This window comes from Alligator mississippiensis, chromosome 1 (assembly GCF_030867095.1).
Source record: "Alligator mississippiensis isolate rAllMis1 chromosome 1, rAllMis1, whole genome shotgun sequence".
NCBI lineage: Eukaryota > Metazoa > Chordata > Crocodylia > Alligatoridae > Alligator > Alligator mississippiensis.
Window position 1 is genome coordinate 243,563,759 of NC_081824.1, and position 142,560 is coordinate 243,706,318.

Consider the following 142,560-nt stretch of genomic DNA (forward strand, 5'->3'; position numbering starts at 1 on the left):
TGTAACTTATGTCTGTGCTGCCTGTGAGCCTGTTGCTGTTTTCAGAATGGGAGGGGGGAAAGGGAATGGAGAGAGTTCAGCCTGGGGGGATTTCAGCCCCTTGAGTTGGGGGGCTCCAGTTCACTCACCAGCGTTGGCTGGAGAACCCCTAGAACAAGCTCCCTGTGCTCTCTTTCCCCTCTCCCATTCTGAAATGGGGACAGACTGGGAGAGAGGAGGGGCTGTTGCTTGAGGAAACCAGCTGCAGGCTAGCAGCCAGCAGCTAGATTCCACTTCTCTTTGGAACCAACAGTGAACTTCTGTTTGGTTCAGGGACTGTTGTAACTCAGAGTGCTTCCTGCAAAGCATTGTCAGTTCCAGCTGGCAGCTGCACTTCTGTCTGAGCCCTTCAAGTGCAGTGGTTCTGAGCACTTCGAAATTGGCACACCATGCTGTGCTGGTTAAATTTCCAAAGGCAGGTACCTGTGCAAAGACTTTACTCCTGATCCTCTGAATGTGATATTTATAGGTGAGGGAGCAGTCTAATGTGACTTGTGGGTATGTTGTGATATGCTCATGGGGAAGGATGTGGTTGCTTACTCTGATATTCAGTGTGCTCTTGACTCTACAATTGTCCAGGTGGAAGAGTGATGATACTGATATATTGATGCTCTCCATTGGCCTTGTGCCTCTCAAACATCACTCCAACCCCCGTGCCACTGGCTTAGAACAAAGCAGAGGTGCCAGAGCTAGAACCCCCTACTGTTGTTGGGGACTTAGTATCACTCTGTTACACTGAGTGGGGCCATAAAACTGGATCAATGGACTGCCCCATTCTTCAAGGTTGAGTTGCTTTCCTGAGAGGGGCCAGTGTGTTTACCCAGATCCACCTGACGTAAATCCTTACCCAAACAGACCCCAGTATACAATGAAAGCTTTTTTTAAGCCCCACAACTGAGGTGTAATCAACTGGTGAATCTCCACATCTTCACTGGAGATCCTCCAGGAGCTGTTTGGCAGAGAAGCTATGAATGAGCACCACTGCAGGTAAGGTGCAGTGGGAAATGGGAATTCTTCCTAGCAAACCCCCCACCTCTCCCTCCCTCTCCTCCTGAAGAACAGGAGAAGGATCAGGCCTCCAGGTCCTGACACTAGGGTTTCCCAGCCCTCCTGGCTCCCACAGCAGGAAGATAGAACCCAGACACCCAGGTTTTGCCAGGGAGCTGAACTGCAGGCATTTCACGGTGTGGTCAGTGCCAGGTTGTGAGCAGCTGTGTGGCTTCTGGCCCCGAGCATGGGAAATGATCTGAACGGGGGACTCACCATAGGTCCCTTGGTGTCTCCCTTGTCTGCAGACTCCACATTTGTGTGCAGGAGGCTTAGTCATGGAGTCCAAGATGCTGAGTCCAGGATGATTGAACAGGCACTTTCAGAGCATTGGAGATGTGCGGAGAGATGACACTGATGACATGAGGACCAAAAGGGATCATCGATGTTGGGGGTTGGAATGGACAGGTTGGCAACTGTTTGCACCTGTAGTGCCACAGCACTTGATCAAGTGGGGAACCAGGAATGTGCTGTGAAGGTCCAAGAATGAGGTCTATAGATGGCCAGCCACTCTCTGATGGAGGTCACATGTGTCACTACAGAGCCGAGAGAGTTGCATAACCAGGATAAGGAGCTTATGCACAGGGTCAAAGACCTCCTTGGATCCAGCTACAACATGCATGAGTTGCATCATCACCTCCTCCCACAGGAAGACTCCCAGGCTGAAGTGGTAGGGTAGGCTGCCACCCACCCCATGGACTGCTCCATATGGCAACATGCTCAAAAGTTCCACAGGGGAAGGCCCTGGATGGCAGCTGTAGGGGAATGTTCCACACCGCACATTGACTGGAGGATGCTGGGAGGGGGCAGAGGGATCCTGGAACAGGAAATCTAGCATGTGGGAGCCGCTGACCCATGGTCCATGGAACCAGGAAGACGTCCAGCAGGGCCCACTTTGGGGAGTAGAAGTGTGGGAGGCGTAGGGGACCAGGCTGCCCAAGACCTGATGCCAGGACCGACATTTACTCAGCCCACCTTCCAGGGGCAACTCGCTACACCCAGCCACTGGTGGTCACTGGTGTTAGGCGCAGGGATCCAAAGGGAACAAGGGGTGAAAAGGAACATCTAACCAGCCCACTAAGCCAGGCCTCTGTGGGCCCAGGTCCTGGTGTGGGGAATGGCAGCCCTCTGGGCTCTGGCCCAAGCTCCAGAGCAGGCAACATTCCACAATTTTTCTTTACAATACACATGAAAAGTTTGGCAGCTGCAACATTTAATTAAACCAAGGGGTGGCAGTTTCACACATAGCATTCCCCCTGCCACCCTAACTTTTCGTGTTTGTTAAATTAAGTGACCCCACCAACGGCATGGGTGACTGGTACCTCCTGAGTCGGGGGGCACTTGCCCCCCCAGTGGCCAGTCAGTGACCAGGGTGGGGGAGCGGTTCCCCCACAGCCAATCGTGCCAACCCATACATGACAGTGACGCACCACTGGCACTTCCAGACATGTCACTGGCACTTCCGGGTCAGCACGATTGGCTGTGGGGGAAACCCACCCCAGTCAGTGTGATTGGCCACAGGGGGAGTGCAGGGATTGCTTCTCTTGGCACCCCACTCCCCAGCCGGTGCTCTCAGGGGGGCACCAGTGCTCTTGCCTGCCTCTCCTGCCTGTCGCCTAAGTGGGGAATGCTGCCTGTCAGGGGGTGCATCCGTGCTTTCAGGGGGTGCACGTGCACCCCTTACGCATTGACACTGTCCAACGGCATAACCACCTAGTGCAGGCAGGGTCTTTTCCCCATTCTCTCAATGTTAACTGAGAAGAAGGTTCCAAGTGCCAGAGCAAGCAATGTTGCATGGTCTTTGTTTAATAAACACACTAACAGTTTGGCAGCTTCGACATTTGATTAAAATGAGGCATGTCTCTGCCTCATGCTGCATCGCCCCGGACCCCAGTGTGTGCCCCCAGGGGTGGGGGTGGGAATTAGGAAGGGGAGGGGAAGGATGACGATGCCCAGGCAGCCTGGGTTGTGCGCAAAGGTATCCGTGATACAGAGCCAGAGGGGCCCATGGCAGAAAACCCACAACCTGGTACCAGGGTGTAGGAAATCAAAGGCCTTGGGCCCTACTCATCCAGGAATAGTTCCTGGTTCATGCAGGTAAAGAGGTAGTCAGCCAGGGCTTTGCAGATCCAGACAGTGTGGGGTTGGGGCCACACACATCATTGTGGGGCTTGCCCTCTCCCCCATCCCTGTATCACATGTGCTCACGATCCCAGGCCAAGTCAGTATTTGAAGTGCTCCTTTCAGCGATCCAGCTGCTCTCCATAGGGCCTCATGAGCCAGGGCAAGAAGAGCTATGCCAGGCCACCGAAAAGGATCGGGGAGTGATGATGTTGCTAATAATTAAATCAGGGACCCTGGGAACATAGCACTCACTCTCCATCACCCTGAGGAATAGGGAGTTGCACTAGAGGCAGGCATTGTCCTTATTGACCGTGTGAAAGTCAGTTGTCCAGTCATGCCCCAGATGCCTAGGTTCTGTGTGTGTGTCTGCACGTGTGTGTATGTGCATGTGAGTGCCCAGGACAACTGGGTTCAGGGGGTGAGGGGGGCCATCCAGGTGGGCAGCTGATGTCCTTGCCAGCCAATCAGGGGCAGCTTGATTGTTTGGTTCTGCTCAGGAGTCTTCGGCAGCCTGGGGAGCCTGTGGGGTATGCTGGGAGGCATGTGAGAGCTCCCACTGCACCTGCTGTGCTTGTGCCATTCAGGCAGGCTCTGAGGCTCCCCACCACAAGCAGCATGGGCTAATGTGTGTTCCACTTTCTCCGGACATAAACAGGGGCACAGAGCTTTGAAAGTTAAAGTGTTTCCATGGTGGGCTTCTCGAATGCCTGTACTTACTTAGCCAGAATGATTATGTTCATCTGCCAATGGGCTCTATTTGCTCAATGACACTAACTTGTAATCTGGTGACCTACTGTTCTAGATGGATATATAAGTATACCTCTCATACAATGCTGCTTACCCCAAGCAGTCGGAAGTCATGAATCTGGCACCCAAAATTATTTTTAAAAATAATAAATTTGTTGTTTTTATTTACCTTCTGGATATTGAAATGTCAGACTGCACTGGAATTAGATCTTCTGGGTTTTCTCTGCAATCAGGAGAGTCAAAAAAATTACTTTAAAAAGAGAAGATAAAAGCTGGTATTCTCTGTTTTTTGTTGAGTCTTGTGAATGATGCAACTGTGTGAGGTATTGGCAACAGTGCATGTACTACATTTCTTTTAGGTACAAGGGATTTACCAAACCATTGAGGATTTTCAGTCCATCTTGCCTTCTCTCTTCTGCTGCCTACAAATGCTGCCATTAGGAAGCTGCCCATAGCCACTGCTGTAGTTAGTGCAGCCACTCTAGACACTGATCCCTGCAGTCTTGAGGCTCCTGCAGAACTGGTCACAGAGGCCCAGAAGAAGGTCTGCTTTTCACAGCTATGCATTTGCAGCACAACAGGGGGTTGGAGAGGTTGCTCCGAGCCATAGAGGTTGTGGCTCAGTGCCTCTGGTCAGCCACAACAAAGAATTAAAGCAGTGAAAACTGTTTTGCTTCTGGCACCTTGCTCAGAAACACCATGCTGAGCTGGACACAAGAAACCATTTGCAGCTCACAAAGAGCAGTTGTATTAGTCCTACTAACTCCAGAAGCAGTGCTGCACATTTGCTTTATTTATATGTGTACAGGCATGGAGCAGTCTTGTTACCCTACTTATGTAAGATCATCCCTAAAGATACTTACACCTATGAGAAACCTGCTATGGGTCCTACAGGTTTATTGAAGAAAACTCCCAAATCATGGCGTTTCAGGAAAAGGTCCAAACACCAGTAAGAGTAAAAATGTATTACTGACTTTAAACTGACCCTTACTTTTTTGTATCTGGGCATTATTATAAATGCATCTGATTATCCTTCTATGATATTAATAAACTCCTTCATACATAGAACATTCCAGTGAGATGACTGCTATATCTATCTGACAATAACATCTCCAGCAGAGGGTTATTTCTGGTGCCACCCCTCCAACAAGGTAACAAAAGATTCCTCTGCCACAAAAGAGAAAAAACCCCAAAAAATAAATCCAAAGAAAAAGACAACCCTCTTGCACAGCTTAACACTCTCAGAGCTCTATGGTTCCAGTTTCCTGAGCAGGGCAGCAAGAAATTCTAGCCCAAACTGAGTACTCAGGATACTAGACCAACACCTAGAATATTCAGATACACAAGTCACTGAAAAGAAAACATAAAAGCACAGCAGCAAGCTAAACTACATGTCCTTGTATAGAAATATCCTGTGACTATGTTGTCCCTTACCACTGTGAAACATGCACAATAAAACACTCTCCACATGACCAATCAGTGACCAGTAACTACTAAACATGACCATCAGAAGACACAAAGCTGGCTCTAAACCTGGAGAGAACTGACTTGGGCACAAGAAGTGTCTTATTGGTTCTGCCAATCCCAAGAACAATCTTCAGGGCCCTGGGTACGCTCTACTAGTGTTCTCTATATAGACATATATTAGCATAGCTGCTGTGCACATATGCAGTGTAAGTATAGGCAGCAGAAGGGGTGAGCTAACGGGGCTCAGTCCCCACAAACCTCAGGGCAGCCCAGCCACAGGCTGCAGCAAGGGGGAGGGGCACGCCAGGATCACAGCTGGCTCAGCACAGCAAGTCAGTAAGTTTCTTTTGACTGCCTGTGCTTGGGGAAGACAGATCGAGACCCCCACAGTGAAGGAGGGAGCAGAGTAGGGGCAGGGGTGAATCATTCATCCCTGTCCCTGCCCCTGCCCCTGCCCCGCTCCCTGCTGCACTGTGGGGATTGCCCCACAACCCAGCCTGGCCAGGGCCTCATTCACAGGGAATGTTGAGGGGCATATTGTCATTTACAGGGAATGGGGCCCTGGCCGGGCCAGGTTGTGGGGCAATGGGAGCCCGGTGGCTCATCCAGGGTTGTGGGTGAGTGGCTCCTGCTTCTGTGCACACTGCAGGGGAGCCGGGAAAGGAGGGGTACATTCGTCCTCCTCCCCCTGGCTTCCCTGTGCCACGCCCCTGGATGAGCCGCTGGGCTCTGACTGCCCCACGACCCAGCCCAGCCAGGGCCATGCTCACGGTGAATGGGTACCTGGCCAGGTCATGGGACAATCAGAGCTTGTGGTTCCTCCAGAGCTGCGGCATAGGTAGCTAAAGCGCGGGGGGGGGCAGTGGCCCCCTATCTTTGCACAGGCCAAGGGCAGGCTACAGTTATGCTCTGCCTGCTCCCCATCTCTGTGCCTTGCTGCAGCCTTTGAAAGCAACTCCATGTGCCTCACTGCTTAGCCCGCTCAGCGGTGGGACCTACATGGTGCTGTGCTGCTTTCAAAGACTGCAGTGAGGGGCAGAGGCAGGGAGCAGGCAGAGCGCAACTGTAGCCTGCCCTTGCCTCATGCAAAGATTGGCTCCCTGGTGCTGTGGCTCTGGAGGAGCCCCCAGGCTCTTCTCGGGTCAGGGTGTCCTGGGGGCTCCATCCCCTCTGACCCAGATGAGGCTGGTCATGCTCCAGCTACAGGCCTCCCCCCAGGCAGTGCAACACCGGGGCCAGGCCAGTGCCATTGCGGAGAGGCAGCCAGGGTGGGTGTGGGGTTGGGGGGCAGTGGATGTCAGCATCGGGCAATGACCCCTGGCATAGGGAAAGGGGCAGACACACTGGTATACCACACTCTGGTCCTGATCCCAGCCCAAATCTCACTCCCTCCCCGCCTTCCCCTTCCCCCACAGACGTTTTTTTGGGGGGGAGGAGGGTACGCACGTGCGCGTGCGTTCAGCCCCCGCCCAATTTTTTTTTCTCCCTCTGCCTATGAGTGTAAGAAGGTTGGTGCACCTACTGCCATTCAGGCAGGTTTTGCTACCCTAGGGGCTGTGTCTAGACAAGAAGGGGCGCAAGGTTTGTGGTGTCACAAACTGCACATATTGAACATTAAAATGTGTCCCATGTTGCAAATTTGGAGCGCAAGGACAAAATGTGTTACTAGGATTTCCCAGTAGCAAAAAAAAAAAGCACCTGGAAAAAAAAGTAGTAAGGCACACACTACAATAGCATGTGCCATGGAGGCTTGATCCTCCAGGGAGATGCTCTGGCTGCTGGCCAGAGTGTCTCCACTCCTTTGTTTGTGCCCCAGATACTTCAGCATGCCAGGAGCCAGGAGGAGCTGGGAAAGGGCTGTTTGCCTAAAGCAGGACAATTTGCCCTCAACAAAGTGCACTTGAAGGGGCATACGCTGTGGCACAAAGTAGTGGCACAAATTTGTACCTCTACGATTTTTCCCACTACAAGTCTATTCACCTGCTCATCTGGATGTGGCCAAGGAGTCCTTCAGACCATTCAAGCAATATCCATAAGCAGGCTTGGGAGTCTGCAAACTTACTGTCTGGCTTTGCTTCCTTGGGAGCCCCTTAGCCTGTTCTCATAATACAAAACAATACTCTTTGGTCTAAAGCAGTGGTTCTCAACTGGAGTGCTGGGCATTCCCCAGGTGTCACCAGATATGAGGAGATAAGCACAGATTCAGTCTTGTCCCTGTCTGGTCAGTCCCCCACCCTCTCTTCAAGGAAGAAAGCACTGAAATATATTAATTATTTTTTGAAACTGGGGGTGGTACTCAATTCAAAAAAGTTATGGAGGGGGTGGAGGTGGCAGGGCTGAAGTCCAAAAAAGGTTGAGAAACACTGATCTCAACAAACAAATAAGTATCTGGACATGAAGACCTGCCCAGAAGACCTGCCAGGGAATCAGTGGGTCCTTTGGATAAAAGGGATGTTAAAGGATGACAGGGCCATTGTCAAGAAACTAAATGAATTCTTTGCATCTGTCTTCACTGTGGAAGTTGTTTGGTAGATTCCCCTCACCAGATCTACTCCTCTCTAGAGGCAAGTCAGTGGAGTTGACCCAAACTGAGGTTTCAACAGATGTGGTCCTAGAGGAAATTGATAAACTAAACAGGAAATTATTCTGATAAAAATTGATAAACTATCACAGGAAATTGATAAACTAAATTATCAGGATCTTATGACAACAAGAAGACAACAAGAAATTGTTTTTTAGATATATTGGGAGTAAAAGGAAGGCCCAGGGAGGAATAGGACCGCTGCTAAATGGGCAGAAACAATTGGTGACGGACAGGGGGGACAAGGCTGAACTCCTCAACGAGTTCTTTGCCTTAGTGTTCCTAAGCGAGGGGCACGACAAGTCTCTCACTGGGGTTGTAGAGAGGCAGCAGCAAGGCGCCAGACTTCCATGCGTAGACCCTGACATGGTGCAGAGTCATTTGGAAGAACTGGATGCCTTTAAGTCGGCAGGCCCGGATGAGCTCCATCCGAGGGTACTGAAGGCACTGGCCGACATCATTGCAGAGCCACTGGCAGGAATATTTGAAAGCTCGTGGCGCACGGGCCAAGTCCCGGAGGACTGGAAAAGGGCCAACGTGGTCCCCATTTTCAAAAAGGGGAGGAAGGAGGACCCGGGCAACTATAGGCCAGTCAGTCTCACCTCCATCCTTGGCAACGTCTTTGAAAAAATTATCAAGGCTCACATTTGTGAGAGCCCGGCAGGACAAATTATGCTGAGGGGAAATCAGCACAGGTTTGTGGCGGGCAGATCGTGCCTGACTAATCTAGTCTCTTTTTATGACCAGGTTACGAAACGCCTGGACACAGGAGGAGGGGTGGATGTCGTATACTTGGACTTCAGGAAGGCCTTCGATACGGTATCCCACCCCATACTGGTGAACAAGTTAAGAGGCTGTGACTTGGATCACTTCACAGTCCGGTGGGTGGCGAATTGGCTGGAGGGTCGCACCCAGAGAGTCGTGGTGGATGGGTCGGTTTCGACCTGGAAGGGTGTGGGCAGTGGGGTCCCGCAGGGCTCGGTCCTTGGACCGATACTCTTTAATGTCTTCATCAGTGACTTGGACGAGGGAGTGAAATGTACTCTGTCCAAGTTTGCAGATGACACAAAGCTATGGGGAGAAGTGGACACGCCGGAGGGCAGGGAACAGCTGCAAGCAGACCTGGACAAGTTGGACAAGTGAGCAGAAAACAAGAGAATGCAATTCAACAAGGAGAAATGCAAAGTGCTGCACCTAGGGAGGAAAAATGTCCAGCACACCTACAGCCTAGGGAATGACCTGCTGGGTGGCACAGAGGTGGAAAGGGATCTTGGAGTCCTAGTGGACTCCAAGATGAACATGAGTCGGCAGTGTGACGAAGCCATCAAAAAAGCCAATGGCACTTTATCGTGCATCAGCAGATGCCTGACGAATAGGTCCAAGGAGGTGATACTTCCCCTCTATCGTGCGCTGGTCAGACCGCAGTTGGAGTACTGCGTGCAATTCTGGGCACTGCAATTCAAGAGGGATGCGGATAACCTGGAGAGGGTCCAGAGAAGAGCCACTCATATGGTTAAGGGCCTGCAGACCAAGCCCTACGAGGAGAGATTAGAGAAACTGGATCTTTTCAGCCTCCGCAAGAGAAGGTTGAGAGGCGACCTTGTGGCTGCCTATAAGTTCATCACGGGGGCACAGAAGGGAATTGGTGAGTATTTATTCACCAAGGTGCCCCCGGGGGTTACAAGAAACAATGGCCACAAGCTAGCAGAGAGCAGATTTAGATTGGACATTAGGAAGAACTTCTTCACAGTTAGAGTAGCCAAGGTCTGGAACGGGCTCCCAAGGGAGGTGGTGCTCTCCCCTACCCTGGGGGTCTTCAAGAGGAGGTTAGATGAGCATCTAGCTGGGGTCATCTAGTCCCAGCACTCTTTCCTGCTTATGCAGGGGGTCGGACTCGATGATCTATTGAGGTCCCTTCCGACCCTAACATCTATGAATCTATGAATCTATGACATTCACCTTAGGGTCCTGAAGGAGCTCAGAGTGGAAATTACCAAACTCCTAAGTGTAGCATACAACCTATCATTAAAAACAGCTTTGGTATCAGAGGACTGGAGGATTGCTAATATAACTCCCATATTTAAAAAAGGCTCTAGAAGGGATGCACAGAATTACAGGCTGGTGAACCTAACTTCCTGGAAACTGATAGAAACAATAATAATAATAATAATAATAGAATTATTCAGCACATGGACAACCATGACTTGCTGGGGAGGAACCAACATGGCTTTATCAAAGGGAAATCATGCCTCACCAATCTTCTAGATTTCTTTGAGGATGTCAATAAGCAGGTGGATCAGTGTGATCCAGTTGACATAGTGTTTCTGGACTTACAAAAAGCCTTTGACAAGGTCCCCCATCAGAGACTTGTAACTAAATTAGGTAGTTGTGGGATTACAGGGAAGGTCCACTCATGTATTAGAAATTGGCCCAAAGATAGAAAGCAAAGAGTGAGCATCAAGAGTCAGTTTTCAGGATGGAAAGAAGTAAACACTGGGGTCCCCAAGGGATTTGTGTTTGGGACCAGTGCTGTTCAACACATTTATAATAAATGGTCTGGAAAAGGGGTGAATAGCGAGGCAGCCAGATTTGCAGATGACACAAAATTGTTTAAAGTGATGAAAACCAAGGTGGACAAAGGAACTACAGAAGGATTTGGCAAGATTGAGTGCATGGGCAACTAAATGGCAGATGAAATTCAACATAGATAAGTGTAAAGTGATACAAATGGGCAAAAATAACCCAAACTACACTTACACTATGATGGGCACTACATTAACTCTTACCACACAGGAAAGAAATCTGGGAGTCATTGTGGACAGTTAACAAAAAAAATCAGCTGAGTGCTCAGCAGCCATCAAAAAGGCAAAAAAAAAAAATGTTAGGGATTATTAAGAAGGGAACTGTAATCAAAACAGAAAGTCTCATTATGCCCCTTTATAAATTCATTGTGTGTCCACACCTTGAATAACGTGCCCATATCTGTCCCACCTCAGAAAGTATATACAAGAACTAGAGAAAGTACAGAGAAGGGCAACAAGGATGATTAGTGATATGGAAGGGCTTTCAAATGAGAAGAGACTAAAGAAGCTAGGCCTATTCAGTTTAGAAGAGAGATGCTTGTGGGGGGACATGACCAGGGTTTCCAAAATACTAAAAGGTGAAGAGAAAGTAAATAGGGATTTATTATTTACTCTCTCTCTGTCAGGATAAGAACCAGAGGTCAAAAAATGAAACAAGTAGGTAGCAAGTTTAAAACTAACAAAAGGAAGTTATTTATTACACTATGTGTAATTAAAAGATGGAACTCATTGCCACAGGATATTGTGGAAGCTGACAGTTCAGCCATATTAAAAAACAGAATGGACAGATTCTTAGAGGAAAGGTGTATCAGTAGCTATTGAGTACAGGAGTGAGGGGCACAGCCTCTGAATCAGAACTTCCTAGACCTTAAATCCTGGAGACTGCAAGTGAGAGAGGAACAGTGGAAAAAAACCCTGGTTGTGCCATGTTCACTTTCCCTTTCAGCATCTACTCTCTGACCTCATGTGACACAGGAGACTGAGGAATACGGATCTATGTTCTGACCCAGTAAATGGCATATCTTGTGTTCTTATAGATTCTTATGTTCCATGTACAGCAAACCTTTAGCCTATCTCCAGACATCAGGAAAAGGCCCTCTAGCTCCAGCCCGTCCTAGAATCAAGCACCACTACCCAGTCTGCTCCCTGCCCTCAAACTGTTCCTTCCCCTAGCTCAAGCTCCTTGCTGTAGCCCAGGCTGGGTTTTTAACTGCCAGCTAATCACCCACAGCTGGATCCCTAGCCCAGGGTGTCTACTTTCTTTAAAGTACTAGACTACTCTTTTACATGCAGACAGAGCACTCCTGAAACCTTTGTCATGCAGGATGCTCAGCAAAGAAACTTACACCTCCTGTTGCTCACAGACAATGGAAGACAGACACAGAGAGGCACTTTCTACTCAAATGTCCCAAACAACATGGACAGGTGAGATATTTCCACAGATCACCAGGAACTGTAAAATACTGGCCATGGGGAAAAGGAGCAGAGCAGCAGATATACAAGAATGGCAAATGCACATGGGATCAAACCCAAAACAGTTTACCCGTCTCACAAAAATACCTGGGGAGACTGTATCATTTCACCCTTTGGCAATACTTGCCCTGCCTTAAGGACTTCCTGTTTGAGCCAAACAACTGAACTGAGCTGGTGGGGAGCTCACTCTATGCATGTGTTTCTGAAAAGCTCTGCTGTGCGATGCATGAGCTGGCAGGGCAGTGTGCATTGTTATGAAGCTCTGCTTACCCTCCCTGGGCACAAGAGCATGTCTATGCAAGAGAAGCTCACTGTGCATATACACAAGGTAGAGTGTGGGGAAATGGCCATGGTATGATAGATGAACTATGGGCTTTACTGTAATATTTCTCTGTTAACAGTGCTCATGTTATTGTAATGTTGTATGCCTCATTTTCTTCATAAAGCTAGTACATGGGAAAGGAATAAGTTAAAGAGATAATGAAGAAAGAGATCTGCCTATGTGTGGGACAAGACAAGGTGGACCTCTAGTATTTACAGAGTGTTGAATAGTTTTGTTGGCACATCAGCAAAGGTGAAATGGCCCACACTTGGGAAGCTGGTGGCGATAAACACAGGGCAGGTTGAACAAGTTAGTTGTCAGCTGCTGAGCATGGTGTCAGGAGAGTAGGATGAGCTAGGAGCTGAGGAGTTGTGGGTCTCAGAGCCCATAAAAACTGAAAAAGAAACAGCTGAGTGTCTTTGGGGGTACCCTGGGCTGTGTGGGCTGTATTGGAGACGGAGGAACAGCTTTACCCTTGGAAGGGGCAGAAAACCCCTGGCTGGGTGGCCTCCACCTCAGTAAATGCTTTTACTAAGAGACTGTCTGCTTTGCTACTTGGAACTTTTGAGTTGCACTCAGTTTCCCCAGAAAGAGGCAAAATCTCACTCAGGAGCAGAACTGGATGCTAATTATTGAGTCAGGGGCCACAGAGTACCAGGGAAGGTGAGAGACTGAAAGGACAAGATCTCAGAAAAAGAAGGAGCCTGACCTCCCCCTTTGCTCTAGAAGCCAAGTCTGGGCTGGCTTTGAGAGACTCTCTCAGAGGCCAGACAAGGCCATAGTAGTCCTGTGCAAGCACCTGCTGGAGGGCACTCTCTGACACATGGCTACTTGGACCACTTGTTAGCTGGGTCTTTACCTTACCTGCCAGTGAAACTTGCTACTGGGACCTCTTCCTGGGCACCACTGTTTGAACCCTTCTGGTCTAGCTCAGTGCCTACTGGCACAGGTGTGGTCTTCACATCCAGAGACCCCTCCAAGGAGAATGCTAAGTTGATTAGCTGCTCGATGACATAGTCTATGTGTTGTTTTGTGCCCCTCTCAATCTTGGTGCTGAGCTTTACCCGCAGTGATGTTTCAGATAAGGCTGTGACTGCCTGGCCTTGTAGGTGCCCTGGCACGTCCAGGCGCTCTTGAGTTCTTTGGCGCACTGGCATGACATGGAGGAACCCTTTGGGCATCGGCTCCTGGCCTGAAACAGCATACGCATATTTCAGGATAGCATCAATGTGGGGGTATAGCCGGATGTCAGTGTGCTGCCTGCGATCCTCCTTCAGGTGCCTAGAATCTAGATGAAGAACAAGATGCAGAGCATCTGAAGAACAGATAAATCTCTCACGCCATTCTCAGAAACATCCCCCGTGCATATAAACACAGGCATACATGAGCATGCATGCTTCTTGGATTCTTGTCAGTTAAGATGTGCATGCATCCAATCCTGCTCTCTCCTATTGTTGATCACTTATATTATCTCTGCCAATATGTGCACTCTTCAATCTGTGTCTCTCCTTTCTCTCTCTCTCTCTCTCTCTCTCTCTCACACACACACACACGCCCCCCATTACTCCCATCAAGGAGGTGCAACCCCAGGATACAATCTTGTACAGTGTTAGTCTGGTCCCACAACTATGCCTGCAGATCCCTTTACATTCCTACCCATCCCCTCTTCCTCTTTGCATGGGGCCCTGTGTATAATTTCTCTATGAAGCAGAATAAAGAGAAGAGATAGAGCCAGAGGGACATGAATGATGAATTGCCCCAGCACTGTTGTACCTGGTTTCTTAGGAGGGCTGGTCAGGGCAAGCGAGTCGCTCTTTGCCCAAGAGCCCATGGTATGAGGCCTTTCTGCTTGGGCTGGAGACTTTTTAGGGGGAGGCAAGTCAGGACACAGGATTCTCTGAATGGGGAGAGAGAGAGGGAGAAGTTAGAGCCCCCAGTGCAGTATACCCTTCAAGATTCTTCCTTTTCCCTGCAGTAGTCCTTCTTAAAATACTTTCCCTTTATTATGATAATCTTGTCTGAACTTTCTCTCTTCTAATCCAGCCATCCCTCAAGACTCCTCCATTCTCCTGCAATAGCCCCACCAGACTCCTCTCCTTCATGAGGATAAATGGAACATAGGAACATGGAAATACAGGGCTGGAAGGGGCTTACTGGCCCATCAAATCCCATCCTTTGTGTTTGCAGGCAAGTGTTATATAAGGAGCCCTGAAAAATTATCCATTCTAACCCTTTAGACTCCACAATCACATGCACAATCTGATCTATGGCATAAATTTCTTCCTGACACCAAATCTGGTGATCAGGCTGACCCTGAGTGGAAAAGAAAGACCCTCAAGCCAGATACACAAGAGATTTCTAAGTATCAATAACAGCACAGGTGCACCCCAGTCAAACACCCACTTTTACCTATGGCCCCTGTCCAATGATTGAGAAGTAGGTATGAAGGGAAAAAAACAGCAATGAAGCATTCTTGAGGGAAAAACTTTGAATAAAAAAACTTTGACTTGCAAATACTTTGAATCCACATCTCAGATGTGCTGATAATTGATCCAACGACCTCCCCATCTCATCACACTGTCCCTTTCAAATTCTACCCTGAAGTTATTCCAGATCTTAGCCACCACTCATTTCCTTAGAAGACTATTTCAAACATTACTAATTCTGCCTAAGCCCCTGCCCTCCCCTGCAACAATCCTTCAAGGTTTATCCCCACCCTTGAAGTACACCCTCTAGGCCCCTCCCTTCATTATGATAATCTCTCCAAGAACTGTTTCCTCCTCAGTGGATGCATCTACATGTAATAACAGGCACTAACAATGCTCTGTAACCAGTGCTACTGCACAGTAGTGCCAGTGCACGTTTTTTAGGTGATGCTAATGTGCAGTAGACTAATTCTACTGTGCATTAACACATTAGCATGGTTTTTGCCTGCCGTGCTAATGCACAGTAGAATTAGTCTACTGTGTATTTAGTGTCTCGTATAGATGCACCCACTGATAGTCTCCCTACCCCTCAGACCTGCCCACCTCACCTTGATGTAGAACTTGCGAGTGGTACAACGGTATTGTGCAAACTCACAGAAGGTCTGAAACAAGGAGGCTTCTGGGAGGTTGGTACATACTGAGCCTAGGGTGAGAGGAAACGTAAACTGAGATGAAAGGAGTGGGGAAATCAACCTCATAAGAAACATGAATCAGATTCTGACTCAAGTACCTGGTCCATTCTTGTTGCTGGCCAAGAAGGGAATGCTCCTTGGTTACTTGAGTGAACAGCCAAGTTAAAAACATCCAATTGGAGCCAGGAGGCAGTGCACTACATTGCTAAAGTTCACATGGCCTCCTATCTCACAACTCTTGTTACAGCATCTTGCCCCATGGCTGCCTTGGTCAACCTACTTTGGACCTCTTTCCTTTGTCATATGGTGTTAAAGCCCCTGTAGCAGACATCTGGTTTTCCACATCGAGGAAAACAAACAGGAGCAGTGATTTTGTGGGCATAATGTCAAGATTCAAACAGGGCTAACAAATGTCAGAGTAGGCAACAAACCCAGGTGTTCTACCCAAAATGTCTTTCACTGGGAAAATCTGCTCAGTTTTGTAGATTGTATGCTTACGCATGCAGTGTGAGGGCAGGAGGTGGGGCCTGAGATAGTTAGTGCAAAGCTGTCTGCCAATTCCATGCCTACCCATTTAGCTCTATTGGCTATCTGTAAAGGCTCAAGAATTACACATCAGGCTCAAAATATCACAAGGTTTAAAAGCAATAAGCTTATGTTGAGCTTTTTAGTCTGTTTTATGATTTGGATCTCCCTGTGCCCTTATTAGCATTATCAGCCCTTCCCAATGCCAGAGATCTACACTTTTCATGGCTTCAATTCTCTGTTGTGGCTGACCAGAGGCATCAAGGCACTTTGGCAATGGCTGTGAGCAACTTCCTCAGCCTCTACTGTTTTGCAAGTGCGCAAAGATATCTGTGAGAACTGGAGCTTCTTCAGAACCAACTCTGTGGTGGCTGCAAGACTGGACAGAGAGGCTGGTGATTAAGGTCACCGTACTGAATAGCACACTAGCTAAATATTTCCTAATACTGCCTAAATATTAGGGCTTTTTGACACAGGGAATATTATAGTTTAATTGCCATAATCTGATTATGTGGGGGTAACTTCCCACATGGACCCTAGTATTTCAGAATAAAAATGCCTTTTATGTTTTCATATTATGCCACTTTGGAGGTGGTATAAACTAAAACAGCAAAAGCAGTCATCCCAGAATAAGAATGTCCATACAGGGAGTTAGAGTAGTAGAATTAAACCAGTATGCTTCCCCATGTAATTGGGGGATGTGAATTCCCCCAATTTATCAGCACTTAACAGCTAACAGATGCAGAAAGAGAAGATATAAGTAGATGGCTTAGAAAAATACCTTCTGCCTAAGCAAAATATAAAATATGAGCAGCATATTCCCACAACACATGCTCAGACTCAAATGGAAGCAACAGAGTGATATGCAATAGGTTGCCCCAGTGAATGTGGTTCACTTGCACAGTATTTCATTAGAAGTTGTTTTTGCTTCTAGCAAGATGCTTGAAGCAGAGGATATATACTCATGTCTTCGAGTTAGACCTTAATCAGGCTCATGATATGTTCTGCTGAGAGAAGAAGCAAAGAAATGACCACAAAAACTGAAGGTATTAGGAATGACCAAAGCATCAGCATGCACAAAATAAAAGTCAGAGACAAAAAATCAAGAATAGAAGAACACGATTCAAAGGAGGGCAAGAACAAGCAATACAGTATGGCAGAAAACAGGAAAAATGAGACTGTCTAGAAGTGATGCTATACGTGGCTTTACAAGGAAAAAAAATTTTTTTTTCAAGAGAATGCAACCAGTAACAGAAACATCCTTCTAATGCACACCAAGGGAGGAGTGAGGATGATATGCTCTCAGATAATTTTGCATTTTGTGGCCCTAGTGTGGGTGATGAGGTGTTAACTTAGTGGGCTGCAAAACAAAAAAGCCCATGTTTTCTATTGAAAAAAATCCCTGTTTTCCTGGCTAGCAGTAACCAGTCACTCAAACAGTGGTCAAAAATGCAACTAACTTTGATTTCTTTTTATTTTTTTTGTATATTTCCTGCCATCAGTCAGCTCCACTGTGCAATGGAAAATGTGCGACTGCTGTAACAGCTTTGAGAAAAGGCCCCTTTGTCATCCCACAAACCTACATCCAATTGGACATGATTTTGATCACTGCTAAACAAATGTCTGGCACTGCATTCTCAAGGCTGCTATTACAGATAATGGACTTTAGATTGCCTGCCAGAATTTTGCTTATTTTGCAGCATCAGCAGAATGCCAATGTATCACATCCGAACACCACCACAGCTGGGCCAACAGCAAAGCAGACGCAGCTGTCAAGATTGTCAAGAAACTACTGAAAACAGGACAGTGAGGTAATCAAGCCATAGATAGGGAAAGTTCTGCTCAACTGGAGAGCTACAGCAACAGAAGGCATGGACATCAGCCCCTTTAGTCCTCTTGTTTCACACTGAACCCAGAGCAAACAAACTTTTGAAGCCAGCAGCAGTGAGAAAAGAGACAGAACAAGTTACACAGCAGTGACAGCAAGTCAAACAGTGCTGTGACAAAAGGCCCAAGGCCTGAGCACCAGTTAGAATAGCCAGGGTCCAGACAATTCCTAATGTATATAAAGAGCAGCACCAAGCCTGTACACAGCAATAAGATAAGGATAATTCTACCACTGCAGCTATGGCTTCCTAAGGGCAAACAAAAAATATTGTCCTTGCAAGAAGGAGTTCCACCACATTGAGGCATACACAGTTAGAACTAACAACTGCTATTAAATTGCCTACTAAGTTCATAGTTCATTGAAATAAAGTCTGAGCCACAGGGAAGAAACAAAGCAAATGGGTTTTCCCAAAGACATGCGACAGTCTATGTAATCAGGAACCCAAGATGTTGGTGGACAGCAACTGAGGTGTTTCCAAGAATAGCTTGGCACATTTCAGGAGCTGTAATAGCAAAAATGCAGGGTTATACTGATGCATTCAGAGCAGGAATAGCCACTCCCTCTGATCCATACTGGCAGGAGCTGTGGTGAGTCTCTTGGGCAGTGATTCTCAACAAGGGTGCCGCAGCACGTTTGGGTACTGTGAGATCCTGTGAAGGGTGCTGTGGGGTGCTGTGCAATATTAGCACTGTTAGGTATGTAAACACCTGCACATGATTCATAAGTTAAAACCAGAGATTTCAAATACGAATCCATAGTCAAAAACACTCTGACCTGTTGTGATTTTTCTGAGTTCTTTGCAACAGAAGATTTGCTCTATTATTTTTCCATAGTCAAAAAATGAGTGAAAAATAAGAGCTGGGACTTTCCAAGGGGTGCTTTGAGTCTAGAAAGGTTGAGAACTGCTGCTCTAGGCACTGAGGTGCTCTTAGCACAGAACTGATGACACACATCAACCTCACCCACCCAACCTCTCTGTACCCTCTGGGATCCAGCCGTGGTTCTCGTGCTGGTCCAGCCAGATGATATTGGGATCGTAGCATCCTTGCGTGCGTCGGATCTGACAGAACATATTAGCCTTCTGGGAGGATAGCAGGGCAGAGAAAAAGACCTGGTACTCGCTGTCAGACAGTGGGGTACCTGGAGCTGGGGGTGACTTGCCACAGAGAGGCAGCGCCAGCGAGTGCAGAAAAGCTGTGAAGAAGGCAGGACAAGGAGAAGAAAGCCATCAGGCACAGTAAGGGAAATAAAAAAGTAGCTTGTAAACCTGTCAGTCCCCTTTGCTTCCTCAACCAGTAGCTTGGGCCAATAGGCCCATCTGGCCTGAAATTCCCACCTGTCCTCCACATTGGCCAGGCCACAGTAGAACTGTACATCAGAGTTAAGAGGTTTTTCCACAGATTTTCAGAGCCACCCCATTTCCTTTGGATCTGGGTGCATCTGTGAACAAACTGAGCCAGCCAGTCCAGCAGACCTGGTGCCAGGGCCCTAGAGTGATAGCCTCGATACCATGCCTCCATCTCCCCAAGTCAGCCAGTACCTTTAACACAATTATCATTAGCTGTGCCTGGTATGTGTTTGGCCCATACAGCTCTCAGGGCTCATGCTTAACAACAAGGGCTCTGCCCTTGTAGCATTTCCTCCTTGTTCTCAAGCCACAGTCCCTTTCTGAGAGCTCCTAGGCTTCCTAACAAAAGAACTAAGAGGGTGAAGTGTATGGAAATGGGGCCACCTAGTGTTTAGGGCTGTAGGATGTTTTGGAAGAGCAAGGGGCCTAGGAGGTGTAGTTGCTTGAGGAAGGGGCTTCCCAGGAGTCTAATCCCTTTGAGGAAAGATGGCTGCATACATCCTCTTAAGTATCTAATATACGTACAGCACCACAGCTCATGGGTTCAGGGGTTCGAAGTGGCCCCTGACAGGGATGAGGCAACCTGATCAGGACAGGGGTGAAGGGTGTCTGCAGGTTACTCACCCACCAGGAGACCACAGGACAGAAAATGGAGCCCCATCATTTTTCCACTTTAATGCCAGCCTCCAACCCACACCAACAGCTCCTGTTTCAAAGGGCAATATGGAAAGAGAACACTGCGACGTCACAGTCAACCTCACAGTTGGAGCCTTGGGGACATGCCCACGGGGGGAGGGGGGGGGAGGAGGGGCGGGGAGAAAGGCAAAGGGATCAAGGAGAAAGGAAGAATCAGGGACACAGAGGGGGTCATGAAGGATGTGAGATTAAAAGCAAATGGAGGACCTGATGATGGGCAAAAAAGGCTGGAACACACCAGGGGGATGGGAGACTGGGAGAATTCAGGGGAAGAGTGGGAGCTGAAAGGAAAGTGAAGAGAGGATATAGTAGTGTTAGAGTGATGCTGTAGCCACAAAGGTCCAAAAATTATGTGAGAGTCAAGCATTACTTGGGGTGATATCTTTTATTGGGCCAACTGCATAGCTGGGAAAGAGTTAGGCAAGTTTTCAAATGCAAGGCATTCTTCATGAGGTCTGAGGAGCGAAAGCCAGCACAGAAGGCTATACGTAGGTGAAAAGAGCAGCAGGTGAAAGCACCTGGGGGAAGGGGGTTGAAAAGAAAGGGTACAACAGAAGCAGCTGAGATCTAGGGAGGATTGTGAGGGACGGGCATTGAGATGAGCTGGTTTGGTAAGCAGTCAAGAGGATGCTCCAATCTCTCCAGCCCGCTCCCAAGTTCCAAGGCTGAATCCATGAAACCTACAAACATCCACAGCCTAGAACAGGGGGTGTCAACCAGGGGTATGCGTACCCCCGGGGGTATTTGAGAAGGCCAGAGGAGATATGTGTGGGCGGGCAGGGACGGAGTGCTGCCATGCACCATCCCGCACTGCCATGCAGGCATCGGTCCACCCAGCTGGACACGAATGACGGGGAAAGCTTGCATGCGGCAGCTAGTGCCGCTCTGTGTTCAGCCGTGCCTATCCCTCACCCCTGCTCTGTGTCCGGCCACCAGGGGTACACTGCTCCAAAAAGGTTGAAAACCCGTGGCGTAGAACAATATTTGAGAAGAGCATCCAGACTAGTGTTTAGACATGTTTATTATTGGAGGTGAACAAACCCTAGAGAAGACAAACTCAGAAAGACTTGAGCTCCATTGTGCTCCTATGCCCCCCCAGTATCTCTTTTTCTTTTGTGTGGCATCAGATATCAACTTCCAAATTTATGAGCCACTGTCTAGTATTATCACTCAATGTGCAGATTCCATCTGCCCCATCTGGACATTTGTAAAGACTGCAGCTTTCAATTAAGTGCTGTGCTGTTTGTTAGGCACTGCATTCACGCAGAAGCCTGTCCAAGATGTTCATCTTATGAAGTGTTCTGAAACGTCCATATCCAAATCTCAGTCTGTTCAGCTTGACCCATGCTTCTCTGTCAAGGTCATGCCCAATAGGGGACTTGTTTGGCGTTAATACAAAGTGCTGTAGGGATTCGACTAACCTTTCCCAGTGGTCGACCCACTCCATTGCTGCCCGTAGATTTGGTTCAGCAGCCTCAAACTCTTCCAGGAACTTGTGGGCTTCACATATAAATGCTTTATGACTTTTAAGTTGCTGAAGCCTCCATGTATTCAGGTCTTTAGTCAACAGTTGGTAAAGCAGGTGATTTTTATTATCTCTTGCTTCTATTGCCAGTAACAATGCTAGGGCAGGGGCGGGCAATTATTTTGAGCGGAGGGCCACTTACTGAGTTTTGGCAAGCCATTGAGGGCTGCATGATAGGTAGCCCAGGGCAGATAAATATTAATTTTCTAAATTTTTTAGGGGCCCCGTGGGCCGGACAGAATGGCTTGGCGGGCTGCATCTGGCCACTGGGCCACATTTTGCCCACCTCTGTGCTAGAGTCTGCCTTCTTATATCACTTGGTCTAATGCCTGAGAGTACAGGGAGTAGTACATCTGTGTGTGTTTAAGTTGTGCAGCCTGTTATAAGTCTCAGTGCACTGGTAAGTACAGTGTTAAGCTTTTTAGTGTCACAGCTTTTGGGCCATACAGGAGCACAATATTCTGCTGGACCATATACCATGGCAAGTGCAGTGGTTCTAAAGACTTTGCACCTGGCACCCCATATTGTGCTGGCTAAACATCTTAAGGCAGCTACCTGTGCAGAGACTTTACTGCTGGCTTTCTGAATGTCTATAGGTGAGGGAATGGTCTAATGTAACTCCTGAGTAGGTTGGGGTATGCTCATGAGGAAGGATGTGGTTCCCTACTTAGATATTCAGTGTGCTCTTGGCTTAACAACTATCAAGGTGGAAGAGTGATGGTACTGATTTTTGATGCTCAACTTTAAGTGCCACTTATGGAGACAGTCAGCAATGAGTTCCATGTAGGTACTCAGTACTTTTTTTCCCTTCCCAGACTACTGTTGCCTAATAGAGTCCACAGCCTTGAGCTGGGCACCCAGACTTCCTATACAGTACATGAGGGGAGTTAGGTGCCTGAGGATGGGATCCACAGCAGTTAGCATGTGAGGTGGAGTGCTTCCTATGCTACCCAGCAGGAAACCCTGAAGCAGCAAGGCCTGACCCTCACTCCACTCAAGATCCTGAACCATAGCCTTCTCCTAGACTAGAGCTGGTTTCAGCACCTCTCACAAAACGCTGCCAGGAGGATGTGCTTCGGTTTATTTCAGTGCGCTCATGGTTAGAGATCTTTCCTGGGTGATGGAAGATCCATACTGAAATCCCTCCTCTGTTAGAAGAACACTGAGGACACATTACTTATTAAGCTGCTCTGGATTGTGGTTGGGGAGGGATGGTCCAGCGTCTTCTGGTGATGCTATTTCATTTTCTATAAAATACTTATTTAGCCACCTGGAACCAAGTCTTCTGCTCCCACTGGGCTAGAGAGCCATTCTCTTTGAATATCTAATTATTTCATGCTAAGAGCAATGGCTTGAGCAGAAGCTACCATCCTCACAGTACCCCTTACCTGAGAGAGGAGAGGATTTGAATTCAGATTCTTCTCTAAAAGAAGAGGTCTCCATGTCCCCACTGAGTGCACTAACTATGCAGCTGTTGGAATTCAGGCAAGATGTGTTGTGTGGGGGGGGTTACTTACGCTTTGAGAATAGCTGCTGACTTGGTCCCTGCAGTCAAGGTTGGAGGGGGAGGGAAAAAACTTCCAGTATGAAAAGTTTCAGAAAAAAACTTTTAGTTGAGACAGACATCTAGATTCTTGATACTGTTAGGACTTAAGCACTAGTTCTGGGCATGCCCTGAAGCAGACATTTGCACACCCAGGGCACTATAGTGATTGAAAATATAGGCGCCTGGGATTTCTGGTGCCCCCAGGGGTAAGCGACAGCTAGAATATGGGATTGAGAATTTTGGACTTCGGCACCTCAGGTCTTTTCGTGACTCAGCTCTCCACGCTTTGCAGATTTCCTAGGTTTCACAGGTAACTGAGGGGTCAAGATACAGGCAGAGACAGATATCATATAGGAAACTCCCATGGGCACCAGGTGCTAAGGTAGCAGGTTAGCTAAATTACCCCTAGCTAGAAATAATTAGCAGATTGGGCCAGGTTGTCCATTACCTGATGAGCCCCTTTCCTGCATATGTGTAGCTGCTTGCACGTAAGCAGCAGCACTTTCAGCTACTACTCAATAAGCTACTCAACGCAACAATCTCTGTATTAAGCCTTAGGTTTCTGACTGCTTGGTTATGGTGGGGAGGGGAACAGTACCTGTTGCTGGGCCTTCTGGCAGGATGGCTGGTGGAGGCTGACCTGTGGTAACCGTAGCTGGAGCAATGGCAGAGGGAGACAGCAGCTGTATCTGCACCAGTGGCAGTCGTAGTGACAGCATGGGCTTTTTGGGTGTTGACAGATGAGGGAAAAAAATAGTGCTTTACTGAAAGAGGCTTTGCGTCAGTTTGATCTGGCTCACCCAACATCGGTATAGCTCAAGTGCTTCAGTGGGGCTTGTCAGTGCTTTAAAGCGCCCAATCAGTTATTAGATTGTTGTTCATGCATTGTGGGTGAAGATGACATTCTCTCCCTCCCCCCTCCCCGGATTCTAAGTGGAAAAGAAACAGTGAGGGAGAAAAGAGAAAAGGAGAAAAAAAAGGAAAAATGAGAGGAGAGAGAAAGGAGGGGGGTGGAGGCTAGGTCATGTGGGTACATAGGTGATTTATAAGCCCAATCTTTGCCTTAAACAATCTGCTGCAGCAGGGGCAGGAAAGTGATGAGGACTGTGTATGAGAGATTTTTGTTTTCCTGGACATGTGTTTCTTCATTGCTTCTGTCATGCATTGCTGTTCAAAGGCCAGTGCTCCGTTCTATATTGATGACCTCCAGCATGGACGGTTGCAAGTGATTTGCTCCCATGACTCCGGGTCGATGCCAAAACTCTTTAGGGACACCATTAGGGTGTTCTTCTACCGCTTCTTTGGTGCACCGTGAAAGCGTACTCCATTTGACAGTTTGTTGTGGATTTTATTTGGCAGGTGAGTGTCGGGATGTGAGGATTAGCACAGAAAACAAACTTTGCTCTGGTACTGGGAGCCTGGAGGTGATACATTTAGAATTCAGTCAAACTTGGACTCAGAGGATACTGAAGGGAATCGCTTGTTTGTTTATGCTTCCAGTACTAGATTAGGAACTGAGTTTTAGGATCCCAGAAAGCTATCAGAAACTTCCAGATATTTTTTTCCTAAGAGGCCAAAGACAAGCCAGTACTGAGTTCTGTTTTTAGTACACCTTTGAACAAGAGAGCATTGTAGTAATTAAAGTTTATTAAGATGGAGTAGCTGAAACAGACTTGTGAACATGACTAAAAGCCATAGAAAGATTAGTAAAGTAAGGGAGCCATATGGGATATGGACCAGCACTTGGAGGGCGCAAATCCTCCTGGAAGCACTCCCCCCAAATACAGGGGAAGTTTCCTGTGTAATACCAGTCTCTACCTGCATCTGGACTCCTCAATTACTTGTGGAACCCTCTCTCTCCCCTCTCTTGACGATAGGTGCTAATTGTGGTGTTATAGTGTTATGGAACACCCCAAATTTGTTAGAAACCCAGTGGGTTTGAACACCTGGCAGCAGTCTGCACTTGGACAAGGACTCGGTGATGTGAATTCCACCCCCCCCCCCCCGCCTCCCTCTCAAATTAATTATCCCCAAAACATACGTTTCACATGCTCCCTTAGGGAAGGTACATGGGTATAATATTATCCCCACTGAAGTGTCACCAACTTTACCCTGTAATGTTTATTATTTGGAGGGGGCCGTACTAATATCCCTTTCTAACAGCAAAAAGAACAGACCTATAAATGGGTCCAACTTCAAATTAACAAGTGTCCTACTTGTTTTCAAGCTGATAGTCTGTTCATCTGTTGCTATAATGCTGTCCATTGCCCCTAAGCAGACCATTCTGAGCTCTTCATGCTGTTGCCACACCCTTTGCCTATGCCATGCACACTGCTGGCACTTGCAAGCTCTTGCAGTGATGGAATCCCAAATCTGGAGGTAGCAGTTTTTGTTGCTCTGGGCAGGTGGCAAGATGCAGGCTTCTACAGAGTGTGCAGCACAATTGGTGGGAGAATGGGTTCCAGGGAAAAAATGGGGCTGTGCTGAATGCAGGAGAAAGTGGGGAGGAGGGAGTGGGCAGAGCCTTACTGGGAAGAGCCTGGGCTCACCCAAAGGCATACCTAGCAGGAGTAGGGGCAGGACTCCCCTCATCAGCCTTGCTCCCTAACACCTACTGAATTACAGCCTCTAAGGGCATTTTCACACATGTTCTGGGGGTGTGGCAGGGGGGCGCTTTAATTAGAGAATCACACTAATTAAAAGTTTCTGAGTGTCACATGTATCAGTGTCTCTGCGCTGAAAAATGGCTGCAAGGTGGTTTAAACTAAAGCTCGTCAAATGTGGGGTTACCACTAGGGGTGTGCCAAGTGGGCCCTATTTGATTCAAATTCAGCCCAAATCGGGGACAATGATTCAATTAAATGATTTGGATCATGGAATCATAGAAGTAGGGTCGGAAAGGACCTTGTAGATCTTCAAGTCCGACCCCCTGCCTGGGCAGGAGGAAAACTGGGCTCAAATGACCCCAGCCAGGTAGGCATCAAGCCGCTTCTTAAAGACCCCCAGGGTAGGAGCCAGCACCACTTCCCTTGGAAGTTGGTTCCAGATCCTAGCCACCCTTACTGTGAAGTAGTTCTTACGGATGTCTAATCTAAACCTACTCTCCAACAACTTGTGGCCGTTATTCCTTGTTATCCCGGGGGCGCTAGGGGAAACAAGGTCTCCCCCAAACCCTTCTGGCTCCCCCTGAGTTTATAGATGGTCACCAGGTCCCCCCTCAGCCTTCTCTTGTGAAGGCTGAACAGGTTCAGGTCTCATAGCCTCTCATTGTAGGGTCTGCCCTGCTGTCCCCGGATCACGTGGGTCCCCAGTCACTGTCCCCGATTCATTTTGGCTCAATCTGAATCTGAAGATTCGATGCCGATTTGAAGAATCAGCGATTTGGCCATAGACACAGCTTTAAATGTTTTTTCTATATGCCTCAAGGTACCAGGCGCGGTTTGTGAATGCTGCGATGGTGGGGTAGATAAAGCATCCCACAGGAGTGCGGCCCTCCACGTGCTCAGCAGCAAACCTGGAAGTGGACACGAAGTACTTCCAGTCCACTTCTGGGTCCTCCAGGGAGCAAACAGAGGCCCCCCCCTGCAGTCCACTGACCCCCAGGGCCCCACCCCCCTAGACCCAGAAGGCACCAATCACGGAGCCAAGAGTATGTGCCCTCCCCCCCCCCCCCAGCGTGCTCCTCGGCAGACCTGGAAGTAGACCAGAAGTGCTTCTGGTCCACTTCTGGGTCTGCTGCTGAGCGCACTGGGGAGTTCCCTGCACTTCTGTGGGACTCTCCATCCGTCCCAGCATCGCAGCACTCATGAGCCACCTGCTACCTAGAGGTATGTAAAAAAAATGTTTAAAGCTGTGTCTATGTTTGAATCTCTGAATCTTTCTGAATCTCTCTGAATCGATTCAGAGAGATTAAAGGGTCTCCTGATTCGTTTTGGATTCGGAGATTCAACCACCAAATCTCCACCAAATCGAATCAGGGACCAAAACTTCATACAGCCCGTTACCACCTTCCCCTTACAAATTGCTCCCCACAGCCCTTCATGTAGTGGCAGGGACCCATCAGGGCCCATCAGCACTCCCACCTGAAGCCTCCACATCAAAACAAATGGGCCCCTTCTGGGATGCAGACGTTACAGGGCAGCTCTGCATCCAGCTCATGTGGCCTGGGATGGGGCCCTGCCTGGCCACGCTGTGGGGCAGCCCATCCCACCACAGTGGCCTTCTGTGACTGCTTCTTTCCAATGAGGGAAGGCTGGTAGCTGCTTGAGGTACCAATGCCTGAGATGCCCAGTGTAAATAAAGGGGTTTTGTATGAGAAATTCTTCTTTAAGTAAATTATAAAATGATGTTAAATCTCAAGGGGGAAAACCCCAAAAGACTGACTTCCTGTGCCTGTCAAATCTTGATTTCTTTTTTCAAGGATTAATCCTGGGTCCTTTCTGTCCTCCCCTAGTCTGAGACCTTTGTGCCAGATGCCAGTCTGGATGTGGCCTCTTCTGAGTTAGCCCTATAAAGTGGGAAGATGGACTCTTCTAGCATGAGATCATTCAGTCTCTGCTTTCACTCTTTTGTCCTCTGTGCTGAGTTGACTGTGCCCCTATGGCTTCTGTATGACAGTTTTCAGTTAGCTTTGGTTGACAGTTAAACTATTTAAAACATCAAGTGCTCCAGGACTAGCTACTGTCAGAAATAAGGCTCTCTGCTGAGAGCTCTCTCTTCCTGGCACCCACTCCTTGCAAACTGTTTGAAGTGCTGTCTAATCCTTCAGTCGTCCTCCATGTTTCCAAAAAGTATCACTCTGGTGGAGCTTTTACCTCTTCCACTCTTTCACTTGGGGTGTTCCACTTGTCTGCTTTATTCCTGGTTCAGACTTTGCTCTGGTCTAAGGAGTCTGATAGAGATCTGCTATATTCAAGTGTCTGAGTTTTAGCTGATCAGCACCATGCAACAGGAGCTTCTAGATAGCAGTCACTTGCTCTCATGGGATCTTCTTAGAAGACAGATCCCTAGATCCCCCTCTGCAAGGAATGTGGCCACACCACCAGTTGATAGAGTCATATTCTTTCTGGCTTGTTTTCTCTTAAGCTCCAGGAATCTTGCATTCCTTGCCTTATGCTCTGCGGTAATCCAGTCTCTGTAGCTGTGCTCTAGCCAGGGGTCATTTGAGAATAGTCACCCTGATACTATTGCTGAGGTCTTGTAAGCATGGAGCTGGGCAAAACTGCTATAAAGCTTTTTCCTTTTCCTCTCTGCTCATAGTTACTGCTGTGCTGTTTGTCCTACAATAAAAAATGTCCCCCTTCTGAGCAAGCAGTACATGATAGCAGAGTGGAACACAGTGGAAGACCTGAACACAAGGCTGCATGACTCACAGAGGAGCCCACATATGAGCCATGACAACAGACTTGAGCTCCTGGCTGTCAGATAGCAGCTCCAAAATAATCCACTCTTCTGACTAGTGAGGATTGAGCCAGGTAGAGGACAAGAATTGAGAGACGTAGGTAAGCATCAGGGCTGGAAACAGGCCAGAAGAGGAACATATAGCCTCTCTCTTGTTTGATGGGAGAGACATCACGCCATCCTTCATCCCAAAAACTGAAGAAGCCAAGTTCTTTCTTTGGAAAGGTTGCAAAAATTTTTATCTCCCTCTTAGACAAGTTTTTATGCTGTTTCCAAAGGGAGGTTGAATCTGCTGAAGGTTTGTCACAGCCGCAAGCACGCTAGTCCAACACTGACTTTGTAGGTAGGTTCCATAACAACATGCTACTGCATTGTGTTGTTTGTGGCATAAGAAACCATCATGCATCAGACCTGGTGCAGCTGGACACTGGCTTGACACCTAGGAAAGCCACTACAGCAACTAGATGAGCAGAGAACAAGAAGGAACAATAGGCATTGTGGGTTCCTGCCAAACCCATAGGCAATACTCGACTGTGCCACTGCCTGACATCAGCTGTCAAAACAACACCAACTGTCAATCCAAGTCCACAGTGGACAGGCTGACAGCAACCAGATTGCTAAGTGCGAGTATAAAGCAGCCCAAACCCACTGCTTGTGTCTGGTGTGAACATATCTTGAGGCAGCCTTCTGCTGAATGCCTGGCTAAGAATGTTGGCCTTTTTTGGGATACAACTTTTTATATTATAATTTACTTAAAGGAGAATTTCTCACACACATAAAACCCCCTTGGTTATCCTGGACATTGGTAACATGAAGAGTCACTGAACTTCCATGAGTGGAAGGAATCAGTCACAGCATGCCATTGGGGTGGAGCAGGCTATACCACATGGCCAGGGAGGGTGAGCAGTATAGTGCTGGGACCGGGCCAGGCCCCAACCCCAGGGTACACGGGCTGAATGCAGAGCTTCCCTGTGGCATCAGCATGTCAGAAGCACCTGTTCATGTTGGAAACTGCCCGTGTCAGGGCCCAGCAGCCCCAGGTCCCTGCCAGATCCCTGGACCCAAGTTTCACTGCCTTCAATAAAAGTTGTCAAGAAACAGCTCCAAGAGGGAATTACTGAGTTGAATAGATGGCTAAATGATGTGTATCTATAGTCAGCATGGCAATGCTTCTTGGGGCTGTGTGCATCTGCGCTGATTGACCTAGTGTGGTGGGTAATAGCATCCTTTGGATCCCCTGAAGACCCTGGTGAAGGAAGTTTACTTTGTGTAGAATGAAAAGCTAATATTCTTCTTGCTCTTAGCTGCTAAATTATCTATTGCTCACATGTAAAAGGAATCACTTCCTCCTCCCCACCAATACACACACTGAAAGTGTGATATGTTAAAGTATGAAACATCCTAGCAATGGAAAAACTGTCCCATTGGATTAGAGTATTATAAAGGAAACAAAAAAAGGATAGATATTTTGAAATATGGATTCTATTCCTGACCTACTTGAAGGACAAAAATTCACCAGCCAGTTAACCAGTCTCTAGCTCAATTTTTTTAATATTAACAAATGTTGTATCTACATATATAATCTTTATATTGATACTAGAGGTGATCTTTCATAAAAATTGTGGTATATTATATCCTTTGTTAAAGATGTAAGATTATCTACCTCATGCAATTCCTGTGCATTATTCCTATGTTAGAATTGTGTTTCTGTAGTTGCCTCAATAAATAAAGTTCATACAAGATCATGGAACATGAACACAACCTCCTGCTAGTGGTTGAGTACATACTTGGTCAGTTGCCAAATGCTGAAGTCTTCAGCAAACTGTAGCTGGTTTCCACTGAGACTCCAGGAGTGGTGGGCTGTGACAGCACAGGGCCAGGGTTTCCATGAAGAACAGCCCAAGCAGCACTGGTGGGGTGCACAGCTGGGCAGGGAGCTGTTCCTGGGCTGGGATCTTGTGGTGGAAATAGTGTGGTCCAGAGCTGGCACAGAGGTGCCATCTGTTGCCTGCACACCCTTACCTGGGGTGTGCAGGCAGCAAATCGCAGCTCTGCCCCAGCTCCAGCCCATGCTGTCACTGCCACAAGATCCCAGCCCTGGAGTGGCTCCCTGCCCAGCTGTGCACCCCGCCAGTGCTGCTTGGGCTGTTCTTCATGGAAACCCTGGTCCCATGCTGTCACAGCCCCACCGCTCCTGGAGTCTCAGTGGAAACTGGGCAGTGACAGAGGCTACTGGGAAATGGAGTCTACTGCAGGCCTGATCCAGCCCATGGGCCAGACTTTGCCTGCCATTGGCCTAAAAGACTTCCAGGGTCTGTGAAGGAAGAGGAGTATTCTGGGGATCTCAGTGAACTTTAAGTTGTCTAGTATGGCTGAGACAATTACAACAAAGAAGCTGCATCTCACAACTAGAATGTTAAAAACTAATGGTTACAACAGAGACAAAATGGGGAAAATATGAGGAGCTGACAATTTTTTTTTTCCCAATGTAAAGTAATAGAGTTACAGACAATTCAGCATCACTGGAATGCAAATAGTCATGGATTAAAGTTCTAACCAGTAAAACTAGTATTGCTGGGTTGTGACAGACCAGCAAATCTCTCTGAAGAATAGGCCAAACTGTTTCTAAGCATATGTCCAAAACATGTAGGATGAAAAGCCATGCTAACATGAGGAGATTTCATTCTGGGGGACATTTGTTTACTGTTATGGGGCCAGTAACAAACTGTCTTAGTAATTAAAAAAAAATTCCTAACCCAGGGTAATACAACACCGAATCTCACTCTAACAGAGCGCAACATTAAATTAGTGGTTGACAGCGTGCCTTTTTGCAAAGAAAATACAGCACCTACTAGTAACGTTACATCTGCAACATGTACTATATGTACCTTATTGTCCATTCTCCTCCTAGTCATGGGTTTTCACATCATATTTTTGTCTTGCCTTATTTTTCCGTATTTCACACTCCTAATTTATATTTATGTTTCCCATCTGTTATGTTGTGAGTTTCTATTTTTAATTGCAGCTTTCCTTTCTGCAAGCACTTGGGGTGGGTTTTCAATGAAAATTTTCTATTTTCTCAATTGTGGATTTGTCCTTCTTGGCCATCTAGGAAACTCTTGCAGAACCCCTAGATATCATATATATTTTTCAGTCTGTGTTTTTTCTCTTTATCACTTTTGTTCATAATGTTTTCCAACATTAGAATCCCATACAGTGCTGCAGCTACATCTTATACTTCCTATGGGGGAGACAGCATACCAGCTTGGTATCCTTACTAATTTTTTTCTTCATATTAAAAAGCAAAGGACATCTTAACCATTAACAAAAAACTGGGAATTAGTAAATACCCCACATAAATCTCCCCCTTCTCTCTGGGCCATTTCTATCAGCCCTACTTGAGGTCCCTTTCTTCCCCAGACTGTAACAGCCTTTATGCTGTTTCCTGCCACAACCTCCAATGCTTCATTCCATGCCTGTTACTTCATATAGTCATAGCTTCTCACATAAGTTGATTTCTTGCTCTATGCATATCATAATACTATAATTTATACAAAGTGTCCATGATTTTTACTGACGTACAGGATTCTACACAGTAGTAGTATTCTCTACAGTGGTAGGGAAAGGTGGTACATTAATACCTCGTCTAACCCATAACACTGAACCTGGCATGTATAACCAGTTCTCCATTTAAGATAACAGTAAGAGTTAAATGTTTTATGAAGAATAGCAGTATCCAAAAATCAAAACTCAGATGTGTTGCCACACAAAATAAAAGGTACGCTTCGGAATTAGAACTATACTCACGGTCATGGAGGGTTTTTCCTGAGTATTGTCTGAATAGAAAAAAAAAAAAAAAACACGAGAGAGAAGGTGAAGGACCACATAAAAGCACCTCTGGCAATGGCTGGATAAGTGCGTGACAGAAAAAAAGTTAGAGAAATCATATTTAGGGCTGATTTATCTGAGAGAGGCTTGGAGCTGTGAGGAAAGGGCTCCTGTTTGATTCCTTGTGCTTTCAGGGAAGCAGGACTTCGCAATCCTGTTTGCTTACAAAGAATGTACATCAAAACTCCCAAACTCCACCATAATCGCTCCTTCTAACAGAAGTGATGTACAAACCCCTAAACTTTTGACTGGCTGTCCAGGTCCAGGAGGAGGTATTCTAAATAGGCTGTGATTATGCAATTAAGGCTTATAGCTTTTGTATACCCAGAGCCACACACAATCACAATTTCCTCACTTAGGAAAGCATGTAGCTTCACCCTTGATGACGCCTTTTTAGGAATGATTTAGAGATCTTATTAATTGAAACATAAGGAGTAGATGCCCAGGTTTCTACATATTTTTGTCTCCTCTCCTTTGCTCTACATAATCAAACTTCTACTCTTTCTTTCAGCAATAGCTCCAAGAATTCTGTTTTTCTTTCCTTCTCCATAGCTGAACCTGTTCAGGTCTTGCTACATCTGACCTTCTTTCTCTTCTCATGTCTCCCAAATGTATGTCTTCCTACCAGCTTTACAAAAGTCATCCACTGAATTTATCTTCCTTGTTTTTTCTTTGTGCTCATATCTCTCCAGGAACATTAAGGGATCTCTGGGCTCTATCTATAGATTGGAGAGTCTGGTCAGGGCCCTGATACTGAACCTCTTTGAGAACACCAGGACCTTCCTCCTTTTTTGGATCACTTCTCCTCATCTTCAGGCAAGCTGGGCTGCATCCAAATAAGGAGAAAAAAAAACTTGACCCCAACCCATCAGTACTTGACCCCCACTCATAAGTACCAAACTTATGAGACACTTAAATTATTCTGGAGGGCAGAAGCAAACCCTCTCACTTTGTCCCAGAGCTGGCAACTGAATGTAAACAAGGAGAGGTTTACTGGTCTCCTCAGTAAGTGGTTAATTTGCTCATACCTTCATGCAAAAAGAGAAATTTCTCTTTCCCCACCATGTTCAACTCCTTAATGTAACCTTGTCCCCTTGGTAAAGATGCTTACATCTTGAAGTCATGTTTCTCCTTACATCTCATACAGAACAGTATCTGTGAAGGCAGCTAGGCTGGGAGTATGAGAGGACCAACTAAAGCAGTGATCTTACCTAATCAATCCTGTGGTTTGGATGCATGGGTTTGTGTTTGCACCCGCACTAGGGCCAAGCAGCAAGGAACTGCACAGAGGCTAGGAGCTGTACCTGCACTGCAGCCAGGGTTGGGAAGAAGCAGTGGCAAGGAAAAGCTGTGGTGGCGGGGACTAGGTCAGAATACTAGTCTGCCTTGTACCTGAGCCAGGTTGTTCACTGAACAAGACAGTAGTAGCTGTCACCATTTGTCTATGAAATCCAAATCCAGATTCAGCTGCCACAAAAAAAACCCCAGATAAATCCTGTAAAGGTTGTTTCAGTGGGTTTTATTTAATTCTACATTTCATGAGTTGGTTTGGATCTCCATGCTTCCCATCACCAACAGGAGAGAAAAACCCATCTGCAAAAAGGAAGGAAGGGTGACTGTCACATAAGTACAGGTTGGATGGAGCCATCGTTCCCCATGAGCTCACAGATGCTTCCTCCTTCCTGCAATGCATTTCCCATTCCTAGGGGATTAGCCCTGGAGATGAATGAGAAACTCAGGTTGGCTCTAAATACTCCCCTTCTCCCTACAGCAAATACCACTTGATGCTAGAAGGAACTATTCAATAGGGCAGGGCAGGGCAGGAAGGATGTAAAAAGATCTAACTTCTCAACCAACCCACAAGATTAAAAGATGGCCTGGCTCCCTGTCACTCCTGAAGGAGACATCTAGGAAAGAAGTCACAGACCTGTAAAGTTAGGGAAGACTTGCTTTCTTCCCTTTCTGCATCTCTACATCTGATTTCCTGAAGGAGAGATGTAGGCAATGAGCTCTGAGTGGGCTGAAGGAAAGACAGGGAAATCAAGTAAACATCCCAGCCCCTGAAAATCTAGGAGCTACCCAGCTACTCTCATTCCTTCTGTTTCAGAAATCTGTTTTTGAATAGCACAAACAGAGGACCTCCCATAGGAATTTGGAGGCAGCAGGGGATACAGAACACACAGGAACTGTTATGAGGGCCCAAACCATTCAGAGGTGGCCCTAAGCACAAGGAGGACAAGACTCCTCCCCCCAGTCAAGGTCCCAGGGGCTGGGGAAGCAGCAGTAAGACCATGGCAGGGAAGAAGGGAGCTCTTGCAGCATCAAGGGCTCAGAGGATTTTACTTTTTCTTCCTCTCCTGGGAACAACGAGGGCAGAACCTGGTAGGAAGCGAAGAAAGGAGGCAGACATTAAAATGTGACAGAGATCCTCCAAAAAAAGACTCCATTTGACCCTCTCTAGCAGCCTCAAGATCCCATGTACATATGATCCCCAATTAATCTTCAATGGGATCACTTCTAAATACCCTACCCAGGGCATTCCCTCTTCAGAAACTCATGAGATCCCCTTATTCCTTTGGTACCTGCAGTTTCCTTGCTTTCAGAATGCACTCACCATTTTCCTCTTGGCTTTGTCGTCAGGCCCACACAAGCAAAATGGAACCATTCAATGGAGCACTGGTAGGGGCAGAAAGCAAGAAGTCATTCATAAAGGGGAACTTCCTTCCTTGACATGTAATTTAGGGGCTACCAAGGGCCCTTGGTCATTTGATTATATAAAGCTGCCCTGACAAATCTGTAAAAGAGACCATGTTAATGTGCAACATAGAGCAGGGGATAGAGAAACATGACTAATTTCTATGCCATTATGAAGCTTCCCTCCTTCCTGGTCCCAAGTTCAACCAGCAGAGAAGTCTGTTCTTCTAAGGGTCCTCCCCAAATTCAGGGTCCTTCTTCACTCCCCGCAATAAGTATCTCCCTCCCCTCTCCATCCCATTATTTGGAGAGAGGTTACAGCATTGTTGCAGCCATGATACTCCAGAAAGTGTATGAGAGGACCCAAGACAAGGCAGTGTGTGCCCAAAAGCTTGTCAACTCTCCTCCAAGTATACACTTGGTCTGATAAAAGATATCACCACAGAAAACCCTGCTTCTCATGCTATTTGGAGATACGCCCTTAAAATGTTGTTGATTCAGGTATGTATCAGATTCACACAGAGCCAGATTCCCACTATGAGGGTCTCTCACTAATCCCTTCTCACTTATTCACACCAAATGCAGGTCTCTTACATCCGGATTGTCACAGCCAATCATTTCTCCGTAGGAGACTTGGTGACAGAGGCAGTAGGTGGGTTCATTGGGGTCCACAGGCATATCCAGCACATCTGAGGGGTGCACATTTCCAAAGGTCACTGAGGGCATCCCATACTCTGTGCTTCTGCAGGGGGAGAGGGGAATCAGGTTATTAGGGTCACCAGGAAAGGGCTGCATCAGCTGTCCCTAAGGTCCTACACATACACCCACAAATCCACTATCTTGGGGTCCTGTTCCCACAGCAAGGCTCTGATTATCCAGATCTTTCCTCCTGCAGGCAGGAAAAAGGAGATTACTTTCATTAGGAGTTCCTGCAGCTACACTAAGGCTCTTGTTTTCACTTCCCCAGGGCAGGAAAGAGGTAGCAGAGTGATTAACCCCCGGTCTGATCCCGTAGAGTGGCAGGACATCGGGCAGGAACTGACCGATTAAGCTGATCCTAATTAAGCAACCTGGAATGGCCTTTCTCCCTCATTCACACCAAATGCAGTCTTTTACACTCATGTTGGTCACATCCAGTCTATCCAACTTGCAATGTTGTACCCAACCTCCTGGGTCTCCCCATCACTCACGTGCGGACAAGTTTCAACTTTTTCTGAGCCGTCTTTGGTGCCTCCTCATCAGAGTTCTTCCCCTTGGAGCGAGCACGGGCAGCTTTTTTCTCTTTCTGGGCCCGGCCCTCTGGTAGGAACAGGAAAGAGAAAAATTAAGCCTACTAGAAAGAGACATCTATAAGCAGTCCCTTTTAGTGTACTAAGACACCCACCCCTTTATCGTCTCTGGGTCACATGCCCCATCATCTCTTCTGGGACACCCCACATAAACCTCCCCCCCATCTCTCTGGGCCATCTCTTTATCAGCCTTACTTGAGGTGTCTCTCCCCCTCAAACTGTAACAGCCTTTGTGCTGTTTCCTGCCACGCCCTCCAAGGCTTCATTCCATGCCTGTTACTTCCGTGGTCCTTTGCCCCCTGCCTTCAGCCCCCAGTGGTAGGGGACTCACTCTTCTTGCCCTTGCTGGAGGAGCTGTCATAATCACTTGACTCAATCTGTTTTTCCTTCAGGTCAGCCTCAAAACGGGCAAGGTCAGTGTCCAGCCGCCGGATGTGCTTGTCCACCTGTTTAGGCAACAATGAGCAACAGCGTTATCAGAGGACAGAATCCCAGGGGACCCAGAGAATAGAGCAGAAACAACTTGGACAAAGAGCAGAGATGCAGCAGAGATCAGTCAGCAAGGAAGCTGGGGATTCCCAACAGAACTGGGGTTCTCAAGGTACTCCTTGAATCAGGAATAGAAATCTCTGGGTCATGATTTTCAGCCCTTCAGACTGTAGCCACCTTATACTCCCCCACACTCTTCTTACCATTTCGTAGGTCTGCATGGCAAGCTGAACCTTGTCATCTCCAAACTCTTTGCATTTTCCATAGGCTTCCTGGATTTGCTTGAGAAGCCCCAATTTTTCCTCTGAGGACAGAGTCCGTGCATTGCTGATATACTCTGTGGCCAGTTTATCAATCTCTGACTTGAGGTCTGAAACAAAACCAAGCTCACTGTCAAGAATAATCATAATGCCTTCTCCTAGGACAGGCAGAAAAAGCCTGCCACTGCAGTGCATATAAGGGAAAGAAAAGCTAACCAGCTGGAAGCTTCCTGCTTTGTCACAGCATGCAACTCTGGGTCTTATCTCAGACACTCACCTTCTGTTCGCTGGTCCAGATCTCGCATGAGCTGGAAGTTTCTCTGCAATTCAAATGGTAGGTTCTCAATGCCTGAAGAGAGAGGACACATGGAGGGGTCAGGCTGTCTAGGACACAGAGTAAGTAAACACAAATTCCATCAAGTAGAGAGCAGTGTTGACACACACATGCTAGTCAGTTCATTATAATAGAAGATGTATATCCCAAAACTCAACTTTATGTTTTATATTGCATTTTTAATATAGTGATGTTTAAGCCAAACACCTCAAAGCAAAGGCTGTTCACTACTGATCCATCCAAAAGGTGGACGGACATAGATATCCCCAACAGAGAGACAGGAAGATTGAAGAAAATATGAGAAGAGACTTGTGCTAGGTCAAGTAAAATCACAAAGCTGGAAACAGGGTACAAGAATCTTATCTTCCAGGCCCATGTTCTTTGTTCTGGCCTGCTGCAACCTAATTTATTTCAGCCTAGTCAGTTTAGCACCTTAAAACACAACTGTAACCACGAACTGCTTTAACAGATCGGCAGCAAGGCTCAGAATGGAACATTCAAAATCGGAGATCAGCAATTCATTCCCAAATGTATCTTCTTGCTAGTCCACTCACAGACATGGGGTCCTTTCAGACTTATCCTACTGCAGGGTTGGCCAACCTTGGCCCATGTGCCACAAGTGGCATGCAGCAGAGTGGGGAAGGGAATAGGCAAAACAGGGCAAAAAGGAGAAAGCAAAGCAGCAGACTGGGCAGGGGGAGGGGATCACAATGGGATTCAGGGAGGTTTGGGGGCTAATTTGTGGCAAGCTTGCCAAAAAGGTTGACCCCCCCACTTCACTTCTGGATGCACAAATAGCCATACCAGCAAAAAGTGCCCACTTTCTTCTTGGCCACACCCTGTCCAATCAAGTCAGATCTGACCACACTGAGTTAAGCACTCATGACTTCCAAGCTTGATTACTGCAATTCACATGCCCTGATAAAACTCCATTTAGGACTCCAGGTGAGTTCTTGTCTATCCTTCTAGTCAAGGGTAAGGGCCCAAGCAGGGGCAGATGCATCCTGGAGATCAATATGTAGCTGCAGGGTTTGGCTTCTTTGACCATGGTTGCTGAGCTGATGGGGTCCACCTAACAAAGAGGAGGAAAAGTAACTTTGCTCATAGACTCATTAACCTAGTGTTTTAAATTAGATTTGACTGGAGCTAGTAACAAAAGCCCATAGGTAAATAAAAAGCAGGCTGACCTGCACAAAGACCTCAGAACAGAAGGAAACAAAGGAAATCATAATCAAGTTGCAAATGGGACAGTAGTGGGACAATCTGTCAAGTCAGGGGTTGGCAACCTATAGTCCATGGGCTAAATCCATCCTGTGGAGCCACTGGATGCAGCTTGTGGACTCAGGGGATTTTGGTGGTGCAGTGGAGTGGAACCACAGTGGAGGAGGGCAGGGGGGTTCACAGGTGCCACAACCGGGTGACAGGGAAAAGTGGCAGCAACAGCTGAGTCCTAGTACTGACCTGCCTCAGACTGAAGCAAGGTTATTCTGGCCTGCTGCCAGAACAGTTTGCCAAATTCTGTATTAAGTAATCTCAAATGCAAATGGAAAGATATATGGAGAATAACTGGGAAGAACTGGAAGTCCTAGCACACACAAAATGATGATCTCACTGAGTTAAGTGACACTTAGTGGAACAGTTCATAGGACCAGAATATGGATGGGTATTCCCTTTCTGGAAGAACAGGAAGGGAAAAGGGGAGGATATACTGCCTTGCATATCTAGAGATGTGCACGTGTTCTGAGGTCCAGAACAAAATAAGAACTGGACCTGTTGAAAGTCTTTGGGCCAAAATAAAAAGGGGAAAAACAGCAAGGGATGTCACTGTAAATATCTATTACAGAGCACCAAACTAGCAGGTGGACAAAACTTTTTTTTAAAATTTGACTGGAGCTAGTAAACCCCTTTGAGACGCTGCAAGAGGCACATGCAGGAACAAAAAAAAGTGCCCCGCGCTGCAGATTTGCAGAGGGGGAGCAAAATTAGACCCCTGGGTTCAGGGTTTCAAACAATACCCGGGGGGAAAAAACTGAAGCAACCAGAGGCTCAATCCTCCACAGAGATGCTCTGGTATCCTGCCAGAACATCTCTGTGGTTGGCCCTTTCCCTGGTCCTGAAGCATGCTGCCTGCCCATGCAGGGCAGGCAGCAGTACAAGCTACAGGGACCTGGACCTGGCTTATGCCAGGTAAGTAAGGGGTTGAGGGGCTGGAGGAGGGGACCTTCCCCAACACCCTGTTTGCTCCCCCTGCCACCCCCCCTCACTGGCAGTAGCAGAGAAGGAGCAGGAGGCTGGAGAGAGCAGGGGAATGTCTCCAGCTCATTTCCAGGGGCTTGTCTGGAGAGGAGGTGGGGGGGGGGGGGTTATAGAGGATAACCCACATGAATATGAGCTCAGAATGCCATGTGGTAGCTACGGGCACATCCAGACATGCACAGATATTTGTTTTCCTGGGAACAAGTAGCAGAGGCACACCTTGTGCCACCGCTACTTGTCCCCAGGAAACACCCATGCTCTGGTGTGCAGCAAGTTACCCCAGGTGGAGTAGGGGAGGCTGGGGCCAGCAACTGTGCTGGCCCCAGCAGCCTTACCTGGAGACTTCCAGGAGTTTCAGCCACAGCAGGAAGCCTGGCCAACAGCCAGAGTGTAGCTCCAGCTGGCCAGGCACCGGTTTTGGGTGGCACATGCTGCCACCAAATGTGTCACCCCACTTGTTTTTGGTGTGGGTTTTTTTGACCCTGGAAGCTCCCAGGGACAACCCTTCCCTGCCCCCCCTCCAAGTAACGTAGCGGCATGGGGAATGCCTACATTTGCAGTGTGTGGTGCCACAAAGGAGTCTGTGCTCGTCCGGATGAGGCCTAAGAGTGCAAGTGTGATCCTTGGATGTAGGACAAAAGAACATCAAATTGAAATTAGGAGGTGGCATTACCCTTATGCATGGCATTGGCAAAGACATTACTGGAATACTGTGCTCAGTTCAGGTTGTTCACAATTTTAAAAGTCAACATACTGAAAAAAGAAAAGAAAAAAAAAATTCAGGAAACTACTGCAAGAAACCTGTTGCAGAATGAATGACTAATAAGCCTGATCTTTAAAGTTGTTAAAGAAGAATGGGAGTTACTAAGGCATGTCGTAGATTCTCTAGTACTTGAATTCTTTAAATCAAGACTACTCTTTTTGAAAGAAATCCTCTATAGAATCATTCTACCAGACCCCCCTGCACAAAAGCTGCAATGCTGTTCCTAAATCATCCATCTGATGCTTATCCCACTTCCTCTTGAAAATCTCTAATGAAGATTCCACAAATTCCCTGGGTAGTCTTATTCATGAATTTACTCTTCTGGCATTAAAGAAGTTTTTCCTAATACTATATTTATTCAAACAGAAGATGACCTTGATTATAAGATGACCCCCCAATAATTTGATTCTATATATGGAAAATGTTTAAGTTTGTTATAATTTTCCAGGTATAGAATCTAGTTTTGGAGACTTACCTTGAATTTGTTCCCCCTCCCACTGCTACAGAAAGTAAAATAAATCTGGGGGGGGAGGGGGGGGAGGTCAAGTAGCACCTTTGGTCTCTGCTTCCCCAAACTTTTTCCCCTAGTAGCTCCTTCCCCCTCCCCTTACTTGCTCTCCCTGAGTACGTGGAAGTAAATACCACATTTCAAAACAATAAACCGTGAAATTAAACCTCTAGCTATTTGAATCTATGTACTTAGTTCATCCAGAATTGATGCGTTACCTTTTTTTTGGAACTGCTGCAAGTTTTAACACAGGTACTCCATAAACACCCCCTTGAGCAGTATGTTGGCACCTACAAAACCCAAGGCTTATGATTTACTATATCATTCTTTGGGTGGGCCCAATAGATTCAACAGCATTTCAGACATGGTGATCCCACAGCTCAGCACTGCTCAGTATGCGTCTACTCCAGATACCATCCACAAAGGATCCATGTGCTAATTATCACTCAACTCATGACTGGAACTGGGTGTTCTCATCACAAGTCCTGGGATACTCCAAAACTATAGGCAAAAGAGGCGTGGGGCAATCTAGTCTGGCTTCACCTCATATATGATTAGTGTGGCCCATCCTCTAAGACAGGCTGAGAGAAGAGGCGACAGAAGGATTCTGAATGAAATGTTTTGGGCCCTGTTTTGTTACGTTTGCCAGGCATTTAAGGCTGGTGAAGAAACAGGAATAATTGGAAATGGGAAAGGAAGGCACAGCTCAGCTCTGGGAGCGAAGAGGAAGTGAAAATGTATGCAATGTAATGGCTCTTCATGACTTGGAAGAATCAGCAATGAGGGGGGGCTGTGCTTAATGGGTGCTACCACAAATTTTATTCAAATGGGCTGTACTAGCCTAGCTTCCTGGTAGGCTCCCATCAGCATCTCAGCCTTTTGGTTAAAACAGGGGTGGGCAAATGTGGCCAGGGGGCCGGATGTGGCCTGCCAGGCCATTTTATCTGGCCCATGGGGCCCTAAATATTAATTTTCTAAATTTTTTATGTGCCCCTTGTCATAACCAAATGAGTTGAGTGCCCCTGTCACAATAGAACTGCCCTGAATAACCGCAGTTACTTTCAAATTTGGTCACGTTCCGCCTCATTAATTATTCCTACCTAGCAGTCCGTTATTGGCCACTCCGGACATATAAAAGTTCATGCAACTTCCGCCCAAGTCGGAGATCTCTGAGCACGCGGCAGAGTAACTACAGAGAACTCCGTAGCGCGATCAAGGAAACTTGGCGGACCGATCACCCACCAATATCTCCCCGTCACCGGGTCCTTGACGTACCCCCCCCGTTTCCTGCAGGTTCCTTTTCATTCATAAACTCATTAGCTTGTAACTCATTAGCATCCGTGACAACGCAAGCAAGCTACCTCGAGGCCTGCGCTGCCATTCCACGCGGCGTAAGTAAAAGCAATCTTTTAAAACCAATAAGCTGTCTCGCCTCTCCATTGCCGGCCCGCCTGACGTCCGATTAAATTAGCGAACCTCTGGTCGGCTCCGGCCGCCCGAGACATGGCATCACGAACAGGATCCAAGGGCACGGTGGTGGAGAAGATTCTAATTGAGTGTTGCCCCTGGCGCACCGGGGGGCGCCATGTAGCTGACTCAAATGAGCTATGGGCCCACATCGCATACCACCAAGCGGCCGGGTCAACCGAAAGGCTCATCAGCGGCTACCTTTCGCTAAAAGGGGAAGAAGGAGTTTCGAACAAATGGGAGGCGAACCTTCACCCCAGGGTGTTTGGGTGCGTGGTGAGCAATGAGCGGGTCCAATTCAGACTCCAAGACAAAGTAGGCACCGTGTCCCTTGCCGGAGTAAAACTGACGGGCGTAGCAGGCCCAGCTCTCGCCCAAGAGTATGCCCACTGTATAAGGTGTGTGAGAGAAGGCGGAGAACCGACACCAACCGACCGGTTCAATCCCCCGACCCTAGTGCCCGGGTCAAGGGGGCATGAACTGCTTTCGGATCTACGGGAAAAGTTGGAGTCGGAGGATTGTGTCGTGGCGCAGTGGACGGGCCCGAAGTGGGACAAGGGGAAAATGTTGAACATAACGTTCCACACTATTACAAACTTGCTGCGGGAAAATGCCAATTTAGAGGTTCAACTGCTCACAGCTGCCCAGACAGCTAAGGAGGCGGCAGTAAAGAAAAGCTCTGAATCATCAGAGAACCCCGAGCCGCCGCCATTCCAAGATGGCACCGGGGAAAAAGAAGAGCGCGCAAAAAGTCTTGGGGAAGAAGGGGTGGTCACGCGGTCCTCAGCCCTGCCCCTCGGAGTGGCGCCAAAAGAAACCCGGCCCCCTGATGTAGTGCGAACAAGGGAACCGCCCCCTTATGAGGGAGAGAAGTTATACTCGGCGCTCCCGCCCGACGAGCCAATGCCCCTCCCAACCGCGGTCCACCTGATAGCGCTAGTCAAGCAAGTTACAGACGCGCAAAGTGCGACCCACATCACCACTACATGCCGCACCCACACGGGGGGGAAGTGCAAGAATTGTACAAAGAATCAAAACTGAAGCCTGAAGAGACCCTGGCTATGTGGTTAGGACGCCTGGTAGTAGAATTTGGGTCGGACTTGCTGGACCCTGGAGGAGGCTGACTTCCTAACCCACCAAGCTTTGTGGAGTGGAGGGCACGCCACAGACCTAGAGGTGGTAGCGAGTAATGCTCGATGGCCCATCCCACTCCCAGCGCTTGTTGCAGGCCAAGTTAGCTACAAATTCCACGCGTGGCACGACAGCCGCCCACCAAAGGTCAGCGCGGAACAACTCTTGTTGGCCATAATCGGGGTATCATATGCCTCTTGGAACCCCAGCGTACACCAGTTGGGACTGACACGGGCTCAGTGCAGAGGAGGGTGGCCTAACCGTCATCTATGGAACCCTGAGACTGTTCCTGCAACCCCTGACAGCATAGAAGCCTGCATAGAGGTCTATGGGGGAGACGACGCCATAATGCTTCGACTTCTCCTCAACCCGATGAACAGGCAGCAGGAGGGAAACCTCCTGAGCCACCTCCCACAGTTGCAAGCCCTTATGAAGCCGCCTGCGAGAGTCTCCAGTAACGCGGAACACCGACCCTCGGCGTACCCCATCGAAGCCCAAAGACCGAGGCGTTATGAGCCCGACGCCCCACGAGAATCGCAACCATTGCCGCAACGAACGCTGGAGGAGAGGGCCATGTTCGGGTTCCTCCTACACTGCTCTGGGCTTACAAAGCGACAATTGCACATCCTGGGGGACGAGGGCCAACAGAACCTAGCAAATGAACTGGGCTTCAGGTTTGATGCATAGGAAGAAACAATGACCGATTACCAACCCTGGCTCATCGCGACCGGCTAGCTCGCCGCATTATTGTACTCCCAGTTTCCTCTTTCCTTTTGTTTGTTTGTTTGTTCCCTTTCAGGCTCGATGGTGACGAAGCGGTAATCTGTGACTGCCCGATCACGAGAACCACGTCACTCTATTCCTGCTATTACCGACAGGTTCCTCGGCGAATGGGAGCTAACTTTGAAACCTCCAACTCGGTTCCGAACCTTCTATCGTTCTGGGCCAAAGCCATAACTAACGGCTCATCACAAAATTGTCTTGTATATACTTGTTTTGTTTTGTTTGTTCAAAACTTTACGCAGTGAAGCCAAGCCATAATGTTTGAGTGGGAAGGATAACTCACTTAACAAAGCAGTCCAAGTTGTTTGACATGCTGACTGTAACCAGATTATGCAAGCTCTGAATTACTGAAAGAGAGTGTGGTGATCTGAAGGTTTTGGGGATGTCGCAGAAAGGTCGGGTAAGCATTGATTTAGGGTGAATGAGAGAGAGAGAGAGAAGAGGGGAAACGTGAAGGCTTTGGATGAAGGGCAGAAAGTGTTTAGTGTCAAGTCGTTGAGAGGAAAAGCAGGTAGTGATGCATGACAAGGTTGATGCGTTTCGATAGTCTTAAGCAAAGAAATAAGGAAAGGCCGCTTAATAATAATTATGGTTAAATTGGTAATGACGGCACGGAAAATCTCAGTTACCTTGAAAAATCGAATTAGAGAAAAATTACTTAAAATTAAGGGTAACAATTTGCTGCGTTTAGGTTAATTCAATTGTCCACATCTTTAGTTACCTTGTGTTTACCGTTAATCGCAATAATCATTGCTGTGTATATAAATCGTTGTATTTTGTAGTTTGTTAAAGAGTAACTTGTTAAACTGTCCACTTTTGTGTGATATATATATATATATATATATATATCCATCCACGTGTTATGCTAAACCTTGTAACAGTAACGAGTTCCTGGATGGAAATTGCCTGTAACCTAATTCCCTTGTCTATTGTGACATAGTCAAGGGGGCATGTCATAACCAAATGAGTTGAGTGCCCGTCACAATAGAACTGCCCTGAATAACCGCAGTTACTTTCAAATTTGGTCACGTTCCGCCTCATTAGTTATTCCTACCTAGCAGTCCGTTATTGGCCACTCCGGACATATAAAAGTTCATGCAACTTCCGCCCAAGTCGGAGACCTCTGAGCACGCGGCAGAGTAACTACGGAGAACTCTGTAGCGTGATCGAGGAAACTTGGCAGACTGATCACCCACCAATATCTCCCCGTCACCGGGTCCTTGACGTACCCCCCCCCCCCCCCAGTTTCCTGCAGGTTCCTTTTCGTTCGTAAACTCGTTAGCTCGTAACTCGTTAGCATCCGTGACAACGCAAGCAAGCTACCTCGAGGCCTGCGCTGTCATTCCACGCGGCGTAAGTAAAAGCAATCTTTTAAAACCAATAAGCTGTCTCGCCTCTCCATCGCCGGCCCGCCTGACGTCCGATTAAATTAGCAATCCTCTGGTCGGCTCCGGCCGCCCGAGACACCCCTGGCTGCTTATCATGAGGCTCTCAATGGCTTGCCAAAACTCAGTAAGCAGCCCTCTGCCCAAAATAATTGCCTGCCCCTGGGTTAAGATCAAGCATTTTTGGTACCAAGGGGAAGGTGTCAGGACTGGGTCTAGTACTCCCAGTGCCGCCTGGGTACTGTAGTACCCCCAGGCCTGGCACCAGCTCCTGCTGGAGTAACACCCACCTGTTTTTTTAAGGGCCAAAAAAGATTTCCATCAGCATGTTTGCCCAATATGGGCTATGTGTTTTATAGTCATGCTCAGTGTTGACTGTATTTAATTAACTTCATAATTGGTTTCCATTGCTGAGCACATGCTGGTTTTGGCAGCAGTTTAATGATAGAAAACACGTTCAGTGAACTTACCTTATATGCAATTATAAGACAAGGAACTTTTTGCCCCTTGCCAACTGTGGGGGACGACTTCAGCTTGTATTCAAGTAAATCTACAGCAAATTGAGTAAATCAAATCTAAATCCACCTTGCTGCAATTTATACACATTGTTTCATGCCCTGCCCTCTACAGCAGTGGTTTTCAAACTGCATTTCATGGCATTAGGAAGTTTGAAAACCACTACTCTACAACCAGGAAGAAGCACCTTGTGTAGCATCTTGCATTTGTCTGCACTGAACCTAATTTTAACATCTCTAGCCCAGCTTTCTAATCTATCAAGATCCTTCTGAATTCTACATCTATTCTCAAAAACGTTGCAATCCCAGTTTCATGTCATCTGCACTTATGCAGGAAGTTCTCCATTTCAGTGTTAGACAGCACTGGGCTCAGGACAGACCCTTGTGAAACCACACTTGAAATATTCTGCCATACTGACACTGATCCATTTATATTTACCCTTGCTTGCAGTTACTGAACCAACTTCTATCCAACTTGTAGTATTTTTTCTAGCCTATATTGCTACAGTTTATACATGAGAATATCACATGGGATCTTACCTATTTCTCTCCTTTTTGTCAATCAAACTGTAATGACTGCATTCCCTTCACTTACTCAACTACTTTAACAAAAAGTTTGTTTGTTATTATTTTTTCTTAACAGCTCCATGCTGACTGCTACTGATCACCATTCCTCCTCCAGAGGATTTTGTCACACAGGAGTTATTGGCTTGATGCAGCAATCACTGGCTAAAGTCATATAGCCATGCTGTCAGACTAGATGATCGTGATGACCTATTGGCTTCAAAATTTATAACTAGCATAACATTTATTTTTCTGCACTCTTCCCACATATATTTCTATTCAATACACTTTTTAAAAATTATTCTCTCTCCTTTTTGTCTCTTTCCCCTTTCCACTTAATTTCCCATTTTTTCCTCATGTTTTCCTGTTCTTCATTCCATATTATAAGTAACCTTTTCTCCTTACATTTCCTTCCTTCTTTTTCTCCCTTAGGGTCTCTTCCTTCCTTTCTTTATTCAGGTTACTACTCTCTTTACCTTCTTCCTCCATCTTCTCTCTCACACATTCTCAATTTGTCACCACTCTTGATTTTCCTGCGCTATTTCTTGCACAAACTCTTCTTTCCCCAAGAAAAGTCTCGCCTTTTCTGCCACATCCTTAAAAGTCAGACATCCACACCATGCAGAATTTTTCTTTCATAATCAGAGATCCACATTTAATATTCTTCCAAAAACCAGAACATGCCCCCAAGACCATCCTCCTTCCACAAGAAAAAATGCAGAGGACAAGTAAGACTTGTCGATATTTGAAGACAAAAACAGTTATTTGATCCAGAATCATTAACTTTTTCACACTGAAAGCCTGTGTAGCTACACATGCTGCTGTTACCCTTTAACTTTCTAAATGTCTAGCATCTGTTCCTTTATTTGGCTTGTATACACACATTTGATCAGTGTACCACATCCATACAGTTACAGCAATACATCTTACATTACCCACATCCCTTCACTGCATCTACAGCAGGCTTGCCCAATATGCGGCCCGCCAAGCCGTTTTCTGTGGCCCGCGGTGCTGCAACAGGAAATGAAGGTAAACACAGTTTACTTTCATTCCCACCCCTTGTCCCTCCAGCAGCCATTAGGAAGCTGCTGAGGGGCTGGGGAAGGGCTAGGGAAGGGACAAGGTTCCCACACACACCGCGTCAGCAATGTCAAGCTGACACGGTGCGTGTGGGAAGAGGAGTAGCCATGTGCCGCTCAGGACAGGATGAGCCTGGCCGGAGCAGCAGGGGCTCAGCTGCACTTTCCCCCTACCTGCGCTGGTCAGTCCCGAGTGGCACACGGCTCTGCCACCGCTTCTGCTGGCTGTTGCCAACCTGGGCGGGTCTGTCCCATCCGGAGCAGCATGCAGTTGAAGCCAGATTCCCATGTGCTGCTGGGGACGGGAGGAACCCGGCCAGGTCGGCACCAGCCAGCAGAAGCGGCAGTGGAGCCGTGTCCCACTCGGGACTCGCTGGCACAGGCAGGGGGAAAATGCAGCTCAGCCCCTGCCAGGCTTGTCTGGTCCCGAGCTGCACACTTCTACTGGCCGGTGCAGACCCAGCCGGGCTCCTCCCGTCCCCAGTAGCTCATGGGAAGCCGGCTTCAGCCACATGCTGCTCCAGATGGGACGGACCCAGCCAGGTCAGCACCGGTCAGGAAAAGCGGCATGCAGCTGAAGCTGGCTTCTCATGTGCTGCTGGGGACGGGAGGAGCCTGGCTGGGTCTGCGCCGGCCAGCAGATTGGTATAATGTGACAAGCCTATGGCTGGGGAGGGGTCAGGCTCCCTAGATCTGAGACCTGATGTAGGCTATGGCACAGAGACTCACTCTGGAACAACGTGCTAATAAATTTGTGTCTATACCTACCAGGAACCCAAGTAGCAGGTGGTTGATACCTGGTAAGCTCATGTGAGTAAAGACTGCTTATTGCTTTCTGTGTGGCCTTCAAAATTTTTTTATCCTACTAAAATATGCCATACTTTGTGAGAGTCATTGCCTCTGTATGAGAAAGCAGAATCATAGCCACTGAACTAAATTCATGGCCCGTGGGAATAATCACAATTCGGCAAAATGGGCGGGAAGGAAAAGCCAGAGTTCTAAGTGTGCACCCTAAAAGAGGTCACAAGAGAGTCAGAAGCACAACCTTAGAACCAGGATAGCTATCTGGTGACAGCAGTTCAGGAGGCATGATGGGAATCCTCTACTCTCATGAGATTTAGGAAAGCAAGAAGACATGAGAACAACATGTAGGCAGAGACAGTGCAGGGCCTTGGAGCCATGTTAATAAGTGAGGACAACTGTGTTCCCACTCTGGTCAGTGACTAATCGTGGGTACATCTTTACTAGCTTCAAGCCACTCAAACCTGCTGCCAAAAATAAGCCCTTCCTACCCACTTACACTTTACCTTCTCTGAACTGGAAATGAGGCAGTAAGGGCCCTTCTAGGGTGGTCCAAGAACAGTAGAAGTAGATCACACACAGAGAGTGAGAGATGTTCCCAGAATGTCATAGATTCAAAGATGTTAGGGTCGGAAGGGACCTCAATAGATCATCGAGTCCGACCCCCTGCATAAGCAGGAAAGAGTGCTGGGTCTAGATGACCCCAGCTAGATACTCATCTAACCTCCTCTTGAAGACCCCCAGGGTAGGGGAGAGCACCACCTCCCTTGGGAGCCCATTCCAGACCTTGGCCACTCGAACTGTGAAGAAGTTCTTCCTAATGTCCAATCTAAATCTGCTCTCTGCTAGCTTGTGGCCATTATTTCTTGTAACCCCCGGGGGCGCCTTGGTGAATAAATCCTCACCAATTCCCTTCTGTGCCCCCGTGATGAACTTATAGGCAGCCACAAGGTCGCCTCTCAACCTTCTCTTGCGGAGGCTGAAAAGGTCCAGTTTTTCTAGTCTCTCCTTGTAGGGCTTGGTCTGCAGGCCCTTAACCATATGAGTGGACCCTCTCCAGGTTATCCGCATCCTTCTTGAAGTGTGGCGCCCAGAATTGCACGCAGTACTCCAACTGCGGTCTGACCAGCGCCCAATAGAGGGGAAGTATCATCTCCTTGGACTTATTCGTCATGCATCTGCTGATGCACGATAAAGTGCCATTGGCTTTTCTGATGGCTTCGTCACACTGCCGGCTCATGTTCATCTTGGAGTCCACTAGGACTCCAAGATCCCTTTCCACCTCTGTGCCACCCAGCAGGTCATTCCCTAGGCTGTAGGTGTGCTGAACATTTTTCCTCCCTAGGTGCAGCACTTTGCATTTCTTCTTGTTGAACTGCATTCTGTTGTTTTCTGCCCATTTGTCCAACCTATCCAGGTCTGCCTGCAGCTTTTCCCTGCCCTCCGGCGTGTCCACTTCTCCCCATAGCTTTGTGTCATCTGCAAACTTGGACAGAGTACATTTCACTCCCTCGTCCAAGTCACTGATGAAGACATTAAAGAGTATCGGTCCAAGGACCGAGCCCTGCGGGACCCCACTGCCCACACCCTTCCAGGTTGAGACTGACCCATGCACCACGACTCTTTGGGTGCGACCCTCTAGCCTCACCACCACATTTCTTCTGAAAAGCAGGGATATCCTGAGGTTCATTTAATGTTTGTAAAATGCTTGGAGAGCCCCACATAGATGCACTGCATAGAAATGCAAAATATATTTTAACTTGGGCTGAGATTTTCAAAGCTGAGTCAAAAGGCCAACTTCCATTAAAATGAAAGGGATTTAGAGGGCTCCAAATCTTTTATGACAACTTTGTAACATGCCTATGTACCCCTTTTTGCAAATCTCAGCCATAGTTTGGAAGCTCAGCCAAAGAACATAAGAGCATAAAAAGTGCCATGCTTGGTCAGGCCAATGATCCATCTAGCTCAGTATCCTGTCCCAAACAGTGGCAGAGGTGAATACTATAGAGGGAGAGTTTTGAACTGGTTAGACCCATTTCATTGTCACTTCCTGCAACTTCATCGGTGTCAAAGGTCATGTGACATCACTTCCTGATGTGATACCTTTCCTGTGAAGTCTCTGAATGTAGCTCGCCGGCCCACTGGGTGATAAAAAGTTCATGATCCGGCCCCACATTCCAAAAGGTTGGCCACCCCTCCCTGATCTACAGCATCCTTTATGCTCACACAGCACTGTTTTGCATTAACTGTAGCACATGCCAGGCTTCCTTGCTTTTTTCTTAGACATGCTGCAATCTAGGCAACTTTTGCACCAGATTATGGGATGCTTCAAGGAAGCCAGGGAAGTTTTATGGCCGCCCCCCCCCCACGGGGGTCTTATTCATAACCCCTTTCACCACATCCTGGAATTCACGTGGCTATTACTGAACTAGTCTGTCATAGCTAGATGACTCTGATTGCTGTGCTTCTCTCACTTACTGAATCAGAAAAGCAGATCTTGGAGTACATGTAGTATGGCACCCAGACTGGCACCAAAACTTTTGGAGCTGTTTGAGTATTTCAAAGGGAGACAGATGAAAATTAAATTCACATAACCCCATGGAATTTATCATACTGTATATGATCAACTACTCTCGATGGAGTGCTGCCTTTTAGTCTAGCCAGCAAATGTAGATCATTTGGTTATTTAAATGCTCCAAAAGCTTTAGAATATAGGACCTCCATGCTGATCTTGTCCTGGTACTGCAAAGCTGGATTACCAGGATAAGATTCCCTCTCAACACAGAGAAGTGAATATCAGTCATTACTTGGAATGGGGCCACTCACCCCTGCTAAACAACCAAGAAGCAGTTCACTGACAGGAGACATCCTAGCTGCGCTGGAGATATGCAAGGCATTTGATGCCACATCTTTTCCTTGAGGTGGCATATCAGCAAAAGATAACCAATCAACATGCCATCAACACATCTACTCAATTACAATGTGCTCACATAGCACATTGTAAGGACCAGTGCACCCACTCTGGATGCCTCACCTACCCCTTCAAGCCAGTTACTGGGAATAACTCTCCATTTGACCTGCTGGATCACTAAGACAAATTCACCTGCATTTTTCTTTGGATAGTCTTAAAAGGCTTGTATGCCAGGATATATAGAAATTCAGCTCCAGACACAAAAGTGAAACAGGTCTATACTGCAGAAGCAAAGTGAATCCTAAGTGGATTAACTGTACCAACTCCTATTTTAGATGACCTAACCTCTGTTTCCATGACTTAAACTGGAAATCTTCATGTGAAGACTCTTTAGAGATGCACCAACCCAATGAAAAGCAGCTCCAGAGTGTGTATCTGACAGGACGAAGGGGAGGCAGAGGTGCCAGGGACTGACTGTTCCATGATGCACTTCCTTGAATTAGCTGCATGATGCACATCATTTAGAACAGAAAGCAATGGAAGATACTTGGGAAGCGATGCTACCAGACTGGAACAGGTCATCCAAGATGACAATTCTACGCATACTAGGAGAAAAGAAGATAGCATCTTGTATTCTGGTAGAATACTTGCCAAGTAATATAATCATTTATAATACAGTAAATTTTAAGGCCCCCCAAATTAGTGATTAGGGTCCCATGGCTTTATATTAGAGATTCTCAGCCGGGGTGCTGGAGCAACCTTGGGTACCTTGAGATGCTTAAATGTGCCATGGGGTGCCATACAATATTAGCGCTGCTGAGTGAGCAAACACCCACACAATTCACAAGATAAATCCATAGTTTTCAAATAGGAATTCATAGTCAGAAACGCTTTGACCTGCTGTGGTCTGGGTTCTTTGAGTTTTTCCATAGTCAAGAAACAAGTAAAAGCTGAGAGCTGACATTTGCACGGGGTGCCTCAAGTCTAACAAGGTTGAGAATCACTGCTTTAGACTCTGTACCAGTACCATCTTCTTGCTGTGCTTGTCCTGAAATGCCTGTCCTTTTACTGGTTTATTGTTGACTAACATGAAAATATATATATGCATAGTATCTGTAAAACCAAGAACACAATAATTGTTTTATTAAATAGTAAAAACGTTTATGAATTGTCCAAAAACCATATAGCTTTAAATTAATTTGAAGAGCATACTTCTAACAGATAAACCATGGATTGATAAGCTGTTGTATCCCTCCCAACTTTTTTTTGTTTTGTTATAGATCACCTTCATAGAACTACCTTCTCCCTGTTCCACACACACACACACACACACACACTCTTAAATGAAAGTTTCACTATCTCCTGGGCCTCCTTGTTATTCATTTGTATTCCACCATGACTTTGCAACTCTTGTCTACTTGTATGGCCCTCACTACCATCATATCCACATACCTCACTACTGTTAGTGGACTTTGTTCTCTCAACAGCCTTAACAAATACTGTCTCCATTTTACCAGGAAGGTAACTGAGACAGTTTGGCTGATTCGCCAAAAGCCAAACAAGAAGGCTGTGACTAAGTTTGGTATCCTGAGTTCCTGGCCAGTGCCCTATTGACTAGGCCATTCTTCTTCCTTGATTCTTTTTCTTGACCTCCGATTTGAGGCAGCACAGAGGTATCCAAGAACCTCTCAAATAGCATGCATCTATAACAGGTGCTGTTCACAGAAACAAAGATCAGTCAGTAACAATAGTGAAAATAGTAGTTATGGGTACACTCAGGAATCCTGAAAAGATAAAAAGTACCCTTTCCTTAAGGTGCTGTTGGTCTTTTGTGTTCTGTTTTCATATTATTTTACAATGTTTCTCCAGCAACATAGCACCCACAGTAAGATGGTAAACAGCTCCTCAATTTCTGGTAAAGGGATGCTTGTCGTTACATGTCAAGATTTATTTTAGATCTTTAGGAGAGCAAAAAAGAAAATTGGAATAAACAAGACTCCAATTATGCTACTGCATCTTGTAGAGTCTTACACCTGGAGGTATATTCACAGAAATCAATCACTGTTCAGACAGGCTACAAACCAGCTAGGGAGACTGCAGGGTAGTGCCACCAGCTTTATTTTTAGAATAATGATGAAATGCATCCTACTAAAGCAGCTTGGAAATTGCATGGAGACATGCACTGCTTTGTAACATTCCCAGCAAATCAGAACCCCTCTTGTATCAAAAGTTATCCAATATAATGAGGTAACATGGGAAAAAGCAGATTTAAAATTATTCAGCAGTTAATTATCTGTGATATACACAGCTTGTAAGTTTAAGTATCATGCATAAGTGGCTCTCTCTTTAACAAATGGTGTCCATGAATCACTGATCCCTTTTTAACTACCAGCAAGATGAACTACAAATTTTCCACAAAATTTCTGTACTGTATTATGTTCATTTAAAACAGGGGTGGGCAAAATGCAGCCTGTGGGCCAGATGCAGCCCGCCAGGCCATTCTATCCAGCCCGCGGGGTCCTTAAAAAATTTAGAAAATGAATATTTATCTGCCCCTGGCTGCTTGTCATGTGGCCCTCAATGGCTTGCCAAAACTCAGTAAGCGGCCCTCCGCCCAAAACAATTGCGTGCCCCTGAATTAAAACAAAGACCTGCTAAACTGAATGTGAACCTATGTTGCACTAACACAATGATTTAATAGAATGGAAAACTCTCACAATAAAATTGCTTACATTTTTATACTGTGATACATCGCAGGGCATTAGTGCTGGAATTGCGTGAGTGTAGGTAGGCATCCAGGCACGTGGAGCATGGTGGGAAGAGAACAGAATGAGGATATTGGGGAATAGTGATACAAAGGGGAAATGGAAAAGACCAAAGAGATTTTAGAAGGGACAGTCATGGGAGAGAATAATGAGTAGAAAAGAAAGGGGAGATTTTGAGACCTAGTCTAAAGTGCAAAGTTTTCCTAGCATAGCGGTGTCTGCTAAGAATGTAAAATTACACCTCCTAGCTGACATAGCTGCATCTTCACTAGGGTTTTGTTAATGCAACTATGCTGATTTTGTCCATTATGTTCAGGGTGGTGGTATAGCTAGATTAGCAGAAAACTGCTTTCTGCCGGCATTTGCTGCATCTCTACTAGGGTTTTGCTAAACAGCCATCTGCCAGCATAAACCCCAGGGTAGGTAAACCTTTAATGGTATAGTTGTGTCTGCCTCCTTACAAATACAAACAGCAACCAGCTAGAAGAATTCTCATCCAGGTTAAACCCACAAACCAGGTGTGGAGGGCATGGGGGGTGGAAACAGACCTATAGTGACTGTATAGAGACTTACTGTTTTTAGACAGGCCAATACTTCTTTATGGCTATCAGCAGTCTTCTGGCAAGCCTCCCAACTGTTTAGTTAGCCCAGGCCATAAACAGGGAGAGCTCCTTATCAAGTTTTGTAGGTCTCATAAGAGTTTTCAAAGGTGGTGCTATGGTCTCTTCTTATACATCTGTCACTTGTTCAGACAAGCACTTGAAATTCTTTGTATTCTGGCAGGTATTTCCTATCTGGGACAGTAACTGGCTCCATATCCCACAAAACAAAGAAGAAAACCCTTGTGGTTTCAGCTGAATTTTCATAATAAAATAAACAAAGAAGGTTGAGTGTAGTGGGAAAAGTGCTATTTGTTTCAAAGGTAGCTCAAGAACAGGACCAGATCTATATGAATACATAAGCAACTAATAGCTGATATTGTCTCAGAGCAGAAGGGTACAGAAGAAGCGACCAGAAGTCAGTTCAGTACAGACCAGTTTGATGCTAGACAGCTGAGGGAAAAGTATGCCCTGGGTTACTTGCCATGGAGGAATGTGAAACTACACAGATGCAATTCCCACTGATGCAGATTTGATTTATTAGAAGTCACTCTGGTTCCCATGCAAATAGGCAGACAGATAAGCACCAGTGGCAGAAAGTGTACAGGAAGCATACCTGTTCACTCTGATAGAAATATATTTCCACCACCAGTTGAATGTTCATGAGTAGACAGGGCCTCATATTGCCTACTCTTCAGGATAAGGATTGTGTTTTCATGCTACACTAGTTGCGTTTTCCAGCACAACAGATACATCAGGCCTCATGGGGAATCTTGTGCATTACAAAAACAATTAAAAGCAACACACTTACATGTCACCTCCTACAAAATCTAATAGTACTCCTTCCCCGGCTTCTCACTCCAAAGTCTCTCAGACTGTGGCATTCCTACTCCAAAAATAAAGTAAATACATGAACACATACCGGCTCCTAACCCATCCACACACAAATGAGTTGATATACAGGTTCCCCTAGGACAGTCAACACATGCACAGTCAGGCGTCTCTCCAACACAAGAAATTCTTCTTCCTTTACATTGTCCCTATCATTTTTTCTTGGCCTTCTCTTCTCCCTAACCCTTCAAATTATCTTTCAAACCTGGTCTCTCAGTCCCCCTACTTTTCTATACTTTGCCACTTAGTACTGCTTTCAGTGTGGGGCAGAGGGAAAAGTGCTTCAGCACCTAGTTCAATCATGTTAGGCTCAAAGCATCCCTCAGAAAAAGGTAGCTCTTATGTTTCGTTCATTTTTAAGTGCAGAAAAATAGTAGAGCAAATCTTCTGTTGCAAAAAAAACCAAAACAAAACAAAAACAAAAAACTTAGAAAGTTCATGAAAGGTCAAAAGGTTTTGACATTATGGGTTGTTTTTTAAATCTCTGAGTTTATCTTGTGAATTGTGCGCCAGTGCTTGTACAGCTAACACTACTAATATTGCTCAACACTTTTTAAAGGATCTTGCAGCACCCCAGCTGAGAATCACTGATGTAGCTGATGGCTCCTCCTTCTCCAGATTCTGTTAGCTACAATACAGAAGGTTAATCATCTATAATAAGTGGAGAGAAGGAACCAGGAACAGATCCTGAAGGGGTGCAGTTCCACTTCCTCTTTGATTCCTGGCCAATCCAAAACTCTAAAATAAACTGTGTAGTAGTGGCAGCAGCATTTTTAGTCAGGCAGCACTGAGGGAGCACTTGAGTTCATTGCTCATTATGATCTACCTGATACACTGGTGACATGTAGGGGGTACAAGTCAGTGCACGTGCACACCCTCGAGATTGGCGGTACACCCCCTGAGATTGGCCACTGCCAATGGTACCTGTGGGCGGTCACTGCTTGCTGCCGCCCCCACCCCGCCCTTGTCAACACCGCTGATGGTGTCGGCGGGTGGTTGCCACCCCCCCTCGCCGCCACCATGCCCCCGCCACCTGCGGGCAGTTGCCATGCCCACCAGCCTCAGCAAGCATGCAACATTCATGACCTGATCCCTTCAAAACTCTTCATTTCACAGGTGTTAACAACCCACTCTTCCTTTTTAATAGTATTGTTCCAGGCTGTTTGTACATGCCATGGGGGTTTACTTCTCCCTAAATTGCAGCAGGGGGTCAAACTTTTTGGCAAGTATGCCACAAATTTAGCCCCACATCCTCCCAAAGTGCCACTCTGACCCTCTTCTCCCTGCCTGACCTGCTGTTTTGCTCCCTGTCTAATGTACTACTACTTGCCTTCTGCTTCCTTTCATGTGCTCCCCACCTACTTTGCTGCTTTCTGCTGCCTGTATCTGCCACTGTGCCACCTGTCCCTTCCCCAGTCTGCCATGCACGGAGACCACTTGTGGTACCTGTGACACAGATTGGCCTGCTCTATTTCTAGATGTTAGACTTGAAGCAAAAATTAATATAGACAATTCCTTTGAAGGAGGTCAGCCTAGACAATCACAATGATCTTTTCTTACCTTAGCACAAGAAGATTACATAAAAGAGTTTTGTGAGCAGTGTTGTGCTGCTGGACACAATGGCTAACAAGGTGTCACAGGTTATGGAAGGAAAAATTATATGTGATCAGGGGCTCTAGAATAGACCTGGAACCCCAGAAGGACCTTCTGGAGGGGTGGATTTAGATTGGCCAACGTGGTGATGCCTGAATCACCTGAGCAAGCAAACTGGAAGATCAAAAACAAGTATGAGCCAACGGGGCTACTCTAATGACACAAATATATGCCAGTGCAGTGCAGTGCAGTACAGAATATGGAGCACTGCTTGTTTGCCAACTCCTTGGTGAGACCTGTACAAAGAAGGACCATGTTGCAGCAATGGAAAGAGCCCCTGCTTGTGCACAATTGTGGAAAAACAAGGTCAAATTAAGACAGCCTCAATACTGCTACTCCCTAACTTCTAAGTACTTGATGTTGCAAACTTAATGTCCTTTTAGCTTAGTTTGGGTGTGTAATTGTCAGTCAGAGCCAAAAGAATAACTACTTGCAGTAACAGAATGTCATTCTCCATGCTTATTTGCACTAGACAGAACAAGATATTTTGCCATTGGGCTCACTGTTATTTGCCGACAACAGAATTGTGAGATCTGAGAATCTAGCTTCTGTTCCAGGCTTTTCAGGAGAGTATGCTCCAGCCTTGAAATCCTACTTCTCTGGTTTCGCCCAAAAGCCCAACACCTTTGACTCCATGCCCTCCAACCTGTCTTTATGCAGTCAACATCACTCTCCCCCATCCCAGCTCTTGGTTCCAGTCCCAGTTTCTCTCAGAAGACTACCCTTTTGAGGGTCTGTCAACAACCTATTCCACATTCAGCTTGCTTCTTTCTCCTCATAAAGCTTATGGTTATCCCAGCTTCATCCTAGCTTACCTGCAGTCTCTTCACTGGACTTTAATCTTCCCATATCCCCCTCCCTTCCCAATTCCTGGTGTCCCCATGTCTCTACCCATATCGCCCTCATATTCTCATTGTACCTGGACCCCTCATCAGATCTATATCCCTGCTTCCTCCACACAGTAATTTCCAAACTTATTCTCCATTCTCAGCCAGTCTCAGTTTCTCCTGATCAACTGAAACTACATTTGTACCAATCTTATTCTTCTTTTTTCTGTACTCAATTCACACAGCTTTCCCCTCTGCTATAGCACAGGAAGCAATCAAGGCAGTGAACAGATTACCTGCTTAGTTCCAGTGCCCCACCAACCTTTTGGACCTCTGCAGTCCCGGGCTGAAACAAACTCAGGGTAGATGGGATCTTTGGAAAAATTAACTATGAAGCTCCAACAAATCTCCAAGCCTGTGCAGACAGGCAAGAGCACGTATCTCAGCCAAAACCAGCTAAACTTTCACAAAAGGTACAATTCTGATACTATGGAGTATAAACAGACATGACATTTCTCCTAAAAGAAAGCCTTTTGTTCAGGAATCCTACAGACTAGGCTCCTTTGTCTACTGTCCTACTTTAAGTACCAGTGAAGCATATGAGACAGTGTGCTGGTGCTTCCCCCCGCCCAAGACGATGCTGTATAGTTAACTGAGGCTTATTTAAGTTCATCGTCAGTCATTCCAGGGACAAGTTGGTTAGGGCTGTACACTCTCCACAGATGCCTACTGGCAGAGGAACAGCCATGCAGCCTGGAAGGGCAACATGTGTAAATGACTGTGCCACTCCTTTTTTGATCAGGGTTAAAAACCCAGAACAACCAATCAATCAGGACTATCTCAAATGAGAAGTCCCTTCCCAGCCTTTTTGTTCTAAGGCACTGGAGGGTGCTAGAAGCTTTGTTTTAAAACATGACAAGGCAACATGCTCTTCCCCAGCTTTGCTTTCTGAAACAGCAAAAATGTTAAAAGCAGGAATGAACCAAGCCTGTCAACACCTGGCATGCAAAGTTCCAACCTAAACAGAAAATGTGACAGCTACAAACTACTTAATGCTTTTACATTGTGTGTCAGGGAAATCTACAGGCAATACTACTAACTTTTTTTCATTTCTCTAGCATGCTCCTACAACAAAAAAGCAAGAAAAAAAAAACTTTTAGAGACATCTGTACAGGAGTAAAATAAAGAAGCAAACGAAACAACCCTGGTGTAGTACAAGAATTGTCTCCGTTTCCACCTCACAAGCACCTCAATAAAAAGGAGGACTAGACACAACTTCCATGCACTAAATTGCTTTTTTTTTTTTTTTGGGGGGGGGGGGCGGGAAGAGGGGCGAGCTCTAGCGCGTTAAAAGCTTTTTTGCTTGGTCTCAGAAGAGCATTTCTTCTGACCAGCACAGCACCCACAGTGCTGGCGACGCTGTGGCTGCAGAAGCAGGGAGCAGCGACCTCGTTTATGCTTCAGTGATGTCAGGAGCGGGCAGAGAACAAGAGCGAGCCCCGCCCTGAGGGCAGGCGCGGCGGCAGAAGGGCACAGGCACGCGGGTGCGCTACCCGGCCCGCTCAGCCGCCGGCGGACAGAGGCCGGCTGCGGGAGGCGGGGCGGGAAGGGACGGTGCGGGCAGCGGCAGCTCCAGCCAAGCCAGCCCGCGGCCGCCGTGACATCAGGCCAGCTCGCTCGACGAGGCGGAGCCCCCGTGCCCCAGCGGCGGGGGCGGCACCGCCTCCGCGCTCCACCCAAGGGGCCGCTCGCTCCGGGCCGGGCAGTCCTCAGCAGCAGCAAACCGGCAGGGCAGGCCCGCGGCAGCGCCCTCCTGCAAGCAAGCCCAGAGCCGCAGGGCGGCGACACCGCGCGCCCTATCCCTAGCCCCAGCCCCGGCCCTTACTGTCTAGGTAGTGCTCCAGGTACATCCCAGCCGCCATCTTGGTTGCTAAATAGGGGCCCTTCCGGTGACGACCGGAAAAAACGGCACTGCTAGCGCTTCCGTCTAAAATGGGGCCATTTCCGCCCTTCTCTACAGCCACTTCCGCCCTACTCTTGGAGCTAGGTTGCATTCCTACCTCCTTCTTGCCACGCCCGCCGTCTTGCGGGTCGGGATTGGTGCTTCTGGCCCGCAGGGGCCGGGGCCCGCCTCCATGGGGCTCCCTATTGTGGCGTATAAGGAGCCGAGTGCCGCTGTTGACCTGGGTCAACCTCCTCCCCTTCGACCTGTTTTCTTCGGCCCCACAGAGCAACACTATGAGCTCCGCTTAAAAAGGGAGGTCACGAAGAGCATAGCAACAACATACAGGGGCAAAGAAGAAAACAGGGAAGAGAGTGAATCACAGGAGGGATCCAGAAGGGGACAGTGGCAGAGCACGGGCTGCCCCTTGAACAGTTGAGGGAGCTGGTGGGCACCAACCCAGACTCTGCCCAGGGATGCGTGCGGAGGAGAGACAGGAAAGCAGCCTTTGTTTTGCCTGGGGTCCCCTGGGCCAGAGCCTCCTTCCTGGTCTGATGGATGGACCAGAAGCAGGAGGTCCTAGGGCTTGGTGGTGCCACACAGAGCCTCACTGATCTGAAATATACAGCACCAGACCAGTTCAGGACAGGTAACATCCTGGGCATGAGCCTTCTGAATCTTTGCCAAGTCTCTACCTGGAACCCTGTGTTGGAGTTGGGGGATTTTGAAGCCCTGCTGGTGGGTGGGGGCACGCATCAGGTTCTTCAAAGTGTTCTCCAGTGTGCAGTCCTTGCTTGCTGCTGTAGTTCCCCAATTTCCTGTGAGCATTGAAGGGCTCACATCTTGCTCCATGTGGTCACCCTTATCACCGAAATTCAAATGTACACCAGATCATGTGGTTCTGCCAGCCAGGTCTGGCTTACAGACCAAGAGTTGAGCACTCCTGCTTTAGCCCGGTGGTTCTCAACTTTGTTGGGCTTGAAGCCACCCTTGGGAGATGCTAGATCTTACCACTTTCACTCATTTTTCCAGTATCAAAAAATATTACAGCAGTTCTTGTGCTGCAAAGAACTCAGACCACTACAGATTAGAGTATCTTTGACACCATGGATTCCTATTTGAAGCCTGGTCCCATCCAGACAAGTGCAGCTATGCAGTATGTGGTGCCACAGGCAGGTCTGCAGCACCATGTACCTACCACACATTCAGCTGTTCTCCATGCTGCAAGGGAGCAGCACAGGGGAGGATTGATTCTGGATATGAGAGTAAAAAAAAAAAAGCAGAGTGGTGCATGCAGGTACAGTGCACACTGTGCAAAACTGGAGACTGGCTGGCACAATCCAGCTGCCAGACAGGCTTTGAGCAGCAGGATCACCAGTGCTGCAGCCCCAGGAGGCCCACAGGTAAGGCTGCTAGGGCCAGCCCAGTGCTGGGCCCGCATCCTCTACCCCACCCAGGGTAACCTGTCATGTGCCAGCAGGCATGTGGCACAGGCATTCCCTGGGGACAAGCAGCAGCAGCACAAGGTGTGCTGCTACTACTTGTCCCTGGGGAAGCAAACATCTATGCTCATGTAGACAAGGCCTCTGGGTTTATCTTTTGAATCAAGCATACTAAGTGTTTGCCCAGCTAACTTTGCTCGTGTTGACCGAGCAGCAGCCCTAAAAAAGTCTCACAGTACTCCAGGGTGCTGCAGCACCTTGGTTGAGCATCACTGCTCTGAACAGTAGAGCAATCCATTTCTGTCGTACTCTCTCAGTTACCTGCATTCCCAGGCTTAGGATATCTTTGATCCTGAAGTGCAAGGATTTTGGTAAGTGATATCTTTTATTAGACCAACTGCATGGGATAAAGTTCGACAAGCTTTCGAACGCGCATTGTTCATCAGGTGTGAGGCAAGAAGCAGGCACAGTGATGAATGATCAAAAACTGTGTAGGGCTGTGAAATTGGAGAAGAGAAATTCTCAGGGGTAGAAAACAATTAACAGAGAAACAAAGTTTGATTAATTGGCGATCAACATTTCAGGAAGAGGGTTGTTTTCATTTGTAGCACAAAAGATTTTCAGTAAACAGGTATATTTGTCATCCCTGTTTTGGACCTGTCCTTCATAAATTTTTCAAATACCCTTTATAAACTTAGTTACATAATAGCATCCTGGGTCAATGAGTTCCACAAGGTAATTATGATTGTGGGTATGTGACTAAAAGCGGGGGGGGCAGGCAGGGGAGAAATCTTGTTTGCCATTTTATTGCCTGCTCAGGTAGTTTTGTGAAATCCTTTCTGTAACCCTCTACCATTAAACTTTGGATTTGACTACCCAGAATAATTCTGATCACTTGGAAACTTTGCCACCTCATTGTTGACTCCTTTTTCTAAGAGGGTAAGATATCAGTTGACTTAGTCTTGGTATCCAGTCAGCCCTCCCATTGGTACCAGGGCCTTTTGCTCAACTTTTGATAAATTAGATGTTATGGCAGCTCCTCCCTGCACTTAGGGGTGCCAACCCTCCTTGACTGGCTGGGAGTCTACCGGAATCAGCATCTATCTCCAGGTGACTATTGAGAGCAAATCTGGGAGACTGATACTGTGAACGGGTTGAACAATACAATTACAATGGGCTGAACAATACAATACAACATTACGTCATGTTGGGGGGAAAAAATCTCCCAGAATAGCTTCAGTCAGTTGGCAATCCTACCTGCACTTCCAACTGAAGCAAGCTTACCATGCTTTAAGACTCACCCTGTGTTTCTCTATTTGTTTCTGAGAAAATAAAATAAAAGTTTCCATCATCTTTCCTCCCCCTAAAAAAAACCCCAGTGCAACTGCCACACCTCCTTTCCAGCCATTTAGCCATCAACATCCCCTGAGAACTAAGTGCATCTCCTTCCCTTCCCTCTCCACATTGCTCTGGGCTCCTTTCAGGCCATGGCAGGGATGGGGTTCTGTCATGCTCAAGTAAGCTCTGCAACAGAGAACATGAAAGGATATTTAAAATGTACGGAAGGGAGTTAACAAGAGGCAGGCTAGTTGCTCCTTTAGGGAGAAGACAGAAAGAGGCCCAAAAGAGCACGAAGGGATGAACAGATAGAGATGAAACAGGTTCCTGCTGCAAATAAGTAGAATGATGTTCAAAGTCATGGCTGAAAAGGTCAGAAAATCCAAAATGTTTTTATTGAGGTGTAAGGATCAAGCATCCTAGCTGGGTCCCAAAAGAACACTGTCATAGTCAGCCTGTTTGGATCAGGTGCTTCATGGCAGATATTTAACAAGGATCAGTAGGCTAAGCCCTGGGACCCATGCCTCCCGCATAAAAGTTTTGAGAAACACTGTCCTATATAATATAGCAGATGTTCTACCTTATACTATGAGGAAGTAGGGAACGTCAGCCTCCTAGGCCCATCCATTAATTTAGGTATTCCACACCGCTCATTAAGATTCTTCAAAGTATTAAATTGTTGGATTTTTAAAGTAAATCTCTAGCCTTCACAAATAAGAGGACATTGAAAGTGTGATCTAAGAATGCACTGTTGCAGTGCTGTCTTCCTGAACCTGGAGGCAACCTGAAATAATTAAAGTGTGAAATGCCTCACTCTCCATAGCCCAGGGGCAGGAAAAATATGGCCCATGGGCCGCATCTAGCCCGCCAGGCCATTCTATCCAGCCTGCAGGACCCTTAAAAAATTTAGAAAATATGTATTTGCTCCTGGTTGCCTATCAAAGATGACATGAGACAGGGGCAGTAGGAGAAGCCCAGCCCCGCCTATGCACAGCCATTTCCTTGCTTCCTGCTCCAGCACCAAGTGGCTCCTGTGGGTACACGGGTGTGCATGGGCGCAGGCAGGGGCAGAGAGAGCGAGAGAGAGAGAGAGAGAGTGCATGTGTGTGTGCAGGCAGGGGAAGAGTGTGTGTGTGTACGCGCGTGTGCACGTGTAGACAGGGGCAGTGTGAATATGCATGTGTGTGCAGACAGGACACAGTGTGTGTGTGCGTGCACGTACAGGCAGGCAGGGGCAGAGTGTGTGTGTGTGTGTTCATAGGGCACACATCTACATGTTCGTAGAGTCCCACATGCACACCCCACCCTACATGTGCACCCCACCCTCACACTGCCATACATGCAGACCCCCACACTCACACACCCCAGCCCCCCCAAACAGCCCCCCACAAACCCCATACCCACCCACATGCTCCCTCACCCCTCATATCTACACACACACACAGCCCCCCACAAACCTATATCCACCCTCCACAATATACAAGCGTAAGACTTAATTTTAAGCTATTGTGCAATCATCTCTGTGTACACTACACAAAAACACATGTAAACCAGAGCAAAAATATTTTTTGAAATCAAATTAATGAATGCTGTAGATGTTGGCTTTTTAGAATATAATTTGGTATTTTTGGTTCTGAGATGGCAAAACCCCTTGCTGAAAGGAGTGCTTTTGGGGGCAAGGGCAAGGGACTTCTGGAAGCAAAGGTCAAGGATTAGGCGATGGGACTTTCAGTCCCAAGATAGTGACCAGGGGGCAGGGCACCTGTCAAGGTGCAGGGGTACCCATACGGCCCTCGACAGCTTGTCAAAACTCGGTAAGCGGCCCTCCGCTTGAAATAATTGCCCACCCCTGCCATAGTTTTTTTTGGCTGCTAAAATGGACATGTAACCTTTAAAGCCATTTCACTGATGATCATTATAGAAGATGGAATGGAAGGAGACACTGGAATTAAAATTCACGAAGTGGAGTGTTGCTGCATGAAAGGAAATAAAGAATGAAAAAAGCACAATATAGGAAAAGAACAGAGAAAGGAAGAAGGAGGAGAAAAAAAGAAGGGAAAACTTACTGTGAAATGCAGCAATAAGGTATTGAACAAATAAGGAATTAAAAGGTCAAGTAAGTTCCTATGCTAAATACATGTTTTACTCTGGCTTTTTTGTGCAAGACTCCCCAGTATCAGTGGGAGACCTGCTATGGGTGGTAGAGAATATTTTGTTGTTAATTCAAATACTAGTCTACTCACCATGTTGATGATTCTATGTCAAATTATGTAATCACTGAAGACAATGGCAAAAACAAAGGCATGGCCTACCTTAAGGGAGTGTACTTGTACCTATACTATTTAACATCTACACCAATGATCAGAGAATTTACCCAGGTATGAGACGTTTTATTTATGCAGATGATTTGTGCACCGCTGCCCAAACTAAAATCTTTACCCAAGGCTGAGGCCACACTAGCATCAGCACTCTCAATGCGTTGTCAGGCTATTACATCAAGAATCAACGATGTGCCAATCTAAATAAAACACAGATTAGCATCTTCCACCTTTGGAACCCAGATACCAGTAAGCAACTCAACCTGGAACAGAATGAGCTTTGCCCCTGCCTGAATCCTATCTAATTGGGAGTGACAGACCATACACTTTCATATAAAGCACATGTAGAAACAACAAAGCACACAGTTAGTTCCTAGAACAATGTAGTAAAGATGCCCATCAACTCTAAATGGGGTGGGGAGGAGCTAATCCAACAATATTATGAACTACTGTACTGCACTTGCACTTTGCTATTTGGCAGTTGAATGCACATGCCCGATTTGGGAAAGATTGATACGTGCAAGGAAGCTAGACACTGTGCTGAACAAAAGTGGCAGGTGCATTACTGGATGCCTTAAGCCAATGAGTCAGTAATCTCCACTTACCCACCAGAATCACCCTACCAGATATCAGGAGAGCAGTAACAAGCAAAATTGAACGCACCCAGAAGATAGAAGAGGCACCCACTAAAACCCTATGCAAACATGGAGGAAATTTTCAGACTACAGAACACTTACTGGCCTGCCCACATGTGGGAGAACCATGTACCAAAGACCTTGCTGAGGCTAAAGACCAAGCAATAATATGTACCTGCTTTTGGACTCAACTACAAACATGGTGACAGGACACGAGAAAATGGTGATGACCATAATTTAAAATAGAATTTGGCCCATCTTCCATAATGAGCAAATTTCTGCTATCCAAGGTCTTAGTCTCTGTGAAGTCCTGGGGCAGAGAGTTTCACAGAGTATTTATGTATTGTATAAAATATTTCAGTCAGTTTTACATTCTGACTTTCAAGTATATTGACTGTTGTTTGCTGGTGTCGTACAGTATAAGTGTATGCTTGTAACTGTCACCTCTGTTCATCTTGCTAAACAGAATAGTCCCATTTCTTTCAACATGATGGAAGTCTCTCCAGTGCTCCAATTGCTTTTGGCAGCCCCTCTGCCATATCCCTCAATTTCTGACAGCCTTCCTTGAGATATGGCAATCAGAACTGAACATGGTCTTCCAGGGTAAAGATGTCCCATTAGTTCCTTTTATGGTACTGGGCCATTTCCAGTATTTTTCATCCTAGTTTTTAAAACTAGATTACTTTTTAAACGGTTGCTGCATGTTAAACAGGTTTTCATGGTGTCTCTTTAACAACTCAGATTAAACTGTTACGCTGTATATTTAACATACCTGGCACAAATCAACAAGAGTGAGGGAATAAAAATTAATCCACTTAATAGATCATACATTCTATTTCCCCCATTTCACTTTTGGTAAAAGTCATGAATACCATAAAACTTAACACCTTTCCCCCTCAGGTTAGCCTTTTCCAAATAGTTGTACCTGATGTTATTATTGTGGGCATTGCATGCAGGGAGGAGATGGTTTGGATGCTGACACTCCTGGAAGGTCAAAATCAAGATTATGGGTGATGTCATAGATTACAAAACAAGAAAGTCTACATGAAAACAACAGCAGCTTCTGGATTTAAAGTTTAGGATACTCAAGTTTTCCCTCTTTCTTTAATGGTTAGTTAATTTAGTCATTTGCACATAAAGAGCTGAAATGACCCTGACAATGTGCATAACTTTACATCTTTCTAGTAATTTTATTTAGTACTGTGTTGCCCATTCACCCTAACTTGTTCAAGCTCTTCTGACTTCCTCATTTTATTCTGTCATGAAAAAGGTGAATTCTCACAATATTTTTTGCTGTCAGCAAAATATTTGTAACCTTGTTGCTCTTCTCCCTTTTCAGAACCTTCGTAAGTAATATCAACCATCCAGTACAGAGTACTCAGGGCTGCCCCCTAATAATTACGGCACGATGAAAAACTTCTATCCCATCTCTCTTTTCCCATCTCTTAGACAGTATCTAATACTTGAGTTATTTACCTCTGATACAACATGACTTAATTTTCTGAACAGCCTTGGATGAGGGGCTTCTGCAAGGGCTCTCTGAAAAGTCAAATAAATGATGGCACCTGGTTTTAATCATTTTAAACTATTTTCCTGATTCTGCTAATTCCCACAGCTATCTCCCTAGCCTCATTATTAGAATTAAATGCATGTGCATTCTGCTCCCCAGTACAGTGGTTTTTTTATACGGCTCCATATTATTTGTTAGCATGTCAGCTCCTTCGTTCACAAAATTCTTCAAAAGGCTTTGAACACTTTCATACAAGTCCTTCTCCTTGTCCCTTTCCAGACTGTTAGACTTTTGGAAGGAGGAAATATTTGCCTAGTTATGACTTCTATGGTATAACACCTTTGCTAAAAGAGCCACACCTCTGCCCCAAATATTTATATCCCCAAGTAGTATGATAGGTTTGTTTCTTTAAAGGAAACTAGTGTACCTACAAACCTAACTTTCTAGTAAGGTGGTAGGCTGGAGGGTTAATGTGGAAAATGAGTCTCCTGAGCTTTAAAAACAAGCATGCTGAACCGTTCTAAGAGGTTCTCTCTACATTTCTCAGGGCTAGCCTCCGACACACTTTTTCACAGCCCTTGAACTGTATGCCTTTCACAGCAGAGATCCAGGAATCTCACCCTCCCTCTTCCCTAGCACTGTAGGGTGCCCCGCATTTTTCCCCATCTGGGAAAGCTGCAAACCACTTATGCTTTTTCATCAACTACACCAGACTCCTCATCTCAATTGCTACGGAACTTATCTAAAAAGCTCCTGTAAGCTGGGAAACTAGTTCAATTTTAAATGAAAAAAGGGCCAAAAAAGTGGCCACATTCAAATATTCCAGCATGTTATCAACACAACCAAAAGTCAGGGGCAAACCAGGCAGAGGACCCACTTCTCTTGGATTCCAGTTCATGTCTGGTCTTAACCATCCCTTTTATTATTGTGGCTCTCCTCCCCATTCAACAAATAACAATTTCATGAAATGAACTGTTTGCTGGTGGTGTCTTGGTGCTTTTCCAAAGTAGAAATGTCCATTATGCAGAAATCTTGGCCAAATCCAATTGACCTAATTGTTCCCATTTTCTGTCTGAATAAGTAAATCATCTATCTGAGAAAATTTGAGTTCTGTTTTGATTCAAGTTATCTAGTATACACCTTAGCTATATTATCTGTAAACGCCAAAAAGTAATCCTATCAATTATATAGATCCTTTACTAGATATAGTATATATTAATAACGATATAGAAAAAGGCAGAAATGTCCAATAAAATTTTCTATATTTGGGAAACAGCTGGATGATGTGTATTCATATCTTACAGTGATAATGAAATATTTCCTATTTCACTGATAATTCAAGAGGGTATTAAATAGTACCTAAATAAACACATTTTAAATCTAAAGAGCAGGATAACTTTCACTTAAGAATTTTAAGCGAGACTTAGCTGTGGAAGTCTTAAACAGTATCAGTGGTTCAGAAACTACCTTGGAGCACTAGAGAAATTCCTAGAGGACTGAAGAACAGCTGCACCAGTATTTTAGGATGGGGAATGTGATGACTGTAATTACAGGCCACTCAGCCACCCACTGATCCTGAACAAAATCGTGGAAATGGCAACGGGTGTTTGCAAAAGAATAAAAGAATGGCAGCAACATAATGCCATTCAACAGTGTTTTAGAAAAAGCCTTTCAAATTAATTTCTCCACTACACTTATAACAGTACAAGCTTGGTTGATAAAAGTAACCTAACAGGTTGATCAAATACAAGGGTGTCCAAATGCAGTCCGCAGGCCAGATCTGGCCCACAACACTCTATTCATTTGGCCAACAGTGCTGCCTGTGGGCTCTGGACTGAACACAAATGCCACATGCAGTTCCAAGCCCCAGGTGCTACATGTATTACGTAAGGCTGGTCTGGTGCACACCGAATGTGGCACACAGGATGGGGGCCCACATACCGTATGTGATGCATGGGGCCAGCCAGAGACAAGCCCTACAGGAAGCACCTGCACCAGACCAGCTGTGTGTGCTGGACCAGCCTGTGGGCCTGATCTGGTCTGGGAACCAGCCCCTCGCCCCTGTTCCAGCCGTAGGGCCAGAGGAATTTGATACCCTTGACCTAATAAACTTCTGTAAAGCATCTCAGTACCACACAACTTTGGTTATTCATATAGGAAGAAAATGCAAATCAGACTTATAGTGTGGGGGCTAACTGACATCCTTGAAAACAGCAACTGATGAAGACTTAAAGGTTATGATGCCTGAAGTTTTGATACCTCTAATAACACAGGAATCAGGAAGACTTAAAAATCACTTTGGGTGAGCAGTCGGACTTTCCTACAAGACACTTGAATGCTGTTATCAACTTCCTTTTTTCTCAAAAGCTGAAGTGATGCAATTCTAGTCTCAGAACCTGCACACACAGATGTTTTATGGTAGAGGGCTCTTTAGCCTAACAAAAACATAAGAAGAGCCACTGGCTGCAAACTGAAGCTAGAGATATTCGAAGTCAGAAACAGTTTTTAAACAGTGAGAGTAATTATCCCCTTAAAAAACGTATCTAGTAATGGACTTAATAGATTCTCCATCACCAGAAGTCTTAAATCAGTGTCCTTTCTAAAAAGATAGACTGTAGCCCAATTATAGCACATCATCAGCTTGGCTAAATTTAAGGTTGAGACTTACTGTTTAAGCAGACAACTTCTAAATGGTTTAATATTCAAATGCTGACTCATCGCTAAAAAGAAAGTTATCATTGGTAATGCCAATTAAGAGTAATCAGAATTCAACAAACAAGGGACACAAAGGCAAAAGGACAATGTGCTGACAATGGAGTAAAGACAGAAGATGTAACAACAAGATTAGACAGCCTAGGAAGATGCCTATCAGGTTCTTCAGAAGTGCTGATAAGCAGTGGAACTAATGCATCCTATGGAACTACAAGAATACAGAATTCAGTAACCTTCAAAAAAGAAAGTCCAGGTGATCTTTCTGCAAAACCCTCCACCAGTTTTGCAAGTGAGAAGACAAAGTTAATAAAGTGAATTGCTGGCTGTACAACTGGTGTTCTGTCAAGTATTAGTTCACCTCCAAACGCAGAGGGCATGTGCATATATGAATGGGACTATGCATCTCACAACTAGGAATGGCTTATCTTACCTAGAAACTAACTGGAGCAGCCCGATAGACTATCAACTAAACAGAAAAAGGGGGTGCAGAGAGAGAGAGAGGGGAAACAAACTCAAATTCAAAATATTGTAAACAAGCAGAACAAAGATGACACATAATGAATAACAGTTACAACCAAACAAATCTTGCTTCTCACACATAATGAAGACATTTTCAGTACTTGTATATGAGTGCTATAAGTATGTGTAACAAGAAAAAGGGAACTAGACATTCTTTTCAGTTCAGGAGCTGAGAACTGGGATTCCCAGAACTTTGTGGATGACTGGAATGGTAAAGTGATTGGTTACAAATGGCTCACAAAGAAGAAGTGACTGCATAAGGGCTGTAGGTAACGTCTGAAGTTTTGACATAGGAATTTGGAATGCCTCTGGATCCTTGTGCTGACTAACAAAGCTCAGAAGCAAGTATCCCCTACATCAGGGTCTGTTACAGACCAATTGAATCAAGTCAGAGAACAGCACATTGCTCTCTCAGTACCTGCCTGCAACGAACAGTTGCTATGGGAGACATTTACGAGAGGTCCGATATAGTTAGTAAAACATAATTCAAATTCCTAATATTGGAAATCATTTTCTTTCCAACATAAGAAATTTCATCCAATGCAAGGTAAAAAATGTGGACCTCAATAAGAGGGATAAAGATGAAATAATCATTTATCTGGAAGTTGATATTTGTCAAGGGACCAATGATTATGACCTAGTAACATTCAACACAGGCCAACAGAAGATAGTTCCATTTAGTAAATCGGGCACACATACAGACAGCATCTCACAAGGGCAATTTACTTGAGTTGAGAAAAACTGGGTCAAATAGATTAGAAGGAAAAATTTAGGCAAATATCTAAATGAACACTGAGTTCAAGAACAGTTTATTACGCAGCCACAAAACCTATGATATCCCCAACCAAGAAAGAGGGAAGGAAACCTTAGGTAAAAGTTCACCTTGGTTCACTGACTAAGTCATGATAGCAATTAGAAACAAAAACATAATAGAAAAATGAAAAACCAGATATTGATTAATATAAAAATTTAGAATTATGAAAAGTGCAAAAAGTTAAGATGGGAAGCTGAAGTCATCAGAAGACAAGCCCAGGATGGCAGGACTAAGGAGGTTGTATTTTTGGTCTTGTTTTTCTCTCAAAGTATATTCGGAACAAAATAAACCCTGGCAATAATACCAGTCCACTGACAGATAGTACAAAGGCCAACAATGCAGGAGGCAGAAGCAGTCAACAAATACTTCTAAATTCAGAAAGACATTGGATGATATTCTAATTATGAGGATGGCATTCTTTCCAGTCCAGTAATAATGAAGAAGGATATTAGACAACAACTATCAGATAACATTTTTAAGTCTGGAGGCATGAATATCTTGCACCCAAGAATACTAATGGTTGAATAAGTAGAACTCTGGCCAGTCAATATTCACTTTTAATACATCTTGGAATACCAGCAGAATTTTGTAAGACCAGAAAAGCGCTAATGTTGTGCCAGTATTTAAAAAGGACCAGCAGGATACTCGAGGTATAATAAGGCTGGTTAGCCTGACAGGAATCCCAGACAAAACAACAGAAAAATTGATAAAAGATTTAACTGGTAAAGGATTAAAGTACAGGAATATAAATCTCTGATCCAAACTAGTCAACGTTGTTTTATGGAAAAAAAGGTTTTGCCAAAATATCTAATCCCATTCCTGGATGAGATTATCTTTTTTTTTTTTTTTTTTTAAAGCTGACTGCATAGATGTAATAGACTTTTGTAAGGCATTTGACTTGGTACCATACAACATCAATTCTTTTTCCCCACTATACAATATAGAGCATACAATAAATGGATCAAGAACAGGCTGACAGATCTCAGTTAATGGAGAATCAGCATGGGGGGTGGGGCTGTTTCCAGCAGGGCTTCAGAGGGACCAGCACAAGGGAGAGATGTAATACAAGATTTCCTTAATTGATCTAGAAGTATAAAACCACTGTTGATAAAATCTGGAGGGCATAAAGATAGGGCAATCATATGGTGATCCAAACCATTTGGCAAACCTAAGCCCATTTAAACAAAGAGCGTTTTAATACAGCCAAATGCAAAAACTGCATAACTAAGAACAAAGAGTAAAGGCCACAGCTACAAAATGGGAGAACCAGCTCATGAAAACAAGCAACTTTGAAGATTTAGGGATAATTGTGGAAAGCAACTCAACATTGAGTTTGCCATGTGCAATGCTGTTGTGAATCTTGGAGGACTAATGCGTATGCAGAGGGGAAATCACCCTTCTACATCATTGGTGATTAAATACTGACTCCAGTTCTGGCATCCACATTTAAAAAATGCTGACAAAAAAAATGGACACGATGTAGAAAGAACCACAAAGATAATGCAAGGGCTGGAGGAACTAGTTAGCAGTGAGAGACTTGGGGGCTCAATCTGTTTATCTTATCAAAAAGTAAATGGAGAAATTTAATAATGGTGGTTAAGTACTTTGGGGGAGATGGGGTGGAGGAAGGGGACACACTGGGTAGTAAGCACATTTTAATTTAATGGAAAACATGTAATAAAAACCTGTAGCTGGAAATTGAAGCCAGACTAGTTTAAATTAAAAGTTAGCTGCAACTTTTAACTATGATGGTGATTAACCATTAAAACAAACTACCAACGGAAATGGTGGGTTCCCCATCTTGTCAGAGACTGGATGTGTTCTTGAAAGATATGTTTTTGCTAAACAACTTAATGGTTTCTATGAGAAAAAAAACCTGGGTGAAAATGAATGTCCTAAAATATACCTGAGGTCAGACTAGATGATCTGGTGGCCCCCTCTGGCCCTAAATTATGACTCCATGAAACAGCACCACTATTCACTGCAGTGCCTGGGTCACAGATGCATGTAAACAATCCTTACCTCCAGCCCACTTGCATCTGGTGCAAAAGACAAGTGCACAAATTTTCTCTGTGGAGCTGCTGCTCATGTCCCACTGTTGACAAAGGTAGGGCTGCACTATTCTAGCATTCGCACAACTGCTCTGGATTCAGTTACATGACATACTGCTCTCACATGCTATGGTGCACAGGGAAGGAACACACAATTCTCACACATTCTTACCTTGTGCATTGGGGCAGGTGCTCACAATTCATGCGCACATGAGCACCACCATGCCCCAAGGAGCCTTTTACACAAATTTATTTCTATACAATATTTTTTAAAAAGCCCTCTTTCATACAGAAGTTTGGAATCCTGGAGTTTCGTTTTAAATCCCAACATCGAACAATTTTTCTTTGCCTTTGTTTCTTTCTTCTGAACCAGCCTCCATGATCTAGCAATCCAAATTGAAAGCCAGATAAATAAAAAAATGACACGAAAAACCATAAATCACATGGACCAAAACCAAAAAAAAAAAAAAGAGGGGGAAGGGGATGGTCAGGGGGGAGGGGGAAGCTGGAGACAAAGAGAGAAAGAGGGAAGAACAAAGATTGAAATTTTTTTTTTCCAGGATAATGCATTTTTATAAACACAGAGATAGAAACAGTTACAGCAAGGACAGAGCGGTCCAGGATTGGGGAATAGATATTTATATATATATTTATATTTTTATATATATATATATAAATTCAAGGGGCCTTCAGTTTATTCCTGGTGGCTCCCCCATCTCATTGGATTGGTCTCTCCTTGTGGGGTATCTGTCCCCTTTCCACTGTCAACCTTCTGGGGAATCTGATTTTCTCCATCTAAAATGCCACCACTGCCATGTGAGTCCAACCTGTCTTGGCAAGGAGCCTAGGAGTGCCCATGATAACATATGAGCAGAAGCTAGCCTTTCCCTGCCTCATGCTGGCTCCTTAGATCTGTGCCACTTCCCCCCACCCTGCTTTGGGAACCAGAAGGCAGATTACTGAACTGGGGGGAAGGGAAGGGGGGGAGGGGAAAGATGGGTGCTTGAGAGTTAGAACTGCTGCCACGTCTTCCTGGAAGAGGGATTAAGGAGAGGGAAACAATGATCATTGTGGCAGTCTCTTACCCTCATCTCCAACTGCTTTTTGGTTTGCTGTTGATGCCTGCAGACTTCTTAGGGGGTGGAAAAAAATCAAGCTACTATTGCATCATCCACAAATGTCAGGCAGAGCAATGAGCTGGACCCCATTCTCTTGTATCTTTGTGGGGGTCTCCTCCACCACCTTCCTCCTACAGCTGGGAGGGAGAGGGAGCAAGTAGTTCACAGAGACTCCTCTTACTCTCCATTGATAAGGAGAGATTACAGGCCTCTGTACCCCTCAGCAGCTTAGGCACCTTGGGAACACCCCTCACTTCTCTCCCACAAAGTTCTTGTCTTCATCTAGGGAGCAGGGGGATTTCTCCCATCCTGGGCCCTATGGCAGGACAAGTGACCCCCCATCCTCCCCTTCACAAGCAGGAGAGGAGAGTGAATATTCTCCTTTAGACACACAAGGAAATCCTCAAAGAAAAAACCTCCAGCTGTCAGACCCTTCTGTGGTCTGCCACCAGCATGTGTCCGAGCCCCGATGTACACTGACACTCTTTCCATCTTATCTACCCTGCGTGTCCCAGGGGGCACCCCCCATAGCCTGCACATATAATTTTACAATTATAGAGAAGGCCAAAAGGGAGCTTTGCTTTGTGTGTAGAATGTAGGGCTCTTGCACAAGGAAGCGATCCCAACACTGGAGTGGGGCTCTTACACAAGGCAGCACCCCACTATCAGGCAGGCTGCTGCACAAAAGGATGCCTCTGGAGACAGGATGTCACTTAAGGGGTTGCCACTGACAGGGTATATGGCCAGGAGAGGCTGTTACAGGAGAGGCCAGAGGCTGTTGCACAAGGAGGGACCATTGCACAAGCAGTGCCCCTGGGCACAGGCTATGCATGAGAGGTTTTCTGCTCCTGGGGTCATGGTCTCTAGGAGCTGGAGAGATGCTCCACCTGGATGGTGCTGGTGCTGACAGTGAGGCAGATGTCCTTGTGGTGCTCTGAAGTCTTGTAAGGAGTCAGGTCAAAGGAACACTGTGGGGGAGGGTTAGGGGGATTAGTGTCTCCAGAGGGGCCCCCTGCTGCCCCACCACCTTGCGGCTGGAAGTGCTGCTGCTGCTGTTGAGAGGCTTGGGCTTGGGCCTGAGCCACTTGCTGCTGTGGGTCAGGGATATTGTGTTTCCGCATGTGCTTCATCAGGTAGGTCTCCTGTGAAAGGGCAAGGGAGGAGTCAGAGTTAGGACAGCAGGAACCAGAACTCCAGATACCCCTCTCACGATGAAGGAAAGGCCTGAAACCTTGGGGAACATTTCTAGCACCCCTCTCCCTCACCCAGTGATACTCACCGAGGTGTAGGCCCGGCTGCAAATGGAGCAGGTGTAGACCTTGGCATGCTTCACCGTGTGCGTTGCCAGGTGAACCTCCAGGGAGGCAGCGTCTGTGTACGCACGGTGGCAGTTGTGGCACTTAAAAGGCTTGTCTTTGTTGTGCTGCCGTCTGTGGGACTGCAGATACGAGAGCAGGGGTGGAGGAAGAAGGAAAATAGGAGGAAATGGATGTTAGAGCTGAAGATGACTTCTCAGGTCTTAGGGTCCCTAGTTCCTGGTGCCCTGAGTAACAAGGCCTCTGGGTCCCTTCCTCCAGGGGCATTCTCATCCCTCCTTACCCCCGCTTCCCCAATCTCTCTTGTACCAAGCATTATTTTTCTCCAAGTGCTCTCATTGTACTGGAACAGACATATCTACCACATCAAGCAGGCTCTACTCCTCTCCCATCTCACTCCTCCTCCTCTTCCTTCCTTCCCCACCTGCTCTCCTTTTCCCTTCTGGTAATTCCTGTTGCTCTTCAGCACTGTCCTGGGCTCTCCCTGCTGTCTGCAGTCCCTCTTTCTCCTCCACACTGACTGGCATCTCCTACAAACTCTCAACATTTTGCTCACTCCTTTTGCCCATGCCATTAAAGCAGCTGGCAGTCCAAAAGAAAAAAAAAAGTGCTGTATGACTTATGCTGCTTACATAATTTCAAAAGGCTTGACATGCTCAATACTACAGAATCCTCCTCTAAACATTCCCTGGATCTACAGCAGCTTTCTTGCATTTCTCCATTCTGTTCCTTGCTCTCCCAAACCCACCTCCGCAGGTGCCTCACTATGAGGCAGAGTCTCATCCTCCATACCACCACATACTTCTCCTACTAGCAAGTGGGTGAGCTTGCAACCTTACCTGCAGGTTGGAGAGCTGGGTGAAAGCCTTTTCACACCCAGGGTGAGCACATTTGTAAGGTCGGTCCCCGGTGTGGATGCTGCCAAAGAGGAAGAGCACAAATGGGAAGCATTAAGTAGGACATCAGAGCAGATCTCCACAGCCTCATGCCCCGACCAAATCCTACACCCATTCAAGCAGGGTTGGGTGTGAAGTTGTACCTAGACATTAACTGGGTCAGATAAGAGGGACATAGACCCATTTTTTGTGCTCAAAACCAGAAGAGAAAGTGTAGGGAAAATAGGGAGGGTCAAGAGTTCAGATATTGATCGGGTTAAGTATGAACAGCTCAGAAGTAACTGACCAGATTCATATCTGGGCCCTGTGCAAAAGAGCTAGGAGAGGAGTCTGTGGGTTCAGGCACTCTGCCCCAGCCTCTGGACCCACATGATCAAGGTATGTGCATCTCTGTGCCCCCACCAACAATGCCGTAGGACAGTCAACATGCTCCTCAGTGGGGGTACATACGCATTCTCTTTTCCCTATTATCCAACTAAGATTAGCTAAGTCTGTATCTGTACCCCCCTGCAATGCCAGAAAAGCTTCCACACACTCAGGCTCAGTGCCCTGCCTGCACAGTACCAGGCGGGGATGCCCTACAGCCAATGTTCATCTCTCTCTCTGTGCTCCCCATGGTGCATGACCAAGGATTCCTAGGGCTAGCGTGTGCCCACCTCTGCCCTGACGTGGTCAGTGTCTCCTGCGCAGCCTCCACTCCGTCCTCTCTTGGGCCACGTCCTCCTGTGGATGCAGCCAGCCGTCTCCCCTGCCCGCCCCCCGCATGCTCGGCGCGTGCGCTCCACAGGTGCATGCCGGCAGTGTGGGGCGGGGGGGGGGGGGGGGGGGGGGCCAGGCCAGGCCCCCAGCCTCCTCTGGCCCTTACCGTGTGTGCTGCTGCAGATGGGAGAGCTGGCGGAAGGCCTTCTGGCAGTAGCGGCAGCTGTAGGGCTTGGCCCCCGAGTGGATGCGGAGGTGCTGGGCCAGGTAGGAGGTGTTGGCGAAACTCTTGGAGCAGTGAGGACACTTGTGCGGCTTGACAATCGCTGTGTGAAGCTTGGAGTGGATCCTGCCGAAGAGGAGGAGGAGCAGCAGCAGTTGGACACGACCACCATCTGGCTAGTGCTGATGGAATGAGGGCACAAAGGGGGTGGGACAGTACCACACTATCTGGCTACACAGAGGAACTCCAGATGTGGACTGAACCCACTAGGTCTCAAACAGCACTCCCCTGGAGTTTGAGAAATCAAGGCCCATCTGCACCAGGGGCCAGAGAGAGGAGTTGTACAGTCTGGATTGAGGGGCACTGGCAGAGCTGTGTGTGGGAAGCCCGTGACTGGAATAGCAGAGGGGATACAAGTCAAGACAGAGATACTCAGCAGAGCTGTGTTGGGATGATGGGGAAATGGAGAACCCTACACTTACTCAAGACTTCCTTTGACAGTATGAACCTTACAGTCTCACAGAAAACATCACCTCTGTACAGATGCCCCTTGGTGCAGGTTGCCCTGACTTTTATCCCCCATGGTCAGTAGCAACAAGCCCCAGTAGCTGGGGAACGTGACTGCTGATTTGCTGTGTGGAAGAGCAGCCTGTGGGAAACTGCAGTCTCCCTAGGTGGCCTCCCCACTGCTGGGTGTTTGCAGCATGCTGGGACGACGGCGGCATGCAGTTCGGAAGGCCCTCAGCCTCGTCCGGCCCTTACCGTGTGTGCTGCTGCAGGTGGGAGAGCTGGCGGAAGGCCTTCTGGCAGTAGCTGCACGTGTAGGGCTTGGCCCCTGAGTGGATACGAATGTGCTGGGCCAGGTAGGAGCTGTTGGCGAAGCTCTTGGAGCAGTGAGGACACTTGTGTGGCTTTGTCTCCGTATGGGACTTGGAGTGGATCTGCATCTCCGACTTGGAGTAGAAGGTCAGCGAACACATCCGGCACCTGACCGGGGTGAGGGGAAGAGACAGTATCACATGGAGACAGGCCCCAATATGCATCAACACCAATCAGGTGAGGTGCTCAATATGTGAGGCCTCAAGTTCTTGAGTGGAGAGGAAGCAGCACCTTCTCTGTAGCTCTGCAGTCCTCTCCTGGGATACTGTGTTCAGCTGTAGGCCCTTCCATCCCAGGAAGAGAGTGGAAAAAAGACAGAGGGGGACCTAAGACAGTGGGCCTCAAATATACTCTGGGCCGATAAATTAAATAACTTAAAGCCCTTGACTCTTCCAAGATTCTGGTTTGGCATACAGATAAGAAAAGGGAGACAGAACAGAACCTTCAAAATATTTTAAGGGAATAAAAGATAGATATGGAGGGAGCAGAAAAAATAATTCCTAGACCAAAAAAAACCCCAAAAAACCTTTGTCTGTCTTATTTATTTTGGTCATAAAAATTAGCCTAGAAACCCCAGGTTAAAGTTCCACTTGACCATAAAAACTAAACACTGAATACTGGAAAGTCTGCAACAGCAATTAAGATCACAGCCACCTTAACCCTGTAACACTGTATTTGTCCAGCTTGAACTGGACGTTAAAAATGAGAAGCACTGAACATTACTTGCATATGTGGTTTCACATGCGTCTTCAATAACAAGTGCAATGCTTCACCATCCTATGTTTTTATTGTTTTCACATTACTATTGGGTTTTATATCATTCTATGAATTTGGACACAAATTAAAATGAAGTTCAGGCATATATGTATCTGGTGGAACCTTCAAAAAAAGTGAAAAAATGACTGGCATCTGTCTGCTACTAATCAGCCACTGGGACTTGTCAGCCACTGCTACCTGCCAGCTTTCACTTCTCCAACACCAGCAAATGGCTATAAAAGAGGTTTTTGCCACCACATAATTAAAGTTAGGAAAAGTTTTAGTAACTGCTGATATGATGGAAAGGTAAGTCGGAGTCTTTGAATTTTCTTCAGAGTACCACCACAGGGCAGAATTAAGGTTGCTGTGGTTTTATTTGTTCATCTGTAGACTTCTCAGTGTTTTATGAGATCTCTAGCACTCATGTTCAGACCTTTAAGGTTAATATCCGAGAGCTCCAAAAAGCTAACAGGCTGGCTGACCTTTTTTCGTCTTTCACTGAAGGTTGACAACTTCCCTGTCTGGAAATGTCCTTATATTTTAAATATGTTTAAGAATGCTCAGTAACAGGACTTCCCACAAAAAAACCTGATCCCATTCCTCCTGGTCATCTCATACTTTTACATATGAAGTCCTCTCCCCTTCTCCCCACAACTCCCGACTCAAAAAAAGAATGCTTTCCTTCTGTTAGAGCTCCCATACTGGAGTCACGTACCCTGTATATAATGTGCAATAGTTTGATTAGCATATGTAATGTATACATAAATTTACACAACACCTACCTGACACTTCCACAACCTACTAAGCAACACCTCCAGTTGAAGTCCAGTTGTTGGAAGCCCCAATTCCCAAATACAGATGCTTACCCACAGTTCAGAGCTCTTTCCTCTTCATGGCTAGCTCATATTCAGTCATATCCCCATTCACCCTCTCTCTTTCTCCCTCCAACTTTTATTCCAAACCCTACTATAATGCATACGTCATAAAGTATGTGCTTAAATAATATACATTCATCTGGAACACACATTGCCTGAGTGTACCTGTCTTAATCATAAAAGCCTATTTAGGAGTTGCATAAATCCTCATAGACCCAAGCTTAAACCCACTCTTCAGGAACAACATAGAGGAAGTTCCAAGCATCGACAGTTGCAGAACTACGAGCATCCAAAAGTACTAGCATGATTAAGAAGCCAAAAGCTCAATTGACTCAAATACTGTCACTTACTTCGTCCAATTTTCCCCTTTTTTCGAGAAAGTTTCATACCAACACTTAGACGCATGCATTTGAGCGGTACTTAAAAATAGGGGATTTTTCCTTGAAAGCAGTGATGCTGGCAGGGGGTGGGGGGGGTTGAGGGGGGAACAACACCACCGAAACCCCCCCCAAAACAAAACAACCACCCCTCCCCCCACACACACTTTCAGCTAAACACAGAATTGGAAGAATCCCTTGGCATCAATAAGTTACCTCAATTAGCCTGTAATTGCAGTTAATTACATTGCATAATCTTGTTCATAAACTTTTTAAGGTCTATATTAACTAATCATGTTTCCTTCTATTATTACAATTCCAGAACTTAACTCTTCTAAAGTTGGAAACCTTCTTAATTTAAGGACAAGCTACTAGAGTGCAACATTATGGTTAGATGGTCTAAAGTGACTAATGAAAGCATTAGCATGGAAATGAGGCCAAAGTAGGCATAGCCTTTGTAAAGAGCAATGATGCTGGAACACTATGTCTGGTTTTAAAGTCCACACTTCAAAAATGATGATGAACATATGTCTGGGAAATGTAAAATGGTAAGAAACTTAGGGAATCCAATCTATTTAGCTTGCTTGTAAGGGAAGATAAAGAGTCACCAGATACTTACATGGGGAGAAAACATTAGATAGCAGAGGATCCTTTAATTCAGTAGTCAAAGATATGACAAGATCCAATGATTTCAAGTAGAAGCTCAAAAAATTGAAGTGGAAGCAAGACAAGTTGCCCATAATGAGGTTACTAATAGCTGGAATAACATACAGAATATTGTGGTGGATCCCCTGTCACAACAAGTCTAAATCAAGACTGGAGGCCAGATTCTCAGCAACTAGTTGCTTCCTCTTGAAGATCTGGCCCTAGAAAACTGCTCAAAAGCACATTACAGGGTTTGATATAGTGAGGTTCTCTGGCCTGTCTCATACACGCGGTTGAGTGGGATGATCCCTTCTGGCCCCTAAAATTTGTGAATCTTGTGACAGCATCAATTCTAGCATCCCTCCGACTAACTGCATGTATCTGGAAGAACAGCCATCTAGAATGCCTGCTCAGATTTACTCTTTACAACTCTCACTGTAGATTAATGCTAGCGGGCCTATTATCACCCTGAAAGTCCAGAAAAAGCTTTGTATTTGCCCCAGCTTCTTATCAAACAGTAAAGTAGAACGCTGTCTACTGCATAGTTCTTTGGGTTCTTTAGCAAATTTCTTGTTTAAATGTCTAAGGCATTTTCTATTTGTAAAACTAGGCCCCAAGTTATTTAAAACAAAAGTTTGTAACTGGATCTATTATAGAGGCATTCCCACCATAACTGAGTATTTCATTCCTTTTATAATTGTAAACTTTACTGTAACACAAAGTGGAAATTTGGACATGATCCTTGGCTCGAATAGGAGCTTGGGGGAAAATGTACAGAATTAGCTAGTCTGGAAGATAGAAGGATATTTTGCTTTATGAATATTTTTCTGACCTTTCTGCACCAACTATTATGAAAAGCAACTTGGCTCAGAAACTCCACTTCTACTTTATTCTGCTTTGCTCAGCAAGGCCCAAGGCCACAGAGAGGTTGTTCTGACTTGGCAGCTTTTCATCTATAGAAGTAAAAAAATGTATACACAGGTCAGCATCATCTTCCTCAGACAGTCTGAGAAACAAAAGGAGTTGAAGTGACTCACCAAAGGTTACCCAAGAGTTCAGTAGTGGAGTTGCCAGATCCAATTTCAAGTCATGGGTCAGGATTAACCTGCATCTCAGAGATGGAGCATGTCACAGCACCTACCATGAAAGCTGCCAAAGTTTACAGCTTTCTTTATGCTCACCTCTATATGATAGCAATGCCCCTCAGACTTATATGTATAAGCTAAGATTTAATGACAATAAACGGGCATTGCAGTTTTTCAGCATAAGTCAGAATTTTAAAACAAAACTGGGAAGTATGGAAATGTAAAAATCAAGGTAGCTTCAACAAATTTCAGCTATCTTCTCAACCACTTAACTGAAAGTCAGGATTGAATGTTATGCCTATCCATGGGAATGAGCTCACAGTATCAACACTGTTATTATACTGCAAGTTTATCTTACTTACATACATAACAACATATTTACATGCATCTCGCATAACCAGCTTGTGACCTTACTCACCTCTAGTCTTCTTTGTATCTAGGTAGCTTGACAAGGTCTCAGACAATTCTGCACTTCACCTTCCTGACCAGGCAGCAACAGTAGCATTGGCTCAATTACTTTAACACACAAGTGACACTCTCAATATCCAAAATGATCTTCTCACCAGTCACAGAATAGGACAAACATTTTAATCCTTTTCTACTGACATCCAAGTGTACTCCCCAATGCCAGACATCTTAAAACCACTATGTTACTCTGGTCCAACCAGGATGTAAGCTAAATTAAGATGGCTGTAGAATACTGGAAGTTCCCTGAGCCACTCAACAAAAGTAAGATTAAAATGTCAACTCATTGCTTTATCTTGGTATTAATCTCTCTCTCACACACACGCTTCTCCATGCTTGAAAATTATTTGCAAAGGATGAATGAAGGGAAGCTAAGATTATAGAATTTAAGTTCTCAGTTTCTGAGAGTCACCACATTTTGCTTTTCAGTCCACTATCAGAGTACTTCATCTATATGGATTCTTAAGTAGCCCTGCCTCCACTCCCCCTTCCCCACCCCCACAACACTATCTGATCTTACAGATATGGCTTAGAGAAATAATGTGGAATCAGCTTCCCAAGTTTCCAAAAAGAGACCTCTGGTGACTCTGCTACTACTCAGTTTTGTTGGAAAGCCATACAAAGTACAATTAACTATCAGTCTGAACTGTTAGTCAGAACTCTGGGACAGACATTTGAAATTAATGTGATCTTCATGAGTTTCCCTGTATCTCTTAACCTAGAAAAACTGAAAAGACATCAGGACCAAGCACCAACTGTAAAGAGCTACAATCCAGCTTTAAAGGAAACTAAACACAAGAGGGGCTTGCCAGGCAAAGAACTAAACAGGTGCAAGCAGCACTAACTGCACTACCATCCTTTACTCATGAGACATATTGTATTTAAAATTATATGGGAAAGAGACCCTGTCTTTCTAGTGTTCTGCAGATAGTTACATTGCTGTCATGTAGAGGTGAACATGAAGAAAGCTGCAGACTTTAGGAAATGAGTAGGGGAACATCTGGATTTCGGCATACAGGAAACCATGAGAAACGCTACACTCCAGAGGCAGTTTATATATTTAAGGCTGGGAACAATAAATAATTAAATCATCTAGTCTGGCTTCCTGCATGACATCACGGTAGCTGATGATATTCTATGACCTATCTTGACTGGAAAACATCAAGGCATTCAGAACCCACTAAAGAAAGGTAATTTGTTCCAATGGCTGATCACTCTAAGAGTTTGTACCTTATTTTTAATTTCAGCTTGTCTAGTTTTTATTTGTAGCCATGGCTTCTTGTTCTGACTCTCAAGAAGAAAAAGAAACTTTTTAGTACCCAGCCTTTTCTCCTTTCTGATAATTCTTACACGCTTTGAACAAGTCACCTCTCAATCTTCTTTTGGATAAAGAGCGCAATCTGTTTAGTTTAAGACCCTTATTATAAAGGCATTTTTTCAGCCCTGAGATTACAAGTCTTTACTGCTTCCTGTCAATTTTTCCAACAACTTTTTCAAATGTTAACATTAGAAATTCATACAGGATTTTAGCAATCTCATCAATGCATTAAAATCCCCTCTCTTCTAATCATTTCTTCTGTTTAGACATCCAAGGGTTGTGATGACTCACTCTGCTACAACCCTGTCTGGGAGCTCATTATAGTTACTTGTCAAACAGTCCCTGAATCCTTTTCTAAGTCACTGTTTTCCAGGATACTGCTCCCCATGCATAGGCATGGCTTGCAGATCTTAGATGTTTCACTCTTCATATGACTGCACTGAAATTGCTTACGCTTTATGGGTCTAGCCTACCAGGCAATCCAGGCTGCTGACAACATTTACAGGCCAAATACTGACATAATTAAAAATACAGACAGGAAAATCATTCGTGGATTTGATTTTATGACTTTCAAAATGCTAATTAAAAAAATGCAAAACACGGTACCTACAACTAGTTCCTGAGGAACTCCACCAGACACACCTCCATCCAGTGATTAGTGTCCCCATGAAAACTATTTTTAAAAATATGTCACTTTACCAGTCTTTACCCAATCTAAGGTATACTTCATTGCTTTTACATGGTATTTACTTTTTAATTAGAACGCTGTGCAGTACTAAGTCAACCATTTCAGGCTTTAAGTACTAGTGACTAGGGACACATCTTTTCCTTCCTCCAAGAACAAGCAATGGCAACAATGTGCAACTAGATGCTCATGGATAGGTTAATTATATGCAAACCCCTTATTACAAGGCCATTAACGTTACAAAGTCATGCATGCAAACAGCTGGCAAATCAAGCTCCATGTTTATATAGTACAACCATCTTAGCCAATCACGTATTGTTTTTTCCATTGGAAAAACTCATTTCACTGCACAAATGGACAGTACTTTGGCTAAACCACTATTCAATAATGTGCTTTATCCTTCCCATTCAATGTGTGGCCCCAGGCCCTGCAAACCACACAGGATTCAAACCCTCTCTGCAAACAGAATTATTCATTGCCTCATGGGCTTTCCTGTAGTACACTTCAGTATACTGTCCGAGTGCTTCGCAAAGATTAATTTCACTTCACAAATGTCCTTGTGAGCTGATGGAATTTTATGCCCATTTTAGAGATGGAGAACTGAGGAACAGAGAGACTAAAATCAGAAATATCCACTAATTTTGAGCACCCAGTTAGAGATGCCCAGTCCTGGTTTTTGTTCCAGAGTACTTAGTGTTGTCTATGTTCGTGTATATATGAAGTCAATTCCTATGGAGTGCATTCTGCAGCTGTGAGTACTTAACGCTTTTGCAAGTCAGACCTCAGTTTCGGCATGGAGGAACACGCAATTAAATGGCCATATGTGAAAGGATTAGTTTAAGTGCCTTAACTGGTACAACATAAACATTCTGACAAAGGCAGGAAAAGAATCAAATTCTCCACAGCAGCATTCAAAGGCCTTAGTCAGACCTTCCTTTCTCTCCCTATAACCCCCTGCCTTATTCATTATGTTCTTTCCAAATTCTAGAAATAGTGAGGAAGGACTTTAACAGCCTATTTCACTACACAGCCCCGATTCATCCCAGAGCTTGCTCATCCTGTGCAACAAATGAAACAGAGGTACCTTAAAAATTATACATATATTGCCATTAAACGCTGCCCTGCCTGTACCATATATGCAAAATAGAACCAATTTAAGGTTGCACAAGCAACCTTAATTCTGACACTTCCCGACTTCAGAATGCTTGACTTTCCCCTTTTTTTATATTTGTGTTATTTCCTTAAAACAAATTCAAGCACATGACATCAACTCACACTCAGATTGGTCTTCCATAACATTTATAGCCCCTGCACAAACCTTTGCCTAAATAACCAATAACAAAGTAATGCAACAGTAAGCCCTCCACTGTGCAACAACTGCAGGGAGAGGAGACACTCTACTAATGTGCTTCAGAGACATTTCCTGAGAGGAGAAGAGTGAGGTCTGGGCATTTTGAATTTAATTCCAGGCTTTGGGAACACGTGCATCTGCTGGTTCTTCCTGAGCTTAACCACTTCTGCCCAATCCCTTTAGTCTATCCCAGTCCTGTGTCCTCATCTACTCATTCCCAGTCTGCTACCCCAAACTCCAGCCTCCTCCCCCATTTAAGTTTCACTCCCAGTCCCTTTACCCAAGGAACCCTATTTTTTGTCTCCCAGATACTCATTCCATTGATCTCTTCTCTTGTTGTTCTCCCCACAGATCAGCCCCTTGTCTCAGTCTCCCCGCTATGGGATTCCATGCCAAGCTAGACCCAATTACCTTCTCACATTCTAGTCCCTCATTAGAACGGTCACCTTTTAACCACATTAGTTTTCAGCTTTTCTACTGCTAAGCAGAGATGTGGGGCAGAAAATTTTCCAGTGCTGTTTTTCCATAGGAAATTTTCCATTTCTAAAAGTTCGTTGTTTCATAAAATTCACTAGTAACAATGAATGGATGCCAATACAATAGTGGGCAAGCTTAGCAGTTTCAAAGGTTTAATTAAAGTTTTTCAGGTTATTATCCCTAGGAAGTATGTGAGAGAGTACATATGTTTTATTGATTTGTAAACAAGAGGGTAAATACACTCACATAATAACCCAAACCAAAAATCAAGTTATGAATTCACCTAATTGGCTGTGCAGGTCAAATCAAAACCAAAGTTAAAATTCTTATTTCATCTCAGACTGCAAGTGAAAGCAAAAGCAGAACTAAAACTGATTTTTTTGTTTCACTTTCAGTTCAGCGAACACACAGAGCAGGGTCTCATTTCTTTTCTTGAGTTGGGGAAGTTGGAACTGTTTGCATGAGATCTGTTAGTTGTTTAGTGCTTTTGGTTTGAAGTAGTCATAATAATGCCTAATCAGAAAAAAACCCTAGCTTGTGGCATCATTATAATGAAGTTCAAGACACTGAAGGAAGGAAGAAAGTTGGCAGATGTAAATATTGCAGGCAGGAGTATGCTAACAATACAACAAGAATAAAGAAACATTTAATAACATGTACAAGCTGTCCTGAAAGAGTACAAGCCATATACAGAAAGCTAATACAACAAAATGGTGGAACATCTGAGAAAAGTCTACTTCAGAAATCCTATGTAAGTAAACAAATTACTATGTTAAACAACACACAGTATAGACTAGCATCTATATTGTTTTAAAACATTAGAATTTTAAAAGTTGTTAATGCAACTCTGGACTATTATTTATTTAGTTAAAATATTTGTATCCTGCTTTTCTGCTTGCACTAAGCACCCAAAGTGGCTTAGGCTTAACAATATATTTTTTTAAAGTACATAATAGATAAATTGTTGACTATTTCAACCCAGCAGTGAGCTTAGTTCTCTGGCTGATGGCAGAGGTCAGACTATACTTCCCTTTGGCTCTGCAGTCCCAGGGAAACTGAGCAGAAGTAGAGCAGCAGAGTGTTCTTTCTGGCAGGGAAGGGGGAAGCAAGCTCCCTGCTGCTTCTCCTTCTGATGGATGAGGCCAGACCAGAATAGGTTAAAATAAAAATCTTTTCCCCCCTTTTGTTGCAGGAACTTGGTAGCTCAAGTAAAACAGCAGATTTGCAAAAAAGGGAAAATGAAAATGTTGAGCTGCCAAGTCTGGGGAAAGAAGCAGCAGGATCCTCGCTTTCAAGATCAACTGTCACCACATACATGATCCACCATGAGTAGCTGGTCAAAACAATCAAGCTTTTTATCAAGCTTTGTGGACAAAATGTCAAAAGAAGATCAAGAAAAAGCAGATGAGACATTAGCTCAAGCTATATTTGCAAGTGGTACAGCTCTTTCCATAACTGAAAATCAATACTGGAAGGAACATTACAAACTAATTCGCCCATCATATAAGTTACCATCTTGTTATCACTTATCACATTCACTCTTAACAATGGTTATTCAAAGGATTGGTCAAGCAGAATCTCTGATTCTGATATCAGATGGATGGACTGATATATAAGGAAATCCTTTATTAAACATTATGTTAGCAACACCTGAGCCAATACTCCTAAAAGCAATTGCCGGACTGGTATCAGCTGATATGCCTCCTTAAATATCAGCTATTGGTATCGGCCCCTAAAATCTCTATCAGTGCACCCCTAGTGAATACATAGCCAAATTACTGAGTGAAGAGACTGAAAGTGCGGGTCCCTCCAGAGTACAAGCCCTTGTAACTGATAATGCGAGTAACATGAAAGCTGCGTGGCAAATATTAAAAGGACTTGTTTCTATTTCTCAAAATCTCTTGCTTTTGGAGAATCAGTCAGAAGTACAATTAGTGAAGAAGATGCAGTGTGATAAATTTCTCTTGCCCATAGACTCATTGGTAAAACCATCCTTTAGCAAAAGAGAATGTGGTTCAAGTAGTTCTGAATCAGGTTTGCCTCACTCTGATTCTGAAATAGAACTAATAAGCAGTGCAAGTGATTCTACATATAATGACAGTGAAACTGGAGGTGCTGCAATGACCTCAGTAGAAGAGAGCTGAACTCTATTGAAGCAGATGAGCGGACAACCATGGCAGATCATGCACAGTTCTTTCCGTGCGCTAAAATTAGTGTCAACAGTTTTTCATAGATTCATAGACACAAGGGTCGGAAGGGACCTCAACAGATCAGTGAATCCAACCCCCTGCCTAGGCAGGAAGGAAGACCTGGGCCTCTTTAGCCTAAAGAAGAGGTTGAGAGGGGACTCGATAGTGGCTTACCACTATATCAGAGGAGTGCATCAGGAGCTCGGTGAACAACTGTTCACTAAGGCACCCCTGGGGAAGACCGGGGCCAATGGATACAAACTCCTGGAAGGCCGCTTCAGGCTTAATACCAGGAAAAACTCCTTCACAGTCAGGCTGTCCAGACTGGAATAAACTCCCTCCAGAAGTGGTGTGCATTCACCTACCCAGGAGGTTTTCAAGAGGAGACTAGACAGTCACCTTGCTGGGGTCACCTAACCCCAGCTGTCTTCCTGCCGGGGGGGGAGAGGGGGCTGGATCTGATGATCTGCAAAGTCCCTTCCAGGCCCTAACAATCTATGAATAAGGCAAATAAGCATGCTAAATCAGATCACGTTCTATTTAGGGCACTGGAAAATTTTCCAATTCAAAATTTTCCAGAAAACCACATCTCTGCTGCTAAGACCTCTTCCCACTGCAAAGTGACCACTCAGGCCAGCCTCGAAAATTTTTCACCAGCTCCCAGTCTCTTTGCACAAATAGTTCATCTTTCTTCCCACCCCCAATTCCCAGGCCCAGTCCCCCTATTCAGCCAGATCCAAACTTCCTCCACCAACTCTAGTTTCTGTTCCTTCCCTGATCGAGTCCCAGCCCACCCCTCTTCTTTCCCTTAATCCAGACTCCACTCACACATAGGAGCTCTTAGAGGATGGCATCATTCTGCGGGGAGGGTAACATCTAGGCTGCAAAAGCCCCAAGCTGTGAAATAACACCAGCTGTGAAAGCCCCAACCTGTTCAACAAAAATGTAATCCTCCCAGATTTTAACCACTAAACTTTAAGGAATATCTGCTGAACCTGTGCAAGCAGATTTCTCCCCCCGCAGCAACACTTATAACTTGGTTAAATTTAAGTGAATTTTTGCATGCATGACAAAGAGCTATGCCTGACATGGAAGCCACACCAAAGAAACCTAAGCCTGTCCAAAGCAGGAGGATCCTAGAGCTGTTTTAAAAAGTTTGGTGATCTTTTCTAACACTGCAAAACATTTTTCCTTTGCCTCAAACAACAGACCCAGTTTGGGTGATATTTCTCCCCAAAGAGCTACTAGAGGCAGACAATCAAAATGAAGAGTCTTAAGCCAAATAGTTCAAGCTCAGCAAAGCTGTAAGCAACGTTAAAAAAAACAAAATAAAGCAAAAACACCCCACACCTTATAATGGGAAGTGTCAGGCCCCCATGACAGAGTTCTACCAATCCCTCCCACATACAACAGATCATAAATGGTTGGAAATTTCAGCAAATAAGTGTGCCAAGTGGGATCTTGAGAACACTTCTACATGACATTTGTAGAGAACTGCCTAAGAACCATGCTTAATTAATATGAAATGTTCAGAGACTTTTGCAGCAAGCATTTTTCTATAGCTCTGGACAAGCCCAAAGAGAATCTTTGGAGGATGATAAACATGGATTTCCATTAGAACAGAGTTTTTCAACCTGTGGGTTGTGACCCAAAAGTGGATGAAGGGGTTGCAAACATTAACAGAAAAAAAATGGAAAACCACGGATTTTCTCCTTTAAAGGAGCAAGGGGCTGCTTGGGGCTGGGGAGGAGCGGGAGGAGGGCAATTAGGCAGCAGGCACCACATCATGTACACGTGGCAGCCGGACAGTGTGGAAAGTAGCTCCTGAAGCTCCCTGCAGGTAAGTCTATGGGGGCACAGGGTGCACAGGCAACACATTGGGAGGTATGGAGAGGGGGGAGAAGGTGTCCCCCCACAGATTTGTGTCGGGAATGAGGGGCACCAGCAATTTGCATTGTTGAATTGCACAATGATGAATGTCACTTGGGAGTAATGAAGAGCCACATGTTGATACTGCTGTTAATGTTTTCCTGTTGATTTCTGTCTTTAAAATTAAAGACTGTTGAGTTGCTTTCACTTCTAGTGTGTAACAAGTATTTTGGGGCCAAAATACTGCTGTGATTTCTACTTTATACTATTTGTTGGGTTAGGACTGGTCATCAATGTTTACAATGGGTTCTGAGTGCAAAAAAGGTTGAGAACCACTGCATAAGAAGGCAACTTTGTTGTCCCTAGCTCTAGACCCATTACCCTCCTAGATTTACTTTAATCATAAGCTCCCTGGGACATACCTCGCTTTTTTGTTCTGTATTAGTACAGCAAGTAGCATAAGACGTTCCTAGTCCCTGACACAGGTGCTGTTGTGTTATGGCAATATAAACAATAAAATTAAATGCCTGATCTTTTCAATTAAGGCAAGAAGAGGTAACATAAGCAGAATGTTGTCCCTAATCTGAACTGGTTTTGCTAAAGCTCTCTTCCAGTCCAAATCATTTGACAAAGATATAAGCTACTAAAAACAGTGTCACACATTCAAGCATGAAGGAAGAAAATGTAACATGCAAGTTATATGCTGGATAATACATCAGCACAATTTGTCAAATTCAAATCTTTATTTTCCCAAATCTGTGGATCTGTGTTCAAAATAAATATCAGCTGAACAACACTAATTATTTAACAATTTGGGATTTTCCTTGTTCTGTTAACACAAAGAAGGCCCCAAACCAAATGCCTGCTTTCCAACCTCTCCAATACTGCCCAGCTGTTCCATCTCCACGATTAAGGAATTGACAGAGAAAATCTTCTCTTGAGCACGGTTCTGTTTCTGAAATAGCATGGGTCTGATGAATGTGCATGACTAGTCAGATGATATGCAGTGCTCCAACAAGTCAGAGGGGGCTCAGTGAACTACTATACTCATTCCTGTGATCAGCCAGGTGGTCTTTGGGGCAAGGGACAGAAGTGGAACTTGAGACAGAAAGCAACACAGAGAAACTTGCTAGTGCAATCTTCTCTGTCGTACCTGAGCCATCAGTTTCTCTGCCCTGTCCCTCTCCATTCTTCCTTTCCTCTGCTCCCTTTCTTGGGACATGAGCTCCTCCACCCATAGCCCCATTTCTCCAAAGCGTAACTGCTCTTGTGGTCCCCATCCTTCTAGAAACCTCATTTTAGTCTTCCCCCACCCATTTCCTGTATTATCTATTTCTGCATTTGAACTGATTCTCCTTTATTATTATTTTAAAAAAAGCCCATGTGAGAAAAGCCTTTTAAATTGAATGTGCATGGAGGTTTATGCCGAGTCACTCCACCTGTTTTAGAGACATTTTTCAAACTCTGAAGCAAACTACAGCCTGTAATTAAAGTCCTAGTAGAGCTTTAATTCTAGTTCTCTGTTAAGAGCACTCTCTATGACAAGACATTTAAACAACCCAATTAGTTGATCCAGAATGTTCGTGCACTGTGAGTAGTGTGGAGTTGGGGCTGAGACATAAAATACATGACAACAGCAAACTCCCTAACACCCCTTCCCCTACCTTGCAGGTTAAACACACTTTCTACGTGAAAACCTGGAACACTGGGCAGGGAGTCCGAGGGCTGATCTACACATATTTTCTCTCAAATTAACTGCACCAGTTCAGAAACTCAGAGGCTTAAAACCTGATATAGTTCAACTAATGCAACCCCTAACATGAACAAGTTATTTTGCATAAACACTTTAAATGTTGTTACAACTTACTGCATAATTTATCAGTAAAGAAACCCATGTTCAGAGCAATGCAAATGGAACTGTTTTGATAGGGGATACAGGACAGTTGGCACGGTGAAGTGGCAAGAGAAAAGGGCATCACCTCCCCAGTTCTGTCCCCCATCACTTTTCTGTTTTCAGAAGGAAAAGCAACACCGAACTGTGAAGGGCAAAGCAAAAAATTATTACTCCTCCTGCCAATCCTTCACTTCCAGCCAACTCTCCCCCATGTCTAGCTAGCACTGATTCAACATACATTCCCATTTACCCCCCGACAACCCAATCCACCTTATTCCCCATTCCCACACAGGCAAAACTCTCCAGACCTCTCTCAGCTTCATGCAACCCAACCCCCATCTTTTTAGAAATTTCTACACGCCGTATCCTCTCACGCAAGGACTTCTTTTCCTACTAAACTTCTCCCTTTTTCTACTGCTGACCTTTAAACTCAACACATTCTTCTGAGGTTAAGAGCATGAGGTCTTTCCCCTCACATGCTAGAACACCTAAACCCTTAGCTCAAATAGCCCTTTTTTGCTGGGCCTGGTAAAATAGCAGCAGAGGAAATACGCACATGACCAGAAACTGCCCCATGGAAGTTTATTGCTCTGTGGCTCCTTCCTCTTCTGTCTCTAACTGCTACACTGCTTACCCAGGAGCTCCTCTCCAGAGGCTGTCAGATGCACTGCAGCTCCCAGCCCTCAAGCTCCCCAGTGGGCAGCAGGTAATAGTGCATCTTGCAGTAGATCACATGCTCTTCACCACTACAACAGCAGCAGGGAGGTTCAGCATCATTAGCCCCTAGTCCAGTGATGGGAAACTATTTGGGCCTGTGAGCCAAGTAAGGAGTTTTGCTGAGTTGCTGTGGGCTGGGTCAGCAGCATTCCCTCTTCCACCTGCACAACAGCTCACAAAAACTCCTTATGTGGCCTGCAGGCAAGCAGGGAATAGTGCTCAGGATGGGCGAGCAAGGTGGAATCATGGGATCCCAGGGCAGTGGTAGCATGAGGCCAGGGCTGAGCCATAACCTGCTGCTTGTATGGCCCTGCGATACACGCAGGTTTCATGGGCAGGGGTGTGCAGGCAGCTGATTGTGGCTCTGACCCAGGCCCGGGTCTAGGTCTTGTGCTGTCACCCCTCCAAGATCCTGACCCCAGCCAAGGACACAGCTCCCTGCCCACCCATCCCCCCTGCCAGACTGCATGCCCTGCCTGCACAACTCCTGGCTGGTCTCCATGGAGACCCCAGAATCATGGGGTAGTAACAACACAGGGCTGGAGCCCAGGGCAGAGCTGTGATCCACTGCCTGCATGCCCCTGCAAAATCCCTCAATGGAGCAGATTTTGCCCACCCCTGCCCTAGTCACTAGCTGCCCCGGCAGCAGTGACACAGAATAACCTATTTCCTGAAAGTTCAGGAACATGCACTGAAATCTTTACAGGTGGATTAACCGTATTTTTTAATTTTTACTGATATATAAAACTAAAAAAAAAAGAAAAGAAAAAGCCCAATTCATTCTGCAGCTGAAAACTGCACACACATGGAAGCTCCTGGAAAGGAAGTACAGACCTCCTCTGGCCCAAATTATTCATGAAAGGTAGACCACCAAGACCCCCAACCCCACACTGTATTACAGCCACAGTTAAGCCCTGCTCCCCACCTGTATGTCTTGCCATCTTTGTGCTGGTCCTCATCGTCCTCGTTTGATAGCACGAATGGGTCACTCATCTCTGGCAGCCCCGACTCCTGCAATCGCTTCTTCTTGCGACCCCGAGGAGGTTTGGGGGCAACTCCCCCACCCCCTCCACCCCCACTCCCTTCAGAGAGGGCAGCAGTCCCTTTCTTGGACAGATCAGGTACCACCTGGAGGGCAGCCTGGGAGCCATGAGGCAGTGCGGAGACAATCATAGGAGCCGAGATGGGGAAGGTTTGGGCAGAGGCGGCTGTGGTCACCAGGGAACCCGAGGGAGAGGTGATCACCAGACCAGGACCTGCAGGGACAGCGAAGTGGGTGAAGTCAAACATCCATCCTTCTAAGAGACATCCAACCTTCTCAACTCTTGTGTTCCAAAAACAGGAGCTCAAAATCAACCCATAACCCTGATCCACAAGGAAGTAGGGCTACCCTCCCAAATCCTCCCCCACCCTCTGTTACTAGAGGTCAAATAGGCATCATAACAAGCAATATGGTGAGAATCCCTTGCGACACCCGTCACTTCAAGGTTCAGGATGAATATACTGGTTCCTGAGAATTTTCAGGACCTATCCACTTCATCCCCTTCAGACAATGGAGTCACCCTCCCATTCTTCCAGAAGCCTCTGGTGCCCCCTTACCTGCTGTCATGAGCCCAGCAGACTGTACTGGTACCACAGTGATGTTCTGAGTCACGGGGGCCTGGCTGTGTGGGGTCAGCTGCTCTGGCTTGGTGTCAGAGTCCATGGAGATGCCAGTGGAAAGGGCTACAGATGTGGGCACTGTCAGCAGGGTTGGGTAGTGGGGGGGAGCCAGGCTGCAGCCCTTCTCTGTGGGCAATAGTTGTTCCTTCATCTTGTTAATGAACATGGTGTTTTCAATCTAAATAGGTGAGGAAAATAATTATTTCAGAACACCCAAGAGCTGGCCTCTCCCAGCAGCATGAGTAGGAAGAGGGGTGGAAACACTCGCTGCAAGCAAATTTCCAGCAAAGAAGCAAGACCAATAGGCCATACTGAAAGACAAAGCTCTTACCTGTCCTGAGACTGTGGGCACAGTTGGCCAGAAGTACGGAGAGGAGTTGAAGTGAGATTCTTCCATCCTAGCTGGGCATGGGGGGAAGGGGGAAAAATAAGACACACACACACACACACACACACACACACACACACACAAAGAGAGGAACATTAAACCCAGAGAGACTCAGAGACACAGGCTAAAGCTGTGACAGCTCTCTGGGATCTCTACCCTTTCTTATTCAGAGCTCTTCTTCTGATCTTTTTGCCACGATCCTTTTACCCCACCAGGGAACAAGTCTGCTGCCCACCACTCCCACAGGCCTGGGACACTGTCAACTACCTCCTAAAAGCTTGACACTTACAGACCTCCACCCAGAAGATGACTAACTCTCCGCCTCCAAAGGATAGCCAATATTCCCAGGTCATCACCTGAGTGTAGTGGGGAGTATGATGGGGTGAGGAACTATGCTTCTGAAGCTGTGACCCTCTATCTACACATGGAAACAAACATTTTCATCAACATCACCTTCAACTCAACCCCTAATTGGTAAGAATTCCAGATACTGCCCATCACTGTCCATACAACACCAGGGACCATAAACAGCAAAGGGATGTTAGCAGGGTGTTACACATGGGGAAAGACAGGCAAAAAGAAGAAAACAGAATTGCCCAAGATAACAGAGAACCAGCATCAGATCAAGAAATATAATCTAGAACTCCCAGCTTCCTGCCTCCCGCTGCTCTAGCCACCTGAAACCAACTCCCATGAGAAAGCTGAAAACAGAACTTAAGAGATTCTGACTTTCCTGATGTGGCTGACTCTCAGCACTGGGGAAAGAACCCAGGCAACCTCATTCTAAGCTCCTTACTTCTACAAGGGATGAAGGGATCACTCCCTACTTCATTCATGTTTTCAAACCAGGACCTTACAAGAACCTTGTCTTCTCCACAAGTCATTGTCACTCAAACCGATCCAATCTCAGGATCAGCAAGAAATCAAAAGACAGCCCTCTGAAGATGGGAGGAGCTTAACCTCTGCTGACACAGCAATTTCAGGGGACCTTAAAACATTGTGCAATCTAACACGGAATCTACTCCCTAAGGCAATATGCTTAGTTAGTGGTTTCATGGGCAATGAAGACTGCTATTTAAAAAAATTAAAGACATCCCAATACAAAAGTCATGATAAGAGTGAAGGCTGAGAACATTCATTTACACATATGAGAAGTGACAGTTAAACTCTGTACAATAAAAGCTATGCTTGGAGAAAATCCAATATGCAAAGCAAGGTGTTTATGCTCAGGAAGGTATGTAGGTTTCTTTTTCAGCCTTCATCTGCCCTGATTCTAACAACTTCTCTTTTGAATGGGTAGGATGGTTTGGATAGAGATGATCCTGCCTCATGCAGCAGGTTGCACCAAATGACCTCTGGAGGTCCTTTCCAGCCCTACTTCTCTACGATTCCATGATTTAATTACACAATTACATATCATTACAGAATTTCATTCAATGAGCAGACTAAAAAGTAACTAAGAATAGCAGCAAAGTAAGGCATTTATTTTTTAAACAGTTAAAACTGAAGATAAAGACTTGACACCCTACAATTTCTACACATCCACCAAAATTATACAGTAATTTATCACTATGGAGAGGAAACTATTTTTAAGTAAACCCAGTTGCTTCTAATTTTTAAATGAATTATTTACAGTCTTGCCATTCACTTCTACCTCCTACACTTTCTACCTTGGGCAGCTGTGACCCTCACACCAATGGAAACAAGTATGCTTAAGGGCTAATTACTTGTTTTAGGGTAGGACAACTATTTGCTTACCAAGGTGTAATATACATAGGATTCATATAGGGAGGTAAATTAAACCTAGATCAGTGGTGCTCAGCCTTTTAGGGCACAAGGCACCCACTGATAGATCCAAAGTACTCCTTAGAAGGTGTCTGCTCTTATTTTTGACTGCACAAAAATAATAGAGGGATTTTCCTGTTGCAAAAAACCCATATGGACCACAACAGGGCAGAATGGTTTTAATGCTATGGATTCCTATTTAAAATCTCTGGGTTTATTTTGTGAATCATGTCTGCATACCTAACCATGCTAACATTGTATGGCAAATTACAACACCCCTGACAGGTTGTCAAGGTGGCTTATGTCCTGTCTGCTATTTTTTTTTCATGCCAGTGTAAGTATTTCACCTTTCTATATACTTACATGCCCCAGTACAAATGCATTTGAAGTTAGTCGCTTTTGACTGAACTGCTCTGGATGTCACTGAAAACTTGGCCCAAATAAATGAAGAGATCTCAAGTCCATTTCTTTACCTCATTCACTGAGCACTACTCATAATGTACACTGACTGAAGAAGAGTGCTGCATACAGTGTTACATGACTGTACTACTGTATTTTATGCACACAAGGGAACAGCTCTTAAGGCATTTCCTTGATGTTTGAGTTACTCCCCAAGTAAGCACGAGAGTCTTCTCCATGGAACTTTCTAAGCTTCTTTTTTTAAAACAAATCTAAGTGCCTTTACAATTTGCACAGGCGCAACCTCAAGCCACAAATGAAAGTCAGTTTGCACAATGCAACACTAAGAACAATATGCACTTTGCAAATAAAATTGCAATGGTTAAAGACTCCCAAACATCCACTTGGAAAGATTTGTGTGTCAAAGAAGAGGGGCTCAAAAGGAACTGAAATTCTGATTTTTTAGCACACAAACATACTGTGCAACCCTTATTCATTTAGAAAGTTGATAAATGGTTAAAGGTAATTCTTTTTTCAAACTCTAAAATCCAAACTAACATTGACTGGGGCCATCAACTACATTCTGCCTCCATCTAATCCACTGTTAGAACTATTAAAAAGTTTGTAACTTTAATTTTTAATAGTAGACCAATTATCAAAAAAGGGCCAAGACATTTCTGTCCAAACTCCCCCCCCTCAAAATACTTCATGCCTGAGCAGAGAGCAGGCCTGGAAATTTCAGCTCGAAAGACAGAAGTTTGACAAAGTTATAAGGAACTAGAAAAAAAAAAGTGGTGAGTGGTGTCAGGATTGAAGCTTTCATGCAATCACACTAACACGGCAAACTTCCAGAGTAAGGAAATTTGAAGAGAAAGTTCCTCCACCAGACTTCTATCCTCTTACCTGATACCCACCCTCCTCCAGTTATGGTCTAAAAACCCATATGAAAACATGCATCCCACTTCAGCATCCCCACTTTAACACAACTCACACTTACTTTACCAGCACTCTGCACGTAACCCTTCCAATTGCTCTATAACTATCACATACGGGATGGAGCTTCAACCCTGCACCACAGCATGTTCCCACTGACGTGCCTTCATCATCTCAGCTTCCACAAACAGGCCAGTGACGGGACCTTCTTCCTATTCACCAGTCTAGCATCAGATAGATGTCAATGTACCCTCCTGATATAAACCAAAAATACTTTCTATGTATGTACAGACCAGATTTACACGTACTAAATAAACAACTGAACAAACCAGGGCACTTAATTACAGTTTGTCATGAGGATCACCGAATCAGCAACATGACCCTTACAGAGCTTCACAGATTCACACACTAAATTGGCTGGGTTTATATTTCACATAAGCATTGTTTTAATCACTGGTACCTACATGCACAGATACAGCAAGGGCGAGAGTGTGTGACAGCAGATTACAATTAAGGTTGGGTATGCAAGGTTGGACAGTAGGCTTTGTAGACAACTTTCCTTTCTTTCACAAAGGAAATTTATTTCTGATCTTCAATCAACCGTAGATATAATTTATAAACAAAATCCTGAATATGTCGCTTGAGACTGGCATACAAAGCAACACTCAACCTGTGAAAACCTTCTTTAAAGGATGGAATACTGCCAGCCTTCCAAGTGCTGCTGGCAACAATTTAGGCTGATGGCCAAACATGAAACATCAAACATCTGACAAGATGCAAAAGCACCCTTGCAAAGCTTTGGCAGGTCGGGGGGAGGGGACGGTCGAAACTGATGATTTCCATACAGTTTAAAAGGCCAAATTTGGTTACACACCAGCAATACCCCAACTACCAAAGAGAAAAGAGGCCTGTACACCCCATGCCCCTTTCCTGCTCACTAGGGGTTAAAGAAACTCTGTGTTATTGATCGACTCATCCTACTTCACCTGTGTGACACACAGCTACATATAAACTAATGCTGCACAAGGGAAGAGCCCTCTACTTTATTTCCACAGCCCCTTTGGGCTGGCTTGCTCCCTTGTCCAAAATCAATGGCCGAAAGGAGTAGTGCTCCAGATCATGTGCTCTGGGCACCCACCACCCGCCCCTGTGCACGAGCTGTACCCGCCCCAGGGACCTGCATTAGTTCTGAGCTAGAGGGGAGGGCACCTCCCGTTGGAGCCATTCACACTGTTCCCTGGATTTTCCTGGAAGTGTCTTACCCCCTCTCACTCTCCCTCCTCTTGCATTTCTCCTCCTTCCAGGGCTGTCTCTGAAAATAAACCACCAGGAGAATTACTGGGGTGGCTGGCGGCGATGCAGCTCCGAAGCGGATGCAAGGACTGCGGGCCAGGCTGCACAGGCGGCAGCGGCAGCAGGACGCCCCCGCCCGCCCTAGAATAGACGGCAGGGGGCGGTGCAGGGACGCGGGCAGCCCCCGGGCCCGCCCTGGCTGGGGCAGGAGCAGGGGCCGGGGCAGTTGCCGCCCTAGGGCCCGGGCGCCCCGCGGCTCCGGGCAGCGGCTCTTCCCGCGGGGCCTCGCTCTAGACACCGAGACAGACAGACAGGCAGACAGGCGGGCAACCCACCCAGCTTCCGCTTCCGGGTCACGCCGGAGCCGGAAACACCCCCACCGCGGGCTTTCTCGTTCCCTCCCTCCCTCCCTTCCTCTCGCTCCGCGCGCCACCAGTCCTCGGGCACCTCCCCCAGCCACCGCTGACCCCGACCCCAGCTCCGGCAGCGGCAGCGGCCTCCTCACCGGAAAGAGGATCGGCGATTCACTTCCGGGTCAGGAGGCGGGGCAAGTTTCACCACATCCGGAGCACTAGAGAGAGCGGAAGTGACGTAAAGAAGAGCCGCAGGTAGAGTGGGGTGGCCTGCGGGCCGCTGGCAAACCGGAAGTGGCGTTTTTAGCAGGCAGGGAGGGGGTGACCGCGCTCTCCCACAGCAGCCCGCAGAGCCCCGCGGGGGGAAGGAAGCGCGCCGGCACCTACCGGAAGTAGTAGTGGTGTAGGCAGCAGGGCGGCTCCCGGCCAGGGGGAGGGGCGGAAGCGCTGGCTTTGACCCCGGAAGACGCGCCATAGCCCGGGTCCCCCGCCTGTGATGTCATTTCCCGCCGGGGGGCGTGGGGCGGGTCCCGTGCTGCTGGATATTAATGAGGCTCATAAATAACCGAGGAGCGCGGCGAGAGTGGGCGCTCCCTACGCCGAGGTCGGGCGGGGGCGGGATGCACCAAACCTGCGGGGTGGCGGCGGGGCCGGGGCTGGGGCCGGGCTTCGCGGGCGCCGCCGAGCGCAGAGCGAGCGGTGTCGGCTTGTCCGCCGCGTCCCGGGGCGCTGCAGGAGCCGCAGCCATGCGGGGGGGGCGCCGTCAGCGCAGCCAATCGCAGCGCGCGCCGCGCCGGGTGGGAAGCAGCGGCACGTGCCGGGCGGGGGTGGAGCGGAGGGGGCAGAGGTCCCCCGCCCGAGCTCCGTGCTCTCCCGCCCGCCGTGATCCGGTGCTGGTCGTGGGGCTCGGCGCAGAGACCGCGGGGGGCAGGCTGTGGGGCCCTGCTCGTACTTCTCCCAGGCTCAGGCCCCCCCGGGGAGGGAGGTGGTCAGGGCCTTCCCTTGGGTCGCTGGGTGGCAGGGTTGGGTTACCATACCTCCTGGTTTTCCTGGACATGTCCTGTTGGGTGGTCCTATCTCTATCGGGGTGGTTTTTTAGAATATCAAGAAATGCCCAGGGTTTTTCCTCTGCTTAGCATTGAAGTTTTTCCCAGTGCTTTCCAGTTTGCCCTAGCAAGGAGCTACTTGGGGTTGAGGGGAGGGTGATTGGAGGCAGGGGGCACCATGTGTGAGTGTACATGCATGTACCGTGTACATGCAGCCGGGCAGTGGAGTGGGAGCAGTCCTTGCAGCTGGGTGCAGAGAGGTCTGTGGAGGTTGGGGGTTGGAGGGCCAGGGCTTGTGGGATGTGAGGGAGCGGGTGCCTGCTAGCACTGGGGGAAGCTATCCGGGCCCCAGGGCTGCAGCAGGGTGGCAGAGGTAGAGGAGGTGCCTGGTCTTCCGGGGGGGGCTGTAGGAGCCATTCAGGGGCAGTGGGGAGCTGCATGGCCGGGCAGGGGGCACTGGGTGCTCACAGAGACAGGGTAGCCTGGAGATGCTGGAGGGAGTCAGGTGTGAGGAGCACTAGCAGGGCTGGATGGGCTGTGGCTTAGGAGTGAGGAGCACCAGAGGGGGCAGGGGACTGTGCATCAGGAGTGTGGGGTACAGGCAGTGTCAGGGGGCTGTGGGTTAGAAGCAAGGGCTATCTGCAGGGACTGGGGCAGGCCTGCAAGTTGGGAGTGTACCAGCATGGTCTGAGGGGTGGGGGACTGTCTTTTGTGACTGTGGGGCAGTATCAGGGCTGGTGGTGCTGTGACTTGTGAATGAGGGGCAGGGACCAGGGCACTGGCATATCACTGCCACCTCCCAGTCAAATTATCTCCCCCACCCAGGTGTCCTCTTTTTTGAGACTGGAAATATGGTAATCCTACTCAGGGATGCACCAAACCTTGGGGCAATGACAGAGGGGAGGAGCAGGTGCAGAGCAGTGGGGCATCCTGGTGACAGGACCTGGGCCTCAGGTGGCTGTAGCAGCACTGGCCCCTCTGTGCTGTGTCAATGCAGGGGCTGGAGCAGCAGGTTTCTGAGTTCTGTCAAACTCCAGGGATTGGCTAGGTATCACTGGGGTTCATCCCAGAGGCTGCAGGCAGTGGCAGAGCAGAGCAGGCTGGGCTGTCTTGCCCCACATAGGGATAGGGGCTCAGCCATGGAAGTGACAAATGGGCCCTTGACTTCAGGAAGCTTGAAAACCGCCAAGGTAGAGCTCGTGGGACAAACAGCATGGTCCCGCACAGCCTGACCTTCCCTGCCTCCTTGCCTGCATTGCAACTTGCAACAAGCCCAGCCACCTCTGTCCCTGGAAGCAAGTAGGAAGGGGCCCTGGAAATTAGAATAAGCTGTCAGTGAATGCCAAGGACAGAACGCCTGAGCAGTGCCTCTGTCCTTCACCCTGTGGAAAGGATAAGAACATGGGGTACTGGGGTGAGCCTGTGCTCTGACCTACTCCACACAGCCTTTTGCAGAAGGAAAGCAGGATCATTTCTGCAGGCTTTGATAAGATAAGTCACGTGTAGGCAATTGCTGATAAATTTAAAGAAAGGGAATTGGCAGCCCAATCAGTTTGGTAATTAATTTCCCTGTTAATTTGGGTTCTTTGACTTGCCTCATAAATATTCATGATTCCCCACTTTTCTCTCGCTCTCTCTAACCCTCCCCCCCCCCACTTTTTAATGTAATTTATTTACATGTTTGATATTAGCCTTGAAGGTGACATTTTCCTCCCTGAGCCAGAAACCAGCAGAGGATTGAGGCTCTTGGAGGTGTTGAATTTGGGTTTCTGAAGAGGAGCCTAGGCTGGGTCCTATTGTCTGTCTGCCCATCCCTGTCCTCCCTCCCCCCCTTCCCTTTATCAGCTCTCCACCACTAACAAAGGAACAAGAGCAAAAGTATGTTGCTGGGGGGGGGGGGTGTCAGGGCACTATCACAGATTGAACCCCCTAGACTAGCTTATGAAAATGTTTCATGTCACACCAGTTACCTTGCTATATCCTGGGTTGGGGGGGGAGTTAATTTTATTTTATTCTATTTAGGTTTTGATTCTGCCCTCAACCCTGCTGAGCACTATGACTAACATGTCACGTGGTCTGTTCTGTCTCCAGGGTGAGATCAAATGAAAGAAACCTGAGAGTAAGTTTGTTTTTATTCAAGAACATAACCTTTCTTTTCAGTGCAGGCTCTTGGCCATTCTGTCTAGTGCTCTGTTGTCCCTCCTTGTACCTCCTGCCTGCCCTTGTCCTTCCCTTCTCTTATTCTATCCATGAGAAACTTGTCCATGTCATTTGTTTCTCTCTTATAGAAGTTCAGTGTATTCTACACCTACACACCAAAGGCTTCCTTATCACCTAATTATGACAGTCAGCTGTGCTATTTAGATTAACTTGTTCTGGTAGTTTAAAATCTCTTGAGCCTTTGAGCCTCCATTCAAATTCTATTGCAAGTGTGCTTGAAGATTACTGTCATTTTAGCAGAAATGGGGCAAATGGTTCCCTTCTTCTCATCCTGTGTAGATACTCTGGCCAGTGCCCATGTGCTTGGTCACATTCTGCTGAGCAGGGGTTAACTTTGCCTAGAAGCTATCTTCCTATGCAAGTAGCTTGGTACACATGATGGACCCCCACTTACAGGCTGCTTATAGAATGACCAGTTTCTTCTAATGACTGATCTTTGCTCCAATTTCTGATCTAGGCAGTTGCTTAGTGACAGATCTAAGAGCATGCAGGCAACCACTGGCTGCAAACATCAAAGGTCTCATTCCTGTATATACAGAGGTGGCAACAATCTACATGTGTCATTCAATTTGTGTAATGTGTAGGATGACATTGCCAGGCATTGTTTAGAGATGAGTATACACTTGACCAAAGATGGTTAGAGCTGAAAAAGCCTCAACTGTGAAGTGTCCATCTGTGTGTGCCCCCTCTCCTCCCCTTTTCCCCCGCGTGAAAGTAACTGGTTTCTGAGGATGTGGGGGAGATGAAGGGGGTTGGCTGCAGCTAAAGCTGAGATTTTTGACTGAGGTGAGCTGATGCTCATGCCAATACTAGAAACTCAGAGATTCCTGGCTAGAGCATCTTGCTTTCCCACTCAGGGTCACGTGAGTTACCAAATAGGTTGTCAGGAAGGAATTTTTTGCTTCAGTTACACTTGCATGGACTGTGGGGTTTTTACTTTCCTCTAGCATGGGGCACAGTTCTCTTTCTAGGATCTCCTGAGTGTATATATTAAGCACCTCCTTCTGTATGTCTGCTGGTCCTCATCACTCCAGTTTTTACCTGTGGTGGGTGTTCTTGGTATTCTGGAAATTTATTCCCTGTAGTTGGGGATGACACTTCCAAGTGGCTATTTTTCAGAAGGCAGCTGGACTGGGTGGCCTGGGAAGCCTTTTCAAGTCCCATGTTCCTGTGTCGACCTAATCTGGACCATTTCCTACCCACGCAGCTGTGTATACTGTTGGGTGTTTAAAAAGCTTCTGGTTCTCTGAAGGTGGAGAAGGGAGACAGAAACAGTGCCCGAAACATGATTGTGGTGGACTCCAAGGGGCCAAGAAATTTGTGGCTAAAATTGTTCAGCTCCTCTGCAGGCTTGGTGGGTGAGCTGCTCCGGGAGATGGAGAGCAACAATAAGGGTTGTACCTGGTGTCTACCTCTTGATGTGCTCTGCAAGTATCATGGTGGTCCTCCAGCCAATGCAGGATGCTTAATAGTTCCCCAATCCACATGCTTCCCCCTGCAACACCCTTTTCTTTGTCTCCTTTGCACAGGCTGCTAATTCCAGTCAGGGAAGAAAAGCCCAGCCTAGCATGACCAGCATTCAGACGTGTGTTGCCTATCTGGACCCAAGATGATGGGCAAAGTGGGCAAGGGACTAAAAGGACACAAAGCTGCAATGCAGAAGGGTTTACACTGCAGCATCCTCATACAAGTCAAAGCCAGCAACAAATACACAAACAGGTATAATAGGTCACCCATCACTGGAGTGCAGGGTAGTGAAACTCAGCAAGGTTCTCTCTCCCATGACTGTCCAAGTTGCTTGTGAGCAAATACAAATGCTGTCTGTCCCTTGTCCCCCATCCCATCCACCCCTCTCTCCCCTGCCCCCAAGAGTACCAGACCTAGTGTTCAAAAAATGAAACTCCTGGGCAGAACTAACCAAAGACCCCACTAGCAGGGAAGCTGCTGTGGCAGTTGAAGTCTGGCTCCAGTGAAGTGGTCAGGCTATTTTACATAGATTTCATTCAGCATGCTCTTTTCATTGACTACCTGTTTCCTTTTTCCATTCTATGTCTTACTCTCCGTCAGCCACGGCTCTCCTATGTTACATGTTTTTTAACAGCTGAAAAGCAAGGGGTTGGGGTCCCATAGCATAGGGTAAATAACCGTGATTTGGAATTTCTGTTATGAGCAGCATTGACATACGTCTCTTGTACTGAAATAACTAGCCAAAAAGTGCATAGTGGATTGTTGTGGACATTGATTCCTTTTTTCCCTGCTCTGCATTACCTTGATTCCTTGCTTCCTTCCCTGCTGGAGATGAAAGGTATGGAACAAAAAAACCTAGGACTGTGGTCAGACTTACTGTTATGGAGAAGAATGTGTGAAAACCAGGGAGGATCTTCAGCTGGCCTCAGGAAGAGATTTGATCAGGAATATGACTAGCTGTAGAGGAGGAAAACAGTGGAATTAATCATTCTCTAGCTGAGAGGTAAAAGGGAGCATGTCTGACTACATTCAGTATGTGGAGGATGTGGAAAGGGAGAGGAGGACTTTGCAAAATATAACTACTTCAAAGCTAACTACTACCTTTTACACTCAAGTGGACGCTACTAACAGTGTCTCGGCAGGCTCTCACTCCTGACCTCAGACAATATACTAACAAAATGCAGAAGTCCTAGGTGTTTAGCAGGTGCCTTGAAATGATGGTGTCTCATAATTTTATCCAAGACATTCCACCCTAGAGTCAAAGGGCAACAAACTGGGGTGACCCAGGGGCTCCAAGCCATTTCCCCACGTGTCCTGCTCTGTGTCTTTGTGGCTTTGAGAAGATTTTCCCCCTAAAGTGACTCTTCACACCTAGCAAATCTCAGTCTAACTAATGCCACAACTAGTCCTTGCAGCTCAGTGGGGGAAGGCTCCATCAACTCTGATTCTCTCAGGCCTGCAAAAGGACAGAGATCTGCCAGTTTTGTGAGAATGGAATGCCCATGGTTGTCAGCACCCCCGAAATCACTCAGCACAAAACAATCACTAAGGCATAAAACAGAATAAGATTTATTACATGGGATAGGAAGAACACCCAAGGAAAAGGAACTGTTAAACTTGGAGACAAATAGGCAAAACAATAGAAATATTTCAATAGAAATATCTCTATATATAATATTTCTATTGATATATATTTCTATTGAAATATAGACATGTATCTCAGTAGAAATAGAACAATAGAAATATTTGCAAAACAATAGAAATATACTTCTGTCTTCTTGCTTGAAGCAGCTTCCAAATGACTTTTGTCTTGTGTTTGCATGAGCTAGCAATCCTGCCAGCTTTTCTCAGCCTCCCTATCTAGGATCTCTCTGTCTTCTCTTAGACACCAGGAGATATAGATGTAACTTCTCTAATTGCTATTTCCCATCTTTCATTTCTTGTTCTATTGCTCAGGGTACACGTGCTCTCCTTCCCCTAGACAGACAGCTGTGACAATTTTGTGTGTCCTTTCTGACATGGAACTGATAGATTTTCCTTCTGAAATGCATTTGGCTGTTGTTTCATACATCCTCTATTCCATGTAAATACTCAAAGAGTTTTGCCGCCTCTATCTGATAGGTATCAGGCCAAAGCCTTTCTCAGGTATAAATAACCATTGTCTAGTGAGAGTTGCTTTTGTCACCTGAGCTGACTATAACCCTACTGACAATTTCTTGATTAGGTCAGATTACAAAAGTAGAAGGAGATACATTCATATAAAATACCATGATTCATAAGAATGCAAATGTAGCTCTTTAGCTGTTATAACAGGCCAAACATGAGGGTAGCAAACCTAATTTGAGGAAATATCTGTGCTTGTATAAATAATGTTCCCTGAAATTAAAAACAGCATAAATGTGTAACCCATGACACAAAGCAACGTTAATAGAATCCGTTTCTTCAGAATAATTGCTTTCTTTTTCTGTTAACAAAGAGCCGCCCCCAAGTTCTGCATTCTGATTTTTATGACAATTTGGTTTGCAGTGACAGCTAGCCTACAATAAAGTTTTTTATTCTTTTGAAAGATAATTCCTCTGATCTTTGCAATTTCAGTAGAGTCACAGCAGGGAACAATTTTGCTTCCCCACACAAAATTGCCTCACTAGCCATTCAGGAAAACAACCTCCTTGATAAAGCTATAAATATATAAAGCACTATAGCACTGAACCAGTGTCAAGGGTTTAAATTCATAAAATTCATTGTTGCTCTCCATCATCACGAACGTTCTAAAAAACCAGAGCAAGAACATTTAACTTAGTGCTACACACCTGCTACCATTGATGTTCCCAGCCATAAGTCCTCACTGCTTAACAGTAGGGGCAAGAGGCTTGGTGTGGGCGGTTCAATCCTTGCTATTTACTTCACCTTAGCTTCTCCAAATACTGTGTAAAATGTATCAGGCAACTATGACAACAACAATGTTGGCCACTGAAAAATACTTGCAAGGAAGCCATCTTTAGTTGTCAGCCTCCCAAAGGCTACTCCAACCAGTCCTATGTTAGTAGAATTCTACTACAGATGGAACAACCTGGATCATTTTGGTCTGGGGATAGCTCCATAACACTGGGCATGGAAACACGACTCATGTCTAGGCAGTGGGGAGTGGGAATACAATTTGGCTTTTCCCAATTTTGAATAGCTGAGAAACTTGAAAGTTGCTTCATATGCTTTGCCTAGACACTCCTGACCTCCTGCTGGGTCAGGAAAAGTTTAATGAGGAGTTCCAGGGAAATATTTTTCCTCATCCTTCTGGTTGTCCTGGATCTTGAGAACAGCATGACTGCTGTTCGTAATGAAGGGAAAGAATCTCTCTACTGAGATTAATTTTTGAGGACAGAGAGAGTTCAGCTTTCCACCCCTTTATTTGGGTCAGGCTAAATGACCTTTGCCCTCCCTTGCAATCCTAAGGTTTTGTCCCACTGAGCTAAAGCTGTTGGCCAGCTCAGAAACTGTGACCCACGTGGGCACTTTAATTCCCTATTCAAATATACATCTAGATATCTGACTGGTGGCGGGGAGGCCTGTCTTCCAGTTCAGTGTCCCACCCTTGTCTTCTCTAGAAGCTCCCTGAAACACCTTCTTGGGCACCTTTGCAGCTATTTCATATTACATTTAAGTCAAGATTGATGATGATGAAAATGGGGGAAAAGGCAGGATGGCTAATAGGAATTCATAGATTTCATAGACGTTAGGGCTGGAAGGGACCTCGAAGATCATCAAGTCCAGCCCTCTACCCCAGGGGCAGGAAGTCAGCTAGGGTCAAAGAATCCCAGCAAGATAAACATCCAAATGTTTCTTGAATGAGTCCAGAGTAGGTGCCTCCACCACTTCTGGAGAGAGTCTATTCCAGGTCTTGGGTGCTTGGACAGTAAATAATTTTTTTATGTCCAGCCTAAACCAGTCTTGGAGGAGTTTATGACCGTTGGTCCTGTTTTTTCCTTGGGATGCTCTGGTGAACAGACATTCTCCCAGATCCTAATGTTACACCCCTTATATACTTATAGGCAGCCACCAGGTCCCCCCTGAGCCTGCACTTTTCCAGACTGAAGAGTTCCATGGCTCTCAGCCTCTCTTCATAAGGCCTATTCTTTTGCCCTCTGATCATGCACATGGCTCTCCTCTGGACTCTCTCAAGCTTCTCAACATCATTCTTGAATTGCGGAGCCCAGAATTGGATACAGTACTCCAGCTGCAGCCTCACCAAGGTCAAGTACAGCGGGAGGATGACATCCTGACATTTACTTGAGAAGCATCTATGGATGCAAACCAGGGTTTTGTTTGCTTAACCAGCTGGGACATTGCATTGGTGACTCATGTTCATCTTGTGGTCAATCATGACCCCCAAGTCTCTTACAGCAGTGGTGCTAGCAAGTGTAGCACTGCCTATAAGCATGCTATGGGGGGTTTTTTCCCCGAAGTGGAGTACCTTATGTTTATTGGTATTGAATGTCATCAGGTTTGTATCTGCCCACTTACTAAGTTTATCCAAGTCAGCCTGGATCACTAACCTGTCCTCAGGCGTGGACGCTATGCCCCAACATTTAGTGTCATCAGCGAACTTAGCCAGCGTACTTCTGACACCAATGTCCACATCATTGATAAAGATGTTAAAGAGAACCTGTCCAAGGACAGAGCCTTGGGGGACACCACTGGTCATGGAGCACCATAATGATTCGCTACCATCGACCACTACTCTCTGGGTCCGACCTCGGAGTCAATTTCCCAGCCATTGGACTGTGGTGTAGCTGAGGCCACAGTTGGCCAATTTTTCCATGAGGAGGTCATGGGACACCAGATTTTTTAAAGTTCAGATATATGACATCAATCTCTTCTCCCTTGTTCAGGTAATGTGTCACCTACTCATAGAAGGAAATGAGATTGGTCAAGCAACACCTACCTGTGACAAACCCGCGCTGGCTATCCCTCAGGATGTTACCCTCAGCTAGCTTATCCAGAAGGGTCTCCTTGATAATTTTCGCCAGAATCTTACTAGGGATTGAGGTCAAGCTGATTGGCCTGTAATTCCCAGGATCTACTTTCTGCCCTTTCTTGAAGATGGGTACCATGTTGGCCTTCTTCCAGTCTTCAGGTACTTCACCTGAGTGCCACAAGTTTTCGAATATTTTTGCCAATGGTTGAGCTATGACACCGACCAGCTCCTTGAGTACTGTAGGATGTAATCTGTAAGGACCAGCTGACTTGAAGGCGTCCAGCCTCTCAAGGTGATCCTTTACTAGATCAACACCGATGCTGGGTATACATGTGCCCTCACCCTGGCCGTCCCTCTTCTTGCTAGGCAGGGCGGTTCCATTGGACTAATGAAAGACCGACGCAAAGTACCCATTAAGCAGACTGGCCTTTTCCTGGGTGTCAGTTATCAGCTGTCCTGTTTGGTTCAGCAGGAGTCCAGTGTTACCCTTGCCTTTTTTCTGACTCCCTACATATCTGAAAAAGGACTTTTTGTTATCCTTGATATGTGAAGCCAGATGGAACTCAGTTGCAGCCTTGGCTTTCCTGGTCTGCTCCCTGCAGGTATGGACCAGTGCTGAGTACTCCTCCTTGGTGGTAATTCCAGCCTTCCATCCTTTATAAGTCTCTCTTTTGAGGTGTAGGAGGTCAAGTTCCCTGCTGAGCCCTTTTGCTACCCTTCCTCGAGATGGGATGGCCATCCCTTGTGCTGTCAGGATCACTCCCTTGAGGAGCAACCACTCCTCTTGGACTCCTCTTTTTGTTGAGTCGTGGTCCCTTAGGGCCTTGACAACGAGCCTCCTGAGCTTGTCAAAGTCAGCTTTCCTGAAGTCGAGGACTTCTGTATTGCTGACTGACTTACCATCTTTGCAGTGGATAGTAAAGGTGATCAGCTTGTGCTCACTATCACCCAGTTTTCCATCGATTCTTAGGTCACTAACTGTCATCCCCTTTGGCCGGTACCAGGTCCAGCAACGCTTTACCTCTCATTGGCCCATACACTTCTTGAGTCAGGTAGAGCTTATCCACGCATGTGAGGAAGTTTTGCGACTGATTTAGCCGAGCGCTCTTCCCATGAGATGTCCGGGTAGTTAAAGTATCCCATGACAACCAGGCACCAAGAGTGTGCAGCTTCAGCCAGTTCCCTGGCGAATTCGTGGTCCATGAATTCAAAATTGCCACCTCCATGGTGAAAGCTAACAGCAAAGCTAATGAGCTGAAGTCAGGAGGTCTGGGCAATCTCCTTTTCAGATTTCTACAAAATTTTCTGCATGCAAAACTCCAGGGCTAGTAGCAGAGGTTCTTGCAATATCTATCATATTGGAGGTAGCACAGTATGAATGGAGAATAGCAAACATAGTAGCCATATTTAAATAAGGGGCGGGAAGGGAGCCGCGCACAAATGGAGACTAGTGATATGCTGCTCGACAGGCTTCCACTCCCATTCTCCTTAAACAGTACTTTAGCCCATAAAATGCAGGAGGCTTAATGTTGAAGTGATCTGGGCAACTATAGCCCCGTTAGTCTGACTTCAATAGCATGAAAGACTTTAAACCAAATCTTTAAGGAAAGAAAAATTAAATATCTTGAGGGAAATGGAAAATGGGATAAAATGCAAAATAGGTTTACTAAGGATATGTCATGCCAGATTAACCTCGTATTTTTCTTTAACAGCTGTTTTTTAGACAAGGGAAATGCAGCTGATTTAATCTATCTGGACTCCAGTGAAGCGTTTGGTGTCATGCTATGTGAGGAATTATAACTTAAGGAGAAGAGGGTGGGGACTAGTGCAAGAACTGCAGGGTATATGAGACTCCAGCTGTGAGAGAGACAACATCAGCATATGCTGAAAGGACAAATCTTGAGCTAGAGGAGGGTTACAAGTGAAGTTGCTCAAGAATTGGTGTCAGTACTGATCTTATTTACTATTTCTTTTAAAGGTGTTGGGACAGAAGGTAAGTGTGCATGCCAAAGCGTGCCAGAAAGTGCTAATGAAATTTGCTGACCCAACAATTGGGAGGCATTGCCAATGTGAAAAAGGACTAAAACATCATGCAGAAAAAATTGGACAACTGTGGGGACAGGAATCAAGAATTTTGTAGTTCTCTTTTATTGGTCTAACTGTATGTTTGGTATAGATGTAGGCAAACTTGGGTATCATCATACCATTTTCTCAGGCCTCTGTGCCCCCGTGCGTCCGGCCCCCTGGGCCCCCTGCCACTCCTCGTGTGGCCCTGTGTGCTGCCGCGGGCACTCGTCTCCCCTCCCCTCCCCCCCTCACCCTGCACCACCACTGGCTCCCAGGAACGGGGTGGGGAGGGGAGCTTGCATGTGGTGGCAGCTGTCAACACCCACTGCCCTGCACTGCTGCTGGTCTGCATCTGGCTGCATACAACATCCCCTGCCCCCCTAGCCTTCCCTCTCTCTCTCCTCCCTCCACACTGCCTCCCCTTCTCTGATGGCTGTTGGGGCCAGGTGGCGGTGGTGGTGGGAGCAGGGGGCAGGGCGCGGTGGCAGCAGGGGGGACGCTGCCACCAGAAATGCCCCCATTCCTTGTCCTGCTCCCCTTTTTTCCTTTTTTTTCTCCACTCTTCCCTGCTGCCTCCCCCTCCCTGCTGGAGGGAGGGTGGGGACGGAGCACCACTACCCACCATCCCATGCCGCTGCTGTCTTCCAGGAGCAGGGTGGGGGGGAAGCTTGCCCTATCGATCCCACTGCCAGCACCCCATGTTGCCGCCGCATCTAGGGGGTGGTCTGCCCCACCCTCCTGGCCCTGCCCCTTGGAGGCGGAGGCACAGGGTGCTGGTGGCACAGCACGGGCCTTGTGCCCGCCCGCCCGCCCCCCCCCCCCCATCTCCTCCATCATGGCAGTGCTCCACTGTGCCAGTCTGGTCTCGCTGTCCCCCTCTGCTTCCACGAAGCAGAGCTGGGGGGGCGGGGACAAAGCCAGCACTGCTGCGCTCTGCTCTGTCCCCTCAGTTCCAGCTGTCGTGGTGGCGTTCTGCTGTGTGTATCTGTCTGTGCAGAGCACTCTGATTGGTTGTTTCAGTCAGCATTGTGATTGGCTGCTGAGACAACCAGTCAGAGTGCAAATAAAGTGTTAGGGACAGACAGACAGACTAAGGCTTTTATTATATTAGAATATGATTTAACTTTGAAAAGGGCAAAATGCAGTCCAATCAGGTGAGGTGTTTCTGGTAGAGTGAGGGAAGTATTAGTGCTGCGGTACACAACACTGGTCAGGCGTCATTTAGACTGCTAGATACAGTGCCATTCACCCATGTTTATGAAAGATTAATTCAAACCAGAACAGGTGCAGGTAATTTAGGTACCATAATAATCAGGGAAGTGGAGAACCTGTTACAGGGAAGAGGATACTAGAAAAGTTGGTTTTGTTTAGCCTACCGAAATAAAGGTTCAGGGGATGTACAGTTGCTGTCTACGAATATACAGGAGGGGAGTACTCTGTTGGGAAAACAGCAGGGTACATGTTGGACACCCCTGCGAAGTCTGGTGTGTTTCATGGAGCTACAGAGTAGAGTTAGTGCACCCAGTTTGGTATCACTTGATCAAGGTGGTTCTGAAATTCAGCCTCCTCCTAACAGCATCTTAAAATTGACAGATGCTACTAATGCTTTTCTGTGCTGAGGATTAAGCCACAGTTCTGAGTATGTCCAAAATGGTCTCTATTGCTTGACATTTACCCCATGGTACCTAAAGCCTTTGAGGTAAACAAAATTAAAAGTGACATTCAAAAGAGAATTGTTGTCTCTAGATAGATGCAAGGCTACCACTTGTGATGATGCTTCATAGACACTGACAGAGTAGCCAAAAGGCTTCTAGCTTGCCAGTGTTCAAGCTCAAGGGGATGTGCAGTAGCCACAGATTCTGACTTATACCCAGTTAGTGTCAGTTCAAATCTGACTGTTGGCAGAAATTTTGGGGTGAGGAGGCATTTTGCTACAATCCATTTTTTCTTCTTTTTGGAAGGTGGAATATAATTCAAGTACAGCAAAACATTCAGAAGTTACTTAAAAATATGATAGAAATGTAGGCCTGGGAAGGCTCCTCCAGAGCTCATCACTTCCATCCCCCTCCACTGAGGCAGGATCAGATATACTAATTTTCCTGCCAAATGTTTGTCTAACCTATTCTTAAAGACTTTCAATGATGGGGATTCCAACTATAAACACAGCAAAGCGCTGGAGCAAGTTGCTCAGGAAGGCTATGGAAAGTTTCTTCTGAATATCCAGTCTAAATTTTCTTTGCTACAAATTAAGCCAATTTTGGTTCTTCCCCAATGGATATAAAAAACAATTTATCTTCAGTTTTCTAGATTAAATAAATCCAATTCCTCTAGCCTGTCCTCAGAGGTCATGTTTCCCAAAACTCTTGCTTACCTTTGGACTCTTAAGTTTGTCTACATTTTTGGTGCCTCAAACTGGATGCAGTATTCCAGCTGAGAGGCCTCATCAGGAGAATGGAATAAATACCTCCTATATCTTACAGACAACACTCCTGGTAATTCATCTGAGGATGAAGATTTGTCTTGTCTACAAAGGCATCATATACATATAGTCATACTAAAATAGGACTGGAAGGGAGCTAGTTCAACCCCTGGTCAAAGTGAAATCAGTCCGGTCTAAACTGTTCCAGGCAAATGTTGATTTAACCTGCATTAATAGGCTTCCAATGACAGCATTATAAATTTCTCCCTAATACCTAGCCTGTATCCCTTACTACAACTGAAGCCTGTTACTTTTTGTCCTGTCTTCTGTTGACCCAGAGAACAGTTGGACAGTTGATCACCATCCTGTTTATTAAAAAAAACCCTTTTGTATTTGAGGACTTATCAAATCTTCTTCAATCTTCTCTTCTTCAGACACAATTATCCCTGCTTGTCTAGTCTTTCCTTATATGCCATTTTTTTCTATGTCTCCAGCCATTCATCTTGCTCATCTGTGGTCCACATCTTTCTTGAAATGCAGTGCCCGGAACTGACACTTCCAGGTGAGGCCTAGCAATAGCTGAATGAAAGAATCACTTCCTGACATGCATACAACACTTCTGTCAATACAGTACGCTATTAAATTCCCCCTGACAACAATATTATACTATTGCCTCATACTCCTATTGAGGTCCATTCTAACCCCCATGTCCCTTCCTGCAGTACTACAACCTAGCCTGTCATTCCCCATTTTAATTTGTGCAGCTGATGTCTCTTTCCTAGATGCAGCACAGTGGACACTGTGACTAATTTTATCTTGTTGATTTTTGACCATCTCTTTAATTTGTCAGGCTTGTTTTGAATTTTGATTCTATCTCCCAGCATACTTGCAACCCTTTCCAGTTTGGAGTGATCCAAAAATTATATGACTACTGTATATTATATCATCCAAGTCATTAATGAAAATATTGATCAGAACTAGGTTCAGGAGAGAGCCCAGAAGACCCTGATGAAATGCCCCCTCCCTAGTGTGACAGGGAACCACTGATAGCTGTTCATTCAGAGCAGTTTTTCAATCAACTGTGCACCCACCTTATGATAATTTTATCTAGACCATATTTCCCTAATTTATAAAAATGTCATGTGAGACAGTGTCAAAAGCCTTACTCAAGTCAAAATATATCATGTCTGCTGCTTCTCTTTATTCAGTAGGCCAGTTACCCTGTCAGAGAAGGAAACTAGGTTATTTTGATATGATCTGTTCTTGACAAATACATGTTGGCTGCTTTTTTTAATTATTTTTTAAGAAAGTAGATTGCACATGGGAATGTTTACTGGAGGAGAAAGTGAGAATGAAGACAAGGAAGAGGGGGGGAAAAAAGGAGAAAAAGAGTATTGGGCTTTTACAGAAGGGAAAGGGAATTACAGAAGAGCAGAATAAATGGAGATGTCTGGTAGGAAGGGCAATGAGTTGTGAGGGCTCATGTCAGGGGAAGTAAAAGAGGAAGGGTGACAGGAGCATCTAGTTGGGGATTATGGATGGAGGCACTTGTCAGTATAACTTTCCCTTCCCTATGTATGAGCAGTTTGGGGTATTCTGTCCCTCTAGGGACATCTAACCCCTCCCCCTGACTCCAGGTTTATGTCAGGATCTGGCATGCCTTTCCCCTTCTGAAGTCCTCTCATGAAAATGAGGATTGGGACTGTTGGGGTAGGTGGGGACAGGGGGAAGGGGTTTCCTCTGGGTGTTAATGAACCCCTTCCTCATGTAAGATAGGATCTGGAGGAGTCCATCCTTCTGGGCTGTGAGAGCCTATCCATGGCTCTAGCATGAGTTGGCATCTGGAGATGCTCTGCTCTTCCAGATACGGAAGTGATAATAGGCATGCTGGGAGCATGAATCAGATCCACAGTGCTGATAAACAGGCTGTTGAACTGACAATGGCATGTCTGATGCACACCACAGACTCTCAAGCACTGGCCTTGGGGAAGGGCATGACAATACCCAAAGAGGAATAGAGCTGTTGGTTCAGTCTGCATTAGTCTCCATGGTATCAACTAAGAACACCTCACTGGGATGGATGGACCACGATACACCTCTGAATATCTGTTTGCAGGTTGAGTCTTCTAACTACTATGGAATCCACATGCTTGAAATGTGATCCTCACTGGAATGCAACACTGAGCCAGGGATTCCTAGGATAGATCTTTAAAAGAGCTGGTGCTTCTTAATATTACTGGAATCTACTAAGAAGGTCCCAATCACTCAATATGTACCTCAAACTGGAATCAGTACTCCTGCTTCTGTGGGGATGCAATACAGAAGATGGTATTCTACAGGGAGTCAGGCCCTACAGATGACTGAGCCTCCTGCTCAGGATTTGGAAGTGGAAAGAGGATGCCTATCCTGGATGTCACTTGGCTTCTCCCTTGCTCTGCCATTTGGGCTAAGATCTGAAGCCACTTGTCCTTCTTGGTGCATCCAAACGTGTGTCCAGTAATGGTGTAATGTAGGGAGTGTTGAATTCATTTGGCCTCACAGGATGGGTTTGGACAGCAGGGCTTCCTGCCAGTTGGGAGTGGGGGGAGGTGAGTGGCATTGATTCCCTGGGTTCCAAAGCCATCCTGAAACGGCAGCTCCAGCAGCCACTGGGATTAACACTACCACTGCAGGGACTCTGGCAGCCTCTGCAGTGAGCCCAGTGGGCCAGATCTGGCCTGTGGAAATGTGTGATCCAGCCCATGAGAAGCCCTGCAGGCTGTTCCACAGAAACAACACTGGCTAAGTTTTACAACCCTTTTCATTTCCTTTCAAATCATGTCCTTACACACCTAACAGCATGAATGCAGGTAGTCCTGTTAGCCATTGCAATGGACAGATCTAGAAATTCAAAAAAGGAGGTGAGGGGGGCTGCAGGAAATGCAACAGGGTGGCTGAAGCCCTACCCCCACAAGTGGGCTTATTGTGCTGTGGCAGCAGCTGTCAAATGAGTCCCCAAAGCTGATAAGATGCCCTCCCCAGCTATCAGTACCTCTTCCTCTCCAGCACCGGCACCTCCTCTCCACCCTTTCCAGAGCAGTTGCCTAGGGTTTGCTTCCTGACAGAGGAAGGTGGGGGGTACTGCTACCACCACTGTCCCCAGCTGAGTAGAAGCAGGGGAAGCCCCATGGGGTGCTACTACCCTGTTCCACCCAAGGGCTTCTATGAGCAGCACCATGGGGTGCTGGGCTTAGAGACAGTGGTAGCAATTGGGTTCCCCCTTCCAGGCACTCCTGCTCCCTGTCCAATTCCCCCAGATATCCCCTGCTGCCTAAGAGCAGGTGCTAGAAGCAGGGGGACCAGCAGCTGCCAGTGCTCTCGTTGGCCCAGCCCAGCACCCAACACCAACATAGCCATACCTTACAGCTGGAATCCTGGGGAAAACAGGAAGGAGAGGGAGTAGCTACCTGCCTCTATACCATTCACACCCTTTTCCCAAAAACCCACCCGCCAAAATCGGGGTGCATATCTTAAATGGGAAAGCTGATTTTTCTTTGCTGGAATTCAAAGAGGAATAGAAACATGGAGACACTGCTCCAAGGTAGCTTCCAGCTTCGCTCAGGCAGCAAACAGAGGAGGAATGTCCAGTGTTAACCCTTTCACAGCTGCTCTCAAATTGGCAGCAGTTTTTGGCTGAGCAGCCAAACAGCCAAAAAACTATTGCCAATTTGCATGCAGCTGTGAATGGATTAACATGGGACTCTCCCCTGCTTGCTGTCCCAGAAAGAAGCTGGCAGCCATCTTAAAGCACAGTCCCTCCATGAAAAATCTGGAAAAATCTGCTTTTCCTATATGCATTGTCTTATTTGGGGGCATGTAGTATATAAGAAAATACAATAATTGCAATACTTTTCCATAAGATCTATAGTGTCTTTGCTGCTGCTTTTACATGGAGCTGAGCAAAACTTGATGGAATCATTTGTGTAATAACTCTGCAAAGCAGTCTGTGCCATTATTACCCAGCAGAGCACTGCTTAGAAAAATAGTAAAGTCACAAAATCAAGCCCTCAAAAGTAAGAACACAACAGAATTTAGGAATTTGAGCCACCTTAATTCATACCCTTGTGCTTATGATAATCTTTAATTATGTGATATCACACTGCTTATCCACAAGACCAGCACCTCTATCAGTGCACAGGATGGATGATGCTCTCTCTGTAAGGCAGCTATTTGACTTTTCCCTTCATCTTTTTTAAATGTGGCCCTGGGTCTTCTTTTACAGTATATTCTCCTAAAACTGCTAAATACAGGATTAGTAATTTGTTTGTGGGATGTTCTACAGTGCAATAACTGATGGCATTACAGACTAATAAAGTCATCTTTGGAAAACTGCTTGGAAGTTGGAATTGTTATTCCCCTTTCACACACAGAGAATGGAGGTCAAACTTGTCAAGCGCACACTAATTTGGGATGTCCAAGGAGAAATGCTTAGGATCTGATTTTTCACAGTTTTGAGCATTTTTAGCCTCAGAGCACAGCTTCTATTGACTGCAGTTGCAGTTGTGAGTGCTCAGCACTTCTGTAAATCAGACCCCAGGTGGCTCAAGGCAGGCACCCAGGAAATGAGTACACAAGAGACAAAAATAAAAAAGCACAATGAAGAAAACCAACCTTTCATCTAGTGGGAGCAAACTGACCTTCCACATGGTCACATTATTGTTAGGGTTGGTACCTTTAGTCTTTTAAATCCCTGAAGCAAATAAGAATCCCTCTCCCCTACCTGCCTCTTGGCTCTCCCACCCTTCTCCTCCATGATCAACAGCATCTCCCATTTCCTTTCACCTCCTCCCTGTTTACTTCTCTGCCCCAGGAAGGGGAATATGCCTGCTGCCGCTACTAACCCTGACTGATCCGGGGCAGGGCGGAGCCCCAGAGTTGCTCCTGCCCCACTCCAGTCAGGGCTGCAAGGAGCAGCTGTATGGGGAGTTGGGCTCAGCCAGGGACAGAGAAAGTGGTGACCCTGGGTAGGTTCCTTCTCTCTCCCCAATCCCACTGGGTGTTGTCCCCCAACCCAGGAGCAGGTGTAGTGAAAGGTACTCAACCTATCACTGCCACTGTCCCGTGACCAAGCCCAGTGACCTGTGCAACCACTCCCTACAGACCTGGCTGGAGTTGAGCAGAAGTGGCTGAGACAGTGGTGGCAACAGGTGGGTCTCCTCTTCCTGCTGCCAGAGATGAAAACAGAGAAGGCAAGGGCAGAAATGGGAAGGGAGGGGGGAATGGGAGGAGAGGTGCCACTGAGCATGGAGAAGAAGGGGGAGTGTGCGAAGAGTTGGGGCGGGGAAAGATTATTTTAGTGGTTGACATGGACAGTTGGTTGACACAGGGAAAAAAGCAGAGCTCTTCAATGAGTTCTTCGCTTCAGTATTTCTATGTACCAACCAAGCCAATTCCCCCACCTCGATCATTGACGGATGTCCACAGGGCACCAGTCCACCTACGGTTAGTTCTGAACTAGTTAAGGAGCTCCTGGAGGAGCTGGATGGGTACAAGTCAGCAGGCCTGGATGACCTCCATCCACGGTTGCTGAAAGAATTGGCCAGTGTCATAGCTGAGCCGCTGGCACAGCTGTTTGAGCACTCGTGGTGCTCCAGCCAGGTCCCTGAGGACTGGAGAAGGGCCAATGTGGTGCCCATTTTTAAGAAAGGGAGAAGGGATGAGTCGGGTAACTTTAGACCAGTCAGTCTTACCCTATTCCTGGGAAAATGCTAGAGAAAATAATCAAAGAACACATTTGTGCAGGCCCAGCAGGAGAAACGATGCTGAGGGGAAACCAACATGGGTTTGTCACAGGTAGATCCTGCCTGACAAACCTTGTAGCCTTCTATGACCAGGTTACACACTGCCTGGATGTGGGAGCTGAGGCTGATGTCATCTTCCTGGACTTTAGGAAGGCCTTCGACACAGTTTTGCACCCTATCCTCATTGGGAAGCTAGCTGACTGGAGTGGATGCCTACACGGTCAGGTGGGTGGCCAACTGGCTTAGGGACCACACCCAGAGAGTGGTGGTGGATGGCCCCTTCTCGCCTGGAGGGAAGTGGGCAGTGGGGTCCAGCAGGGTTCGGTCCTCGGACCGGTATTATTTAATATCTCCATCAGCGATTTGGACGAGGGCATGGAGAGCACCCTCTCCAAGTTCGCTGATGATACCAAGTTATGGGGCAAAATTAGTACACCGGAGGGCAGGGAGCAGATTCAGGTTGGATCAATGGGCAGAGAGAAATAGGATGCAATTTAATAAAGATAAATGTAAGGTACTCCACCTGGGAAGGAGGAATCCCCAGCACACATATAGGTTGGGGAGTGTCCTCAGCAGCTCAGAGGCAGAGAGGGATCTTGGAGTCATAGCTGACTCCAAGATGAACATGAGCCAGCAGTGTAACAAGGCCATCAACAAAGCCAATCGCACCTTGTCATGCATTAACAGGTGCATGACTAATAGATCAAAGGAGGTGATGCTCCTCCTCTATGCAGCACTGATCAGGCTGCAGCCGGAGTACTGTGTCCAGTTTGGGGCGCCGCACTTCAAGAGGGACGCGGGGAATCTTGAGAGGGTCCAGAGGAGGGCCACTCGCATGATTAGTGGCCTTCGTGATATACCCTATGAGGGGAGGTTAAGAGAGCTGAATCTCTTCAGCCTTCACAAGAGACAGCTGAGGGGAGATTTTGTGGCCACCTATAAGTTTATTAGGGGAGGTCAATGGGGAATAGGGGAAGCGCTGTTTACTAAGGTGCCCCAGGGACTGACTAGGAATAACGGGTGTAAACTAGTTGAGAGTGGATTTAGGTTAGATATTAGAAAGAAATTTTTCACAGTAAGGGTGGCCAGGATCTGGAATGGGCTTCCAAGAGAGGTGGTGCTATCACCTAGCTTGAAGGTCTTCAAGAAGAGGCTGGATAGTCACCTGGCTGGGGTCATCTGACCTTGGTCCTCTTTCCTGCCAGGGGCAGGGGGTCGGACACGATGATCCATTGTGGTCCTTTCCAACTCTACAATCTATTAAACTATTTATTACCTGATTCGAGGACTTACAAAAAGTTCCCAGCTGCTGCTCCTGCAGCATGGTCTGTTGGTCCCAGTTGAAGGAGGAGGCTGTGAGCAGGGGATGCAGCTACTCCTGTAGTACTGGTTGCTGCTTCTGCACTCCCCTTTTCAAAATCCTAAATTCACTCATGCACTAATGGAGTGGCATGTAGCAGTAGAAGGGGTTGTTATTTTTTGTGTGGAGCAGCTACAAGAAGAGGGTGAGACATGCTTTGTTAGCAGGGTGCAGAGCTATTTTCTGATAGCAGGGACATGTGGAAACTCAGGAACCCTCAGAAGTCAGAAGCAGGCACTGGATGGAGGTGTGCTTTAGTGGTTTCAAGCCTTTTACTCCTTTCAGGCAGGGAGTTAGACTAGATGAACTCTGGAGGTCCCTTCTAGCCTGACTTCTCTATGACTATGATTCTGGCTTCCATTTTCAGCTCCTGTCCTTGTCTCTCTATCTCTTCTTGTGCCGTGCCCTGTGTCCTCTTCTATCCCTAATCTACCACCGCTGAGGATGCAGCTACACGTTGCCATTACAGCGCCTTTATTACTGCACCATTATTTAGTACTTCCTTTTGGAAGTAATAAAAGACAGCACAGTAACAGCCCATACTGCACTGTGCCGACTACACACAGTTATTTTTGGCTGCTATGTCGTTGTAGCAATGCACTATAACAAGGGAGCGTGTTGCTAAGGCGACATAGCAGCAGCATCACAGTTTTTGCCAACTGATGCTACGGCACTGTAACATGTCACTATGGTGCCGTAGCATCGTATGTAGACATGCCCTAAGTTCCTGCCTATATTCCAACCTTCTTTCCACCCACCTTGAGTTCAAGCCTTATGAAGGTCTCTCTTCTCATCTTCCAGTCTCAACTCTTTTCTAATATATCCAACCCACCTAAGTCTCTCACCCCCTCCCACTGTTCAGGTCCCCTTTGCCTCATGGTTCATCCCCCTGCATATATCCTCCAAGCTCCTGTCACCCATCTTTCTCCTAGCTCAAGGGGTTCCTATTTTGCCAGGTAGCTTGGGCATCTGCCAAGGGATCATTAAAAGTGCAGGCCAGATGATCTTATTCTCATTTATGGTGTGCAATCCCACCCCAACCTTGTATCAGAAATTACAGGGTAAGTCTTGCTTATCCCTTGCATCCCTCGGCTTGATTCTGCCCAGTTGTGCCAAGAGATTGGTGCAATCTAGCCCCCAGGGGGAGCATCTACATGAGACATTTACTGTACAGTTGACTAATCTTAGTGTTTACACATGTGCTTCTTTTAGGCTGGAGTAAGCTAATTTACTCCGCAGCAGTGCATGTGTAGATACTGCATGGTTGGCTGGGGTACAAGGGTGCTCCAGTGTGGAGGCTGCCTGCTGGCTTCCTCATGCCCCAGCCAGACCCTCCACAGCACGTTGGGCCAGGGGAGCAGCCCTAGGTCGGCAGGCTGACCCTTAAACATGTTCTCAGAATCACCTAAACCATTATAGTTCAAACTTTCCAAACAATTCAGTCAAAGTAGATACATGAGTGGTTAATATTTGGCAAAGTAATAGGAACACAGGACTTGAAAGTGTCTCCTGGGCTATTGAGACCAGTTCCCTGCATTACACAGGCAACCACTCAACCCTCACTGACAACTACAAGACTCAGTACTAGAGACCTCTACAACACTCTACAACATGCCAGAAGTAAAAGTAGTGGAGATGAGACACTGTTCTGTGGCTGCATGACAGAAGAAATTTGTTAATATGTGCTCAGAGGATCCTAGGAAAGGACCATGCCCCATGCTACAGAGAAAGACAAAAACTTGACAGTCCATCATGCCAACCCTTCCTGATCCTAAATGTAGCAGTCAACCTCCCAACGCTTCACAGGAAGGCAAAAAGAAAACCCCAAACCCAAAAGCCAGTATCATCTATGTGGGAAAAAATTATTTCCTGACTTCCTTCAGGTGACCAGCAAAAGCCCAGAGGCCTGGGATTGCCGGATACTTGCCACACTAGCATAGGGACAGCAAATCCTTGAATTCACATATCAGACCTGCTGATTGTTGCTCCAAGAACTCCCTGTCCTATCATACCTTCCCTTCCATGAACTTACTACATTTAACCTTAAAGTGATTCAGGTCGTTTGTCACCACTACTTGGCTTGGAAACCATTCCAATGCTTCATGCTGCTGCTAGTTAGAAGTCTTCTGATTTCAAGTATAAATTTATTCATGGTAAATCTGTAGCCATTTGAACTTGTGTCATTGTTTTTCATCCTTAAAAGCCCTTGCCCCTCTCTCCCACTGCACAAATGTGTTTAGACAGATCATATCTCCACCCAATTTTTGTTAAGCTAAACAAACCAAGTTCCCTTAGTCTCTTCTCATGAAAAAAATATCTCTACTCCCTTAACCATCCTGGTGGCCCTTCTTCGAACCTGTTACAGTTTAAGTTAATCTCTTCTGAATACTGTGTGACCAGAGTTGCACACAGTGTTTGAAATTGGATCTTACAAATGTTGTGTATGGTAGTACCAGTATTTTCTGGTCTCTTCTGCATATACCCTGCCTAATGCACCCTGAGGGTATGTCCCCACAAGCAGAATGCCCCTATACATGTGCTCTGGCAGGCAGCAAGTTGCCCCAGGTGGGCCAGGGGAGGCTGGGATCAGCACCTGGACTGGCCCCAGCAGCCTTACCTGAGTCCTAGAGGCCTCCTGGGGCTCCAACAGCAGTGATTCGGGCGTGAGAAGCCTGGTCAGCAGTTGGAGAATGGCTCTGGATGGCTAGGCTCCAGTTTTGGGCAGTGTAAGCTGCTGCCACATGCGTCGCCCTGCTTTTTTCTGGCATGGGTTTTTTTGACACTGGGATCTCCCAGTGTCAAAAAACCCCCTACCATGATGCAAATTAGCAATATTGTGAATGCCTGCATGTGCAATGCATGTGGTTTGTGGTGCTGCAGACAGGTCTGCTGCACTGCATACCACATATGCACACTCATGGGGAAACACCCTAAGACGGTATTGCTGTTTTTCACATCTGCATCACCTTGATGGTTCATGTTCTTCCTGTAATCAGCCAATATGCTAAGGCCCCTCTCCTCCTCTTCAGATTTTTTAGTCCTTGCACCCCCAGTTTATAACCAAAGTCCTACTTATTGGATACTATATGTATGGCTATGCACTTTGTACTGTTCAACTTCATTCCATTTCTCATTCTTCATAGGATTATCTAAATGTTCCTGCATAATGGTCCTTTTTTTATTGGCAATGCTCCCCAATTTAGTGTCATCCCCAAATTTCAGCTGACACATTCATTTCTGGTTTTGGTCAGAGACCAGCTCTTTGACGAAGGGAATCAAGAATGGCTTTTAACTCCAGTGCTTGGAGACCTAGCTGGGAATTTTGACCGCATGAACGGTGCATGCCCTCGGCGGCTGGGGGACATGGCTGCGCTGGTGGCGGTGGGAGCCTGGCGGCGGTGAGCGGGGGATCTCCTGCAGATGCCACTGGCACTGTCAGGAGTGGGGGTGGTGTGGCGAGCGCCAACCACAGGTTGATGACCACCCGCAGGCACCACTGTCCGCGGCAGCCAGGGGCAATCAGAGACTGCCCGTAGAGGGTGCTGGTGGTGGGGTGGCAAGCGACAACCACCTGTGTCGGTGGTGCCTTTTTGCAGGGGGTGCACTGCCACACTCAGGGGGTGCATGTGCACCTGCATGCACCCCCTATGCGTCACCCCTCTTTGCCTGGGTGTGCCAATGCTCCTACTAGGACTTATACCTGGAGGTTTCTGGCTAAAGGGTTTGGTCCTCTGCTCAGATTCAGACCAATTGCTATATTAAGAGTCAGGAAGGAATTTTACTCCATAGTCAAATTGGTATAAACGGGGTGGTGGAAGGGCAGCGACGGTTGCCATCCTTTGTAGCAGGCAGTGTGACCCTCTTTCTTAGATCTCTTAAGTATAATTTAACAACCCATGCAGCAGCAGGACATTGGCCACCATTGTCTCCCTGTTTTACCTATGGCAGGTTAGTGTGTTGTACATTGTGGTTGTACAAGGTTGACTTCATAGTTTTACTAATAGGTTAGACAATGGGATGGTTTGGATAGAGATGATTCTGCCTCAGGCAGGGGGGTGGACTAGAGGACCTTCCAGCCTGAGTTCTCTATGATTCTGTTATTCTAAATGTGAGACTAGATTTCATGTCCAGTGCGTAGAAGGAACTGGACAGTAACTATGAAGGTTGATCCCCATCTTCAATAACAGGGTGGCCTTGGACTGTATGAGGAGGGGTCAGGATTTCATGTCCAGTGAACAGAAGCCCTTGGACAGTAATTGTGGAGGCCTGGAAACTGTTTCCTGGAAACTCAGAGACTATAACCGGAGCAGGGAGGCAGTTTCTCTGTCCAGTGGCTGGAGGTCTGTGGATAATAACTCAATGTGTCTCAGTCCCATGTTCAGTGAGCAGAGGCTCTCAGATACTGACTGAAGTTTGAGTGTTATGTTCAGTGGCAGGAAGCCCAAAAATGGTAACTGGGAAGGGGGAGAGAAGCTTGGGTCTCTGCTCAGTGTGGAGAGGTCCTTGGACACTGAGCCAGATTCTATTTCACTTCATGCTTCACACTGACACTTACACACAGTCTGCAATTCTGTTTTGCCCTCTGGTGAAATAGAATCACCCTGGAGAAAATGAGAAGCACAGCTCTCCTGTGTTTTAGTAGCAATCACCTAGTGGTTAGAGCACTCACTCAAGGAGCAGAAGACCCATTATGTAGCCCTGCCACGCTCCTTGCCAGAGTATGTTTGCATCTCCTGCTTCCCAGCCAAATGCTCTGACCACCACACTGCAGGTCAAACATTCTCCAGTGCTATCTTCAGCACTCCTCTTGCAGCTGAACTATTGCATCTTGCCTTTCTTCCTCATTGTATAAAACTGGTAGGAGAACAGTGGGGAAGTTTCTGCCCCACTGGACATTTAAACATGTGCTCCAGGAGTGGTGGGTGGAGGGTGGAAGTTTTAATTAGAGCAGCTCTGAGAGCTGCTCTAATTAAAGTGCCCAGAGCATCTTGTGTATCAGCGTCCCTGCACTTAAGTTAAAGCGCCCTCACCGCCATTTTTTAGCATGGGGACACTGATACATGAGGCACTGAAGTCTGCTGGAGCGCAATAATTACCATGCTCCAGCAGAGTCGATTAATCAAGCCTGCTCTGATGGGCTGTAATTACAGTGCATTGGAGCAGCCTCACTGCTTGTGTACAGGCACCCATTGTGAGCAAGACTCCAAGCCAGAACTCAGGGCCCCCTTCCAAAGCAACAAATACCTTACAAAGCTGCACATCCTTTAATTGGCTTTTTTGCTCCTGGTTCCATATACATCCCTCTCTTGGCTGCACAGGGGAGCAGCTTCAAAAAGAGGGCTAGAGAGAACCCTGGTTCATGCATGACGTGTGGCCTGGTGCTTAGAGCACCATGATGGGAAACAAGGGATGTACGTTCAAGCCCCCTTTGAGTAAGGGAGGCTTAGAACCTGAGTCTCCCGGGTTTTAGCCACCAGGTCCTCCTCCATCTTCCCCTGGCAGTCATGGGTTTTGCCCACCTAAAATTTTGGGATTTGTGCACATACATTGGTGACTATGTGGTACCACATAACTATCTGGCCAAAGCACAGTCCTTATGCTCAGAAGCCGTGTAGATTTTTATGTATTCACACTGTGCCTGGATAGAAACACAAAATGTGCCGTAAGTGCCAAAAACAGCAGCCACATGGCTGGGTATGTGCTGCTTAGACACATAAAGTGAAAGAGGATCTAGTGCTAAGCAGGTGGGAGCTGGGGCAAAGTACAGCAGCAAAGAGCCTGAGACAGTAACTGGGGGTGTCAGGTATCAGGGCCAGTGACTGGAGGCCCTTGGAAAACATGGGGAAATGAATTCCAGTTCTCATGGGCAGAGGGCCCTTTGCAGCAACTGTGGGGTTTGGGTGACATCTTCAGTGGCAAAAGTCCTTGGGTAATAATTGGAGGTGCAGAGCTAAGTCCCATGTCCAAACAACCTCGGACAGCATTAGAGGGTTGGTTTCCAGGTCCTGGTAGTCCAGGGCCTTGTACAGTTATTGGTAGGGGGAGGCTGTTAACCATCTACAGTGGTTGGGTGCCCTTGGACAATGTCATATGGGGCCCAGGTCTCATGTCCAGTGAATAGAGGACCTTTGGCATCCAGATGTGGACATCTGGATGACACCTTTGGATGGTGAAGTTCTTTGGACAGTCACTGAAGGATCTGGATCCCAGGTCCAGGGTACAAAGGCCTTTGAACAGCAAGTGGGGGGTGGGAAAGGTCAGAGTCCCACATCAAGTAAGCAGAGGCCCTTAGAAAGTAACTTCAGGGATGGGGTCCCCCAGGAAGTGCACAGAGGCTCTTGCACAGTAATGGAGGGTTTGGATCCCAGGCCTGCTGGCAGAGGCCCTTGGATAGCAACTCTAGGGGCAGGCCCTCTGTTGCCTGAAAGGCCATGAACAATAACTGTTGTTGAGTCTCCAGCTCTGTGGGTAGAGGTCCTTGCATAGGAGCTGGTGGGAGAGGGGCTACTCCCATATCCAATGGCCAGAGACCCTTGGGCAGTGATGGAAGGTAGGATGCTGACCTCTATGTCCAATAGGTAGAGACACCTGGTCAGCCTTTGGGGAAACCTAGGCCCAGGTTGAGTGGAAAGAAGTTTTTAGACCATAATGGAGGCAGGGGTACTGGGTAGTTATTAGAGGTGAAGGTTGGGTCTGCGTCCAGTGGGTTTTGTACCTTTAGTGAATGGAGATGACTGAGTCCTATCTCCAGTGGATAGAGGCCTGGGGATGGTGAATGGGGTGGGAGGAGCTGGATCCCATCTCCTACAGCTCAAAATCCATGGACAGTGACTGCGAGGAGGGAATATGGACTCCACCACTGGTGTTTGGACCATAACAGGAATGGGCCTGGCTCTCATCAGCAATGGGAGAGTAAGAGGTGGAGGGAATGGCACATCTCCAGTGGCTGGGCAACCTTGGACAGTACTGGAGGTGAGAGTGAGAGTGGGGGAGAGGGGAGGCTGGCCCCATTTCCAGTGGCTGAAGGTCCTTGCACAGTAACTGGGGGTCAGGGACAGTAATTGGAGCATCTTAGATTCCACTTCCAGTGGGTAGAAGCCCTGGACAATAATAGAGGGCATGGGACATGCAGTGGGGTGGGGCTGGGTCCCCTTTCCAGTGGCTAGAGGAATTACCAGGGAACCTGACCATTAAAATCAGGTGGTACATGTGGCTCTGCTTTGCAGTCTCCTCCCCTTTGTTTCCCACCCCTGCACTGATCACTGCTAGAGTTAATGAAGTGGAGGAGTTTATCAGAGACAAGGATGCTTAATTACAGAGCAGCCCTGGAAACCAGCAACAGCAGCAGCACTGTGGCCAGGAGGGGAGGCAGCAAGGCCGTAAATAGAAATCGCGGAGGCAGCCGCGGGGAACGAAGCGAGGGAGATTTCTGCTCCCTCATCTTACCATCTCCCTCCCTTTTCCTTCAGTTTTCTTCTCTTCTCCTGCTGTTCCCCTGGCTTTAATCAGAAATGAACACTGGATAAACAGTGCAAACCTGTAGCTGGGAAATTGCATGCAAGAGATGAAACAACATCTGAACATGGAGACTGAATCCACTCCCACCCTTGCAGAGCAGGGGCATCTTGCGCTGAAGGCTGGGGTTACATGGAAGCAGGGAGAAAGAAGCGAGCCTTGGAAAAGGGATGAAATGGAGGATTGGTGGGCATGGGGCAGAACTGTCACTGCTGTCTGGGCAGAAGCAGGTGGCTGTGTATGTGCTACCTCATGCCAGCCTCCATGGGGTGGTGCCCCTTTTCATCTGCACTCTACACCACTTTCCACAGCAGCAGGAGTTTTGTTTTCAGTATTTTGCAAAGGTTTATTTAAAAATGTTGAAACTTACATCCCACAAGAATTGAATATTTCACCACAAGAAGAGAATCCTACAAAAATATATATCACAGCGCACAAGGGTGGGGGAGGGAGAGAGAGTGAGATTAAGGGAGGAGGCAGAAAGGGAAGGACAGAGAGGACTGGATGGGGGAGAAGCAGAACAAGTCAGAGGATAAGAAAAGAATGAGGATAATGAAACAGCAGGAGAGCAGACAGGGACTTAGACAATGATATAGGTTGGGAGTGTAGAGATGGAAATCACAGGGTGAGATTAAATGAGAGCAGGGGGAAGGGGACAAGCAGGTGGTAAGAGAAGTTGGTGTGTTTTCCCCTATTTCCCAACCCTCCAGCCTAGAACAGGGTTGGGGCTACAGTGGAATACTGGTTTGGATGTGACAAGAGATCTGGCCCAGAGGCTTTGTTGTGAAAGGCTTGACTCTAGAGCTGTGCCAATAATTGTTTTTTTGGTTTGGTTGCAGAACAGAAAAAAAAACAAACAAACCAAAGTTTCAGTCTAGCCTCACCTAACAGTAACATGTTTCCAGAATTTCTGGAGAACCAAACACATCAGGTTTTGTTTCCAGGCATTTTAAATAAAGGAAAAAAAGAAAATCTGGAAACAAAGGCCTACGCTCAGAAGTGAGGCAGGTGCCACAGAGGTGAAGGCAGTTTTCCTCTTATACCATGTGTGGCTGAGGCTCTCAGCAGGGTCTGGGGGATCTGGGTTCACATTCTCTCACTTAAATATTCACTAAGCAGGAGAAAGAATGTGAGATCAACTCTAACCCAGTGGTTGGGGTACCTAACTGCTTAAGTGAACATTTAATGACAAGTTCAAATAGCTCTCACAGGAGAGAATGAAAGTCACTCCAGAATATCTTGCACCTTGTGGTTAGGGCAAGTTCCTACTCTGAATTACCCAGAAAGGAGATCTCTCATCTCAGTATGCCAAGCCCCAGATGAGTGTCCTAGTTGTAGAACATGAGAGGATGACCTTCTCCTCCATTTTGTAAACAGCACCTAAAATGCCTTGTGAATGTAGCTGAAAAACTGGAACGATTCCACATTTTCAAAACACAATTTGCCAAATTCACCCTGATTTAGCAGATAGTTTCAGGTGACCCCAAGCTACATTTTTGGTGAATAAACTATTTGTTGGGAAAATAAATTGCCCAGCTCTCGTCAGCTTGTCTGCGAGAAGCAGGAACCTGCTAGATCCAGAAACAGAAGGAGAGACAGCTGGCCTGTCCCCCCTGTTTCAGAAAAATGATGTTGGAGTGTTTTACCCTTCCCCTGCCAAATGATTTTCAGAAGGTTTTAGGCAGGGAAGAATTAGGCCCGATGAGATTATTTAGTAAATGCAAGCAGTTTTTGTTGACATAATGTTTTAGGATTGTTCTGCTCAAGTCAAAAACATGTATCAATTATAAATTCACATTGTGTGGCACATCCTGGTGGTTTCACGTGAGACAGTTAATGGCACTTATAGAAACATATTTAACTAAATATTTAAATATAAAAAATGGACTAAAAACATACCATGTGTGTAATATATTGGATTTGCTGCCACAGGTGCCTTCTCTTCTGCATGTCCTGATTTTTGGAATCCTTGGGCAGCCTTACCACTGCGCCCTTACTACTACAATGCTTTTGCATTTAAATTCCTAGATTTGTCTGGTTGGTGTTAATAAAAAGAAAAGAAAAATAAAGGAAAACAAAGTATTGAAGATTATTTGGCTTGACAAGTTTAGGAAGTTCTTTTCAGCTGAACTTGGGACACCCCTATCTCAGTCACTAGTGCAAGTCTAATGCATGCCATCAACTTTCTTATGTGGCTTCTATCTTGCAGGAAATGGAAAGGCAGAACAGACATTCCAGGTTCATTTGGTGAATGGACTAAGGCTGTGAGAGCCTAAAATCAGGTCGTGTCTTTACTTAAAAAGTTGAATTGATTGGATTAAATTGATTTTAGAGCAATCTAATTGATTTGGTTAAAAACCCCTCTAATATAAATGCATGTGGCTTAATTTAATAATTTATCTATGCAAACAAAACTAATTTAAGCAAAGGTTAAGCCCAGCTTAAGTGATTACATTGTAAACTGATATAGTTAAACCAATTAAACTTTTCTTATATAAGCAGGCCTGAAATGGATCCAAAATAAAAAAAAAAAAAACCAACAAAACAGTTCATGGTCAGAGCTCAACCTAGTTTTACAAAATAATAAACCTATACTTTTACTTAATACTTTTTTTCTAATTTCTGCTGTTCTCAGTTTTTATAAAGCTCATTACAGATTACTTTTCATGTAAATAGTCTTATTGGTGAGTCACACAAGGTAAACACATGAGACCTTTTGGTCTGTTTCCCATTCTACCTTGTGGAGCGGTTCTATCTGAATGGCCATTTCATGAGACAATAAAATAAGGCAATAGTATCTATTGGGGAATCCAGATAGCTCTGGAGACCTTAACTTTTGAGACAAAGGTCAGTGGAGCCAAAAGCAAAGCTTCAGATGATCTAGTAAATCACCTTGTGCAACTAAGTGGATAGGCAGGACCAGATCTTTTGCTGCTCCTGTATTTTATCTATTGAGTGTCTGTGCTCTATATTCTTCGCTCTTTGGCTATGCATTCACTGCCAAAAAGGCGTAGAGGTGTATGACTGTGTGTTTTTCACAAATGTTCTGCTGTCTTACAGTAAAATTCTGGTGGAGACTTGCCTTAGGCAGTATTTTACACAAGGAAGGTAGGCAAGATCAATGCTATAACCATCCCCACAGTTTTCCTTGAACCAGCTATATGATGGCAAAGCTTTGTCTCCACTTTACAGTGAAATAGATGGTAAAAGCTCTCTTCCTGTAAACATATGCTCTTCTTGTCGCTAAAAACAGAGGAGAAAAGTCTACTTTGCCTGTTATGCCTCTTAGTAGAACCTAGATGTCTAAGACTTAGTCATATTGTACTCCAACTCTTGCTTCCTGGGCAAATGCCCTAACAACTCAGCTATTCAGCTAAAAGGTGGGTACATCTCCTATCTGCTCTCCTCTCCCCACTTTGTTTTGGGAATGTACATGGAATATATGCTCTTTCCCAGGCAGATGCAAAGTTAGATAGATACATCCCAGTCACCCCAGCCCAGCTACGCAGATAGGGGAATGTGATGAAAATCTGCATAACAGGTATCAGTGTCTGGGAGGCAGCATGGAATCTGTCTGGGCCTTAGATGGATAAATGCTACTTAGAGGCATAATAGGCTCTGTAGAATTTTGCCCTGGGTCTTTATATCCTAGGCACTTGGCCTCCTCTGACCATCTGTGCCTTTCCCATTTCCATCTCTGTTGTTGGGGAGATGTGCACTGCAGTTGAAGACACCTAAACTAGCTTTAATCTGCCTAATGTGCAACATCAGCAGCAAAGCTGTAAATGCCATGGCTTCTCAGCACAGACCGTGTGCTGAGACCATGACCATGAGACATACAGTGCTCAAACAGCTGATCCACACTGCATCTTCACACCTATTGGTACCCATGCAAGCTGGATGAAAGCTGGTTCAAGTGCACAGGCTGTGCTGCAGTCACACCTTGATCCTCTCAACTCTGGCAAGCACCGTCTGATGTGCTGATTTCATGGCCAGAGTGGAGCCAGGAGCATTCCACAAGTAACTGAGTAATGCAGAATACTCCTCAAAAAGTTCCTTGGTGAAGGCTCTGAATGGCTCCCTTTTCTAACAGACAGGGTAGGTGCCATCTCCTGCCTACCTCATATAGGGTCAATCTCCCAGTGCCTCTGATGAAAACACCTTCTACCCTTTCTTCACTTACCTGTTGGGCCCCCAGGCCCTGACAGAGAGCTCTGCTCAAGGCACTTCCACCCCTACAAGCCCAGCCAAGGCCAGGCTTCCCCCTTCAGCTGCTTTGGCAGTAGCTCTGCCTTTAAAGGACCCATTCCAGATTCTTTTTCACACTTCCTGAAACGCAAAATAGCCAGAGTGTTTTGCTTCACACTTGCTGAAATCACCTGGGAGCAGAGGCAAAACCAGGATGAGGGAGGTTTACAAAAGATCAGAGTGACTAGAAACAGGCTAGAATGAAAAGTATTCTTCTGACATAACTGGAAAGAGAGGGAAAGGGAGGAAGAATGGGAAGAGAAAGAAAAACTGAGAGGACAGTGTTGGGTGACAGAGGAAGAGACAGGAGCATCAGAGCAGATGTGCATTGGGAGAGAGAACGGAAAGATTTGAAAAACAGAGGGAGCAGCAAGACTCTCTCCAAGAAACAGGAGCTAGGAGGAAGAGTGAGCTCTTTCCCCTCACACCAGCAGGCTCTGCTTCCAGCTCCTAGAACCATCATGGAGAGGTCAAGACAATGAAGAGAGACAAGCCCTCCCCACACACACACACCCAACCACCCTCCCCCAGCCTCCATGCCTGCCAGCCTGTATCCATCCCTGCCCAGGCAGGGAATTCCATGGTGACAGAGCTCCAGCTGTTCAGAAGACACATTAAAGCACACTGACAGAAGGAGAAGGGACACACTGAGGGACTGAGCCTGTGGGGATGGGGGTAGTACCCCTGCCTCTCCACCTCCCCCACCCCCATGTCAGACATGCACTGGTGGGTTATTCACAGGGATCAAAGTGCGTGAGTGTGTTGGGAGAGGGCCAGAGGGGGTTAATATTTCACAACACCAAAAGATCTTGTCTCCTGGGTTCTGCTCTCTTGTCATCCCATCCTGGGGGTTACCCCCTATTCTTGTCCCCATCGAGAGACCAACAAGGCCCAGACTGTCTGTTGCCCAGTACATCGTGTTTTGGCAAAGTCAGAGATGATGATAGAGGGCCGTGGCACAAGGGAGTTTGTTCCCACTATAGCAGAGGCAGCAGAAATGCGTACTCCCTGGATAGGACAGGAGTAGTTGGGGGAGCCAGCTCTGCTGCTCTCCAATGTTGTCACAGGTTCACCAGTGGGATTCTGGGGGAAAAAAAGAATTAGCAATGGGAGATGCCTCTTCAGATCTGCCACTCCCTTCCTGGCAGGAAGGGCTGTTCCCCCAGCCTATTTCTTAGGCATCCTTGTTGCTTCCCCCCCTCAGCCACAATTGGACTCTGTTGTTCCTGTGGATGGATGGTCCCCCAGGCTCACAGAGCTGTTTGTGTTGGGAGATAGCTCCTAAGTCCCTTGCCACTGGTGGCACTCTTTTCCTGTTTCCCTACTAAACAATTATGTCCTGGCCTTTAATCCACACCCCATTCAAGGGAGAGATCACAGACACACATCAAGGAATCACACTGCTATGGCCTCCTGTTGTCTGCCTTTCACTCTTTCTCTCTCTTTCTCTCCCTCCCTCCTTGCCTCTGTCCCCATTTCATTGTCCTCTCTTTTTTCACTCACCGATTGAGCTGGAAGGCACTGCTCTTCCCCTGGCCCCCCAGTTTCTCTGTACCCTCCTGGACCTGCCTGAGTACCTCCGTCTCAGAGGCAGGGGACAGAGTGTCTCCATAGGGCCCAAGGATGCTGACTGTGGCAGGTGACAGGTCTGTGAGTGGCTGCTGACTCTCTGGCTGCCGTATCTCACTCTGCTGACCAGAGTGACGACGACGCTTCTGATTACGGTCCCAACTGCAGGGAGAGAAAGTTACTGAGACACAGGGAGCCCCTGCCTCCCCGCTGCTGCTGCTTTGAAACAAGCAGAATTCAGAGAGCAGTGGGGTCTAAGCACTCAACACACCCAACACATTAAGAACAGTAGAGGCTACCCTTCAAGCCTCTCCTTTGCAAATATACCCTTGAAACAGTGAGATCCACCATTGAAAGTCCACACTCAAAAGTCAAAGGAGGGGCTGTGTTCCTCTGGACACCCAAAAACACTGAAAATATGCTTTGCTAGAGCATCTTTAGTGATGCCAAAGTCAGATGACAGCTACACACTGAGAATCCACTCACCAGAACTTGAATATTATCCCAGTAGCAACAAGAACAATAATGATAGAGATTGTGATAGTCACGTACAGCTGAGGATCCACACCTGAAAGACAGGGAGAGAGGGTGTGGGGGAAAGGAAAGAGAAAATGTGGGAGTCTCCTCCAACACCCAGCCAAAGGTGTTGGAGGATAATGGACAAGAATGCTGGTTGGAGTTAGGGGGAAGCTCCCTACAGTACAGCCCTGCTCTCTCCCAGCAGGAACTACTATAGAGAGCAGAGTGAAGGGCTTGGAGAGCAGATTTACCTTCCCCCCGCGGCCCAAACAAAAAGGGCCGCAGAGTGGCTGGGGTGTCACGCAGATTGAGGCCTGCATTGTGCAGGAGCGAGTGGGAGTTTGGTTGCACTGTTGCCATCCCATGTGGTGAAACAAAGGTGTAACTCAGGTGTGGGAAGCCTGGGTTAGCTGAGTTGGTGTCACCTCCATCCTCGTCTGATACTGTGGGGCCCCAGACAATAGCCCAGGGGTACTGGGATGAGGGTAGCCCATCCTCAAACCCAGAGGGCGTGGCAGGACGGGCCCCATGGGCCTGGCGCCTCAGCCGCACCACATGACGCAGATCTGCCCCTTGCGGGGTCAGAGATCGCTGGCGCAATGAGATGAAACGGGAATCTCTCTCTGGTGGCGAGATCCTGTCCCAGATGCAAACGGGCCTGGAAGCTGAGGAACTGCGACGGGCACAAAGTGGCCGAGCAGCCAGGGGATTCCGGGACCGAAGAGACCAAACACTGTGTGGAGAGAATGCTGAGGCCAGGAGCAGGAGAGGCCAGAGTTGCAGTGAGCGGAGGCAGGAAACCAGAGGAAGCATCACACTGTTAGGGGGAAAGGAGAAAGAAAGAGAGTTAGTTCCCTGAAGAGAACTTCCTGTTGGAAATGGGCAGTGGAGAGCACTTCCCACAGCCGGCACTCCTATCCTCTTCCCTGTGGTGCCTTCTACGTGGCTGATTAACTTTGGGAACTGTGAACCTACCAGGCACTAGACTCCATCTCAGAGGCAAAGGGTTCTTCTTCAGAAATGATCTCGTCTCATGTTCTTCACTGAAAAACAAAAAAGGAGGTTCAGTGAATGGCTCTACTGCTCCAATATTCTTTTGTATGAATGTGCAGCTGTCTACCCCCATTGGCTACCTAGACCAACGCCTGACTGCCTAGACCCATCTCCCAGCGCACACTGCTACATGCAGCCTCCTCCATAAGCACACACACATATACACACACACAAGTAAATCCACACAGGTGCACATCATGCTTTCCCCTAGATGCCCATACATACATGTGGAGTGCACTCAAGCTGTGCAGAAACACACACACCTATACAGAATAGTCTTATGAGCACTGAGGTACAGACATATGTTATTTTTCCCTAGGGACTCTTCTGCCTGAGGCCCGAGAGAGAAATTTAGTATCTTTGTTTGCTTATCACTAGAACAAGTTGGAATCTTAATTCCTGTATTTATTTATAGTGTAGAGCATGTAATCCATTTATTAAAAAGGGACTCTCCCATTATGTGTCAGAAAGAGAGAGAGAGAATGAGGAAAAATGAGACTGATAAACAAAGGATGCTGTGAAAGAGAGGGTGAATCAGCTGGAGAAGTCCAGGCTTGCTAAAGAATGTAAGAGCAAAAATGTGCCTATCAAATATTTAGTATTTACCTTCTTGTTGGCTAACATTAAGTTAGCCTTTCCCTACTCCCTGTCCCAGGTCTCCTCCATTTTCCTCCATCTCTCTCACCCCTATCTACCACTCCCTCTCACTCACAACTGCTTCTCTGTTAAAGTATTGTTCCACAGCACGGACAATAGCAAAATAAAAGCTGATATCACTGGTTGAACTACCCATCTGCTGTACCCCATCTCCCTGCACCACTGTCTGGCAGTAGGAGACACAGTACTGCTGCCCTTCACAGTCCATCTCTCAGGCCCTTTCATAGCAGTATGCATTAAAGCCTCAGATCCTTTTCTGGTATGGGAGTGAAAATAAGTCTGACCCAGAATTCCAGAGTAAAATAAAAAACTTTGCACAATAAAATTGGTAGGACTATTTGAACTGCAAAATATCAGCTTCAGATTGAGTGTGGATATATGAATACAAGCTGCCTCTCCTGTCTGTTTTGCTACTCTGGAGAGGGTCCTAGGATTGGAGAACGGAACAAAGGTAAGTATGTATGATTAAAGCTCAAGGCTGAGTTAACCTGGATGGCCAGGTCAATCAGGCAATAACTACTGTACACCCTTCTCTTCTAAAGCCCTATGGAGTCCTTCTGTGGCTTTTGCCATAACCTCCTAGTTACTCTCTCTTAGCATTAGTTAATTAAAATCTCAAAACAACAAATTGCAGCCCTCTTCTAAATCTAAGTCTGTTCCTATTGGTGGATGAGAAGTTTCACTCCAGTGGTAGGATCAGGAGATCCACAGCCCCGGAGCCCTTGGATGGGGTGGTAAGGAGAAGGCAACCATCACCAGGAAAACAGTGTCTGAATTGTTACTGATGCATTAAGTGGGGATATTTTTAGGCTGCTTCTGCTAAATATTTAAACAAGGTTCAGAGAGAAAAAAGATCTCATCCATCTGTTAATGCAAACTGCCCCTTTCACACATGAGGATCAGCCTATGAAGAGATCTGGGTAGTATTACTGGTTTTGAAGATGTGGCAGGCAGGATCATTAGTTTTTCTCTTTCCACTACATCTCACTGATGTAGGTGTTACATTGCTCTCAAGCTATTATATTTAGAAAGGACCTTTAGTTCTCTTGGAAAACACGTAAGTGCAGTTCAACACAAAGATGCTACAGTGCAGTGATGTTCCCTGGCCTGGGAGGACTTTGGTCATCTGGAGTATGATCTCACAATGCCCTAAGAGACCACACCTGAGGGGCTGGCAGTGTGCTTCCTGGTGCTAACACTCTGTGATAGGGATCCTCTTGTGTTTTGGAACTGAGAGTGTGACTCCAAAGCTCATGTTTTAGGGTGTTGGTCACATGATGCACAGAAGCTGGGGGCATGACCTCTAATTATAGTGCCTTGAGACCCCAGTGAGATGAGTCACCTCAGGGGAATCAGGAGTCAGTGTACCCAGTGCAGCTCCCTATGTTCTCTGGGTCTGCAAGATTGCACCAGGGGCCAAGGCAAGGGCCATAATCTGTTTTACATTTACATTTAAAATGTAAATTCCAGTAACAGTGCTATGAGCTTCAGACTTTGCAGGGCTCGACAGATGGGAGTGTGAATCCTAATGTAATTATCTTGGAACAGGTATAGGAGAGTAAACTTCCATCCTTGAGGAACAAGAGTGAAAAGCCCTGTGCTCCTGCTAGGGATGGATCCACAGGAGGTGTAGCTGTGTGGCTATTCCCTCCCCTCCCCCCCCCCCACCCCCCACTTTTGGTTTGGAGAGAATCACTAGAACCTCTGGGGGCTTTTTCAAGTCCCTAAAGCAGGTGAAAATCCACCCCCTTCCCCTTGGTGCTAAGAAATACAACCCCTCTCCTCCTCCTCCCCTTCTCCCCCACCTGTTGCTCCTGCTTTCCCTGCTGTTCCAGGTGCAGGGAAATTTCCAGAGCTCCTTCTGCTCACCCCAGCTAGGCTGCTGGACTCAACTGGGGATTGGGACCATGGCAACAGCAGGGTGGGAGAGTAGTTTCCCTCTCCCTGCCTGGTCCCCCAGAAGCAGAGGGGAAATCAGCGGTGGCAGGTAGTGGAGGGCTGGAAGGGGAGAGGCAGCATGCCTTTAAGCACAAAGGGGAAGGGAGAGGAGATTTTCATCTGCTTTAGGGACTTAAAAACGTTCCCAGAGACTCCCAGGGCATCCCCACGAGTGTTGAGGGGCGGGGGTGAGGGGAGGCTGGGAGCAGAGAGTGCAGCCACCTCTGCCGTGCAGCTAGACTCCTGTACCCCTCATTGGAAAATCCTGGATCTGTTCCTGCCCAGGAGCACAGAGTCCTAGTTCTAATGCTCCACGATGGAGATCTTGCTTTGTGCCTGGTCTAGGAGCGTTACTGCCAGTGTGCTAGGGCATGAATCTATGGCACTGTAGGGCAGGAGCATGGATATTGGGGTCTGTGTCCCCCCACTATGCCAAGGTGAATCTTTGCACTAGTGTCCTGGGGCTTGGATCCCACCATGCATGGAGAGCAGGGGACAGATCCTTGGGCCAGTGCTCCAAAGACAGGATCACTCCATTGTTAGAGATTGCATGTTCAAATGGCATAATCTAGTATCTTGGAGCACAGACAGTCCTGCCTTTGGGTGCTGGTAGTCTGAATTGTGTCGTGGGTGCAGATGCTGCTCCACTCAAGGCCTGGGATATGGATTCTTTTTGTTATAGCAGTGGATTCACAATCCTAAACATTTACTAATAAAAGTCAATCTGTTATTTCCTCTGGTGAATGGGAGTCTAAGTGCTAATGTTAGTGCCCCAGTGTTTGAATTCCAGTGCATGCAGATAATGGCGGTGTGAATTCCAGTGCTGACCCAGCTGCCCTTTGGAATGCAAAAACTCCTGAACAATTGTTTCTCCACATCAAAGTCTGTCATATACAATGCTCAATGCCCTCAGCCATTCTATTTAATATAAACTGTTGTGAGAACTTGCAAGACCCTAAAATCAGAGGTGCCAGCCATATAGATGATAGCCAGCTCTACATCTCTTTTACATCAAATATTATCAGCAACATCTGAGTGCTGAATGCTGAAGCTAGACTAATTCAAATAAAGTGCAAATTTTTAACAACCTTTGTCACATACTGGAACAACTTATCTAAGGATATGGCAGATTCTTTTTCTCCTGAAGTCTTTAAATAGCTACCTTGCTAAAATACAGGCTACAGCAAAACCAGAAGTTATAGTCTTGATGCAGGAAATGAAATTGGTTAAATGTTCTAGTCTGTTTAAGCTGTAGGTCAAACAAGATGGTCAACACCATCCCTCTGCACTAAAAACTATGAATCTAGCAGCCTTCTTGAGGCCGAATGAAGATCAGCATCTGTATGAAGAGCAAGTGGCTGACGCTGAGCACATATAAGACATGCCGGTGGGAAGTGGGTAGTCATCTTCTATTTGGGAATGACCGGAAGACCGTGCCCGATTCTACCTGGATTGGATCCCAGATGGCAAGCTTTATTTTTGTGACATCTAGACATCACTGTTGCAAAACTGTGCATCTAGGAATGAAGCTCTTTGTTATCAGAAAGCTCCAGCTAGTTCAAAATGCAGCAGCTTGTTTGTTCAGCAACTCAGTTTGCCAGGAATGCATCACTGTGGTTCTCCACACCCCACACTGGATCCCATTTAAACACAGAGTCCTATTCAAGGTCTTTGACCTGTTATTCAAAGTCCTCTCTGATGTTGGCCCCAGTGACCTGAGCAATCGATCACCTCTCCCTCTGCCATGATGAGCTCATATGATGGATATGTTTAATGAAACAATTACATTGTCAAGTGATGGGGAGGGCTTGTGACCCTGAGGAACAGAACATTCATAGGATCAAGGCCAAGAGTATGAAACTCATTTGCAGATGAAATAACATTTGCCATTAAAAGCCCCGCTGCATTGCAAGCTAAATGCAAATCATCCCTTTGTCCATGGTTACCCACACAAACATTCCCATTCTTAATAATACCGGTAATTAAAGAACACAACCAAACCAAATATGATCTACCCACCCCGAGAGAGGAAAGAGAGTGATATATTGGTTGTTGCGTTTAATGCTTGGGAGAGGTGCAAATACTATGACAAGCATCGTACAAGAACTGGGAAGGACAAGGAACTCTGAATCCCAGTGACTCTCCCTGGAGGTAGGTCCCCAAGCTTGGGAATTGGCAGTGCGAGTGACAGTGCTACTGCCTTGGGGCTCTGATCCCTCTGTACTTTGCTTGGAGCAGCCCAAATCCTGGTGCAGCTCTCACTATACTCTGCAGCGGAAGGCCTGTGAGTGAGTCACAGAGCAATTGCCCCAGGCCTGACAAGACTGCTAGTCTGGGGTGGGGTGAAAGGGCTGGGAGCATGAATCCAAATGCCAGTGCCAGGGGCTGGAGGTGACGACACTCGTAGTCTAGATCGCACTGTGCATGGGGCCTGTGAGTGTGGATCCCAGATCCTGTGGGACCTTACTGTGTCTGGAGGCTGAGAGTTAGAATCTAGGGTGCCTACTGTCAGAGGATGCTGCCGGGTTTGCCAATCCTGGTGTGGGTTGCCCACCAGGGCTGTCCAGTGGTGCTATGAGCCTGGGAGTGTCAGTGTCAGTGTCAGCCCGGTGGGGTGCAGACCCTGCAGTGCTCAGTGCCCACCATCCTAGGGCACAGATCCCAGCCAGCGTGCTGGGGCACCAGGCGACGTGCTACAGCGCCATCCTGCTGCTGGCAGAAGGATACTGGCAGATGCTGGGGGGGGGCGGGAAATAAATTTCCCGGGATCCGAGGATGGGAATCCCCCCCCCCCCCCCCCCTTCCCCACACCAACGTTTGTGTGAGAGCCCAGCCTGGCTGGAGCTGCGGGTGGCCCCTGGCAAGGTGCCTCCTCCGTGCTGCCCTTGCCCCACATGTGTCACAACTCTGCCCATTCTCTGCCGGTGCCCTCCTGGCCCCCTCCCCCCGCCGTGCCCAGCCTGCTTCGCAACCAGCCTCCCCTGCAGGATGCGCCCCCCTCCCCCCGAGCTGCGACAGCCGGGCTGAAGTGGCCTCGCCTGGCACAACAGGTCTGTGCCGGGGCCCGGCGGCGGCGCTGCGGGCGGCAGGGCAGGGCAGGGCAGGGCGGGGCGGGGCGGGAGCCGGCGCGAGCTCACCTTGGCGGCGGGCGGCGCGGGGGGCACCCGGCTGCAGCGGCGGCGGCTGCTGGTGGCGGCGGTGCTGCGGCCGGTGCCTCTCCTGGCCGGGACGGCGGGGGCGGGCGGTCGGAGCAGGCGGCCGGCGCGGCCCCGCTCCCCTCCGCCGCCGTCTCCGTCTCCGTCTCCGTGTCTCGCTGGCTGCGTTAACCCGCTGCCCGCCCGCCGCAGGGCGCCCCGAGCCCGAGGGAGCCGCCCGTGCCCCTGCCCCTGCCCTGCGCCGCCCGCCGCCGCTGTCTGCACGCCCGCCCGCCTCGCTGCTTATTTTCAGGATCTCCTAGTCAGGATCCGCACAGGAAGCGATTAGGTTGCCATGGAGAGAGGTGTCTCCAAGGGACCCGTCACT

The 142,560-nt window shown here is 46.6% G+C and overlaps 4 protein-coding genes and 1 long non-coding RNA gene across 20 annotated transcripts in view; 1 reads left to right on the plus strand and 4 right to left on the minus strand.

Moving 5' to 3' along the window:
• Nucleotides 1–4,111: 4,111 nt before the first annotated feature.
• ACRBP (acrosin binding protein) lies at nucleotides 4,112–25,010 on the minus strand. The gene is made up of 6 exons (XM_014603893.3): nucleotides 19,886–25,010; nucleotides 18,895–19,107; nucleotides 15,417–15,511; nucleotides 14,156–14,279; nucleotides 13,247–13,670; nucleotides 4,112–4,180 (listed from the first exon to the last, which is right to left on the minus strand). The coding sequence occupies exons 1-6, from the start codon at nucleotides 19,923–19,925 to the stop codon at nucleotides 4,123–4,125; spliced, it is 954 nt and encodes a 317-aa protein (XP_014459379.2). The 5' UTR covers nucleotides 19,926–25,010; the 3' UTR covers nucleotides 4,112–4,122.
• An 8,804-nt stretch (nucleotides 25,011–33,814) lies between these two features.
• On the minus strand, nucleotides 33,815–60,264 carry ING4 (inhibitor of growth family member 4). The gene is made up of 8 exons (XM_014603897.3): nucleotides 60,166–60,264; nucleotides 37,326–37,397; nucleotides 36,992–37,158; nucleotides 36,631–36,745; nucleotides 36,201–36,309; nucleotides 35,605–35,752; nucleotides 34,931–34,992; nucleotides 33,815–34,695 (listed from the first exon to the last, which is right to left on the minus strand). Exons 1-8 carry the CDS (start codon nucleotides 60,200–60,202, stop codon nucleotides 34,656–34,658), a joined length of 750 nt encoding a protein of 249 aa, XP_014459383.1. The 5' UTR covers nucleotides 60,203–60,264; the 3' UTR covers nucleotides 33,815–34,655.
• An 11,212-nt stretch (nucleotides 60,265–71,476) lies between these two features.
• ZNF384 (zinc finger protein 384) lies at nucleotides 71,477–100,734 on the minus strand. Of its 13 annotated transcripts, none has more exons than XM_014603935.3 (11): nucleotides 100,596–100,711; nucleotides 100,361–100,426; nucleotides 99,825–99,874; nucleotides 95,389–95,459; nucleotides 94,995–95,235; nucleotides 94,321–94,651; nucleotides 78,576–78,800; nucleotides 77,757–77,939; nucleotides 76,835–76,913; nucleotides 75,959–76,117; nucleotides 71,477–75,821 (listed from the first exon to the last, which is right to left on the minus strand). In XM_014603935.3, exons 1-11 carry the CDS (start codon nucleotides 100,709–100,711, stop codon nucleotides 75,543–75,545), a joined length of 1,800 nt encoding a protein of 599 aa, XP_014459421.2. In that variant the 3' UTR covers nucleotides 71,477–75,542. The 13 variants fall into 13 exon arrangements, 12 of the variants coding, with proteins under 12 accessions (XP_014459421.2, XP_059576405.1, XP_059576406.1 ...); XM_059720422.1 differs by lacking the exon at nucleotides 100,596–100,711 and adding an exon at nucleotides 98,627–98,786 and having other exon boundaries at nucleotides 100,361–100,441; XM_059720423.1 differs by lacking the exons at nucleotides 100,361–100,426; nucleotides 100,596–100,711 and adding exons at nucleotides 98,627–98,786; nucleotides 100,191–100,206.
• Nucleotides 100,379–118,770, plus strand: LOC106739647 (uncharacterized). Of its 3 annotated transcripts, XR_001372979.2 has the most exons (5): nucleotides 100,725–100,812; nucleotides 103,277–103,373; nucleotides 105,004–105,193; nucleotides 114,894–114,961; nucleotides 116,516–118,770. It is a non-coding gene; the product is annotated as an uncharacterized LOC106739647 (long non-coding RNA). The 3 variants fall into 3 exon arrangements; XR_009458987.1 differs by lacking the exon at nucleotides 100,725–100,812 and adding an exon at nucleotides 100,379–100,463 and having other exon boundaries at nucleotides 105,004–114,961; XR_009458986.1 differs by having other exon boundaries at nucleotides 105,004–114,961.
• A 10,604-nt stretch (nucleotides 118,771–129,374) lies between these two features.
• Nucleotides 129,375–142,560, minus strand: part of PIANP (PILR alpha associated neural protein) — a 13,855-nt gene continuing 669 nt past the window's right edge. The window contains exons 1-6 of one of the 2 annotated variants that reach the window (XM_059720426.1): nucleotides 142,176–142,560; nucleotides 136,366–136,433; nucleotides 135,642–136,207; nucleotides 135,358–135,439; nucleotides 134,806–135,033; nucleotides 129,375–134,385 (exon numbers count right to left, since the gene is read on the minus strand). The exon at nucleotides 142,176–142,560 is cut by the window's right edge and continues 91 nt beyond it. In XM_059720426.1, coding sequence (XP_059576409.1) covers nucleotides 134,364–134,385; nucleotides 134,806–135,033; nucleotides 135,358–135,439; nucleotides 135,642–136,207; nucleotides 136,366–136,382 — 915 coding nt within the window. In that variant the 5' untranslated portion in view covers nucleotides 136,383–136,433; nucleotides 142,176–142,560 and the 3' untranslated portion in view covers nucleotides 129,375–134,363. The remainder of the gene's footprint in view (nucleotides 134,386–134,805; nucleotides 135,034–135,357; nucleotides 135,440–135,641; nucleotides 136,208–136,365; nucleotides 136,434–142,175) is intronic. The other variant, XM_006271398.4, reaches the window with a different exon arrangement.

What these genes read in the sequence shown, in the direction of transcription:
- ACRBP (XM_014603893.3), bottom strand. Translation starts at nt 19,925, where the DNA reads ATGATGGGGCTCCATTTTCTGTCCTGTGGTCTCCTGGTGG. An exon ending in CCACGGCTGGATCCCAGAGG is followed by an intron (nt 15,512 to 18,894) that starts GTACAGAGAGGT and finishes CTCTCACCCTAG; the next exon opens with GCTCAGTATGTACCAACCTC. An exon ending in CTCGCAAGTTCTACATCAAG is followed by an intron (nt 14,280 to 15,416) that starts GTGAGGTGGGCA and finishes CTCCCCATTCAG; the next exon opens with AGAATCCTGTGTCCTGACTT.
- ING4 (XM_014603897.3), bottom strand. Translation starts at nt 60,202, where the DNA reads ATGGCGGCTGGGATGTACCTGGAGCACTACCTAGACA. An exon ending in CTCCAGCAAGGGCAAGAAGA is followed by an intron (nt 36,310 to 36,630) that starts GTGAGTCCCCTA and finishes TGTTCCTACCAG; the next exon opens with AGGGCCGGGCCCAGAAAGAG. An exon ending in ACAAAGCCAAGAGGAAAATG is followed by an intron (nt 34,696 to 34,930) that starts GTGAGTGCATTC and finishes GCTTCCTACCAG; the next exon opens with GTTCTGCCCTCGTTGTTCCC.
- ZNF384 (XM_014603935.3), bottom strand. Translation starts at nt 100,711, where the DNA reads ATGACATCACAGGCGGGGGACCCGGGCTATGGCGCGTCTTCCGGGGTC. An exon ending in AATCGCCGATCCTCTTTCCG is followed by an intron (nt 99,875 to 100,360) that starts GTGAGGAGGCCG and finishes GTTTATTTTCAG; the next exon opens with AGACAGCCCTGGAAGGAGGA. An exon ending in CATCTGCAGCAGCACACACG is followed by an intron (nt 76,914 to 77,756) that starts GTAAGGGCCAGA and finishes CCTCTTTGGCAG; the next exon opens with CATCCACACCGGGGACCGAC.